The sequence below is a fragment of the Capra hircus genome, chromosome 28 (assembly GCF_001704415.2).
Source record: "Capra hircus breed San Clemente chromosome 28, ASM170441v1, whole genome shotgun sequence".
Lineage (NCBI taxonomy): Eukaryota > Metazoa > Chordata > Mammalia > Artiodactyla > Bovidae > Capra > Capra hircus.
The window spans coordinates 2,033,695-2,157,500 of record NC_030835.1 but is presented as its reverse complement, the minus strand read 5'-3'; the positions used below and the strand labels follow the sequence as shown (position 1 = coordinate 2,157,500).

Genomic DNA, 123,806 nt, shown 5'->3' with positions numbered 1-123,806 from the left:
TGCACTCTGCAGTCATGATGTCAAAAAAAAAAAAAGTTTGCCAGTTTTAATATTAGAGAGTTAAATAATTAAAAAGAAGGTTTACCTGCACTCTGGCTTCTGTGAGGTTGATTTTCATTGCTAGCTCTTCTCTGGTAAAGACATCGGGATAGTGTGTTTGGGCAAAGACTGCCTCCAGAGCTTCTAGCTGGTAAAAGGGAAAAATATTTACTGGTGAGAGGTTGTGGCTAGGTGAGAGGAAACAGATGCATATTTCAAATTTTCTGTGAGTGGTGAGGAAGTCATTCCACAGATCAAATAGGGGAGGAAGAGGAAGAAAAGAGCTCTTTGAAAAGATCCCACAGAATTAAAATTTCAACCACGATGACTTATGAGCGAAGACTCACTGACAACCTCAGGGCTATGCTGAGAGGTAGAAGCAGAGAGGCGCTAAAATGTATGCGCCTTTACATTTAGAGTGCAGCCCACGTGGCTTTCACCAGAGGGCCTGGAAGACTAGAAGCAACTTGCACAAGCCCTCGCTGCATCAGTTCCACGGAAGCCGCCCAGGCTTTCTGCTCCAGGGTGCTCGGGGGAATGACGGATTTAAGGGCCCTGGAAACACAATGTCAAGGCTTCAGCTGTAGTCCTCCCACCGACAGACAACAATACCGTCTACAATTCCCTCAGCCTCTTGGGCTTTCTCATCTATCTGCTGGGGGTGAGAATACCTGACCTGCCTTCCTCAGAAGGTTATTTTGAGGTTGAAATGATATTGCTACATCGCTGATGTGAACATGTCCCCAAGATTATCAGCCTGACCCACATGGGCACCAGCATCACTGTCTCTTCGTCTGCTACCTGGGATCACAACAAGGTCACTGTCCTCTGCCCTCTCTCCAAACAGATTCCTCAGCACACAAATTGTTCAAGAAAGCAGAAAGATCCGGTTTAACATAAATAGTCGGCAGCCTTATTTTAAAAGACAAAGAGCTGCTCAAATTCTGAGTTTTTTGGAGGCAGGAAGTGGCTGGCTCTCGGAAGGGGGACATCATCACCTGCTGAAGAGTGAACGTGGTCCGGTTACGGCGCTGTTTTCTCCGCAGAAATCCATCGTCGAAATCTCCGGTAGAGTGGTTCCCAAAGGGTGCGGTGCCTGCGGTGAGCAAACTGAGTCAGTCTGAACACAGCCCCACCCCCACAGTCCTCACGCAGAGCCCCTGCTAGGCACCCTCACTGGGAGACCGTGGCCGTCCCCTCCAGACAGAACCTCGTCTGGCTAAAAGTGTTTTTCTCTGCTCCTGTTGTTAAGGTTCCCTCTTTTCCACTCTCTCATGTGCGCTCTCTCTCCTTCTGTCCCAGTAATTTCTGACTTTAAGCTCAACTATGCCTGTTTCATAGTGTGATGGCAACCTTACTCCCCCAGACAGCCAAGTCCTCTCGAGAAATTCTGGGCCCTCTGAGTCAGGAAGGGCCACTGACTTGAGATGGAGCCTTCACCAGCCTTCTGGCTCCAGCTGCACCTCTGCACCTTCAGCTCAGCCCTTCTACTTCTGATCCTTTAATAGAAGCCTCAAAGTTTCCCTTTAGCTCACCTGTTACTTTACTTTTCCTTGTTTCTATAAACAATAAGGATTAAACGCTGGGAAAGGGAGAAGAAAGAAATTTCCAAGAGATTTCCCCAGCACTCCTCTCCTAGAACTTCAAGGCATGAGCAAGTAAGAAGTTTATAAATGAATATTAATACCGTTGGTCACAGCTCATCGGCGCCACAGTGGATCTGTTATATAGATGTCAATTAACAAGAAATCTGCGCTAATAGTGACTGTCCTGAATTCCAAGCAGACTTCAACAGAACCATTCTCAAAGGGCACACCAGCCTCTGGCCAGACTCATAAAAGACCCACTGCTCCTGATTCTCTGAAAAGAAAGGCACTCTTTCCACAGTCCTCCCTGGCAGCCTCCAAATCTTGTATTAAGCCGGAATAGAGTTGGGCCCCAAACGTGCATTCAGATCATTTTCCAAATGTGCGTCATTTACTTGACGTCCACAAAGACTTCTTAACAAAACAAACGAGCAAGTTTCCATTAGTCAATGAATGCTGTACCTGCCATGGGCTCCGGTCTCAGAATCACTGCATGCTCGGCATTAGGAGCTGACAAGTCACACTGCCCAGGCATTATCCCTCTGAAGGACCTCAGGCCAAAGTAGCAAGGTCCTTTGGGCTCTTTAAAATTCTATGTATTAAAAGGAGTCCCTCCTACTCATCGCGCTACTCCCCTCATCCTATGCCCCAAGACCTCCCCTCTCTGGTGAAGACTTCTCCCTCCATTGTCTCATCCAAATTGCTTTCTTCCTTGAAATCCTCAAAATATTTTTCTCTAGCTCATTGGAAACTTCAAAGAGACAGACTTTAAACAGTGGGAAACCAAATTGTCTCCTTTTAAAATAAAGCACCTGACTGGTGAGGATGAAGTGTAACCTCTAAGACTCTCCAATCACAATCAGCCTCACAAATTTCTGCTTGCGTGTCCCACGTTGTATCACAAAGTATACATATACTATCTTTAAATGAAACCCTTTATGTCATACTGGATCCTAAAAAAGGCTGACAGTTGATCAAATTAATAAGAACAAAGATTGACAACCTAATAGAAAAGAGGAAAATATGAGAACATGTTTTTTACTTAAAAATAAATAGAATGGTTGACAATATTATGAAAAGTTAAAACTTTAAATAATTAAACAAAACATTTTTGCAAAAAAAAAAATAAGATGCACAATTATAACCAGTATAGACAAAAGCACAATGCATTTTACACACGCTTCACCATTTGTAGGAGCACGGATAGGTGAAGACTTATTAGAGGATAATTTGACAATATCTGCCCCAAATTTTAAGTGTATATGCAGGTATTTAGTCTATAAATATACTTTAAAAGTGTGCCAAAATAGAGAGAGAATATTGTTCCTGGTAACATGATACCAGGAAAAAATGGAAACAACCAAAGTGCCCAACTGTAGACATTTTCTGTGCGACATAAAACGGAATACTACACAGCTGTTTAAAATAAGCCGGTAGATCTGCATACATTAACACAGGAAAATCACCAAAATCTGTATTATGAAGAAGAAAAACCAAACACTGAATGATGTGGCAGTATGATCTCAGCACAAAGAAGGCATAACGTATACAGGAAAAAATACATAAATGAGGGTAAATGCAAGTAAAAACATATTTTTCTTGAATGAATCCCAAGAAATCAACAATTGGGAGTATCTTTAGAAAAAGAGAAAGAGAAGGAGGATCTCACTTTTCAGTGCACAAGTTTCTGTTCTATTGGAATTTTCTGAGCAGGGAGATGCGGTACTCTTTAATTTAATTTCAGCAAAGTTAGCTGAGAAGTGAGATTGTGAGCCATGCTGGCTTTCTCCTGTATGACTTTCTGGATTAATAAAGTTAAAACGCCGGTAGGCAATAACGAGATGTCCGATTCCCAAGAGTTGTCCTCAGCCTTTCCATCTGCAGCAGTCACCTCCTCCCCAGCAAGACTGAACTAAAATAAAACGCCCCGTTCTGTAAGGCTGGCTTTGAAACACATCTGCAAAGGAATAAAAAAGTTCTTAAAATCCCATCTCCTTTCCTTCTGGTCACAGAAATCAGAATCACTGTCGAGGTGCGATGTGCCCAGATGCAGGAAAGAAAGGTGAGCTGAGCTGAGGGTAGCAGAAGCTCAGTGCTCTGGGGCCACGACAGGCTGGCCCAGGCTCTCCCCAAGTGACCTCTGCAACCCACTCTGCAGGCTGGTTTTCGCCTTCAGCCACCCTGGCGCCCACCATGCACTAAATGCCCAGACCTCAACCATCCCACTTCAGCTGGAGAGGTGAGCTGCCAAATGCCGATCAGTCCAAACCCGAGATATGCAGAAACGGTGTGTCTGCTGCAAAAGAAGAGGCTCTCCCTGCAGTCCTAGGTCAGGGGATGAACCGCTCAGACCTTTATAAAGCCCATCAGCTTGGGTCCTTGGGAGTAAAAGAAGGTAAAATGCAGTCACGTGTCTGTCCTTCCCTTCTTAGGAATGCTGATCAAGCTGGCAGGGCTTGAACACTGGTCTTCCTTAGCCGGCTTTAGAAAATCTTACTGAACTCTTAAAAGCTTCTATGGAAAAAACAAAGCAAACTTTCTGAAATCCCTTGTGTATGGCCCAGCTGAAGCCAGCTACTGCTCCAGGTAACCAAGGCAAGGTGAAGGAGCATGCTCTGATATTTCAGGTTCTCCACTGTCTCACTACCTTTTGCCCTGCCCCATGCCTTTGATTTCTTTACCTCCAAAATTCACTCACCTCCCCCACCCCCAAATAAATCAGAGGAGTAGGTTGCCAAAACCAAGTCTTGGTATTGCTCCCAGTTATACGTCCAAGGCTGAGACCACTGGTCTGAGGAAGGCGTTGTTAAAGGGCCAGAGTATGCGGCTTTGCATTTGCCTGAGGCATTAGTAATCTCTGTTTGTGGAGGGCCCACCCCTGAGGAGTCCTCAAGACCAGCGATCCAAGCTCTCCCCTTCTCACCAACTTATCCCCACCTAACAACCTACTGCAGGGACCATGTCAAGGATCCTGAAGGGAAATTGATTCTAAGAACTGGAGACCCTCAAAGACCCAAACCCTGGCCATGGGATGCCCATGGGAGTGGGAAGTGGTTAGCATTGGGGGTCAGAAAATCAGTGAGTCACAGAGGAGGAGCCGTGCCAGGGCACTTGGTGGGCAAGGCCACCGGACTCCTGAGGGCCACATTGTCCTGGAGCAGACCGTGAGGACCCTGAGCAAGACTGCCTTGGGCAGGGAATGAGAGCAGCCTGGCAGAGGGTGGTTCCTGCTCCTTTCCGGCCCAGGGCCATGCAGGCCACCTAGTTCACCGTGAAAGATTGATGCAGCCCCCTGGGCAGGGGAGTCTCAATTAGAGGCGTGACACCAACATCTGTGCTAGGAGGATCCTGGCCTGGCAGGGCATATTGCCTGGGGCCGACCAGCCCAGGCAGGGATGGGGGAGGTAGGAGGCAGGTGGCCACGGGGGCGGAAGGCTGGAGCGGGATGCGGGGAGGGGTCTAGGGGACCTCTACCCAACTGCCGGTAGCCGCGCCCCTCTCCGAGCCGGGACCTAACCTAACCAGCCCCAGCTGCCGCTTGGGCCCTTTCTGGCGGCACCGGCCTTTTGGAGCAGCTTCGGCTCGGCGCTTACTCACCCTCTAGCTGTGGTGGACAATGGAAATAAAACATTGCCGACGGCCCGATCGACTGCACGGCCAGGACTCGGGAGGGTGACCGCAGGACCGCCGAGGCACGCGTACGCGGCGATCTGGCCCGGCTGCAGAGCAAACAGCGATGAGTCTAAATCTCCTCTGCCTTAGCCCCCACCGGCCCGGGAGCGCACTGGGCGCCCTCTTCCTGGAAACCCCTCCCAACGCCTTCAGCCCACTATGGGGACGGGAGGGGAGGTGGAGTGCCGTCGCAAGCCGGAGACCCAGTGGGCAGCCCTTCCGTTCGGGTCCACCACCCGGACAGACGTCCCCCAGCCTCGGCCCCAACACCGAGCCTACGCAGTCTGGTTCCCGGCTCTCAGGGGTCCCCACCGCAATCCCTGCTCCCAAGCCACCTCAGCCGAGTCGGCGAGCGCGCCAGGGCATCAGCGCCAAAGGCAGCCCCCGCCAGGAAGACAGCCCCAAGGCCGGCCGCAGCGGGCTCGGTGTGTGGGTGGGGAGCCGCGCGTACCTCGGCGGGCGGCGGGAGAGGAAGGCCGGAGCGCGACCGCCTCTGGTCCGTTCGCCGGGCTCGACTGGCAGCGGGCGGGGCTCCGCGCGGCTGGCGCCCGCAGGACCACAAAAGTGACTCGGGAAGTGGCCAGATGTCTTGCTGTCTGTCTACAGCGCGCGCCGCCGCTCAGCACTCGCCTTTATAATCTCACGCATAATTGGCCTTAATCTGATTATTTCCAGCGCTGTCTACAGCGAGTAACTTGGATAGGTCTACTGGGCCTTACAAATGGCCCACGTGGTGTAAAAAAAAAAAAAAATCCGTCATTTCTTAGCAAACATCAGGAATGTCTTTCCTCTTTTCTTTTAGAAGGTTGAAACAATCACCACTACCACCACCCCCAAAAGGCATTATTCTCTGACCACTCCACCCCACCCCCACCCCGACTTCCCTCTGCCTCAAACCTTTTTTCTCCGCAGGAGCTTGACTTTAGGCTCCCCTTGTCAGAGGCCTGGTGACTCCCGGGCTGCGAATTGACAAAGAGCTGCTAATTGTCGCCACCGGATGGGTTTTGGGGGGACTCTTTGCACACGGCTTCCCTTTCCAAGCGACCGTACAAAAGGAAAGTTTGATTTTGTTCTCAGCAAGGGGTCCCTGAATTTATGTTCGCTTCTCCATGCAAATGATATGCGGTGGGACCCTTCGCAATTACTTTTAAAATGCATCCGAGGCAGACACTCAGCGGAGAGAGACCGCCCTTCCCTCTGCCTGGGTGAAAATTAAACTCTAAAGTACCGGGCTGAAATTTTCAAGTCAGGGGCGCAGGATTGGATCAAATCACATAAACTGCAAAAAAAGCAAGTCTAATGGCGCATAATTGGTTCTGTAATAGCATTACGCTAGGATAATAGCCCGTTACGGCCCCCTGCACTATTAAGTGCTTCCCTGGCGGAAAGCCTTTATGATATTAAAGGGGGAATATAATGATATTTTGGTTATTAAATGCGTGTAATTAATTTATGCACCACTGAAAATAAAGTTGGTATTATGACCCACTCAAGATGCATCAGAAGATGCTAGTCAGACAACTGTTGATAAGTTCTGGTGTCTGTGTTCCGTCTAGACTGCTGATTTTATTTTGGGACGATGGCTTCTTGGACAGACTGCATAAATTGAATATTTTATAAACATTCTAATGCTGCGTTCAGGATCCCTGGCGAGGCAATAGGTCGGGTCCCTGCATCGCCTGGGATCCAGCCTTGATCTTAAAGACACAGTGAGTGGGAAACAAAAGGCCTGGGGGCCCACATATGGACACCCACCCCCAAGGATGGCGCATCGAGCTGGAGGGCAGATTGACTGCCAGGGCCCTGGACCACCCGTGGATGGCCCTCTGAAAACCGCCAGGAGGAAGAAGCAGGACCGCTTCCGCAGAGACAAATCGGGGCCACTACACTTCAGCGGCCCCTCCTGGGCTCAGCCCACCCAGGCGCAGAAAGCCGACCTCATCTCAAGGAAGAAACCACCAGAAACGCTGGCTGGATTCTGAGCGGAGAGAGCCCGCGGCACCAGCTTCGCCAGGGCCACCGACTCCAGGAGTCCAGGCGACCCGCCAGCAGGGAGCATGCCTGCAGGTCTGGGCGGCGGGCGCAATAGCAAGCTGGGCTGGCGGGGTAGTGAGGGAGCCATTTCCACTCCATCCGGAAAGGGCTAGAGCCCTGAGAACCGACCCTGTTTCAGCCCAGGCCAGGAAGCTCAGCGCGCTCTCTCTCTGTGCACCTCAGAGCACCCGCGCTCTCTGGAGTTCTTTTCGAGAGTCGGAGTCTCCCCCTTGGGTGCCTGGGTCTTCCAAAAGCCCCCTCAAACTCCTACTTACCCTAGGCAGCCTCCTGCAAGCACCCTGCGCGTTTCGGAGCTGAGTGCCTGAGAAACGAGGTGAGGAAAACATCTGGGCTGGCTCCACAAGATGCTCCAAGGAGCACCTGAGTATCTGTGTAGGAACCGTAGGAACCAGGCGCCCAGCGCCGCGTTGGCCCCAAAAACCAACGAGGTCCAAGCCCGCTTCAGGTCCCCATTCCTGACATCGGCCGAAGCAGTTTCCTGTCAAGGCCCAGAGATGTCCTCGGCCCTGGACAGGCTTGTCCTGGGTCTGCAGGCAGGGCGCTCCCCGAGCCTCCTGTGGTCAGAACCCTGGACAGCGGCACCTGCTTCTACCGGGATGCTAAGGGAAGCGACCAGTCACAAGGTCCCCTCTGCGGCCCTGTGCTCCGCGGCGGCGGGATGCACCCGCCAGATTCTGGGTGGTGGGAACCGATCCCAATCCTCTTCTTGTCCCAAACGAGAAAGTTTCTTGGGACGCTCGCTCAGTGCTCGCAGCAGGGGCCGAACTCTCCGTTCCTCAGCCCAACGCCCAGCTTCTGGCCCGCGGCGCCAGCCGGGAAGCGTCCCACTGCCGCTCTCCGTCTAGCCCCGGCCTTCCCAGCGTCCCGCACCCGAGCCTGGCTGTCTCCCCGCTGGGACACTTGACCGGGCTCCCGCAAAACACTCACCCGGAGCGGGGCTCAGAGCCAGCGGGACCCTCGGCCTCGTTTCCCCGAAGTTCCTCTCCCCCAGCCTCGAGGCCGGGCTCATTCCTGTTGGCAAAACAGCGAATAACCAATCAAGCAATCACGGAAAGGAAAGGCAACAGCAAACTTTGGTGACGGCTCTTTTTTTCCTGGGATTGTCTCCGACCCTCCGGGCCGGGACCGGCAAGAGGTGACTAACACGTATTGCTACCATTTCCTCCCCCTCTAAAAAAGAGCTTCGGTAACGAAAAGGTTATTTTTTCTTAATTCCTGTGCGGTAAAATGTATTTTCCAATTAACCAAATTCACCGATCTGTCCCGCTTGGACACTCTGATAATTTACAACCTAAAAGTGTACTTTCTTTATCTAAAGACCAAGGTGACTGCTTTTAATTTTCTCTAACCTCTTTACACTTGATGTTCACCAGACTCATAATGTTAATTGGCTTCATATACGGATCATCAGTTTAATGAAGAAATAAATCCTGTGTTGCTTTATGTTTTAACAGTGATTGCTTTAATGAGGAATGTGACGTGTTCCAAAATCAAAGCTGCAGGAGATATTAGAGGGGGCTTCTCTTAGGACGGAAATGCTTATTTAAAGTTAAAACCACGGGTCATATTTCAACAGATTCTATCAGCGCGGGCCTTCCCCACTCCCACCTGGGTTTCTTCCAGTCTCTAGAAGGATGCAGTTGTGTGGTTGGTCCTCAAAGGCTCCTTCTCTGTATTTAACACACAGCAGCCGCAGTCTTCATTCTCTCTAAGAATCATTTTCTAGTTACTAAGCTGGCATGCTACCTTACCTCCTGTCCAGCAGAGCGAAGAGAAGCTGGAACAGAGTAGTGAGTTCAACTTTCAAGGTTGTTCACTTAAAAAAAATAAAATCAAGTGGGAAGACAGTGCCACACATCCTAAGATTTGTGTGCAGCTGTTACCGAGCGGTGTCCCTAGAGCAGCGCATCCCTCCCACTGAAAATTCAAGCCTCCGCTCTTAAAAGACAGACAACTTCGGCTTGGGCCGAGTGGGCAGTTGCTGACCCAGGCTCTGGCCCCTGAGAATGTCTGCAGGGGATGCGCTGGGCTCCTGTCTGGGTGATGGTAGCTTTCCATCTCCGTATCAATTAATAGGAGAGTAAATCTGCTTTCTCTAATGGGTGTTTGATTTTTCTAATTTTAAGCTTGTTCTCTATGAAGAGAGAACTGTCATCACAAAAATACTGAGAGCAGCAATAAAATGCTGGAAATTGGAACATCTATACCTGGAAGCCCTAAATTGTCCTTCTGTTGAATTATGAGTTATTTTTAATTGATTCCTGAAAAGAATTTCAAATCCTTAAAAAATGTAAGGGGTTGAAACTCCAAGTCAGTGTCTCCAACATCACACATGGTATTTATTTCTTACCATTTGCTCTGTTTTAGGAAAATGGAAAAACATTTGGAGACACCACTGTCAACATCTTTTGAGTCTGAATGCATTGTGTTGGATTTGACGTTTCAGCTGTACTCAGAAGAGATTTTTCCAACTTCTGTTTCAAAACTTTCTTTAGCAGAAAAAATTTCAGTAAACACAGTTTAAAAGCATAACAATGGGGTCAAGCAGATAAAAATATTTCAATTTTCAGGGAGGAAAAAAGAACACCCTGAATTCCTGTTTACAAGTTTTCAAAGTGCCCGGATGATCTGTAATATTGTTTCACTGTTTAAATTTCTTAAAGCCTCTCAGGTGTAGCTCCCTGTGGCCACACAGCTTTCCCAAGACAGAAAGTGCAGCACATGCGTGCTCAGTAGGGACCCCATACATCCTCTGCAAATCTGTTTTCATTTGTAGTTTTGGAAATGGCCAGCCAAGAAAGTCTGGTTTGCCAAACATGATGGAATATGTCAGGGAAATAGCAGCTAATTGAAATTCCAGATGAACAGGGTACTATGAATAGGATACACACACACACACAAACACCCGTACACACACACACACACGCACACACACAAGGAAAAGATAGGCATTTGGTAATCTTGGAAATTTCCCATCATTCATTAGTTTTACTGTCATGTAAAAGGAAGAGCAGCTACTTAAATACAAGCCAGCTTCCAATAGCTTCACCTGCGATGACTGCAGGACAAAGCGTATCCCCATATGGTTCTTGGGGGCTCTCACAGCTGGCTCTAGTCTGCCTAATCCTCACAAGGTGAGAAAGCATTGTGCCCGAGGCAGGCCCACTGCCTGAAGAGTCTGTGCGTACTTGTTGCCATTCAAGCAGGCTCCAGTCCTCATGAGCAAGGTGAGCTCAGCAGGTCACCTGCCCTTTCAAGACCCCCACGACTTTCTACACAAAGGGGATAAAAATGCCTACATCAAGTTCTGGTGGGAAGATTAAAAACAGTGCTAAAGGGCTTAGGGCAGTGAAAACATTCTGTGTATTGCAGTGGCGGATACATGTCACTATACTTTTGTTACAACCCGAAGACTGCAGCACCAAGGATGAGCCCTGACACGCACTCCGAGCTCTGGTGATTATGACGCATCAGTGTAGAATCACTGACTGTACCATCCAATGGGGGTGCTGATAATGGGGAGGCTATGCGCAGAAAATTGCTCTAAAAAAATAAGGGCTATCTTTTTCAATTAAGGGGAGGGGAGAAATACTGAAAACAATGCCCAGCAGGTAACAACCACTCATTTGCTACAACTGTTACACTATCATTATTGTTACTGTTGTCTTGCCACTACCATGATCCACTAGGGGGCCACATTCTTGGAGAGATGCTGCTCTGAGCCGCTCTGGATGCTTAGAGATGGCACGTGCCTCTTCTGGCTGTCTCCAGGATGCAGCACCGTGGGGAGAGTCCCTCTTCGGCACCTTCTTCTACCCCATCTGCCAGTCAACCAAGCTTGTTTCCTTACATTTTCCCCTTCATGCTGCTTTGCTTGGTTTGTTGAGCACACACCTATTTGGCTAGAAACCTAAACCAAGGCCCTTTAAGCTACACCAGAGGTGTTTTCCCTGGCCATCAGAAATCTGTTAGAAGTTCAAATTGAGTGCCTTTAGCCTGGGCATGTCAACTCTACTTGCCTACAGCCCCCACTGTTCCACACTACTTTCCTCCAGGTCGCCTCTCATATTTGTGTGACCCACCAGGTTCCTGCAGACATTTGGCTTTCCTACCTCTGACATAAATTCTGTGTGAGTCTAGCATAATTTCCAGACTGTTAAGGCATTCTTATCAAATATTAGGATGGGAAAGGGCTATACTGAGGAAGACAGAGTCCACAATCCCTGGAGTTTCAGAGTCTAGTTCGGTCCACTTCTGTGAACATTAATCTAGCAACCCCTCTGTGCTAGGCGCAGGAGACACAGAGCTGATCTCTGCCCGCAGGAGCCAATCTCTAGAGATTTTGGATAGGAAAGGAAACGGGAGGGAGCAGGGAGAAGGGAAACTGGCACCACCTGGTGCCACTCGGAAAGGCGCTGGATTCACTGGTCTTCTCTCCTCTGCCCTAGAGAGCTCTCTAGAAGGGCAGCTTTCATAATGCAGCCCACCTCCTGCTGGGGGAGGGGCTCCCAGGATGCTCCTGCACCCTTTTGCAGCTTCAGATGAAGAAGCACCCTCTCTGTCCAGAGCGCACAACTGGGTCTCCCCTTGGTCCTCAGCATCCTGGCCATCACACCAGAGCCCAAGGGTCTTGACAAGGCTCAGTATCAGCCCTCAGCCTCTTGCATCCCAATTCCTGCTGCAGGGACAGTCTCAGGGAGCTGGACCATAGTCTGGGATATGTCCTAAAGCTGAGCCTACAGGAATCCGTTTCTAAGACCCCGACATCCAGGACTACGCTGCTGGATCTACTGGAGTCACTGACTAGGAGCAAAATCATTTTAGCAACATTTAGTTGTTAATAGTAGCTGGCTACTATTAACATCATAATAAGTTGCTGGAAAGAAAATGAAATCAATCCAAGGAAATCTCAAATAGGATCCAGCCTAAAATAGAAGAAAGATCTGTCTCCAAATCTAAATGATCTCACCAATAAACCTCCAGGACAAATAGCTTTCAAGGTCAACCCTTCAGTGTAAAACAGTTCTCCCCATAAGAATAAAATAACAAAGCTGCTTGAACGTTAAGGGGGAGTGGGGAGATGGCACCGGGAGGGGCTGGCTGGTGACAGAAGCAGGGCTGGAGCCCACCTCCCAACCACAAGCCCTGTGCTCTTGACTGGCCCTCTTTAATAAGACATGTTTTTCCTGAAACAAAATACAGTCAATTGTCCATGCTAAGTGTTCAGTAAACGTGTAGAGTTTAATTGAAATGACTATGAAAGAAATGAAATGTTTGCAACATGAATATTAGTAAGCACAATAAAAGCTTTCTAATTTCTAATAGACTCGAATTATGTAAACATCTACGGTGCAAAGGGAGTAGGTTTGTAATCACACAGACTTGGGGTTAACTTTGGCTTCTTAAACCCCTTTATCTGCAAAGCAGGACTGACAATGCCTGCCTTTCAGTATCTGGCTGGCCATCAGTGCATCAGAACATCAATACCTTATTCTCTCTCTCTGTTTCTGTCTGTCTCTCATACACACACACACACACACACACACACTCACACACACACACACTCACACACACACACTCACACACACACACCCAGTAGGTGCTTCAGAACTGTGACTTCTCTGTGACATCCTTGCAAACCTGGATTTAGAGGAACACCCCCTTCTCTTCTGACCAGCCCACTCTGGCTGTGGTCAGACCCGCCTCTTCCAACCTACTGGCCCTGCCCCCACACCCAGCTCGCAGTTCTGCTCACACTCTCTGGCTCTGCCTTTGTGACTCAGCTCACCATGATCCTGCCCAGCATGGACACACCCTGGGTGTATGGAGCAGAGCTCCTCAGCACACTCCAAGAGTAGGATCCACTTTGCCTTCCTTCCTTCCTGCCAGCCTCACTCAGTGGGAGCCTCTCAGAGCCCATTTAAATCTCAGCATAAATATTTATTGAATAAAACTGACTGATGTCTGAGCAAGGCTGGTGCAGGCAGTTCCCACCACTCTGCCCCATCACCAATCAGCCCACAGCACCCCACAGGCCAGCCTGGAGAATGGCAAGGCTCAGCTTGACATACTGATGCTGGGACATCCTCCATGTACCTGTCCATCCATCCGTTTTTTCATTCATTCCACAAAACAGCTGTGGAGTCCCAGCTCTGTGCCAGGTGCCTTCAGCGGATGCATTTGTACACAAATCCCCAGGGACTGAGGAGGCTGATGTGTCAGGAAAGCCTCTCATAACCACTGTAGCAGAGCTCCCCAAAGTCCAGGTTCCAGTGACAGGCTGTACCCTGGAAGGATGGACTCCTGCTCCCCAAGTCTGCCCCCTCCCAGACCCCCAGACACATGGTCCAGAGTCCCGGCCAGAGAGGCTGAGCCCAGGTGCTGCAGGAGGGCAGCTGAAGCAGTGATGGACAAGGCTCAGCTTTGCCAGGGAAGTGGGGGCTCCCACAAAGCTTCCCTGATGCCATGCTGAAGCTCCAATTTTCCTCTTCTTCACTTCTCACTCCAACAGTTGCTCACTGAGAGCCATGTTGTGCAAGAGATGGCTTTTCTTTCACTATGCTTAAAATCTTTTAATTTTATTTGTGTGATTTTTTTTTTCTAATATTATCTCCCGAAGTAGACTAAAAGCCTTGAAGGTAGAGAACAGGCCAGCGTGGGTTCATCATGACGCTCTCTGCCCTTAGCCCAGTGCCTAGCACCTACTACTAGACATGCAATACAGAACACATCAGAATGAGGCCAGGTCTACGGGCTGAAGCTCAGGAGGACGTGGACGTCGGCAGAGCACTTGGCGACCAGCGCCTCTCCCTCCCGTGCTGGCCTGCGTCCTTCAGTGTTCCCTAGGATAAGCCAGGGCACAAATGAGCACCTGAATCAAGGGCCAACCAACTGTCTCCTCTCTCCTGGTGCAGAGGGCTTTTGAATAGTCACAGAGCGAAATGGACACACTGCGGTCTTACAGGAGGAAAGCTCTTCTCCTGTTTTGCCCAACTTGACTCACAAACCATTTGAGGGCTTTCGCTCTCCCCACTGAACCCTCAGTGCTAGAATGCACATGGTGCTCCGCGCCTGAAATCCCCGGTGCTGCTTTCCAGCTCCTGAGCATCATCTCCTCTCTGCAACAGACACATGATTCCCATCTCAGGACAGTGCCTTATGATAGGGTAACAGGCTCCGCAGATGTGGCGGTGGAGGTCAGCATGCGTGGGGCCCGGCCCTGAAGAGGGGCGGGTTTGGGGAATGGGTAAGAGCTCTCTGTTTTGCATCCCCTCCGACTCTCTCCCTGTCCCCTCCCTCCCTCCCTCCCTCTCAGTACCCTCTGTCCGGTCCAGCCCATCACTGGCAAAGCCTGTGCTAAATTCTGTCCTATCTAAGGGATGCCCTGTCTGCCTTAGCTCTTCCAAGATTGTCTTTGGCCTCTGACCTCTCACCACCTTTGCCCCTTTAACCAAGAAAGAGAGTTCGGATGGGGGGAGGTACCAGTGAAGAAATGGGGGAGGGGGAGAGGATCCTCAATTTTTAATTTCTGAAGGGGCGTCCACCTGGCTACTGTGGTGAAAGTTTTGTTGTTGTTCAACCAGAATCGATACTGGCTTTATTACGTTTGAAAGGTGAAAACGATTGTAGGAATGCCACTGGCCAAGCTCCACACCTGCCTCTTTGTAACGATGGTCCGTTTACACAAAGACCATTTCTACCTGACATCTGGGGGCATCTGGACTTACAAGAGATTATAAGATTTGTTTAAGTGAATAGATTTTTTTGAAGTGGTAGGTCCCCTTTATTCTGCTCCTCAGAAAAAGTGTTTAAAGGAAAAATCAATGAATTGAATGTGAAGATAATTTTTAAAAAGCACATAAGACAATGAAATTTAAAACATCCACAATCTTACAACCTAAGGGAACCATTATTAACATTTTATTGTCGAGCTTACAGATGTTTTATATGAATTTGTTTTATGTATATTTTTTAAAGAACAAACGTGGGACCATAACATTACCTGGTTCTTACTCACTTCGCAATATATTGTGAATGTCTTTCTGCGTCATTAAATGTTCTTCCACAATATTCTTAGTGGTTCTACACACAGTTGGGGTATATGTTCAGTTGTTGGGATAGAGACCTTTAACCGTGGCTTAAACAAGACAGCGCATTTCCCTCTTGTGTGGATGTCCACTCTGCTTTGACAGCTCTCCTCTCTGAAGTGGCAGGGCTCCCTTTAATCTGCTTTCTCCACAATCCCTTGGGTGTGGCCCTTGTCCACGTGGCCCAAGAGAACCCTCTCCACATCTGCCTCACAGCCAGCAGGGAGGGTAGATAAGGAGGGTTGGTGGAGCACCCTTCATTGGAGGGCACAGCCCTTCCAGCATCTGGAAGGTACACATGCTGCCTCTGCCTGTATCCCCGTGGCCAGGAGCACGTCTCCACCCAGCTGGCAGGGAGACATCCTTGTGCCCAGATGAGTACCACAGGGTCTGTTATCCTGGGAGAAAGGAGAGTGAACGCTGGGGGCAACAGTCACTGTCCGCCACAGCGCTGCTCCATCGAGGGGCTGTTGTGGAACATTCGTACAGCCATTGTTTATCTCCTAAGATAAATCTTCCAGTAGACAAACTACTTGAACGAGCAATAAACATGTGAAGAGTGATTTGTGCATATTCAGTCACTAAGCTCTGTCCAGCTCTTTGTGACCCCATGGTCTGTAGCCCACCAGATCCCTCTGCCCATAGGATTTCCCAGGCAAGGATACTGGAGTGGGCTGCCGTTTCCTTCTCCAGGGCATCTCCCCGACTCAGGGATCAAACCCGCATCCCCTGCAGTGGCAGGAGGATTCTTCTACCACTGAGCCACCTGGAAAGCCCGAGTCTTTTGTGCTTGCTCCCAACTCCGTGAAAGCCTATGCCCATTTAAATGCTTTTCTCTTTGGCTCCCCTCTACCTTGAGTGGGCTTCCCCTTGTGGCTCAGCTGGTAAAGAACCCGCCTGCAATGCAGGAAACCTGGGTTCGATCCCTGGGTTGGGAAGATCCCTTGGGGAAGGGAAAGGCTACCCACTCCAGTATTCTGCCCTGGAGAATCCCGTGGACTATATAGTACATGAGATCTCAAAGAGTTGGACATGACTAACCCTTATGGCAGAAAGTGAAGAGGAACTAAAAAGCCTCTTGATGAAAGTGAAAGAGGAGAGCGAAAAAGTTGGCTTAAAGCTCAACATTCAGAAAACGAAGATCATGGCATCCAGTCCCATCACTCCATGGGAAATAGATGGGAAAAGAGTGGAAACAGTGGCTGAGTTTATTTGGGGGGCTCTAAAATCACGGCAGATGGTGACTGCAGCCATGAAATTAAAAGACGCTTACTCCTTGGAAGAAAAGTGATGACCAACCTAGATAGCATATTAAAAAGCAGAGACATTACTTTGCCAACTAAGGTCCATCTAGTCAAGGCTATGGTTTTTCCTGTGGTCATGTATGGATGTGAGAGTTGGACCGTGAAGAAGGCTGAGTGCTGAAGAATTGATGCTTTTGAACTGCAGTGTTGGAGAAGACTCTTGAGAGTCCCTTGTACTACAAGGAGATGCAACCAGTCCATTCTGAAGGAGATCAACCCTGGGATTTCTTTGGAAGGAATGATGCTGAAGCTGAAACTCCAGTACTTTGGCCACCTCATGCAAAGAGTTGACTCATTGGAAAAGACTCTGATGCTGGGAGGGATTGGGGGCAGGAGGAGAAGGGGACGACAGAGGATGAGATGGCTGGATGGCATCACTGACTCAATAGAAGTGAGTCTGAGTGAACTCCGGGAGTTGGTGATGGACAGGGAGGCCTGGCGTGCTGCGATTCATGGGGTCGCAAAGAGCCAGACACGACTGAGCGACTGAACTGAACTGAACTGAGCACCTTTCACTTTTACTACCTCGAGCATCCTTCAACTCTCGATCCTTTACCAAGGAGACCAGCCTGCATGAATGGTAGACATCAGTGACCACCACCCCAAATGGAAAACTGTAACACAAATCCCACAAGCCTGCGTCAGCCCTCTCTAGTCTTGGGTGGCAACACGGAAACGAGACAGGGTCTCAGGGACAGCCCAGAGAGTCAGATGTAAAGACTCACAGGCCAGGGCACAATCTGGATGGAAGACCCTGATCCCCTAAACAGACCCTTGGGAGGCTGGTTGCGGACACAATCAGGAAACCCAAAGCCAGGGGTCACTGGGGTGGGAGCTGGAAGGTGGTGTAGGCAGGTTCTGGGAGAGGCATGAGATCAGGGCTTTTTTCCCAGGCTAAGGAGGAAGATAGTCACAGGTCAAATACCAGAGGAGTCAGGACTCTAGCTCTCCAGCCTGCTAGCTAATTTCTCCCTAGAGCAGGGGCATAAGCAGTGGTCCTCAGGGCTCCCCACATCGTCTCAGCTCCTCCACCACCAGGCCTGCCACCAGCAGATGGGGCCTCTGTTCACACCCCGACAGAATGGCCGCACATCCTGGGTCACAGGTCAGCACTAGGGATTTGATGAAAATGTGAGCTCAGGTTAAAAGGAGAAGAGAGGAAGTGGGAGGAAGGCAGGAAGGCAAACCTTGAGCAACCCCATCTTGGGGACCAGAAAAGGGGAAGGAGGAGGGCTCTCTCTGTCCCCAGGTGGCTCAGCCCAGTTTCCTCAGACTGGGCTGGCGAAGGACTGTTACCCACTGGCTGAGCTTCTGAGAGTGCTGCTGTTATCCTGACGTCCCATGGCGCTGCCCCAACCCAGAGTCGCCCCTATTAAGCCAGAGCCAACAACTTGCCACTAGGTGGCACCAAACTGCAAAGACACTCGCCCCTTCCTCTTCAGCAGGAAGCCCTGTACAGACAGCTTTCCAAGGAAGACTGGAGCCCCCGCTGATTTATCCGGGTGTTGCCTGCTCCCATCAAAGCCCTGGCACAGAGTGGGGGCTCAGAATGTGTGAATGTCTTCTGGTTGCAGGACAGACGGACAGATGGACGGATGGATGCGTGGATAGAGCTGATACCCCTGCAAGAGCTGGGCATGTCTTCTCTAGGTGAGCACTACAGATGAAGCTGGGGTCCACCCTGGGCCTCACAGGTAGCTCTAGCTCAAGAACGGGCCTTTCCCGAAGCTTCTGCCTCTGGCTCCTTCTGGGCCCACAGACTGGGCAGTGTCTTTATTATACCGATTGGTGGTTTACCTGCTTATGAGGAGGGGGTGAAGAGGGTGGGAGGTTGAAGAGCAAGAGATCACTGGGAGTGTCCTAATGATCTCACCCAGGGCGATCAGCGAAACCCCTCCTGTACCCCGTCCCCACCCCAGCCTGGCCAGCGTCTTCCCACCTTCAAAGCTCCGGCCTTCCCATTATTCATTCCCAGCTCAAAGTCATCTCTTCGAGAGAAGACTCCCAGGGCCACCACAGAGCTCTCCCCACACCCCCAGCTCTCAGCTCTTCTCCCACTTTGATTGCCTTCTTCGCCATCAACACTATCCCATGTTTTATTGGCCCACCTCCCTGCTAGCATGCAAGCTCAGTGGAGCAACTCGGTGTCTGGAACTGCACGTGGTAGACAGCATTCTGCTAACTGAGCAAACTCCAGCTCTTCCCCTGGCTGGACCAGCCGCCAGCAGCCCCTGGTCCCCTCCCCCACCCCAGCCAGGACTCCCACCCCCAGGGAGAGCTCACTGCCCCTAAGAAGTGAAACTCTGCAAAACAATAGGCAACTTCCCCTTAACTACTCTGCTGATTTTAGGTCCTGCAGTCCCAGCTCTGCACCAGCACCGTTGTAAACTTCATTCCCTTACAAAGTCCAGGATACACAAATCTAATATATTTTGTTTTAATTATCGCTGTTTAATGAGCCATAGTGAGACTATGGCGAGGGTGCACGAAAGGAGATCATTTAGGGGAGACCAGTGCAGAGGTGTTGGTGAGCGAGAGCCTTACCTGAAGTTTCATTTGCTGTCGCATGGCTGCTTCTCTGCCTGATGGAGAGCAGTCGCAACCCAGGGACCACGGGGACAATGGAAGCTTCCACAGGCCGGGTGCCCGGCTTGCTCCCCATACTCATGGAGGCAGCAGACAACTGTTTAAATAGTTTCTGACAGTCTCAGATATTCTCAGATAAGCCTCAAACAAAAATGGCATCTTGTTTTCTCTTTTTCTTTCATTTTTAGGTGGTTAAACAGTTTATTGTACATATATTCTGTTTGTTGCTTGGTGGCTAGGTCATGCCCCACTTTTTGCGCTCCTATGGACTGTAGTCCTCAGGGCTCTGCTGTCCCTGGGATTCTCCAGGCAAGAATACTGGAGTGGGTTGTATTTCCCTCTCCAGGGACTGAACCAGCATCTCCTGCACTGCAAGCTTATTCCTTACTGCTGAGCCCCCAGGAAAGCCTATAAGTTCTGCTGTGATGTATTTCTTTGTTTTTTTTTAAGGAGGGCCTGAGTATTCCATGCTTACTTTCCTATTGGAAGGTTCACGAGTCCTACTGGAGGACTGATGATTTTTAAGAGCTTTAAATGCAGTAAGATTTTCCCCTTCTGTCTGTCATCTGCGCTGTGTATATTCCTCAGTTATTTTGCGGAAGTGGCTGTGTGTCTACCCAGGACAATCCCACCTGCTCTGGGCTTTCATCTCAGTGAAGCAAGGCTGTCCCCTCACTGCCCTTGCCAGGAGTCGGGGGAGGCAGAGCCCTCATTCCTCCTTAAGGCTTCGGTTCTCTGGCTCCCCAGGAAGGGACACACCTCCTCCCCGGCCCCAGGAGGACCCCATTCTCACATCGCCTACATCGCTTTCCCTGCACAGCCGCTTCCCTGCTTTCCCAGACACTCCCTCTGTTCTAGTGTTCCGTCAAATGTTTGTTCCTGCTTAGGAGGGGGCAGGAGCAGGAGGCAGCCCTGGAGCACCACCGAGAATTCAGGGGAAAGGAGCTATCCAGAAAAACCACACACAGAGGAGCCTGAGGCTCCCTGCGTGGCGGCTTGCCTTACTTGTCGTGTTCACCTTCTAAAGTCAGGGTCAGTCTAGGAGCGGCATGAGTGGGGACTGCTTTCAGCATCCGCCGCCCCCTTAAAGGAGCATCTGACGGAGGAATTGGGGGAGGCATTGTCAGCTGCAGAGAAGGCGGATGGACCTTGGAAACAGCTGAGGCCTCCCTCAGGTGACACTCTGCTCTGCAGAGCCACAACTGGCCACTCACAAACTGCCCCTGAACATTGCAAGAGCTGAAGCCCTGGGAGGAAGGCGCAGGTAACCCCCTCGCCCAGCCCCGCTCCCTTGCGTGGGATTTCCTGGCTCAGCCTGACCCTGGTCCTGGTCACACAAAAACATGGAGAGGAACAGAGGCATGAGGGAGGCTTGTCTGCCCGCCACCAACTACAGACAGGGGATTATTTGAAGAAAGTGGGTATGGGTGTGCTTCCATCTATTCAGTCAACAAACTGTTGCCAGGCTAGAAGGGCCCAGACATACCCAGAGGTGTCCTGCACATCCAGAGGTGTCAGGGCACGCCCATAGCAAAACAGCAGAAGGCTCTGCAGACTTAAAGAATGCGTTCCCATTTGGATCTCCAGACGGCCAGTGTTCCCAAAGACCTGGGCCTATGCAGTTGGGTTTCACTGCACAGTGATAAGCTTCTGTCTGTGACGGGGATATGGATGTTTGGGAGCCGGGGGACTCACGAGCCAGGGTCTCTGACCGCCAAGTGGCTCTGCAGGTTCCAGCCCCACAAAAGGTGAGAGAGGGGGATAAAACCTCAGAGCCATGGAGGGCCTGAGCTGGGGCAGAACGAGGCCTTGCTAGGACCGCCCCCCCCACCTCAACTCCATCACGATGGACTGATGGAAAAACAGCCAGGACTGGAACCTGGGTCACTGGGCTCAGGCCGTTGTGGCAGGAGGGGAGCCTGAGCAGCTTCATGCTGGCCAGTCAGGCAGGACCCTGCAGGGAAAGTGATCAGAGAGAGGGGAGGGTCAGAGTCCAGCGAGAGCTGGGGAAGGACTCTGAATGCAGCTTCTACTCCAGCTGGGCCAGTGGCCAGCATACCCATGCTTTGGTCCTGCTCATTCAGGGCTCTGACTGAATTCTCAGTGTGCAAAGGGCTGGTTCCAGAAAGCTTTCATCTCTAATGTCCCCCCTGACTGTCAGAGGGGCTGTGACATTCAGGGCCCTGTCAACAGAGCGCTCGCTCTCCCAGGCTGAGTGTGAAGCCATCCTCACCATCGGGCAGGGCTGGGGAGTCCCCCAGGGGGCTCCTTGCCCCTGTTGTTGGTGTGGATGACCAGCAAGGGGTTCCTGTCCTCTTTCCGGTCCACTTCCCGTTGGTCTTGCCGTAGCTGTCCTGCAACGTGCCCATTTCGTTTGCAGTCAGGACCACAAAACACAGAAAGCTGCTGGCCGAGGCCTTCATCTGGATCCAGACAGACACCTGGAGATGCCAGGGTCCAAACAGGGATCAAACAGGATGGCCCTGCAGCCATACAACCTGGGTCCAGCTCTGGGTCTTATTAGCTGAGTGCTCTTCCCCCACAGTGGTTAGCATTTATTGGGAACATTCTACATGCCAGACACTTGATATTTTGCATTATCTGAAACCAGTCTTCACGGTAACCCCATAAAGTAGGTGCTGTATTTATTCCTATCTTACATATAAAGAATCTGAGACTTAGAAGTAAGCTGTGTTGAGATAAGTAAATTTAATATGGACCAGTTCCCCATAAGACAAACCAAATGAGCAAGTCATGGTTTACCGCCTAAGCAGACCCAAGCCAGTGCATGTCTTTAACGCACGTCCCTCTCCCATGAGATGCTATATTCCTTGACTGGAACCTGAAAGAGGGAACCCCCTTTTCTAGGATTACAGGTTACCTGGATTATAGAATCTGTCATCACACTGAGATGGGGAGGAAGCAGGGAAGGAATAGTCTGTGTCAGGAGTCACAGACTCTAGCTGTTCTTACCAATATTTAGCAGATTTCTTGACTGTCTCTTATTTACAGTATACCCTTAGGATTGTTTTCAGAAACATTCAATTTTCCAGGGAGGGGAGGGGTGTTTGTCTTCCGGAATTTCATCCAGTTACAGTCCTTTTCTGGATTGCACTTCTGCGCAGCCCTTCACACTGCCATTCTAGGAGTCTAAACGATGTTTTCATGTGAGAAAATTACTGTGAACTTTACAACACTGAGAGATTTAAAGGGGAAAACAACACAATTAAATCAATAGACGCAGAAAAAGCATTTAATAAAATCAGCCCTGGATTCAGAAATGGAAAGAGCATTTCCTTAAGTGATAAAAATCATTTGCCAAGAAATAAAAGCAACCACATGTTCAATGGTAAAACTTTGGAAATTTAATCTTCAGTGTCAGGAATAAGGCAAGGATGCCAATCATTGTCAAATATATTATCATATTGGAAATATGTAGTGTAAGTATTGAAATCAAAGAAATACAACTGTCAATACTTGTAGCTGACAAGATTGTTACGTACAGGACAATTTATGGACTTACTGGATTTAATAAGAGTTCAGCAAGGTTGCTAAATGCAAGACCAATATGTAAAATCCAAATACTCCAATTTATAAACTAAATGGAATATTTAAAATGTCAGGATAGCAACCAAAACTGTAGAATTAGGAATACATGTAAGATGTACATGACCTTATAAGATGTAAGTGAAAGACACAATGGAAGTATGTCTTTATAATATGTGTCATAAACAGAGTGACGTGTTCTATTCATAGTTGAAAAACTCAGTATCATAAACAATCCTCCACAAGCTACCTGTACAGTCATTACAATTTCAAAAACAAGATCCAAATGTAACAAGCTGATTCCAAAACTTAGGCACAAAGGTCCAAGAAATAAGAAATTTCTTAGAAGATGAAGGGAATCATTCTATTATATTATGATTGCCAATTATAAAGTACAATGATTAAAACAGTGGGTTATTGGCAAAATTAAGTAGACCAATTTAACATGAGTACAGAGACCAGAAATATTCCCATAATTATAGAAATCAGATATAATGATAGATGAAGCCTTATAAATCAGGAGGGAAAGGATGAAATATGTTTTTAAAGGTGCTAGAAAAAGTTTAACTATCCACATGGAGTTTACAAGAGAATTTATGAGAGTGTAATCATGGCTTTAGTTAGGAAAAGGGTTCTCAAGGAAACAAAATGAAACTGAATTTGGCTATATTTAGAAACCTGTATGTAATAAAGTTCTCTGTTCTAATTCTCCATATCTTTATGCAGAAGTAAAAAAATCCCTAACAAAACATCCATAAAATAGCTGCTAAGTTGCTGAGTCACTTCAGTCATGTCCGACTCTGTGCGACCTCATAGACGGCAGCCCACCAGGCTCCCCCGTCCCTGGGATTCTCCAGGCAAGAACACTGGAGTGGGTTGCCATTTCCTTCTAGGAACATCTATAAAATAGCTATTTTAGGAATAGGAATAGGAATCAACCTAATATGAACTGTGCAAGACCTTCGTGAAGAAAGTTATTAAAATTACTCTAAAAACAGCCTATCATGATACTAACGGCAAAAACTATATTGTCTATTATCCTCAAATTAATGTATAAACTAATACAATCTCAATCAAAAGAGCAACACAATTTTAGTGGAACTTAACAAACTGATTCTTAGTTTCATCTGAAACAGAAAACGCGCAAGAATAAGACAAGGGCGTTGAGGGGAAGGAAAGGAAGCCGGCCTGCAGGCAGGCAGCACTGTGCCGAGTCAGACAGTGAAGCGTGCGGCCGGCGAGCAGAGTCTAGATCCAGCGTCCAGAAACAGACAGGTGGGCGCGTGATAAACCTGGCATCTTTCAAATGCTCAGAGAAAAGATTGGACTGTTCAATAATAGTAGGAACAACGGCCTTTCTGTCTCAGAGGATGTCTAAGACAGAAGGGAACCTATAGTAAAACTAGGTAAACATAACATGAACGGGTAACTTGTAAAGGAGGATCTACAAATGGAAATGTTTGTTTTATAAGTAATCAGAAAAATTCAAGTTAAAACAAGGTATTCCCAACCATACAACACTGGCTAGGAAAACAAACTCCCGAGACTGACATGGGCTACTGCTTGCTGAGAGTGTGGAGAAACAGTCCTTTTATGGGGTGTGAATTGAAGGACGTAGTTCCACAACATCCATTACATTTAAAAATCTACCTAATTTTAAGTCCAGCAATTCCACGAAGGCAGTTACACTTAGAGAAATGAAAAGGTATCTAGCATATGTTAAATGAGAAGTTAGTTGTTAAATAACGAGGATGATAATAATTGCATTTTTGTAAAAAAATCTCATGTAAAATAAAACGAGCTGCTGTAACAAAGAGACTCCAACAAAAGACAGTGATTTAAACAAGTCAGGAATTTATTTTGCTCTTAAGTAACAGGTGAAAAGGAAGCAGTTTGAGACTGGCAGGCCAGACTCTCCATCCTCAGCACACAACTCTGACGCTCTTGTGTCCCTGCTTAAGCTCCCACAGGCATGTTGGCCAGCACGAGCGGGGAATGTGGAGAAAAGTAGACACCCAGTTCCTCATTTCAGGGTGCAGTCTGGGTGTTCTCTTCACATCCCACTGCCTGTCATGTGGCCACATTTAACCATTTAGCAGTGTTAAGTGAGCAGCCTTGATGTCCAGGTACAAAGCAGGAGTCTTAGCAGGAAAGGAGAAGGGGAAAACGGACATTATAGCAGCAGCAGCAGCTGCCACATGTATCTGCAAAGGCATGGAAAACAGCCTGCAAGAACACACCAAATACAGTCCTCATCTCTGGAACAGGAGCAAGAGGAGCGGGAGGCAGAGCACTGCATTGCCTGAAATGTTTTAAACGGTGGTCATGTTTTAACTAAGGAATTTTCCACATTTCACAAAGATTTTACAATCCTTCATTGTAGCTTAATACCAGTATAACCATAGTTGCTAAAATTATGATACTTGGAGCATTTTCCTCTACGTATCTCCACCCAGGGGCATGATGACAAAGCTCACCAGTGTCCACACTGAGACACAGGCATGGCAGTGGCTGCCCAGGGTCTCAGCTGCTGGTGGGGCTGAGGCAGGCTGCGAGTGAAGACCACCGCCCTGCGACTTTTGCCCGCATTTTCTACTGAAGAGAAGGCTACAACTTCCCTCGCTCAGTAGATTTAGATTTAGATTTAGATTTCAGACAACAGAGGTATGTTGCCAAGCACTTCATATTCGTGAACAGCATCAGGACTTTAATACGAGAACAAGAGGGATGCAATTTTTTTATAGGTTAAAGACAACAACAACCAAAGAAGAACTTCGCAGAAACAAAATTCATGAGTTTTGACTCCCTTCTGAGCCAAGTAGTCAAGTTTAGGATGCACTGACCCGTTTAAAAGTCTATTATTTCCAGACAATGATGGCAGAATGAAGATGGTAGGATCCTCTTCCTCTAATAATAAAACACGCTAAAAATTGAATGAAATGAACAAGCCAGAATCCAGAAAAAGCAGCACAAAATCCTGCTGGGAATTACAACTCTGACTATGACATCTCCTGTCTAAAGGGAGGGAATCACAGACCAAGTTATTTAACAAAATCTCAGAAAACATAACTAAAACCCAAGTCTTCAGTCAAAAGCTTCACGTTGCCCAGCAGAGCCTCTCCTTGACTCTGAAACCCACAGCCCTCCTCTCTTGAGTGGCGGAGAAGAGCACAAAAGAGATCTGGGCCCTGCGGCTCACTTCAGTATGAGCTAGATGGGAGGAAGGCAAAGGCAATACAGAAAAATCAGAAAGCGGGCAAACGGCAAGCCGGAGAAAACAACTCTAAAAACAAACGCACTGGACCACGGCAGCTCTAGGAGACACTTAGGAAGTCTGGTCAGTTTAAGAAAACAAGACTTCAGAGCTGAGACGATAAGCCTAACAGTGAGAAGGAAAGAGAAACAGGGTAAGAAAACAAACTAAGGACCGAAAGGACACCGTAACAGAACTCTAAACACATAAACAGCCAGAAACAGCCGCAGACGGAAAGCAGATGCCCACAACAGGAGAGTCACGGGGAACGCAACGGGACAGGAGGGATGGCAATGCCGCGACAGAAGGCAGAGAACAGCGGAGCATGGCCGAGGCTACCGGCGTCCTCAGAGAGGAGGACAGCGAGCTGAGGAAACAGCACTCCAGGCTCCCTCCCGGCAGCCAGCGGAGAGAGGGCTGGGACAGCAGCACCATGCGGTGATGGCGGTCCACCTGGGTGTGGTCGGAGTGGCGTTCCTACACACGGGCACGTGCTGGCAATTTTATCTGTACTTACTTTTGGTTAACCTTGGGCTTTGTTTGTTTTTTTAAAAGATAACACATTCCATTTTCCTAAAACCAAGAGTCAGTGTAGGAGGAAAAAGGTGCCCTTTGCTTAAAATAAAGCAACTTTAAACTGAGAAAACTCTAACCTTCTGCAAATACACATCTCATCATTTATTACCAAACTATTCTATGTTTTGCAAATAAAAAACTTGCCAATTTAACAGTACCTTAATGGAAGATTGCTTAAAGGCAATCAATAGGATTCAAAAGGTAACAAATTTGATCTCTTTTTTGAGTGGCAAATGATCGGTTTAAGCATTTAAACACGAGGTACCCAAAAGATACTGTTAATAGCTACTGATGAACTGATTATCTGAATAGGTCTAACTGAATGTAAGACATGTTTTTAGCACCAATAACAAGAATTCTTGCAAGTTCTGGTCTATAAACTTCCAATGAGTAGTAAGTAATGTGTTCCCTGATAGCATCTTCTGGGTAAAAGAACAAGTATGTTCCAAGGATTAACGGTTAGGTCCCTGAATTTATAACATAATTCATTTTGGAAAAAAAAAGTCAACCCAGGTATTTTTAAAACTTAAGTTTTGGAGAAGAATTTCTTCTTCCCCAAAGTTTTGTTTATGAGGTAGCTATCATTCAAAGTAAACATCAAATACAGCCAACTTCCACTGACAAACATGATGATTAAATAATTAATCTTTTCACCAGAAAAGTCAATTAGAAGTCCAGAGAGTAATGTTGCTCAGCAGTATTCTGGCTTGAGTTTCCAAATGCCTTCACCAGCAGAAGTTCTATGAAAAGTGCACAGATTTCTCAAGAGTTCTCTAAAGACACAAGACTGTGATGCTGATAACTTGGACTCGAACTCCTGCAGTATCTCCTGGGTGCTGGCCTGGCCATCAACTTGGGCCTGAAAGGCAATGAAGTTTCTCATTTCCACCAGCAGCTCATCATGCTCTGTGCTGCCGGGCAGTGGAGCGGCGGCTTCTGGGAGACGCCCAATTTCACTTTCTAAGCGCTCTGGCAAAATGAGGTGGTTCCTAGCTCTCATTTTCGCCAACAGTGAGGACGAAGTGAGAGCCCCAGATGAAGACTCTGCATCTTCAACTTTTCCACTAAAATGCTCCAAAACATGATCTTTTCCATCCTTCTTCACAGTGCTGTCCTGGAGAAAGAAGACCAGTGCATGGATATATTTAATCTCCTGTTTATGCTCCCACTTATTTCTCCAAAGGCTCTGAGGGGCCATAAGACAACACATGTGCCCAGGGCGCTGAGGCTGATGGAGGAATAACGAGACACCGTCTGACGTAAAGGGAGAGGAGGAGGATTAAGTGTCTAAATTCACCTGCTCTTAGAGAACATTTCCTAAAAAACCCCCAAACTACACTATTTACTTCGTCACTATCTTGAGTGGTGAGCATGCAGGGAGGGCCAGGATTCCAGAGAAGACATCTAGGAAAACCGTCTCCAGGAGGTACGGGCTCTGCAGGCTTTTCCTGTTCTTCCTCCCAAAATTTCCCTGATCTGGGCACCACGGGATAAAGAACAGTATCAGAGCTGTACTTCTTTTCCTTCACTTTTAAATCTTTTACTCCTGTACACCTCATGTGAGTTTCCTCAGAACAGCAACAGAAATCTAGCTTTTCTTCGTATTCCTACTGCTAAAAGAACGTAAGACAGGAAGTGAAAAAAAGTTTCTCTACTTCTAGATGTGTTCAAATTAATCTAAAAGTAGGAATCTGAACCTCAGAGTTTTCAAACTTCATAAATAACACAACCCTTAAGCAGAAGGAAAAAAAAAGAAAGTATTAAACGACAAGAATATGGCCTGTTATTTACTCTCAGAAAGGCACTCAAGGCATTTAGGGGGTTGCAGGGCATCGAGAGACGGACGCGACGCTCTCGCAGCTTGTAAACCACAACCACCACTCGGGCGATTTTCTAGATCTTTATTCTAGACAGCAGTGGTCCCTCGAGCTAGCACTTCACCTCCGAGTGGGGCGGGCAGTATGGGCAGCAACACATATCACCTACCCAATGTGAACTTCTGGAGGACAAAACAGACTCTACTACGGATCTTGGGTTAAAGGCTCTGCCTTTTCTAGGAAGTTAGCTGGCCCCTCTAAATGCACACAGAAGTGCTTCATAAATGCATCAAAGTTCATGAAATGCAAATAGCAGATGTCGCCATGCACCGTCCAACGTGGAATTGAGTGAGGTTTCCATGGCAGTTCAATCAAGTAAATCTTGTGAATGAAAGCAGAAAGGCTATCAGATTACCTGGCATTTTTCCTTTGGAGATGTTGAAGAGGGACGCTGCACAGAGAAACTGGAGTTCCTTTTCTGACCGAATCTGCTCCTAAGTAACAGAGACAGTCATAGTTGATAAAATGTTACTTTGTGAGTTAGAGATGAGAATGCCCCTCCGACACCTAAACTTTTCTTGGAGAAATTTTCTTCTGCATGGTTATTCTCTCATAGCTGTGATGCGTCTGCTCTACCCTTAGATTCCTATACTTTACTCTTCTGGGAAATTACTAAGGCATCCCAAGGCAAGAACCACTTAATACCCTTGGCTCAAGTCACAGTGGAAACCACCCTCGAATTCTAGGTAGGAAAACTACTGTAAAAGAGCAGAGTAATTACTGATTGCTGAAACACACCTAATCAACTTATTGAAGTTTAATTGTTTTTCTACAACTCTTACTATTTTATAACATCACCTCTTAAATCACCTCAAAAGAGGTTTCTCCTTGCCCCAGAAAATTAGCTCTGGAAGGAAGGAATGAAAGCCAAGAAGGTGAGGTGGCAGGCGTATCCCTCTTCAGTTATGCACAGCTGGCCGGGCCAATCCCGCCCTGAGGAATTTTCTCCTCCTTCAGATACACGGCAGGAGTGTCTCCACCTGTCCCGATTTCACTCCCAGCCCGGCCAGTTTGGCCTCCTCACAAGCATGTCAGGGTGGCGACCTCTTACTTTTTTCCTGCTGGTGCACCAGCAAGCCCTCTGTGGCCAGTCCAAGTGGGCACACCACTCGCTGCGCCCAGACACCGCTGCCGAGAGAGCCTCAGCGCTCGGAGGGCGTCCTGAGCCACGCGGCTGGCCTCCGCCTCCACCAGGACACAGTCTGGGCTGGCTCCGTCCACGATGGCGTCGTGCCTCATGACGCTGTGCACGCCCACTGGCAACAGCAAAGCACACAGTGAGTGCTTCAGCTCAGGCGCGACCACGCGCTCTCCTCTGTCCCGGCCAGTGTGTGGCGGGTGGAGGAAAGACCATGAACGTTTTGGCTGCTACTCACCCGTGACCACCAGGACCCACAAACCTGTACAATCGCTGCGGATCTTCACCTGCACCTCTACCCAGTGAGGGCTGGACTGTCAACTATCACTGCGTTGTATCATCAAAGCATAATGCTTTAATTACCACACTTCCACAAGCTCTTCCCGGCTATCTGGAAAATTTTAAAACCTTCTACTAATGTGAAGAAGTGAAGTCGCTCAGTCGTGTCTGACTCTTTGCGACCCCATGGGCTGTAGCCTACCAGGCTCCTCTGTCCATGGGATTTTCCAGGCAATAGTCCTGGAGTGGATTGCCATTTCCTTCTCCAGGGGATCTTCCCAACCCAGGGTATCCTCTATGGAAGGGGGAAAATATAAACAAAAATTACACAATTTCTAAAAAGTAATCATCATAGAAACACTGCACACCAGAAGAATTCAATACAGTCATAGGTGAAAAATTCATAGACCTAAATATTTATATTAATAAAAAACAAAAAAACAAAAATAAGTGAACTGAATTCCAAGCCAGTTTTAAAAAAATTAGGACCAAAAACATTAAAACAACAACAAACACAAAAAAGAAGAACGTACTGAAGATAGAAGCAAAAATTACAGAGGCAGAGAAGAACCACGGATCTAATTAATTAATCAAACTCCTGGTTTATTGAAAAAAAAATCGCGAAACAATCTACTGGTTTCACCTGATCAAGGAACAAGGAGGGAAACAGACAAAAATTGGAAACGACAAGAGGGAAATTATCTTGAAATAGTCAATTAAAAAAAATTATTACAGGAGTATTTTCTAACAACTCCATGCAAATAAACTTGAAAATTAAATAACATAGATAATTTCTTAAGAAAGCAGATAAGGAACTGTAGGAAAAAACAGAGAAAGTCACCAATGAACTACCTTACAAGAAAGCACCAAGCCCAGAGGCTGTCCTCCTGAGACACTGTACGGAAGCCTGCCTTCCTGAATAGAGACCCATTCGGAGACCTTTGGTAACGCAAGACCGTCACCTTGGGAACACAGTGACCTGTGAGACCTGAGCAGAACAGTCCCAGGGGCGATTCAGCTGTGCAGGCTGGCCTGTCCCACAGGGTCCTGGGCAACTGCCAGACCTGCTTTCCTAACTTTTCTCCCTTGATATCAGCTACCAGCTTTCCTCCTTCCAGAGTGCCTGCCTCTGGCCATGCCCCTTCCTCTCCCCATCATCTGTCACTTGACTCTTCTGTGGCTGGAAAACCAGACATACAGAGCATGCAGAGAGATAGTCTGTGAATGTTCAGGTGGTGCAAAGCTATCTTGAACATGCGCCCCTCCTGTGTGTGGTTAGAAGTCAGGTCCCACTGCTCACCCAAGGTTCAAACTCTCCTGGGAGAGAGAGGTGAGAGTGATTTTTTTTAATTGACTATTTCAAGATAATTTCCCCCTTGTCATTTCCAATTTTTGTCTGTTTCCCTCCTTGTTCCTTGATCAGGTGAAACCAGTAGATTGTTTCGCAATTTTTTTTTCAATAAAGCAGGAGTTTGATTAATTAATTAATCCATGGTTCTTCCGTGTACGGACAGGGCCCCCCTGGTGGCTCAGTGGCAGTGAGTCTGCCTGCTAATGCAAGAGACACAGGTTCGATCCCTGATCCGGGAACATCCCACATGCCTTGGAGCAGCGAAGCCTGAATGCCGTGACTACTGAACCTGCTCTCTGCAGCCCGCGAGCAGCAGCTGCTGAGGCCATGCGCCCCCACCACGGAAGCCCGTGTGCCCGAGAGGCTGGGCTCCCCCACAAGAGACGCCACCGCAGTGAGCAGCCTGCATGACAGCGAGAGAGCAGCCCCCGCTCACCACAGCCAGAGAGAGAAGAGAGCAGCCCCCGCTCACCACAGCCAGAGAGAAGGCCCTGCTCACCACAGCCAGAGCAGCCCCCGCTCACCACAGCCAGAGAGCAGCCCCTGCTCACCACAGCCAGAGAGAGAAGAGAGCAGCCCCCGCTCACCACAGCCAGAGCAGCCCCCGCTCACCACAGCCAGAGAGAGAAGACAGCAGCCCCTGCTCACCACAGCCAGAGGGAGCAGCCCCTGCTCACCACAGCGAGAGAGAAGCCCCCGCTCACCACAGCAAGAGAGAGCAGCCCCTGCTCACCACAGCCAGAGAGCAGCCCCTGCTCACCACAGCTAGAGAGAGCAGCCCCTGCTCACCACAGCCAGAGAGAGAAGAGAGCAGCCCCCACTCACCACAGCCGAGAGAGAAGGCCCTGCTCACCACAGCCAGAGAGAGCAGCCCTCGCTCACCACAGCCAGAGAGAGAAGAGAGCAGCCCCCGCTCACCACAGCCAGAGAGCAGCCCCCACTCACCACAGCCGAGAGAGAAGGCCCTGCTCACCACAGCCAGGGCAGCCCCCGCTCACCACAGCGAGAGAGCAGCCCCTGCTCACCACAGCCAGAGCAGCCCCCGCTCACCATAGCCAGAGAGAGAAGGCCCTGCTCACCACAGCCAGAGCAGCCCCCGCTCACCACAACCAGAGAGAGAAGACAGCAGCCCCTGCTCACCACAGCCAGAGGGAGCAGCCCCTGCTCACCACAGCCAGAGAGAGGAGAGAGCAGCCCCCACTCACCACAGCCAGAGAGAGCAGCCCCCGTTCACCACAGCCAGAGAGAAGCCCCCGCTCACCACAGCCAGAGAGAGGAGAGAGCAGCCCCCACTCACCACAGCCAGAGAGAGCAGCCCCCGTTCACCACAGCCAGAGAGAAGCCCCCGCTCACCACAGCCAGAGAGCAGCCTGCACAGCAAGGAGACCCAGCACAGCCAAACGCAAACGAACAAGTAAGATTATTTCTCAAAGTGTCGGAACACTTCCAATCTGACTTCTAGAAGGAAAAATACTTCCAGCTGAGTGCGCGCTCCGCCCTGTCAGGGATGCCTGCTCCCACAGAAGCAGCCCCTCGGTTCTATTCCTAGCATACCCGTGGCCCGTGGCAAGTTCAGCAAAAGGCGTACCTGACTTTCTGAAAAGCTTCTCCAGGACGTAGTCGTCGTGGCTGCGCTCCTTGGCCTCGCTCTCGTTTTCACTGTCTCGCCTCCGGTACTGCCTCTTCTTCACCAGGTGTGGAATTCGAGTTCCCTCAAACTTGGCGTCTCTGCGGTGCTTAGAGCTCTCCGGCTTTTGATTCGACCTCAGGTGTTTCTCCCTGGCCTCTTCTGCCACGTGATGTTTCATTTTCGACTTGTGCTTATAACAATTATTTTCCGTTTGCTCATTCTCCCAAAGAGGCTCTCTCTGAACCTGGCAGCTTTCTCTTTTATCAGAAAGACTCTCCTTTTCATTGGTGCTTTCCTCACCTGACGTCCCGCACGTTCTGCCGATTCTTGGAGAACCTGAACTGTCCCCGTTTTCGTGAATCACTAAGGACTCCCGTGGTCTGGAGACTGCATCTGCCTCTTCTCCAAGCCTCTCACTGCTGGTCAGACTATGAGGTGTCTGAAGGGCGTCTTTCAAAGGAATGCCTTGGTCAGAAGTTCCTGCACGCACTTCGCTGCCTGGTGCTGCAGGTCTCTCTTCAGATGAGACGGCAGCATTTGCAGATGTCTTACCATCAGGGAACTGTCTGCCCACGGGGACATTCGGGTCTGTTCCACAAGCCTGCTGAAGCCTTCTTTTTAAATGGCGTCTGGGTGTCTGAACATCTGAACCAGTTCCTATAAAGAGAAAGCACGCTAATGCCACACTGCGGAAGCCCTACCTTCTCATGACTTCAGGTTGGATTATCTCATGGGATAAAATACCTGCAAAGATAGCGCTCGTTTCCGTGCTCTGGGATGTGTCAGGGCTGCTCAGAGTAAACAGCTCATAAAGGTCATTGGACTTGAAAAATCGTCTCTGCTTCGGATCTTTTAGCACTCTGTTTGTCAAAAACTGCTTGAAGATTTGTCTAAAAAGATAAAAATTAAGCTGGTATGAAACAATGTTTGGCTGCACCTCAGGATTCTAAACTTACAGCAACTGTTTATTAATAAGGTTAAAAACAACCAGACTCAAAAACATTAAAAAACACACACACACAATAAGCCAAGCTTATTTTAATGAGAAAGAAAAAAATACAAGAAATTATTAAAAAAAAAAACATACATCTCTCAAGTTACAGCAACTATTTCTCTGAGATGGCAAGATTTCTTGAAGTAACACTTCTTAAAAACCCCCTGATCCAAACCCTGGCAGCAGGTCTCCCCCTCACACCCACGGCCTGGAGGCAGCTCTGGCCCAGGGGCGCGGCTGTGTGCACTGACCGGTGGTAAATCTTTTCCTCAATGGTGCCTGCGGTGAGGAGCCTGTACACCGTCACCTGCTTTTTCTGGCCGATCCTCCACGCTCGCTCCCGGGCCTGCAGCAGAGAAGACCACCAAACAAAGAGAGGGAAGTCGCTCAGTCGCGTCCGACTCTCTGCGACCCCATGGACTGTAGCTCAACAGGCTCCTCTGCCCATGGGATTTTCCAGGCAAGAGTACTGGAGTGGGCTGCCATTTCCTTCTCCAGGACACAGCAGAGAAATGCAGCTCAACAAGGGCCCTTCTCAGCAACAAGCGCTGACTAACAGCCAGCCACTTCCTTCCACTCCCCAAATCAGAGCTTTGGCTAATGAGGCTAAATACCTCATTTACGTCCTCCACCTGTTAAGGAACACAAACAGGCAGGGACAAAACAGACCGAGCCAGCTCTTCCAGTTTCCTCCCACGTCCTCTCTGCACACAGGTCTAGTGCGGATGCTGCGGATACGCTGAGAAGACCCTCCCTCCAAGCGGAAGATGAGACGTAGCCAGGATGTGAGCTCTAAGCGGAGGCGAACATGGCATGGAGGGCTGCTCCTGCGGGTAAGCCATCAGACGGCATGTCATCAACACACTGCTTTAAGAAAATAAACAGACCTGCGTGTCTGTGCTTGGGTTCCAGTCGGGGTCATAGATGATGACGCGGTTTGCACCCGTCAGATTGACTCCTAGGCCACCCACTCGAGTGGTCAGAAGAAACACAAACACGGACGTGTCCTGGGGGTGAGACACACGACAGTCAGTGCGCACACGCAAGGTCAGTCACCGCTGCCCCCGCAGCCCTCACGCTCTACACATGGAAGCCTGGCTGCAGTGCAAGCAATGGGTTATGTCGCTGAGACCTTTGGTCAGTCAAGATGCCAACTCACAGCTTCTGCTTTTCATAGCATTTACATTATCAATGTTTGAAAACTGGATTTTTAAGAAGGAATACACATTCTTTGTTTAAATACACATACACATCCCATTAACCCAGAAACGCATCGAGTTAACAGCTGCCCAATCCCAGACGCAGGCACTGTGGGTGCAGACCCCTCCCCACCGTCCCCTCCGCACAGCGGCACCAGGCGACTTCACGGCTCTGTCCACTGTTACCTCATTGTATCTTGCGATCAGCGGTTGTCTGGAAGCTATCGCCGTGGTGCCATCCATCTTGAGATAAGAATACTTTTGGGCTCTGAGGAACACTTCAAGGATGTCCAACATCTGTTAGGGAGAAGTGGTGGAGGACGTAAGAGTTTAAAAACCAAAGGTGCGCCTCCAGTGAGTATGCAACACTCGTAAACAGGATCACACCTTCCCCAACAGGCTTAAATTAAAAGGGGTTTCTTGGTTCGAGGTGGATAAATAAAACTACTACGAGAGTATTTTTGGTATTTCCATCCTGTTCTTACAAATTTTGTAAAAAGCAGGACATCTGAGTTCAGACAAAACTCACCTGCACCCCAAAATCACATGGTAATACGGTCTCTTTTTGAAAAAGGCAACTTCTGGGCACCAACTCTAGAGAAAGATCCACCTCCAGAAGAGCTCTGCAGCCTGCCACTTCAGTATCAGTGGGTGGATCATTTTAAACCATAGCCCTCTTTTTTTTTTTATTGGTTATAAGTCACAAAGAACCACTTGCTTCTTGAATGAGGCTTGCATACGCACCTGTCTGGACTGAGAAAACAGCAGCACTCGTTGGCCCTGCTTGTGCCATATTTTCAGCAAGGACTCGACAACTATCATTTTCCCAGAACGTTTCCAGTATCCGAACTCATCTTCCCCTAGCTCCTCGTCTGGGGCGCCTTTAAGACTCTTGGGTCCTCCAGAAAAGAGATCAGGGTGGTTGCAGATTTTTCTTAGGGCTACGAGTCCAGAGAAAATCTATGGTACAAAAGAATTATGTCCACTCAGATCACCCCATGGAAAATAATATTCACTCAAGAAGAAAAGGAAGCAGGCTGTTCAATACTTAACACAGATTAAGAAGCAATCATCAGCTTTTTAGTTTTCTCCCCAATCACAGCATATTAGGAATGGGAAGAACCTTCATACATCTTTTCCTGACAAGGCAAGTTCTCTAAAAACAGAAAGTCCCGTTGGAACAAACATATCTAATGGGGTCATAGTCAATTGCTGATGATTCTCCCTCTAAAAGAACAGGTATGCAGTTCACAGTATATAAAAAATTGGTTCATATTTTAAACATAAATAAGAAAGATCATGCCCATTCTCAACAGAGATCTGGGCTTCCCTGGTGGCTCAGATAGTAAAGAATCTGCTTGCAATGCAGGAGATCTGGGTTCAGTCCCTGGGTTATAGCAAGATCCCCTGGAGAACGGAATAGTAACTCACTCCAGTATTCTTGCCTGGAGAATTTCATGGACAGAGGAGCCTGGCAGATTGCAGTCCATGGGGTCTCAAGGAGCTGTATATGATTGAGAGGTTCCAAACAGGAAAAGGAGTACGTCAAGGCTGTATATTGTCACCCTGCTTATTTAACTTATATGCAAAGTACATCATGAGAAACGCTGGGCTGGATGAAACACAAGCTGGAATCAAGACTGCTGGGAGAAATATCAATCACCTCAGATATGCAGATGACACCACCCTTATGGCAGAAAGTGAAGAACTAAAGAGCCTCTCGATGAAAGTGAAAGAGGAGAGTGAAAAAGTCGGCTTAAAGCTCAACATTCAGAAAACTAACACCATGGCATCTGGTCCCATCACTTCATGGCAAATAGATGGGGAAACAGTGGAAACAGTGTCAGACTCTATTTTTTGAGGCTCCAAAATCACTGCAGATGGTGACTGCAGCCATGAAGTTAAAAGATGCCTACTCCTTGGAAGTAAAGTTATGACCAACCTAGACAGCATATTAAAAAGCAGAGACATTACTTTGTCAACAAAGGTCCGTCTAGTCAAGGCTATGGTTTTTCCAGTAGTCATGTATGGATGTGAGAGTTGGACTATAAAGAAAGCTGAGCACTGAAGAACTGATGCTTTTGAACTGTGGTGTTGGAAAAGACTCTTGAGAGTTCCTTGGACTGCAAGGAGATCCAACCAGTCCATCCTAAAGGAGATCAGTCCTGGGTGTTCATTGGAAGGACTGATGTTGAAGCTGAAACTCCAATACTTTGGCCACCTGATGCAAAGAACTGACTCATTTGAAAAGACCCTGATGCTGGGAAAGATTGAGGGCAGGAGAAGGGGACAACAGAGGATGAGATGGTTGGATGGCAACACCAACTCAATGGACGTGAGTTTGGGTGGACTCCAGAAGTTGGTGATGGACAGGGAGGTCTGGCATGCTGTGGTTCATGGGGTCACAAAGAGTCGGACATGACTGAGCGACTGAACTGAACTGAGTGACTAAAATTTAGGGAAATCTGCCATGTAATTTAGCAAAGGCATTTAAGTATTACACTCCTAAGAACCTCACTAGAAGTTCTATAGTTTACTATGTGAGTCAGAGGTTGAAGTATATCACAAAACATGCCACATGGAAAAAACACAGATGGCAACAATGTGTGCGATGGCTCACTAGAGGGCTGGGGAGGCCCAGAGCGAGCGTCCACTCGGCCACCTGCAAGCAAGCAGGCACCTTCTACAGCTTTCAGCCCGCGACTCAAGTCACACTCACCAGTACAAAGGTTCAAATGGAAAAGATAGACCATAAATTGAGCAATAATCAAAGAGTATGGTTATTCTAATTAGTACACAGTTAAATAAATAACACACGAGCTGAACAAAGCAGAAGCACCGTCAGCACTCCCCAGAGTCATCTGTAACTGATCTTTCTTCCTTGAGATCTCTGCTGCCCAACACAGCAGTCATGAGCCACACGTGGCCACTGAGCACATGCAGTGTGGCACGTCCAAATGAAGATGCGCTGCGACGTGACACACCCGATTCTGAAGACTCAGTACAAAAAAAGAAGAGTCGAATATCCAGTAATTTAAAATTCTTGATTACATACTAAAATGACATTTTAGATATGCCAGGTTAAATAAAATATACTATTAAAGCTGACTGCACCTGTTACGCTTTTCACCTTTTTTAATGTGACCATTAGAAAATTTAAAATCACACACATGGCTTGTGTTCTCTCTCCCCTGGACAGTGCTGATCCTACCCACCTAAGGCTTCACAACTTGGAGGCACGTGAAGGTAAGTCAGGGGAGATACAGGAGAGGAATAAATGTGAATGGCTTAAAAACCCCTACAGATGCCAATGACAGATGAAATAAACTGTTAAGAGATGGTCAAAAGAACAAAAATGACGATCTGGAAGAAAAAACATGTAGATATCATGGGACTCAAGCAGCCTTGTCACCCGTATTCATCCCCATCTGCCTCTGTGTAGGGGCAGGACAGTGAATTTCAGAGTGTCCCCTGCTCCTCAGCTGCACCTCCAACGAGGACAAACCAAAGACTAAGGAATTTTACAAGTTAAATAAATAAAATTACAGTTCACACTTTAAGAGACTGACGCACAAAGAAGCTGAAGAGTTTACATGGAGCTTCTGACTAAAGCTGATGATAAAATTACTACGTAGGCTTAATAAAGAGACATTTACCCACAGATATTGCTGAGTATGGCCAATAACTAAAACACTATTACTTATACAAAAATGCATAATAATAATTCTTCTTCCGTGCACCCAGCAGCCCCGGGCTGCTCCCGACATTCTCCATAGGACTGGTAATCCCTGCAGGACAGCCCCTTTCAGACCCTGTGGTCTAGTGTGTCTTCCCACTAGACCACGTGGCTCTGGGTTCAGATGGAACAGTGCTGCAGGACAGATAAAAAGGCAGCATTCTCAGACTGCGTGTAGCTGGCTTCCGGAAGGGCTTCGAAGGAGGCAAAGGCTCACAACCGGGCGTCTTCAAGACGGCAACAACCGTGACTCTCTGACTGGTACCACCCCGCCGTGCCCCCTGGTCCACAGTTCTTTCTCTCCAGCTTCTGTTAGTATCATTTGGCTGACCTGCATCTCTCCATTGAGAATCCTGTAAACTTCTTTGGAATCTATGAAATTTTGGTAGACTTTATGTTGTTCATCTGTAAGACGGCAAAATAAGACCTAGGGGAAGAATTTTAAAAAAGACTTGAAGAAATTTAACAGTACAATATAACTAAAATAACAAAGTCAACTAATCAAAACAAGCATGATGTATACAATTTTTCAATGTGCCTCTTATTAAAAACAAACCAAAACAAAAATACATCTTAGAGCTGAACAATGAACAGGTCCCTCCTTCACAGCCCCTCCATTTCCATCATCTGCCCACCTTGTGATCCCCATGCCCCGTGGTCCCCACCCCACTGTCTCTGAGTCTCTGAAGCCTGGCTTCCTGCTCCCAAGGAAGCTCAGGACCAGGTCCACAGCCCTTCCTCCATGCCAGCTTCCAAGGGCTCAGACCCTCTCAGCTCGCAAGCCCCTCACTTCAGCAAGCCCGACCAGGCTCCAAAACATTGCTTGGCGCCCCCTCTCCTGAGTTCTAAGCCACACACAGGATTACCAGACTGGTTTCTTGACCCTTCTGGCCAACTGCGCCCAGCACTCCATGCCACTGCCTCGGTCTCAACCTCTGATTCATGTTGATGGATGGCAAAAACCATCACAATATTGTAAAGTAATCATCCTCCAATTAAAATAAATAAAAAATTTTTTAATCCAACAAAAACAATAAAAACAGAAACTGAAGCTATCAGGCCTGATTTCCTAATCCTCAGCCTCAAAAATAATCTATCAGTACTTCATCTGCCACCTGTGGTTATTTTTCTTTATGCAACAGGTCCCTACGTGAGCTCCAGGACAACCCTTCCATCTTTGTACTAGATCCAAAATCCTACTCATCCTCATCAGGTCAGTGCTCCATGCCTTAGATGCTCCAAAATCCAAGGGGAAAAACTCCCTGAAAGAGCGTGCACAGTGGCCACCTCTTCTCGCCTTCCAGTCACTCCTGAGCCCAGGAGGTTCCCCTGTCACGGGCAGGTGCATACAGCAGGCCCACCCGCCCCGCAGCACCAGCAGCCACCCCCGTTAGCCTCACCAGTTCTGCATGGGAAAAGCAGAAGGAAAGGCAGGCGCATCGTGCTTTAGCAAGGTTTTGATAACGCCTGGTTTTACAGACCTGTTCATTTTTATCTGGCAAAGAAAGGCTCATTTTGACATCCGACTTCATTCTCCGCAGCAGGTATGGATTTATGGTATCTCGTAAGACACACGCGCACTTATAAGCAGTTTTAACCTTTAGAAAGAGAGAAGGGGAAACAATTACTCTGCCTAAGGAATGCATTTGCTCTTACCTCACAACTGATTCCAAAGTTTAAATTCCTTTTAAAAAAAGAATGATCAATGGTTGTACAAAACTACTGGAAAATGGTTTGGAAAAATTTAAGTTCCATACACTCCAGGATGCAATAGCTTTCACAAGATGATCAGTAAAAACAAATAAACAAAAAAAAACTTCTCATTAACCAAAAACGTACAAAAGGACAACCAGGAAATTTTGTGCCCTCTTCCACCTCTATTTAATTACTGTCATATACTTAAACCCTAAAGCAGAGATTTATTCAGTGCTTGACCCCACCCCAGCGCAGGGAAAAAACTGCTTTCAAACAAATCTCAGTTTATAATCTTATATTCTCCAGTGACCACAAAGGGGCTGCTACTTCACAAAACTGAAGATCAAACACTAACTCTAGGGAAATGCCGCAGCAAGGGAAACAGCAGATAATCAGCAGAGATTACTGCCCACAGGAGATTCGGAGCGTAAATTCAAGGAAAGCCCTATGATCCCAGAAATGAAAGGTCACTGCAGCCTAAAATGCAGCATATGGCTCTGTAATGGAGCTTGGCCACAGGAGATGGGCATTAACAGTCCAGAGAAAAACAAAGACCCACAGCGCAGGAAACCACACCCCCTACCATTTACTTAAAGGCAAACAAAGACTTCAATAAATTATTGATACTTAAAAAAAATCTACATAGGCTTAACAACCTACTGTATACCAGGTAATGGAACAAGAAAACCTCCAACCAAAGCTTAAACAAGTTACCGGCAAAATGAACAATAAAAAGAGCTTGACCGTAATATATTAATACAGAAAAATTCATGTTAAAAAATTAACATGGTAGAAAAGAAAACACTTCAAAACATCCTAAGAACACCTCACTCAAGTCTGTATGCGTGCTAAACCGATTCAGTCATGTCCAACTCTTACAAACGCTATGGACTGTAGCCCGCAGGCTCCTCTGTCCATGGGATTCTCCAGGCAAGAATACTGGAGTGGGTTACCATACCCTCCTCCAGAGGATCTTCCCGACCCAGGGATCAAACCCGTTTCTCTTATGTCTCCTGCACTGGCAGATGAGTTGTTTACCGTCTGAGCTACCCAAGAATGGCAACTATGGCATCACCAACTCGATGGACATTGAGTTTGAGCAAGCTCCAGGAGTTGGTGATGGACAGGGAAGCCTGGCGTGTTGCAGCCCATGGGGTCACAAAGAGTCCAACACGACTGAGTGACTGAACTGAACTGATGATCTTAAACAAAAAGGAGCAGCAAATAATAGCAACACCCTTGCTCCCAAGGACTTTACAATTTAAAAAAGGAAAAAAAGACAAGTGCACAAACTTCTGAAACAAAGACTTCAAGGAAGAAACAAGACTGTATTTACATCATCTCAAAGTATCCCCCCTGACCTATCAACTATAGAGAAGAAGAGGCAACTTCAAAGAGCTTAGAAATCTGGCACACTCATCACCCTACCCAAGTAATCAGACCACCACCAGCGAAGGGATAAGCCCACAGCATGTGCCTCCAGACAGGAACAGAACACGAAGAGACATCATTTCTGGGATATTCTTGCCAATAATGTGTAACCTGATTCCAATCATGAAGAAAGGAAAGACAAACCCAAGGTAAAGAACATTCCACAAAATAATAAGCCTGTAGTCTTCAAAGATGTCAAGTCATGCAGGCAAAAGAAAGATTAGAGGAACTATGTCAGATGAAAGGAAACCGGAGACATGGAAATTACTGGGACAACCGACACAACGTGAACGACACACAGATTAAATAACAGAATTACAACACTGCTGCAGACTGTCTCCTGATTTGCACTTCTGTTTACACTATGGTTATGTAACACATCTCTGTTCTTAGTAAATACAGCTGAAGGATGTAGAGGAAAGGGGTACAGTGTCTGCAACTTACAAGATTCAGAAAAAAGAGATAAACTCCGTGTGTGTGAGAGAGAGGTAGGGGAGAGGGTGGGAAGGAGAAATACAGCAAACATGGCAAAATGCCAGCGAAATGCTAAAGACCAGGGAATCTGGGTGAAGAGGGTACGGGGGTTCTTTTCACAATTCTTGCAACTTTCTCTTAAGTTTGAAATTATCCCAAAATAAAAAGGAAAAAAAAAGAAGTCAGGATACCTAAAGGATAATGGGGGCTCAATGGAGGAAGAGAACTCTTATAAAAATTAACTGAAGATCAAAACTCATTTAATCTCAAAATTTTAAAGGTATTAAAATGGTTTTCGATAATCCTCCAGTTTTAAAGATCTAATATCCTTTTTTCTAGTTTTAATATTTCAAAACATGTGACCACCTCTTTTGGTGGCAGGCTTTATTTCTGTTATAACCTGGCAGGTACAGGCCCCACCTGAGGGCTGTGCAGAGACTCTGCCCCCAAATGCCACAAACTGCCCTCCAGTTGGCCCGATGTTTCTGTGTGTGACAATCCCACTGTCAGTCACCCAGGCCTGAAACCTCAGGGGTCAGCTGCGGCAGAGCTCGCCTGGTCTCCCCCACGCGATTCCCTTTATCAGTTTCCTTATCCACCTCCACATCTTGTTTGTTCTGTCTAGAAAACACCACCTGGGACTCTTGCTCTCCACCTTCTTTTCTCAGGACCACCACCCACAACCAGGTCCAGGCTCTCCTCACCCTCACTCCCAACAACTGAGCAGGTCCCTCAAAGCCAGCCTCTCTCCCACCACTTCCTGCAGCCTGAGCGACCCTTCGAGCACAGCTGTTCCCAGCCTCCTGTTCAGACACCTTCAGTGGCTTTTCCCTGCCTAAGCATTTCTGACTCCCCTCAGGACCCCACTGCCAGCATCCACAGCTTTCCTGGAACTCCCCCACGAGCATCTCCAGTTGAGTCGAGCATGTCTCTTCATTGCCCGTGGCCATACAGAGTAGCTGCATGCAAACAGCTGCTCTAACCTGGAACGCTCCACTCTTTCCAGCCTGTTTTCCCAGAATCAGATTAAAGGATATATGCCTTCTTAAATCTTTCCTGGTTTCCCCTTTTCTAAGCCTTTACACTAGTTTATAAGATGCACTTCCCCAATTTGCACCATTATATGCTGTCCAGAACGAATTCACTCTTGTCTCATAAACCTGACTGCTCTCAAATATTTTATATGATTTTTTAAAAGCTTATTTGGAAAATTATGTGCTTTTGAGCAGAAATAACTGTGATTTTTATAACCTGGGCCATTCCCCTTACATTCTGAAAGACCTGGCTACAAAGTATAGTATTTAGTAAGACTGTTTTAAGTATTAAAATGCCAGAAGTGTTACCTGCCCAATACGTTACCTGTACTGGGGAGGCGTTTGAATACCCCCCCATGGTGATGGGGACTGAGAACTGCTCCATAAACACAGGCAATGTACCCAGCTTTCCCGGGAAGATGAAGTCAAAGAGAGACCACAGCTCTCGCAGGTTATTCTGCATCGGTGAGCCAGACAGGATGATGCGATGAGGCGTGCGGAACTATTACAGGAAAGAAAGCACTTTTCTATTAAATTCACCTTCTAACACATGATCACCAATCCTACCCCAAAACACTCCCATACGACCCTGTCATTTAACACAACTACGTGTCATTTTGGTCTCCTCTAAAATGCAGACATTTTATGTAACTTCAATTCTTCAATTACACACAGATGAAAATATATATACACAGATAATGCATATATATATATGGAAGAATTTTTCTTATTGTTCAAGTTGAAGACTATGGACTAGAGTTGGATGTAGTTACACTCTAACAACTGATCTGTACAAGAGACATTCAGTAATATCAACAATTAGAATCTGAGAAAACATGACTAAGGGTAAGAACAAAAAGTGTTCAGCATTAAGGCAAAACATGTATTTCAAACTCCTTATGCAAAAGCATAAGGAAAGATTCCCTAAGTGTGTTATTAAAAGCAGAGAGTTTATTCTCAATGAAATATTATCCACCTGGATACCCCCTTGTTATAAGAGGTCACACCTGTTTGCAAGCGAGGGTGATGGCAGCATTTGGATTCCGAATTTTGTGTCCCTCGTCCAGGATCACGTAGTGCCAGTCATGCCGGCTAATATCATCCTGCATGAGTCGAATGTAGGAGTAAGAAGTGATCAAAATCCCGTGACAATGAGCAATGTCTCGAACTAGTCTCTCCTAAAACGATGACAAAACGGCAAAGCCACTTTTAAATAAGTTAAATGAACATGACTGTTTTTTCAATTCTTTTTTTTTCAATTGGAGGATAATTGCTTTACATGTTGTGTTGGTTTCTGCCATACAATGTGAATCAGCCATAATTTTACATATAGACATATATGTGTACACACACACACACACACACACACACACACACACACACACCCACCCTCCTTAAGCCTCCCTCCCCTTCCTATCCCAAGCATGACTCTTAAAATCAACCTTTCAACCGTGATACAGTCTAAGGCACTTTGTAAACATGAACATAACCATCATACATACAACCTAGTTCTGTAGTATCAGATGGGAAATCTACTTTATGTTTCATTAATCTGTAAGTTGTAAATGCTGATAATATGTTCCCTATTATGGGGGAAGAGAGTCAAAGAAAACCAGAAAAAGATGTAACATGTAAACACTTGCCCAAATTTTATTTTTCCAAAACATCCTTTGTGTTAATCCATATTAAACTTCCTTCCATATTAAACTGGGCTTCCCTGGTGTCTCAGACAGTAAAGAGTCTGCCCACAGTATGGGAGACCTGGGTTGGATCCCCTGGAAAGGGAAATGGCAAACCACTCCAGTATTCTTACCTGGAAAATCCCATGGATGGAGAAGCCTGGTAGGCTACCATCCATGGGGTCACAAAGAGTCGGACACGACTGAGCAACTTCACTTTCACATTAAACTTAAAACAACAAGGTAGATAAAAAATGATTTATGATTTTAAAATGAAAGCAAGAAAATGAAGGAAAAGTCAAGGCAACAAGAAGGACAAATCCAGAAGCTCTAATGATGTGTAACGTGGATTCAAGGAGGACAGAGTACAAGGGATTAAAAGAAGTGATCGTTTAAAATGATACCAAAGAATTCTGAGGAGAGACTCAAGCCCATGGAGCGAAACACTCCTGAGTGCCAGGCAGACACGCTGGAAAAGCCACACACCTAGACACATACCGGCTAGACGTCTGAATTCCAAAAACAAAACAAGCAAGAGAGATGCTGCAGCTTCTAATCAGAACAAGACAGATGTTTTAAAAAGGTTCCCTTCAGAAGAAAAGGACTCTACCTGTGTTGAATATCTTTTCTGCAACACTAAAAATGTCAGAGAGCAAAGGGAAAACCTTCCCATAATTCTAAGGAGAAAGCAAAGATTCTGGAATTCTGCACTGATCCCAAATTAGCAGTCATGCTTGCCAAAAAAAAAGTAAATTCCAACTTTAGACAGTCAAGGACAAAAAATAAACTAGCAGGAGACGGCCTAGCAATGGTAGGCTACATCCAGCTGGTGCAGGGGTGCTGCCACTGTAAGAGTGCGGTCCCTTTGCCTGGTGGGAGAAGGGGGCTGAGGACTCCACACTCTGCACTGGAGTGGACAGCAGAGCTCCCCACCCAAGGCTCAGCACAGACGGGGAGCTCACAGCACCTCTGTGAAAGGACGGAGGTCCTTACTGACCACAACTTACAGAAGACAGAACTGTGGCTTAGAGAGAATAAATAGTATTATCAGGTCACAGAGCTGGGAAGTGGCGGAGCGGGATTTGAGTGTAACAAAGAAGCCGACTCCAGAGCTAGTGTTAACTAAGCTTTAGGCAACACTGCCTCTTACTTAACTGTGAAAGAAAATATTTTTAAGGGAAGATTACATGTAATATACTTACCAATCTTAAATTATTACAACAATAATTAAACATTAAAATAGTAAAATAATTAAACATTAAAATATTGTTTTAAATACTAATGAAACTGCTAAAAGGGTCTAAAATACAGATCACATATATATATTTATATATATAATATATATATAAAGGATCTATTTTTGCATTACTGCAAGTCCAGTGTAACGACCAACAGTGAGAACAGGGAAAACTAAGAGTGCACTAAAAAAAATCCCTTATCCAAGGGTAGGAAGGGCTGTACGTGGGTGATACTGTTCAGCTCTTTATCATGACAGAAAACAGGCTAACGTACACTTGCCAAGATGTAAGCCCATTTTCTGATTAACAGCTGCTGCCACCGTTCAGTCACTAAGTCGTGTCCAACTCTTCCTGACCCCATGGACTGCAGCCCATCGGGCTCCTCTGTCCATGGGATTCCCCAAGCAAGAGTACTGGAGTGGCTTGCCGTTTCCTTTTCCAGGAAATCTTCCCAACCCAGGGACAGAACTCGGGTCTCCTACGTGGCACGCAGATTCTTTAACACTGGGGAGCCCTGATAATGGTGGTTTCATTGTGTGCCTTCGGCACAAATATCAGAAAAGCAGCAGACTGCAGGACTATCAAACCACTGTCAGGCAAAGGCAGGAACAGGCAGCAGACAGGTGGTTTCAGGCCTAACTGAGAAGGCGATGGCACCCCACTCCAGTGCTCCTGCCTGGAGAAATCCCGTGGACGGAGGAGCCTGCTGGGCTACAGTCCATGGGGCTGCAAAGAGTCAGACACGGCTGAGCGACTAAACTTAAAACACTAAACTTCAGACCTAACATTTATTTTGGGGTTGCCATGTGACAGTGGGCTGACGGCAGTGACATTTTCCACTAGGAGAGTCTGGCCCACCCCAGACTGGCACTGAGAACCAAGCACACGGGAACTGTTCAAGAGATGCCAAGGGAATGCAAACAGAACCTGGGGGGCGCGGCCCCTGCTCCTCAGAATCCACATCAGGAGAGAGAGGAAGACCACAGGCAACCTGAAGTTTACAGTCAGGGACAAAGGGCCCGAGGCTCACCATCAGTGAGCTCCTCCTGCCAACTCTTAGCAGAGCCTCAGCCCACACCAAGGTCCTCATTCCTCACACCCCTGAGGCTGAAATCAAACCAAGCAGCCACAGCAAGAGGTGAAAAAGGGACAGTGAGACAGCAAGATAAAAACAAAAATCAGTGACGCTTAAGGACAAAACTTCGCAGAGCTGAAAAAGAAAAAACGTAAACAGCTCTTTGAAAAGACCCCAAAAGAGACCTCTGTAAAGTCAGCCTGAAGAACAGACTAACATGGCAGCGTGAGACACGTCAGTCACACAGAGGCGATGGGCACGAAACAGCAGCCATGCAGTGCGGAATTTAACGCCATCTGAAGCCTGACAGAGGACGCCCACTAAACACGAACAAGTCACCAAACGGACCCGAGAAAAGCGAGACACACCAATCAGACTCGCACCTGAAGACCTGAAAACAACGCAAACTGTTCCCAGCAGACGTCTACTAGACCCAAGTCAATGCCATCTGAAGCCTGACACACCGATCAGACCGTACCTGAAGACCTGAAAACAACGTTAAACTGTTCCCAGCAGACATCTACTAGACCCAAGGGTTTTATCAGCGAAGTGGGTGTCAACTCTGTGATTTAAATGGCTCCAAACACAGAACAAGAAGACTAGCAAAACGCTGTTTTCAAGACTGACAGAAGCCACATACTCACAGGCACCCCTCGCTAGAGAGTCATCCCTTTAATAAAAATTCAGCCCTATATTAAGCGAATAAGGCATCACGGGAGTAGAACCGCTAAACATTAGGAAAACCAATACAGTTATTCATATGATCATAATCATAAATTTTATAAACTCAACATCTCCAAAATTATCATCTTAATAAACAAGAATTAGAATATTTTTTAATCCAATAGAATATAAAGGGTGTAACACTGACCAAGAAAATTTTGAAAGAGGAGAAGAGAGAGAAACTGTCTTATACCAGACACACCTCAGGGCTCACCCAGAACTTCAGCGGTCAGAGCTATAACACCTGGTGCTAGTAAAGGCTCTGCGAGTGAGAGCTGGATCACCAATATGACACCGCCATGCCTTCTCCCTATTCACGAGCTTCAGTCCCTGCACAGAGCAGCACAGAGGCCACACCGACTTAACCACTTTCTGACTTTTTTTGGGGGTACCTTATGATGAATACACTGCCTCGCCTCCACCCAGCTCTCCCTGACCACAATGCTATCCATGGCCTCAGGCCCCACCACGGCAGCGAGCGTCCAGGGAAGACAGGCAAGCTGTCCAGAGATACACTGCTCCACCTTGTGCTCATCCCACCAGCACTGAGATCCCACCTCTGGCTGAGTCAGAAGCCAGAGGTGACTGCAACAGCTCCTCTGCATCTTAATTTTCCACTGGAACTCTGAGCAGGCAGCCATAGCAACTCTATCCCCATCTCCCTCCTCCTGGGAGAGCAGTGGCTGCTAGGAACCAAGAAGCAGGCGGTGAGGGGCAGCAGCAGATGGACACACAGCCGCGTCCTGTGCCGTGAGTTCCAGGCATGGAGCTGTGCGCACAGAGAGAAACAGGAGAGGAGAACAACAACCGTTTGGGGCCTGAAATACGGCCGAAGTGAAATTACCACTCACGTTTATAAAATGTCCACTGCATCACAGCCAAACCCTGCCCACGTGGGTCCACTTGTTCACGACCTTGGAACTCCTAGCTGCTGAATTCACCAACTCACCACCGTCATTCCACTACACTCCAAGGAACACCACCCTGAACTGGATTCTGGACATCCCTGTACCACAGCTAAACTGGGACGCCAAGCCTCCCAGTTACACACCACCAGGGTGATGCTTAGCTTCATGGGCATGTCCAAGAATTGAAATTTATTTGGAAGATTCTGTGATTTAAGCTATAGCTAAGAGAAATACAAATTTTCTACCATATTCAGAAAGATGTGTGATGATGAGTAAGAATCAAAGATGCTTTTGTAAAAAGAGTAAGAAATTTGCTGAACGTCTGCATTGAAAATATAACCTCCACTTAACAGCCACTGGGTAAAAACACATCTAAGACTATTTGTTTTCACCTGATTCAATCTGAGAATTCTGTAACTGCCTAGACCGGAGTTTCAATAATGGTGAATTGTTGAATATTATGGAGGTCTCTATCCAAACACTTAAGACAAATCATCTCGGGCGGTTTCCAAATTAAAAGCTTGTAAAATATGTAACCTCTCCTAGTTTTTGCAATTAATAGGGTGCATCTGCAATTAGCCTGACTTACTGAATGCAGCGCTGTTGCCATTAGAAGATGTCTGTGAAAGTGCTGCTGTCATTATGGAGGCTCAGGAGGCCAATCCCTCCTAGAGGGCAAACAGTGGGCTGGTGGAAACCAGCAGACATAAATCACACTGTCAGGCGGCAGGGGGAGCGGGGAGGAGCAAGGCACGCGAAGGCCACGCTCCGCAAGCAGCCCGGCGCTGCCCAGGCAGAGGCGACCGCACCTGCAATTAATTAAAGTTTCCTTCAAGCCAAATCCCTAATAAACAAGGGTTTGTGCTGACAATGAAGAAACAAAGGGCCCCGGCAACCTAATCTTACACCGTCCCTTACGGAACGAGCGAGCGTCCCGCACCAGGCGTGCACGCGTCTCCAAAGCTAACAGGGACTCGCAGCGCTCTGTGTTATGATCCGTGCACTCGCAGTGGGCCTGAAACATTCAGGGCGCCTGAGGGGCCGCGCGGTCCTTTCCCGCTTTAGTTATACTTTCTCCTGACTCCCAGCTTTTTGAACAGCCGAGACTTCCCGTGCTAGCGTTTCGGAAGACGGGCCTTTGAAAGAGCACGTGACGGCAGTGGCGCCAGGTGCCCATCCCTGTGTGGCCTGCTCTGCTCACACCCTGCCTTTCCCACAGAAGAGTTTCAGCACTGTTTCACCGTGTCCTTTTGGAGCCAACGTACCTAGACACAGGGCGAAAAAGGTCTACATGTGAAGGACTGTGAATATTTTTGATAAAGCGAGTGTGAACTTTCTATCTCAAGAATAATTACACTGAATCAATCAGAAACACCAGAATGTCTTTTCTCAAGTATTGGGATGAAGAGGCCTACCATATTCTTTGTTTTAAACAGTAGGAATTACCTGAGTAAACATTATATGCTGGGGAGTACACTAAGTTTATTGTTCACCTATATGAACCCAACAAATTCTCAAAAAATTACCAAAAAAAATACCCATTTTCAGGAGTTCAAACAAGGCTCAGCAAAGCTGAGCAACTTGCCCCAGGGCACAAAGCTGTAAAATGGCAGATCCAAGATCCAAGCCCGGGCCTGGTAATTATATGATCTATGCCTTTGAATCTTTATGCCACTGCTGCCATTCCCTAACCCTATAGCTCTAAATGTCATAAACGTCATAAATGGATCGAAATGATAAATCTCTTTGAGCTATTAATATCAAAACTATTCCACAGTATTACCACGTCTTACACAGCAGGGGAAGGTGAGAGCTTTAAAGTGACAACTGTTTCAGAATATAACCAAGACATTTCTCACTAAACATCTTCCAACAAATTGAAAAAAGGGTACTTAATAATTAAATAAACTTTACAACACAGTGCTAAAGATGCCACCACCTGCTGTGAGGTATAAGTATTATAAAACTGTCTCCTTTTATTATCTTTTCATGTATTTTCTTTCCCCAAGAAAATGGTTAGTTTTCCAACGCCAATTAGCAACATCATATCCATTTCTTGCAACCCAAGTAACATCACACACCTACAATATTGTATTTACAGTTATTCAACAAATAAAGGTTAATCAACTTATGTATCAAGTTTCTCTCCATTAGAAAAAGGGATCATAAGACATAATGAGAAAAGGAAAACCCTAGGTTCCTAGTAAATGAGATTTCAACTGACCATTAAAGGAGATTCAGAGCCTGAAAATCTTCTTATCTGATTTGATCATTTGACTGAAAATACTGGCCACATATTTTTTTTGCATGGTTGCTGAGTATTCATTTGATGATTCAAAATTATGCTGTCAACCAAAGAGAATATTAACAAAGATAATACAGGATCACATGGTGAGAGAGGTGGGAAGCTAAAAGGCGATTGAGGGAAGAAAAATGACAGATAAGCTCCATTAGAAATTGTTTGATCATTTGATATTTATTCTCTAAATGAAAAACTTTAAAATTTTTCAAAGTTTAACATCTGCCAGTTACAACAAATCTTTAGAAAAATAAGAACAATCTACTGAATAAGAATAATAATTCTGGCGTTATTACATTGTTAAGCTTCCCAAAGAGAAATTCTCTTCCCTTCCCTATTTCCCCAGCACTGAATGTCCCTATACCAGAGTGCTGCCGTTTTATTTAGACAGGACAGCCAGGGGGCACAGAATGTCTCCCCATGGAAGAGAGAAATTTCAGCCTACAATGGAGAGGAAGTTAGACATCAAACGCTGGCTCAGAGGACGAACAGCACTAGCAGGAGGTCTCAAGTGTGACTGAGAGATGTAGGTGACTGAGAGATGTAGACTCCACTGCAATTTAGCATATACCTGTGAGCCAGCAAGTGTGCACGGTGGTAAGCACGGTCTGTACACAGCGAAACAAACACGAAAGGAAGCAGCAGAGGGGTCAGATGCTGCTCAGGCTTCAATCCAGAAGCCACAGCTCTGATCTCGGAAATGTTCAGACACAAGGACTTTTGTTTCCAGGATTGGAAACAAGGCCTGTGTGGAGGAAGTGACGCATATTCAAGATGCTATCATCACAAACAATAAACTGATACTAACATTAGTAACAGACTGCGTTTCTAAGTGGATAGTACGGTTTGAAAGATACAGAAGAACACCTTTTCAATCTTTTGCGTAACAGCTTACATCTTTAGGGATATGAGACACTTTATAACGGAAAAGGAACTATACAAAGAGTTAAGGGTCAGAGTGAAAACACAAGCCTCCTTACTTTTCCTCAAAACTTAAGTAAGAAACTTTCAAATTAAAGTCCTCGGTAAAGCATTAAGTACTGGAAAAACCATGAACAACTATATGTATGCACATATCTGTGCATAACCAGACACCTCAGAAGGTGCAGATCACTGTAAAAAGGTGAATAATCTGTTCTTTAAGGTTCTGTTTGCCCTCCAAGCAAGTGAAGGAAGCAAGCCTCCTCAACAGAGGCACTGACCAATCAACGTCAATCCCATTTCCATTCATTAGTCAGTGCATTTCGCTTGCACGAAGGCTGCTTTTCAGGCTAACAGAGGAAATACAAGCGGGCCATGATATGGCGAAGGTGTAACAGAAAAGCGCCGAAGAAAATGAAAGGACAGAGAGGAACGTGTGGAGAATGCGCTTTTTGAAGATGCGCCATCCACTAAAGAGCTCCGGTACAGGAGTCTGCAGTGCAGGACACTGAGAGATGGAGAATGTGCTTTCTAAAAATGCGCCATCCACTAAAGAGCTCCGGTACAGGATTCTGCAGTGCAGGACACTGAGAGATGGAGCACCATCCACTAAAGAGCTCCGGTACAGGAGTCTGCAGTGCAGGACACTGAGAGATGTCAAAAGACAAAGAAGCGAAAGAAGGAATCAAAAATATTTTACAAGGGTGATAACAAGATAGTTACAACAATTTAGCTTGACTAGAAAAATGATTGAAACTTATTATCATGCTGCTAAAAACACCACTTTTTAAAACCTGCAGCGTTTACCTCACTGCATTAATTATTTCAACTCACTTGTTTTCCATTTATCGTTTAAAATTCAGGGCAAAGTCAGCTGGTTTCAACAACAGCTAGTAAAAGCAAGATTCCACCTCACCAAACTTGAGCTACCAAATTATAGGTACTCCTGTTTCACTTCTACCTAAAGCTCTGCTTACTCATGATCATGAACAAACAGGAATTTGGAGGAAACGGGGTCTTGGCAGAATTACAAAGACATTGGAGCTTAGTGGCTCACATGCACTTAACTCAGCAAGGCAAACATTCACCAGCCCTCTCAGCTGGCACTGCTTTCATGGGGGCACGAAGACCTCACTCAAGAGCTATGAAAATCAGCAAAGAACTCATAACAAACTGCCACTGCTCATCTACAGAGTAACCTGCAAACCCCAGTGGAAATGTGTGATTATCATCTATTCAGCTCTAGGGGCACTTGGGATACAACAATGATGAAGACACAGTCTCCACTCTGCAGAGTTTGCAGTCTAGATGATAGACAGAAATGAGAATTTAAAAAGCATAACACAAGCTATCTATGCCACCCACAGAAGAACAGACGATAATGTTCCTTTCTGATGATGCGGCTAAAACAAGTGAGTGAAGAAATGCCACCTTCAAAGAACAGTGATTATACTTAAAGGGCAGTCAAGGATTCAGAGAACAAAAAGCAACTTAATTAACTAAAAGGCAATAGTACAAATAACGAAAATGTCAAAATGGCAGGCTGTTCTTTTGCTCATTAAAAACACATTTTAAAAGCATGTTAACAAATGCCTTTACTGATTAAAATACTAATTACACTTTGTACCTACTTTCCTAAAACTGTTTAAAGCCAGTAATGCCTCAAATCCAGCCAGTTAACTACTGCATAAGGCCCTTGATTCTGGTCCCACTCAGGGTATCAGGCTTGTGTTTCACTGGACAAGAACATGTCTTGTCATCACCATGGGCTGTTAGAATGATAAAGCCTACATTCACAACTGTTCTGAAAATAAAGAGTTCTAAAATGAATCAAGAACAACAAGTGCATGGAAGAAACATCAGAACATACATCTGAGAAACAGATCAGAGCAAAAACAATCAGGTAAAACGGAAGGCTTTAAAACAAAAACAGGGAATAAGGTGCTGAAGTATTGTAATGTTACCTTTTTGTGGGTAAAGGACCCGGTTTCGTGCAGAACTGCCACTCTGAATGGAGGCCACCACGTGTGAAATTCCTTCACCCACTGATGCATCACCGTTGTTGGACAGACAATTATGGTCGGACCCAACCCCTCGAACCTGCACCCAAAATGTCCAAGAGGAAAAGACAACCATGAATGACGGCATACGGACGATTCACTGCCAAAACACACACACACAGAGAAACAAAACCTTACAGCTCGAAAAAGAAAATCCTACTGAGGATAAACCCACCTAGTGAAATCCCTACAACCCCATTCATCAATGAGTGGACGCATGCATTAAGAGGAACCACCAACTAATCTGTTGAAAATGTCATCCACAGTAAAGCAAATCAAGCAAAAACTACCTAACAAGGAAACTTTTCTCTCTTCTTCTATTCCAGATTAGCAAAGGCATAAACGGTATATCAACCTAAGTGAACATAAGAATATATTCGATCAGTTTGAAGCTTTATAGTTCATCAAGAGTTTTCATCCACAGGATTTCACTCTGTCTCACAGCCCCGGGAAGCCAGCAGGATAAGAATCCTGCAGTGTGCAGGCTGCTGAAGACTGGTGTGCCCACGGTGCCACAGCTGCCAGGAGATGGAGCGACACCTCAAGTCCGTCTTCTGATGGCTGCAGCCTGCTTTTGCACTACATCGCGCTGTTCGCTTCTCCATGTGATACAAAACCAGTGGGTGAGCGCCAGCGACCATTTCTCCCAGAAAGCCCCAGTCAGCAGAGTTCAAGTGTCATAGTTTTTGTGGAAAGCAGCTGAGCGCTACAGAGCAAGGGCCTTAACAAGAGGCGCGTGTTGACCAAACAATCCCAAGACAAACATCTGTGTACCCAGACTCACACGGCAGCATTCTTTGCCTGCAGAAAAAGTGGGCGCTACCTGAGCATCTGTAAGTAAGAGACAGGCTGAATAAACCATCCTGTTTCTTTACTACTGCACAGGCAAGTAGCTAGGAGCACTGCCTAGGTCTGAACCCCAGCTCTGCACAGCTCTGCAACTTCAGCTTCTCATCTTAAAATGGGAGCAGCAGCCAGTTACATGAAGTTTAAATCAATAACTATGAAGTGCTTAGAAGAGTATATACTAAATACTATTAGGATTTGTTAAGATACAATATACCGTGTAACCATTAAAATCATCTTTGAAGAATATTTAAAACCTGGAAAATGTTTTGAGGTCTTTCTAAAAACCACATTATTTACGGAATCATCCCAATTCATTCACACACAGGGAGCCAGAAGGCTGGTCACGGCCGCTGGGCCAGCAGTCACCTCTCCCCTCCTCCTTCCCAACAGAACAGCTTTGGGCAGGCGTCCCCTCTTCCTTCCCAGACACGTACTTGGCGGGACTCTGACCACTGTCTCGTCATGGAGGAGAGGGAAGAATCCGGACACACAGTTCATCTGCGGCCTGTTAGCACACAGCATTCCCCTAGAGAGGCTCGCCAGTCCCGAGGGGCCTGGGAGGGCTGGCTGGCTGATGGTGAGGAGGCACTTCTGCTCCAGGTCAGGACAGCGTCATCTCTTGGTCTCTCCTGCTGCACGCGAGCATGGGAACAAGAGCCAGCAGCCACTGGCAGTTGAGTTACTGTGCAAAGAGACCTTATGACCGCAAGAAGAACTGGCCTCAGGAGAACCCGGGCTGCTTCTGATCACGCTGTGCCTACGATCTGCCTCCCTGGCAGGTTCCTAGATGCAGCGCACGTTATGTGAACATTTAACCCAAACTGAAACCAGGATTCTTTTACTGGCAGTCAGAATATCCCGATCCATAGCACACCACAGGCACCTGACTGAATCAGCGCCCCCCCGCCCCCCTGCTTCCTACCTGTCAACATGGAACCAGGGCCCCTTTGCTCGTCTGAGCCCAGACTCCCACATCAGTGCTCTGCTACTCCATCTTCAGTCCTGCCGCGGGACGGGTGTCAGCCGGTGCAGGACATGAAGCCCAAGCCAGACGAGCGACGCCAATCTCTTCAATGCGAGACTCACGCTCAGCCGCCAGAGGCAACCAGCAGCCGAGACTGACGGAGGACACTGGCGCCTTCGTCGCCTACCTCTCCGTCTGCAGCAGAGTCACCGGCGACTTTTAAACCAGAGGCAACCAGCAGCCGAGGCTGACAGAGGACACTGGAGCCTTCGTCGCCTACCTCTCAGCCTGCAGCAGAGTCACCGGCGACTTTTAAACTGTCATTCTCTGTCCCCTGCCTATTTCTGCCCACGAGGATGCTGAGTATCTGAAGCTATCCACTCCACACACTTTCCCCAAGCTACCAGCTCACTAACCCTCACAGTTTCACTCACTCTCTTTACACGGGTAACGTGAACCTAGGTCTCCAGCCCCAGCCTCTTTTCTGAGCTCCAAAGCACCATCTGCCTAGATGTCCAGCTGCCGGCTGGGCTCTGCACTCGGATGTCCCCACAGCACCACATGTCGTCCTCCCCCGAACTGCCCCTCCCCCCAGGTTTCCTAGTCCAACGGAAAGGACTGGCACCCATGCTCCAGGCACCCTCAGTGGAAATCCAGACCTCGGCCACTCCTGTTCTTCGCCACATCCAACCGACACAGAGTTCATGCCACGTATGCTTCCTCTCTGAGTCACTCTCTCTCCACTGCTAACACTCCCCTTCTGGCCACTACCACCTCTTCCCCAGGATACTGCACTTTCTAGCACCATCTTTTCAAGAAAGCACAACCAGAATGCCTCATCCCTTTGCCTAAGAGCCTTTTCATGTTTGTCCCTTACTCTTGAGACAGTCCAAACACCTCACCCCGCTGTATGAGACCACAAGGATTGGACCTCGGGCCACCTCTTCAGCATCACCCCTCCACAGAGCCCTCATCCTGACCGGCCCCTCGCAGTTCAGCACTCCCCCTGGCAGCACTCTTTCAGTTCTTACAAAGTGTACACCCCTCTGACCTCTCGGCCTTCACCTTGTCCCTTCTTTCCCTCTTATTCCAACCACCCTCAACCTGTCCTTCAGCCCTCAACTTCCTCCCTTCCTGTCCCTTTCTCTCCAAGTAGGTGAAGGACCCTTCCTTGGTGCATCCACACTAGTTAGGACCCCACATTAACCCCGTCATAATATATATCACCGTGTGTGTGTGTGTGTGTGTGTGTACAATTATATTGAAACATTAAAAGAGATTATTTTTGAGTTGGAGATCATGGTTGACTTTTTTTTTTTCCTTTGGCTACAGTTCAATAAATTATTCTCAAACTTAAAATTTTTTTGTAAACTAAACCACACAGTGCTGGAAATATTGAAAATAATCTGCACAACTGGAAACACTTTGCAATTCTGTAGAAGAACAAGCCATAACCTGAATAAGGCTGACCTGTTTACTCCAATGTAACAAAATTCCTCCACCCATTTCTAAATCCTCCCAACCTTCAGCTAGTTACTGCCCCTGCCCCTCTGCTCCAGAGAATGGGCTCAGATCACAAGAAGCCAGGAGCTGACAGCTCCTAAAGAATTTCCAGCAGTGTCTCAGCCTCCCAGCAAGGGCAGGTCCCCTCAAACTCCTTGGGGAGAGTACAGCTCTGCCCTGGCCCCTTCTGTGACAATACTCCCTAAAAGGATTAAACGCAGCAATTTCTTATATCCTCCAAGAGCAATTAGAGAGCTATCAATATACACTTACTGTCTAAAATATTTAAAAACAAACTCACTTTCAAGTAAACATGAACACGTACACATGCTTTCGCAGGTCACACGGCATTTATACGCCTTTTATGAGCTGGCCGCTGTCAGCTGCTACAATATTATGTAAGGCCAACAGTTTATTCTGGCTCAACATCTATCTGGCATTATCATGCCCTTCAATTTCTGCCACTCTCCTAGGAAGCTATGGAGGTTTTCACACAGAGCGGGAATCCAGGAGCAGACCTAGACAGCTCCGGAACCTCAGAGGGGCAACCACATCCATCAGCAGTCACATCAACTGCCCCACCCTCTCCAGTCTTCAATGCCAGTGAGATGACCCTTCTCCAGTCCTCAATACCAGAGAGATGATCTTAAGAAAGGGCTCAATGTACTCGAGCAATTAGTACCAATTACTGAACTGGCTACAGTTTCTTTCATCTTTGATTATCATTGATTACCTAGTAAGTTTACAAGTCAATACCTCCGTGGTCAGATATTTCAACCTGCAGGATAGGAATCTGCCCCTCATAGCCTTGAACTTATCAGGAATTACAAAGCAAAAATATTTACCTTTGAAAGTTTATTAACTGTTTCAGGCCATTTATTTGTAATGAGGAATTTCCTAAATGATATCCAAGACTTCGGAGTACTAACTGAAGTTTGCAAGGCTAACCATGTATCTCTTCTCCATCATAAAGCGCAGGGGCCTATCATGATATGAATGGCAAAGAGGAAGTATACCGTGTATACACTGCGCACTGGGAAAGCACCCAGTGGAGACTTCTGCTAACCACAGTGAGCATGCTTTTCCCTCTTTTTAAAAGACATTACATATGAAGCACATTAAAGAAACAAAAATCAAAAACTTCTTTTTACCATTAAGTTCCTTCTTGGTATCCCAGGGACATCCATGGTTTCAGGATCACTGACCTTAAAATTACAATACTAAGACCATTCAAATAAAAGCCCCAAAATCTACAGCTTGCAAGAGTTCAGAAGGAATTTACACAGCCCGTGAAGCAATGCTGGCTCACGCAGAGCTTGGTTTCACTATGCATCCAGCTATTTCTCTTTAGGACACAAACCTAGAGGCAGACTCCAAGCTCATCTAATTTCAAAGGAGGACATACTGTAAAATTGTGAGAAAAAATGTTATACGATTTGCCCTGGCGCCTGCACAGAGAGGGGACAAGCCCTCTGAACACCTCTGTTCACAGAGACCTGCTGTTTGGCTGATGTGTAACTGCATTCTGGGAAGCCACTTCTACCAACACTACCTTAATAAAGATGATCCAGGCTACAATCCCACATGCCACACTATTTCATTATGGAAAAAAGGAGATGCACATTGATAGTTAATTGATCACAGCTGCTGCTCATTATCAGCCCACAGTTCACGCCTAGTTGGGACTGTCACCACTCAAGAGAACATGTTTTAAGTTTTCAATCAAAACTACATGGCAGGGATGATCTTAGGTTTCCCAGGCCCGGCGTATGAGACCCCACACAAGTTTCACGATAACAGGAAAGGAAGGGAAGAAAAGAGATGGGAAATAAGAAAATCCCATAAATCATTTAAGGAAAGAAAGATAGTCTTAGAAACTATCTGGGGCAGGTTGGGGCATTCTAGTTATCAAAACCCAACCAAAGCAAACGAGAAATGCAGAGGCAAGCCAACCAAACAGCTTGCTTAGAACAGAGAAAGCATTTTATGAACAGTAAATTAATGATATACCTAGGTAAGAAAACACTAAATGCCCATTTTCAACTTTGACTTTTCCATTGGGATGGAATGTTTTCACATGAAACGTAACAGAATTTCAATATCGGAAGAAAAAAACTCTGCTTCAACACTTTATTGTAGTAACAACAGAACATTTAATATTTAAAAATCTCCCAATATATGTTCCCCTTCCTACAACTGTGTAAGTATTTCTAAAATATCCTAAAACTTTAAGTACTGCTCATGGGATGTGTTGATCTGCTAAATTAATGAGAAGAGTAAGGACTAAAAACAAAGCAAAAAACTCTGAAGATTAAAATTAAAAGTTCTTTACGTAACACTTCACAGTTTGTATTTGACCCACTCCAATATTCTTGCCTGGAGAATCCCATGGACAGAGGAGCCTGGCGGGCTACAGTCCACAGGATTGCAAAGAATCGGACACGACTGAAGCAGCTTAATCCACAACACACACAACATTCCAGTAAACATTTCTCTGCTGATGAACCAGAGTGTGGACAGTCATTTTCTGCTGTGGCCGCCTTCAGGCACGCTAACACTCTTTTAAAGGGGTCGTCAAATCACATCCTGTGACTGCCTGGGGTTTCTACGACATAAATGTCTGGTCAATATCTTGCTGTTACTCATTAGGTAAAGCCTATTAGAATCCAAGGAGCTGTTGGATTATCTGGGTTTAAAATTAAATATTCCACATAATTCGTCTAGCATTAATTGATTTACATAATTCATCTACCATTACTGATTTACAGAAGAAGTCAACTTACAGCTTAAATATGGAAATGCTCACTGGATTTCAAGATAAACTATTTCAGTCCCACCACAAAGAACAAGCATAGTTTAAATGCTTATTCTTTCAGAAGATTAAAGTTTTAATAGTTCATTTGAATCCTAAAGAAAATAAAGACTACAACTAAAAACTAGTTTTCTATCATTTTCTATTTCTATTATTTAGACTTTGACTTCCAAATCTATATAAAATTCTTAAAGACTGGGAGAGTAGGGAGAAAGCACAGTGAGCAGACAAGTATGTGACGTCATCTGAAAAAAAGAGAAGTACCGTCTATGAATGCTATCACACATGATGGCTGCAAAAGAAATCCTCCAAAGATCCAACTTTCCCCATGAACAGACTTTGCACTTGCTGTAATGCTCACCTGGTCTCCTGCCAGAACAAATATTTTAATGTAAAACTTAATAAATGGAACTAAAGGTATTATGTCTAATTTAAAATTCCATATTGTGTAAACTATTGATATTAACATAATTGAGTTTGTAAACAATCCATTTGTAGAAGCTAACCTTAGACACTGTATTGACCCAAAATATCTAGTGGGGCTCATCTGCAAAATGAAGCATCAATGCCTGGAATTCATTAAAAGTGTTACATGTTTAATTTCTCCTGCCCTACAGCTCCATTGTCTCGTAAAAATTTTCCTTTGATGTCCCCCACTAAAAGAATTAAAGGAATATTGTAATTGAAATGTCATCAATAATTCACAAGACCCTCCTCCACAGCAATACATCTGATGAAATATTAATTGAGCTCCACAGACTGACAGTCTGCAGAGAAGCACTTGCCTGTAATTTGAACCGCGAGTCCTGATCTTGCTGTAGCTCAGGCCTGCCAAGAAGGCAATTATCTGGATGGTCTTGCCCAATCCCATCTCGTCTCCCAGAATGCCTCCTGCCTGCTGGCAGTGTAATTCCCACAGCCACCGAACACCTGTCTGCTGGTACCTACACCAGCAAGCACCAGCAAGAAAAGGAGAATGGCAAATGGTGGGTGATACAGATCGCAACAGAAAGCACTCATGAATTAATCATTTAGCGAGGTTCTAGCACCAGTCAGAGAAACATGCCGGATGTGTGTTTTACATGAGTATTATATTCATAAGGTCATACATTTTTGATTACCTAAAGCATAAAATCACACATTTTTCTTTACAGAACATTAACACATTTCTAATTAAACTGATAGATAGGGTAATTAAGGACTATTTCATTTCTTTTTCAACATTAGAAATAGCCTGGTAAACAAGCATAAACTTATTATCTTTTATTCAATATCTTCCTGAAAAAAAACTCAAATGTCTTTAGTTACATAAAGTTGTAATAATTTTTCTATGAAAAGATGCATCAACATTTACTTTTCCAATCTGAACAGCATAAAAAAGCAGGACAGAGAAGACTACAATTTACAGTATATACTGTTGAAAAGTCACTTGGTAATATTATCTTTTCAGAGGAAAAATTAAAATTCAAGGCCCTAAACAAGTCTAAAGAATAGGGCTAATCACAAAATGAGCACATGAGTCTGTCATATTACTAGCAGAGGCAAGAAAAAAAAAGGGGGGGTTTAAAGGCTCAAAAACACAAAAGGTCTTTTAATATTTTAAAGCAGAACTTGACTCTGTGACTTTAAAGGCCAGAGCTATTAAAATTTTAAATAAATAAATTTTAAGCTTGGTTTTCAATAAAATTTTAAATAAGTACAGGTCAAATAGAAATAATACATTCCCTTCTAAAAAGAAGACAGTTGGTATTTGCCCTTTCCCATCGATGGTATGTTTAATTCAACAATCTAAATGTGAAGTTTAAAAAGAAACAAAGCAAAACGCATTTCTGAGAATGAAAAAAAGATTGAACACTATGGAATGGCATGAAGATTACATGCCAAGTTTAAGAATCTAAAGGGAAAAGCACTTAAAAGACAGCGAAAGCTAAAGATTCTGCCCCCACCCCGTAAAGAAAATGCCAAGGCTCGTGAGGCGGCTGCCCTGGAAGAAGGCGGCTTTGCTGTTCACTCCCCACGTTTACCCTTTGGTACACGGCCTCTCTACCTAAAACCTCACGGATTTCAGTCTCTGGGAAACTAGTTTTATTCACTCTTCTCTCAGTAAGCTTGTCATCATTAACTTTCCCCCAGTATTCTGAAAATCAGCTGCGGAAAAAAACCTAGTCGAAAAAGTTCCCCAAAAAACTGATGGACATTCACAATCCCCTAAGTTCCAGTCAACCAGCCTCCTCTTACTGAGGCACAAAACTAGGGGGCCAAGTCCTCTGGGAAGAACAGGGGCCAAAACATCCCGGCGGTCATTCCACCGCCTTCCCACTACATGGAGCCGTCTCCACCCCACGTGGCTCCAATCCCTCTGTTTGGGGCCGACCAACGGAAAGAACCTGGAGAGGGACAGTCAAGACACAGCGAAAGGGGCACAGAAGGGTGACCAGCGCGGTGTCCAGAGCGAGGCAGGCCGCCCGGGCTCCAGGCGGCCCACGGCAGGCAGACGCAGTGTGCTCAGCGTCTCCTCATCCACGCTCCAAACAGCATGCGGCTGTATGTGTGAGAAGCTGATTAGCACTGAAGAAGTGACTTAAGGGAAAACAGCCACTAGGCAGCCTTGTGAGTCACATCACTACGTGGAAATCCCCAACCACACCTGGGGACATTGCACAAAGATGGCCAAGAACAGATCCCTCTCTCTACGGAGGCCCTCGGGCTGCACCAGCACCCTGGATGGTAGGCATGTATCGCTGGCTGAGCACTTCCGGGACCTGGGCTCTGATTCCAGCAGTGGCACCAACTGACTCAGGCCTTACTGCTTTAATCTCCTTAATAATAAAACACTGTAAAACAATTACATACTTTAAATGAAAGCAGGCTATGGAATTCAGTTTTCAGAACTGTTTTGAAAACATAAAAAATTACTCTTCAGGAAAACTTCAAGATTTTTATAAACTGCTGTAAAAGAGGAACAGAATTACTATACTCTGCTTCCCCCACGAGCCTGAAGCACCACGAAAGCACCACGGATAACCGGTGTATCTTGGCACTGTCATGTTCACCCGGGACTGCACTTACCAGTGTGGCTACAAGTAAGGTCAGAAGATTGGGTTTTGTCACTTGATTGTTAAATCAGAGTCAAATATATTCGCTGGGCCACTTTTCAAAACAGAATTTTAAAAGTTAACCAGGATGGTGCAGAAAATAGCACTTAAATAGATAACAGTATCTGCTGACTCCTTTGTGTACAAATATATCCTATTAATTTCATTCCACAGAGTGTGGTAAATACGGTACAAATATATCTACAGCTTAAAATTAAACTGGCCTGGCTAAAACTTAATCATGAAAGAAAAATGGATACTCTGCCAATGATATTACATTTTTTTCATATACCAGAATAAAAGAAACAGAAGTTTTATAACATTTATGAAATATTTAAAATTCTGCTTGAGAAATGAAAAATGAAAACAAAATACTTTCAAGGAATGTGCAATTGAGACAAAATTTTTTTAAACATGTATTTACATTAACTACAATAAGGTTAAGAGTCAATACACTGTTCGATACACTGAATTTGATATACTCTTAATAGTAAGTATAGTTCTATTAACTGAAATTTCTTTGCCAGAAAGTCCCACATTTAGACAAAAATGCACATTCCACTTCATTCTTGAGGGTATTTGCCAAATCGCTTAATGCTCACGTAGAATTATCCTGTCTTCATTAAATTAATCTGTAACCTGGGCATTCCTTTCGCTAGTACAACACAGACACTATCTGGCCTGTTTCTTGGTGAGAAATCACTTGAGAAGATGAGAAGAGTTGCCAATCAATATCATCTCTATTCATCTTCCCAGAGCTAGTTTTCATTTGGGAGAAGCAACAGCCAAAGCAGCCACTTCTACGGGCTATAAAACACCTCCAAAAACTACCAGAGATTCCCTACAGTTCTTCTTTATAGTTCTGTCCAGTGCAGCAACCCAACCAAGACACTTCACATCTTTAGGATGCAGCTTCTTATATGTTTATCGGGATAAAATAACTGCTCCCTCTGTCCCCTCCACCCTCTAGAGAAAAGTTAAAATTATAATGAAAGCTCTTTGAGAGGAAATATAAAAAGCAGGTTCTTTTTAAGGAGCCATCTTGCACAAGTTTCAGGCATGGCTATCAGCTGACTCTACAAAGGAGATTAAACCTAAGTGTCTCAAAGAAGGACGTTTACATCCTGCACCCAACCACCAAGTGATGATCTAAGAGACAGAAAGAAGCTACTTAACGCTTTAACTTCCTATATGCATCAAGGACGCTTTCCTAAAGTACCTTGTTAAGTAAATCCCAGGAGGGATGAGACTGCAGACCTGGCTCAGTATTTACACTCATCACGGAGACTGTGCCGGACCCTGTAGGCTATGGACACGCATCTACCACAGGGCATCCATTTATCTGCAACCCTGGGCCAGTTCACATACGAAACACAGTTTCAAGCAGAAACTCAGTCCTGAAAGTGTTTGCCTACATTTTCCCTTTTGATGTACGAATAACATCTACAGGAAATACTTAGATACACATCTGGTCAGCTCAAAAGTATTATACCCTTAGGTACAATACAAGACACTCAAAAAAATAATCTCTACAAAGTTTTTTATTTCAACACAGAAGTATAAGACCTCTGCAATATTGATTTTAATAAGGAATTCTTCTTAATTAATCTGATTTAAGAAATTAGAGATTTGGTCCCTTAAAAACAACAACGAAATAACTTGATATGAACAGCTTTTAAAGTGTTGTTTTTAGTCTGCTGACACAGGTCCACATAGATTCATAAGTTTATAAACACACTGAATGCACACGTTAGTCAACTTATCATCATCTAATTTTAACGAACAGCATGTGGCCAAAACTTCATTTGACAGTAACCGTATTCACAATAAACTGCGGCAAGCACCTTCAGGGCCCGCAGGTAACCACTATGTAGTTCCTGAAATATTAATTTGAACACAATGGCTTGACGACAGATGTAAAGACAGGGACACGTGGCACATACTTAAAAAGCTTTTTGAACAGAAAACCCGGCATTTTAAAACCTTCGTCAAATTCAGCATCGCTCTCCTCAGAATCATCTTCAAGCCTCGGACTCTTCTCTCTGTCCTTCAGCCTCAGTTTATTCCATCTCCTACCATGAAAACAAAAATCATATTTCATTACTTTGGTTCCAAATCAGATTAAAATAGATAGTTCAAAGTAATACAAAGAAGAAAAAGAACAGACAAAGAGAAGTCCTTTAGCTTTCTGCTGCCACCATTACCCGAAACACTGATGTGCAAGAGAAAAAAAAGATCATCTTTTCCCTCCTCTTCAGTTCAATTCTCATTTGAATTATTACAGCTGCTCTAGAAATATTCCTGTAAGGTCTCATTTCATTACCAAAACTACTTGCTCCTCTCCCGGCATACCCTAAGGGAAAATCTCTCTGCTAGTTCCTAAGATATATGAACTTAATTCTAGAAAAGATTCAGTGGAAATTTCAATATAACTAAATTTATAGATACTAAATGTCATAGCTCCAAAATGACAATGTAAGAAAAAATAAATTTTATTTATAATTACTATTTCTGTGCTAAAGATATGATAGTCAGAGCATAAAACAGCACAACATCTTGGAACATAAAGCAAGTTTTTGGTCAAAATTACTGTGCATCAGATTCACACGTTGATTGCTTAATTAGGGAGAGGCATCAGCCATATAAAAGTATGGATAATGGTACAACTGAGGAAAAAAGTCTTCGCTAAATAAAATCTAAGTTACACATTTAGTTATATGATGCTTTTCAGATACGAAATAGGATGAACATTTATACTTCAGTAGAGTGACTCCATGTATGTGTAACAAAAGAAACGTCTAAAGATCTGAGCGTATTAGTGGCCTAGCAAGGCTACTGGGGAGGTGCAGCCATTTAGTCAGACTAATTTTGCACCCATATAACTAAAATGGACACTGGTGTCATAAGGGAGGGGAAAAAAAAGTCAACAGCCTCACATTCTAGTTGCTCCCAAAATAACAGGATAGCTTCTTTAGTATGCATGCAACGGACACTTTGAATCTCACAAAATGGTGGAGATGAAACAGAGCAGTAACACAGATAAACGCCTTCCAAGCAGAGCGCTCTCAGGACGGGGATGGGAACAGCTACGCGTTTAAGGAGTCATTAATCCGCCCGGACTCTGCAGGACTAGCAGAGAAAGTGGGAGGGAAGGTAGAGGGAAACAGAGAGGGTGCTGCTGCACACGCGGCCCAGGGGCAAGAACGTGTTCTCCAAACCAGCCACCAAACCAGCATGAAGGCCAGACACAGGGGCAACAGGCCGCCCCGAGCGTCGATGCTGGCAGACCTCAGGAGCACGCCCTCTAATTCCAGCCTGGTGACAATGTCAGCGCTTCAGAGCAAGGAGAAGGGCTGGCTGAGGCTTCCCTGTGATCAGCAAGGAAGAACTAGTTGGGGATCTGAAACTACTTCAGTGCCCACAGATAAGCACTGCTGCTCATTTTCAGAGACCAGACAACGGAAGAGGCAGTACACGGCCGCCTAAGGAAACAGCCACCACTTAACCGTGAGGTTTCACACGTGACAGTGTTTTTATGGGAAAATGTTAATGACCTTTTGTGCTTAACTTCTAAAGGCAATCTCTTCCTCTCTTCAATTAGTATTTTTCTTTCTTAAAAGTCATCACCATCCAATTCAGGAAGTACCTCTGAGTAGCTCTAACAGCCTTCGCCCCTCCTCTGAGTTGCACATTACCTACAAATCGAGGTGTGCAATGGTATACAGTAGTGGCAACAGCAGGCGCAACCTGGGCGTCCTCGGAGGGTGACCCCCCCAGGGTAACTTGACAATGTCTGGAGACAATCTGGTTGTTACAAGTGCTGGGGGGGAAGGGAGACATACTATTGGTATTTAGCAGGCAGAGGCCAGGACGCTGCTAAACATCCTACAATGTCCAAGACAGTCCTCTACAACAAAATATTATCCGGTCTGAAATGTCAACAGTGCCAGGCTGAAAAATTCTGATATGAAAGTATCCCTTACAATTAGAACTTAGAAACTAAAATGATGTATATCCATTTTCCTGATATATACATATATCAGATATATACATATCTGATTCTCATTATCTGAAATTTAGCAAGCAGGCAATTTCAGATAATGAGATAGCCCTCAGTACCCAAATTCTTACTATCAGAGCTCAGAACCAAACATCTGCATAATAAAAGATATTTCTTTTTAGCAAATTTGTGGATAATATAAATTTGAGGAAAAAAAATCACAAAAACTTAAAAAAAAAATCACAGCCACTTAAAAATACTTCACTTTGCATCTACTCAAAAATAATTTTACAGGGAGAAAAAGAAAAGCACTAGAAGATGCTGGCTTTACAAGTTTGGCACAGCAAGGTCACTGAATATTCTGCATACAAGAGTTTCACACCTTAAACTTCACTGACAATGATAGCTATTTCCTTAGACTTAGCCAGTCAATCTTTGTGGCTATTAAATTTCCCACCACATCACGCTGCTTCAACAGAGTTCCAGCTTCCTCCCTCTCACTCTTTCTTCTCTGAAATATACAGGCAGCATGTTGCCACCGAACACGCAGCACCTAGGAAACCACACAAGCCACTGCAGAATGACGGCATCCCAGTGCCTTCCGCTTCATAAAGAGAGATGGAAAGAGACAAACATTCATCCAGTTCGGCTGACAGATGACTAAAGGCGGTGAAGAAAAAAATCATTATTGCCTACAAGTATTTGTATCATTGTGAAGACAAATTGCCCCAGTAGAATCATATGCACATATTAAAGACAGAAAATACCAGCGTTATAAAACCACATGCACGTGTGGCTCCAGCTAAGAGATTCTCCTGGTATACAGAGCAGTAACTCCTCACGCGGCAAACCACCAGGAGGCCTGACCACCTAACCAGCGCCACCAACATGGGGCAGCACCGAGTGGTGGTCAGCAAGAAGCGCCAAGTGGCGTGCTAGTGGGGTGGAGGAGAGCCAGACTCACCTCAGCTCCGGGAGAAACAGATGTCTTCCCGTCCCAGATGCCGAAAGGGTCTAAAACTGCTCTCTTCAGGGTGCTTAACTCGCGGTCCTACCGTCTGGCAGGCTGAGTGGCCTGCCCAGTCTGCAGGTATAAAAGGGGCTTCCCTGCTGTGAATAAAGCGGATCTGACATGTGCCCAGTGAGCACAGGCCCAAATCCTCAGGCTCAGATGGTCCAGAACCCAGTCCCACTGCCATGCATTACCACCTCAGCCCTCAGCAAGCAACTTAACCTCTTTAGCACCTAGGTTTCGTCGTCTCTGAGATGAGGGAAGAGGGGCACCTGCGCCACTGGATTTGGGGGGGATTAAATGAGGTGCCACATTTAAAGCACTTATCATAAGGCAGGAATCTAATAGGTGCTCAATGCGTTACTGTGCTATATATCATCATATGCACTTACTAAAACTGCACACAACCCTGAGGGAACTGTCCCGGTGTTCACTTACAGAGGAATAAACAGAGCCAACATACAGGCTAACCCAATCTGTACGAACACGCGACAGGACTCTGAACAGGTACCTCTGCTCAAAGACCACGACAATCTGTCAAACGGATGCTCAGTAAATGACTGTGAAGAGCATGGTCACCGTGAGTAAAGACACCTAGCCATCAGAAGACAGCCGCAGGAAAACGTCCATTTCAGAGTTCTATAGCAGATCTGCCAATAGTGAACTGGCAGGAAGCATGGCCGCCTTTTTACATGGCAGCAACAACAAACTAGCCACAGAGTGGCCTGAAAATGGTTGGGAGTGAGTCAGAGTTACGGTCTGGACCCAGAGATCTGAAATCTTAAAAGTGGCCTCAGAAACGTCTAAATTCAATTATTTCAATAAATAAGCTAGGTGACGGATTTTAAAAGTAGAACGGGGCAGTAAATAGTCCAATATTTACGCTTTTGAAAAAGCAACGACTTTTCATGTTTCCCACCCCCTCGTTTTAAAAGCGTCCCACATGTAGGAGTCACAGCTGCAGCCACACAAAACCAAGCGGGCCTGGTGTTCTCTGGCAGGGCTTCTAACTCCCCACACGCTGCCGTAGTCAGCCCACTGCCGACGCTGCTGGCAGCTATTTAGGAGAGAACCCAGTAATAAACATAAACTTGCAATTCCAATCAGATGCAGGCAGGGCAAATGCTCCTTGGCTTCATCACATTCGGGCGGGAGTGAGAAACCTGGCCCAGGCTGTGGGCCCTGGGGCTGATACTGCGGTAACGATCTGTCAGCAGCGGCTTGGACCCAGGGCCCGGCAAAGCAACGCTGCACAGCCAGCTGACCTGCACAGGAACAGTGTGTCCTTCCCTTGCAGCCTGCTGGCATGCCTTGCCGATGGAACCCTGAGAATACACCTGAGAAGTTAATTTCTTTTCAAAGGAGAATTTCCAGCATCTCAAGGATGTTCAAGATGCCAGGGCAGAACACAGCCAGCTGCCACCATGCTGAACCTCAAAGCCCACGCGCCACGGCACATCGGTATGCCCCGTGCTGTCCCCAAGCTTCCTCCCGCAACACACACGGCCATGCAGGGGCCTGGGGACCCTGCATGCCTTGGCTCGAGCAGCACCTCTGGAAGAAGTCTTGCCCAGCCAGTCAGTGAGGTGTCCAGTCTTCCAAACACCACGCGCCCTGGGCACACCTGATGTCTCCACTACCAGAGTGTGAGCATCTTTTGACATCTGTATCTGTCTCCCCTGTTAGACTGGGAGCCACTTGAGGTCAGAGATGGTCTCAGTCATTTTAATATCTTTAAAGACTAGCATAGTGCCCACCTCACCAGAGGCTCGATAAATGCTAAAGGAATGAATCAACAGGGTTCAGAGCTGGGTGAGGAAGACCCAGGGGCAGAGAACCAGGGGCAACGGTTCAAGAAACGTCCTGTTCTAGCTCCTTTAGGCCTGCCTCCTGCCGCACTTCCTGCCCCTTCTATATGCCTGACTCTGAAATACTGCTCTGGGCTGTAGCCCCTGCATAAACATGGCTGGGCCCGCTGCAAAGAATGAGGCTTGGCCAAGAGCGACTGCAAAGTCAGAGATGTTTAATTTAGAATTTTATAAGGAGAAAAAAGAAAAAGAGGAGAGGAAGCTCATTACACTGAATGACAAAAATTTTGTAAGTTGTTTTCAATTCCTCATTTCTGTGTTTCTGGGTTTCCCAGGGGATTCACTTTGCAACAGGACTGGTTTTTGCACACCAGCTGATGGGAATAAATAAGGAGTCCTGAGTCTGGGTCCAAGGCTCCCAAGGACCAGGTGGGAAACGCTGGGTAAAAGATTCAACTTTCTATGAAAGAATTCATCTCTTGGCAGAGGAAAAAAGTTTACGTAGCCCTAACCTATATTTACATTAACAGAAAGGAAACAATGTTTCCAGTGTTCCCACTTTCATCTTTCCTTTAATCCAGCATATAACAGTCACAGCTGCAACCCAACAGAATGAGGTGAGTGTGTTACTCACTGGGAGGTTTTCTAATTCCTCTAGTCCCTCAGACTCCAGTGGTATCTACCAGAGCAGAACTAGCTAAACACACAAATGCAAGCTGCCCACTGAGAAGGGGAACCGGACGCAGGCAGAGCTGCACTGCAGGCCTGTAATTAGCAAGGGGAGGTCTGAACTTCAGAAATGACATTTGACAGCGCTGCATTTGTCTCCTCGACCACAAAATGAGCCAAATACTAGGTTCTTATAGGACTAAATGAAGTGATATGTTTACTATATGCTTTGGAAGCTATTTTTAATACTGCATAGATGTCAGATACTATATCACAATTATTGGCAGATTACACAGAAAAGCAAAACTGAGAAATCTGAATTAACTGTAGGTTAAATGCGAATAGTAACAAATGCCAGGACACTGTGGAACTGCAATCTAGGGTGGGCAGGAGTTAAGTGTACAAGTCTAGGAGACCATCACGCTACTGTGCCTGTACTATCCGCCAAGATCAAGACTATCACGGTCACTCTGAGCACAATGTCCTACTCACTGAGTGAAGCAAAGACGTAGAAAACCAAGCCTTACAAGGCACAAGAGAAGCATCTGGAACACTGACCTCTGAACAGAGCAAACTATAAAGAACCAGTGTAATCTTAACCCCTCCACACTCAGAACCAACCAGTAGGCTGTTGGTTAGAAGAACACACCCTGGGCAGATGTCTAGTGCCCCCTAGTGTGTTCAAAGGAGAAATGATTTTTATTTCTCCCCAACTGTTAATAATGTACTTATATAGATATTTTATCACTAAGTGGACATAATCATATTAATAAGAAATATATGAAAGTTAAGAAAAGCCTAACAGTAAACAAAACTAAGTTTATAATAGCATATACAGTATGAGCTGGCTGCTGCTAAGGCGCTTCAGTCGTATCCGACTCTGTGCAACCCCAGAGACGGCAGCCCACCAGGACCCCGTCCCTGGGATTCTTCAGGCAAGAACACTGGAGTGGGTTGCCATTTCCCTCTCCAATGCATGAAAGTGAAAAGTGAAAGTTAAGTCGCTCAGTCGTGTCCGACTCCTAGCGACCCCATGGACTGCAACCTACCAGGCTCCTCCGCCCATGGGATTTGCCAGGCAAGAGTACTGGAGTGGGGTGCCATTGCCTTCTCCAATGCATATTAAATATAACTGTTAAAAGCGCTTTTTACCCTGGAAAAACGTTATCTTTTCATACATATGGATATTTATATAAGCTCTTCCTCATGATTCTCCCAGACCCTCTTACTGGCTTGATGAAATCTTAGTAGAAAATGTTTTATCTAATGGACATACAAATAACAAGACTAGCTAATTTTTGTTGAGTGTCTGATATCTGCCAAATGTCTCAGATATATTACCTTTTGTAATTCTAACATCACCCTTGAAGAAGGTACTGTCATTTACAGATGTGGAGATACACAAGACCTCATAGCTACTCACTAAGACTTAGGCATTCTGACTCATGGCCTGTGATTTGCACCCACTATGACATATAGCCTAAAAGAAATCCAACCTTGAACATTCACTGGAAGGGCCGAAGCTGAAGCCCCAAAACTTTTGGCCACGTGATGTGAAGAGATAACTCTGGAAAAGACCCCGATGCTGGAAAAGATTGAGGGCATGAGAAGAAGGGGACAAGAGGATGAGATGGATGGATGGCATCACCAATTCAAAGGACATGAGTTTGACCAAACTCTGGGAAATAATGAAGGACAGGGAAGCCTGGTGTGCTACAGTCCACTGGGTCGCAAAGAATTGGACACAACTTAGCGACTGGACAACAACCAAAATGCCCCCCCGGCTGTGGACAAGCTATGTTTTGCAATTATATATACATACATATTATGTTTTAATACATAATATATTTCATGAAATTAAAAGACGCTTACTCCTTGGAAGAAAAGTTATGACCAACCTAGATAGCATATTAAAAAGCAGAGACATTACTTTGCCAACTAAGGTCCATCTAGTCAAGGCTATGGTTTTTCCTGTAGTCACATATGGATGTGAGAGTTGGACTGTGAAGAAGGCTGAGCACCAAAGAATTGATGCTTTTGAACTGTGGTGTTGGAGAAGACTCTTGAGAGTCCCTTGGACTGCAAGGAGATCCAACCAGTCCATTCTGAAGGAGATCAACCCTGGGATTTCTTTGGAAGGACTGATGCTAAAGCTGAAACTCCAGTACTCTGGCCACCTCATGTGAAGAGTTGACTCATTGGAAAAGACTCCGATGCTGGGAGGGATTGGGGGCAGGAGGAGAAGGGGATGACAGAGGATGAGATGGCTGGATGGCATCACTGACTCGATGGATGACTCCGGGAGTTGGTGATGGACAGGGAGGCCTGGCGTGCTGCGATTCATGGGGTCGCAAAGAGTCGGACACGACTGAGAGACTGAACTGAACTGAACTGAACTGAACTGAAGAGTAACTGATTAAGCGTGCGGGGTGCTGCTTTAAGTGTTTACATGTATTAAACAATTCAATCCTTACAACTCTATGAGACAAATACTATTCTTAATCTCTTTTTCTTAATTAAAGAAAGGTAGGCAGGGACAGGTAAAGCATCCTGCTCAAGATCACCAATGTGAAGGTTCTAAACTGGAGTCTGTGCTCCTATTACATAATCTTGAGTTTCAAAAACATTTTCAAACTTGCAAAAAAAAATCACCCTTTTTCTCACAGCACCACCCAAAAAGGTCAATAATCACCTCTTTAAATGCTATACAATGAAAACACTTCTACAAGAGCAAACTAAACTCTAAAACATCAATTCAAATTTGTCTCAAGAAATATCAGTGTGAAAGTCTAAGGAGAGGAAAGATGGCCATTTTTTGTGTACAATAACATGATTCCCTCTACACCGTGCTGCTGTGCAGGGTTGGTCAAAACTCACTCTTCACTGGACACCTGCTAACTTATCCAAGTAATAGTGAAGCCAATTTAACAGTTCTTCTGATTACAGATAATCTGGGCTGAAAAAACACATCGGTTCAGTTAAGTCGCTCAGTTGTGTCCAACTCTTTGCAACCCCCTGGACTGTAGCACACCAGGATCCCCTGTCCATCATCAACTCCTGGAACCTACTCAAACTCATGTCCATCAGATTGGTGATGCCATCCAACCATCTCATCCTCTGTCCTCTTCTTCTCCTCTTCCCTTCAATCTTTCCCAGCATCAGGATCTTTTCAAATGAGTCAGTTCTTCACATCAGGTGGCCAAAGTATTAGAGTTTCTGCTTTAGCATCAGTCCTTCCAATGAATATTCAGGACTGATCTCCTTTAGAATGGACTGGTTGGATCTCCTTGCAGTCCAAGGGACTCTCAAGAGTCTTCTCCAACACCACAGGTCAAAAGCATCAATTCCTTGGTGCTCAGCTTTCTTTATCATCCAACTCTCACATCCATACCTTTAATCTCTGAGCCACCTGGGGTTCCCTACTAGCCTTGACTAGACGGACCTTTGTTGGCAAAGTAATATCTCTGCTTTCTAATACGCTGCCTAGGTTGGTCATAGCTTTTCTTTCAAAGAGCAAGCATCTTTTAATTTCATGGCTGCAGTCACCATTTGCAGTGATTTTGGAGCCCCAAAAATAAACTCTCTCCATGTTTCCATTGTTTCCCCATCTATCTGCCATGAAGTGATGGGACCGGATGCCATGACCTTAGTTTTCTGAATGTTGAGTTCTAAGCCAACGTCTTTACTCTCCTCTTTCACTTTTATCAAGAGGCTCTTAAGTTCTTCTTTGCTTTCTGCCATAAGGGTGGTGTCATCTGCATATTTGAGGTTAGTGATGTTTCTCCTGGCAATCTTGATTCCACCTTATGCTTCATCCAGCCCGGCATTTTGCATGATGTACTCTGAATATAAGTTAAATAAGCAGGGTGACAATATACAGCCTTGACATATTCCTTTCCCAATTTGGAGCCAGTCTGTTGTTCCATGTCCAGTTCTAACTGTTGCTTTTTGACCTGCATACAGTTTGAACATTCTTTGGCATCGCCTTTCTTTGGGATCAGAATGAAAACTGACCTTTTCCAGTCCTGTGGCCACTGCTGAGTTTTCCAAATTTGCTGGCATATTGAATGAAGCACTTCCACAGCATCATCTTTTAGGATCTGAAATAGCTCAACCGGAATTCCATCACGTTCACTAGCTTTGTTCATAGTGATGCTTCCTAAGGCCCACTTGACTTCGCCTTCCAGGATGTCTGGCTCTAGGTGAATGATCACACCATCGTAGTTATCTGGGTCATGAAGATCTTTTTTTTGTATAGTTCTCCTGTGTATTCTTGTCACCTCTTCTTAATATCTTCTGCTTCTGCTATGTCCATACCATTTCTGTCCTTCACTGTGCCCATCTTTGCATGAAATGTTCCCTTGGTATCTCTAATTTTCTTGACTAGATCTCTAGTCCATGCCTGAAGAACTCTGGATGGAGATTCGTGACATTGTACAGGAGGCAGTGATCAAGACTATCCCCAAGAAAAAGAAAGGCAAAATGCTTGTCTGAGGAGGTCTTACAAATAGCTGAGAAAAGAAGAGACGCTAAAGGCAAAGGAGAAAAGGAAAGATATACATATTTGAATGCAGAGTTTCAAAGAATGGCAAGGAGAGATAAGAAAGCCTTCCTCAGTGATCAATGCAAAGAAATAGAGGAAAACAATAGAATGGGAAAGACTAGAGATCTCGTCAAGAAAAACACATAATACACTTAATACCAGACACACCAATACACAGGCACACCTTGGAGATCTCACAGGTTCCGTTCCAGACCGCCACAGCAAAGCACACCCTGCAGAAAAGCAAGGCACGCGAGCTCTGCGGTTTCCCAGCACACACGAACGGCACGTTCACGTTACACCGCAGTACAGTAAGTGTGCAATGGCGTTATGTCTGAAGAAGCGGCGCACAGTCCCTGATTTAAAAGTGGTTAGTTGGAAACTGCTACCCTTCATCTGAACCTTTAGAGCGTCAACCTGTTTGCAATAGTAACATCAAAGATCACTGATCACAGATCACCATAACAAACACGATAATCAAAGTCTGATAAGCTGCGAGAATTACAAGTGTGACACAAAGATATGAGTGAGCAAATGCTATTGGAAAAATGGCAATGGCAGACTCACGCCGAGTCCATCTTCAGTCTGTACTGCCTATACTGAAAGCCTGTACTAACCTACGGAGAAAGCAAACTATACCTCTTACAGGGACTGTCAAATACGAGGAGGCTGAGACCACAAATTAATAAAATGAATATGCCCGCTCCAAAATTTCCAAGGAAGTCACATATTTTGCTGCTTGAAATTTACAACTGACCTTATTGCTGTTTTCAGTTTTAAGTTGCAAGGGCCGATAAGATCTGTAGTGATTGAGAGGAGAAAGTCACACATCATACGGTTAAATCATTCCTAATATGGGGTGAAATTTCAGTATCAGGGTCATTCTCCACTTACTGCAATATCCATGAAAGAAATTCTACAACAGAAGCGCAGTGAGGACAATTTGATTTTTTTAAATATATTCACAGCCCCAAGCTGGGTGTTTAATGCAGTTTGCATTTCTGCGGTGCAATAGGTTTTCTCTTGCAGACAGCTAAGAATCCCGCACAGATCAGTCTAATTTGCTAAGCTGAGATGCTCGGTGGTTTACTTTTCTTACCTGCCTTTTTATGGTCTATCTGGGTGGACTTAATTGGCACATCTGAGCAGATGGAATACCCTCAGTTAGGAGTCCAGATCTCACAGAGTAAATTAAGACTGATGCAGACAATTATGCACTGGAGCTGAGGACGAGAGGTGTGTGTAGAGCACGAAGGAGAATTAGTCTTCATTTGTGTCTTAGCTTCGTCATTTAAAAGAAGCCAAGATGCTCTCTATGAAACCTCCTTAAGGGAGTTAACTTTTGCTTTTCTTTAAAATATAAATTACAAGAAAAGAAAAAGAAAAATATATATAAGTTTATCTCTTAAGAAAACAATTAACTCCCAGAAACTGATGACAAGAACTGTCAATAAATAATTATAGTTTCTGGGTCAAATCTAGATTAAATTTTAACCAAATTCAGATTTTTAGAGATCAAATTATTTGGGGTTTTTTTTTTTTGTTTGTTTGCTTGCTTTGTTTTTAAGGCACAAGCAAATCAGGCTCTACAATGTAATAAGTGCAGTGCAAACAAAAATCTAATTGAAGGATAAACATGGGACAATCACAATGCAAAGGGATTGGCTCTAGACAAGAGGAAGAGGCTCTGTGAAGACAATAAAATGTAGATAGAACAGCTGGGAATGTGGGAGGCACAGCCTTCAGCACCATTTCAAGCCAGGGCTGGAACCTGCAGAAGTGTGAGGTTGTCCTCATCAAGCCACGGGAGAAACTGATCGCTGAGGCCAGGCTCTTCTGGGTCCATGGCACCAGTCCTGGCTGACAGGCCACTCCCTCCAGACCCAAACCACCCTCAGCTCCAGCCCAACCCCAGACGACTCCCTCCAGACCCAAACCACCCTCAGCTCCAGCCCAACCCCAGACCACTCCCTCCAGATCCAAACCACCTTCAGCTCCACCCCAACCCCAGACTTCTCACTTGCTGCTACCCTGGGCGAAAGACCTCAGCTTTCTCAGCTCAGTTTCCCATCTCCTAGGGGGCCGTGAGGACTAAATCACTGGGCCCACAGAGACAGCAGCACTGCCAAGTGGTAAGCATTCACTAAGGTCAGTTACCTTAGTTCTCACACAACCTCCTCCCCTTCCTCCTGGATGCCCCCCTTGCTCAGGCCTCCGAATTTCGAATCCAAGAGACTTTTTTCAGCATTTATCCTCCTGGACTTGACTCCTCTTGGCATCTGAGAATAACAATAGCCCTCCCCTTCTAGAACGAGGCATGTATACAGCCAAACCCTCCAAACCAGGGTCCAGCTTAGCCCTGCCACAGAAGCCGCAGTGCTCAGGGGAGGGGTGATGAGGACACCATTTTCCCAGACAATTCAGCCGTGTGGAGGCTCCAGATACTCTGTAAGATTTACACAATGCATGGAGTCATCTGACATTTTAACCCCAAGCTATTCACACGAAAATAAAGTTTAAAATGTGATAAAAGAAAAACCTTTAAGATTTAAAAATGTGTCAGAAACCAGTTTTATCAACGGGTAGCATGACTATAGGTCTGGGTTATACCACACCATGAGGAAAATTCTATCCCCATCCACATCAGACCTGTCCAGCTTTCTAGACATCCCAGCAACCTCCCCAAACCTTCATCCAACTGACCTGGGTTTGGGGTTTGGTTTCCAGTCCAGGGAGGCAGAGGTGGCCATGTCCTGATTCTTGGCACCACCGTGTGGCCATATATAGACATTGCCCATTTAGCCAGTGAGATCATGGGCAAGTTGATAAACTTGAAAAGGCCAAGATAAAGTGTACACCCTGCTATAATTATAACATGTGACAGATATATACGCATAGGATCAAAGACTGGAACGAGGGACTTGCCCTGCAGAAATAACGTGCCCCCAAAAGGAAAGCAGTACTTTCCCTTTCAACGATGCACTGAAGTTTGAGGGTAAATGTGGCAAGTGTTTTAACCTGCATCCTCAGGTCCACATCAACATATCTGGACCGTTCCACAGACGAGGCCCAGTGCTGGGACCAACCTCCCCCACAAAATCTCCCCTAAAGCACCTCCAGCTTATTTCATTGCACTCTTCACCCTGGTGGGTCCCATCTGTGCCCCTGTTCCCCAGAACACTGAAGATTCCTTGCAGGAATGGCGTCTTAGAATGGAGTCGGGCATCCATGCAGTGAGAATAAAGATGAAGCGATGGAGCCGACCTCCTATCTCGACTGGGAGATGGACCAACTGCACTGAGGGTACCGGGACTGATCATCTAGCAGGGCAAGGCGCCTGCATGAAATGTGTGGTCTTCCAGGCCACTCTGGACTCCACCTGGGACACATATCACCCAACACCGAACGTGTCTAATTTCTATTAAGTGCTTGGCCCCGGGAGATCCTAGATCCTAAAACAATGGATTTTACGGAAGACTTCACAACTGAGAGCCATACCCTAATGGAAGCTTGAGTACCACAAAATTAAAATAAAACATTATGGATGCTTTGTAAGCTCTGTTAGCACTGACATGAGCAGGAACCAGCAGAATAGTTGCTTCTAAGAAGTGGCCCATTCATCCCGGGACAAACCAGAGCTATGAAAATCAGGGAGCACCACTGAGGGGACAGCCTGCAAGCACAACAGGACAGAGAAGAAAATGGGACAAAAATGTGGCAAAGGCGAAATTCACAGACAGTATAGAAGATGCTGAAACTTCCAAGACTGACCTGAAATCTTGGGCTAAGGCGGAGAAAGTAGGGTTGTAAGTGCTATTACCCAGATCCAGAAACTGTTAAGCTGTAGAAAAGGTCTGACAGGGTATTCCTGCTGAACATCAACTAAAATCAAAGATGACTACTTAGGACTAACCTAGGGCTAATGAAAGATGTAAGACTCTCCAGTTGAGAGAACTAAGCGGGTGAGATGTCTAGGAATCATCCACTTTTACTTCTAAGAGTTCAAAACAATTAGCATGGTTATCATTTAAGCCCTGTTACATAAATATATATAATTCAACACATATCTAAGTTCAGAAAGTACCTGCCCTGGACTTAGATTTCTAAATTCTAACCATTAGGAAAAACTCATTTCCTATGTTGTAAACTAGCTGTTGCTGCTGTTCAGTTGCCAAGTCATGTCCTACTCTTTGCAGTCCCCACAGACTGTAGAATTCTCCGTCCATGGGGTTCTCCTGGCAAGAATACTGGAATGGGTTGCCATTTTCCTCTCCAGGGGATCTTCCCAACTCAGGGATGGAACCTGCATTTCCTGCGGATCCTTTGCCACTGAGACACCAGGGAAGCCCCCTGTAAACTACATGGGGCTTTATTCTGATCATCAATCAGTCATCAAACCAGGCCATTAATAAGATAAGAAATTCTAATCTTTTTCTTCACTCAAGGGGCTACCATTACAATTTCAATCTGTCTACAAAGATCAACAACAAGAAATAACAAAATACAGAGTGACTGGCAGTTTTTAAATACCCTTAATATGCTTCTCAATCAGGAGCATTTTGGTTTCTTTTAATATCCCCCAACCCAAAGAGTACCAAGGGAGATGTAATATAAACATTTAATGTAGATATCTGCAGTTCAACAGTTATCTGCCTTAATAACTGTAGCTATAAAATTTTAAGAGCTATAGTATTTTGGTGGCAATTAGAGTTATTGATATTTCTGAAACTCATCTGAGATTCTACTGTAACTTGAGCAAAAACTGACTTTCTGATATGGCTTTGGATATAACAGTTTTACATTCTTAACATTATTAAGAAAAACTTATTGCCATGAATTTAAACCCACATTTAAAATTCAATCAAAACAAACTGCTCTTGATCAAAATACTAATATACTTAAAATACATTTAATATTGACTCAATTTAATGGCAAGAATATTCATTCCACTTAAAATCAATATGGTGAGATTAACACTTTTATTATTTCTCTACAATAGTCAAGGACAAAACATGCCACTCACTGTTCAAGAGTATTGAGCAATACCCCTCAGACAACTCTACAAATATGGAACACGCAAACCAACCGTAAAGCTGCGATAAGAAACGACCAATATGAAGCCACTCCTCAGCCCTGTCTTGCCAAGTAAGGGACCACTGCAGTGTTGAGTGTAAGGGCTCTCTTAAAGACCTGGATCTAGGCTGCAGGCGCTCAAATCACTTATGAAAAGAACCATGTCTCCTCTCCTTCTAAAATGTTAGGCAGGGAATATGGATATGCGCATATCCATGTGCGGCAATACGGATGGAGCGTGTCAGCAGCTCTAAACAAGAAGGAAAGAATATCAGGCCAATCTTCATTCTCCAACGTTCAGTCCAGTCCAGTTCAGTCGCTCAGTCGTGTCCGACTCTGCGACCCCATGAATCTCAGCACTCCAGGCCTCCCTGTCCATCACCAAGTCCCGGAGTTTACTCAAACTCCTGTCCATCAAGTCGGTGATGCCATCCAGCCATCTCATCCTCTGTTGTCCCCTTCTCCTCCTGCCCCCAATCCCTCCCAGCATCAGGGTCTTTTCCAATGAGTCAACTCTTCACATGAGGTGGCCAAAGTACTGGAGTTTCAGCTTCAGCATCAGTCCTTCCAATGAACAGCCAGGACTGATCGCCTTTAGTTAGTGGGAAGCTACAAATATACAATAAACTAGGTCTCCCTACACTGAGGAAAAAGAAAAAACTGTTGAGCATTGGGAAAAAAATATCCTGGGAGCAAATATTAAAAAGTAATCTGGAAAAAACCCGTAACCTGTCAAGCAGATTCTCACATGCCCTGGAGTTTCTCAGTGCTCCTGGCAAGCTAAGTGCTGAGGCTTGAGCCACACCGCGCAGTGCTCCACGAGACTCAGTGGACACTGCAGTGCGCCGACTGGTTTCCGTGGTTCACAGAAAATGTGTGGCAACGGGCAAGGCTGACTCCACAAGCAGAAGTGCTCACCCTCCTTTTATCTCACTTACGCCAGATACTGACAAAATCATGGAAGTGAGAAGCCAGTTAGTCTCTGGCACACACACAAAGACAGTGGGAAGGGCATCCTGGACATTCGAAGCCCATCGCTGGCACTGGAAGGTTTGAGTTCTTTAAACAACTACTTTTTTAAGACAAGGAAGGAGGGACTGAGGAAAGCAAGCTTACTTTTTCATACGCTAAAACTTAAAGCTTCAGCTCTCTGGGCTTCCTGGGGGCACGAGTGATAAAGAACCCAGCTGCCAGTGCAGGAGACATAAGAGGCGCAGGCTCGACCCCGGGGTCAGGAAGACCCCCTGGAGGAGGGCGTGGCAGCCCACTCCAGCATTCCTGCCTGGAGAACCCCAAGCACAGAGGAGCCTGGTGGGCTACAGTCCACGGGGTCACACAGAGTCGAACACGACTGAAGTGATTTAGCATGCACACACGTCCTCCTGAAATTACTTCCACCCAGCAGACACCACACAAGCCAGCCTCCTCCTCCGCCCCAGCCTTGTGGCAAGGCACCCACTCTCCAAAGGAAGGCAAACAGCTCCTTCTCTAGTCCTCTGCATGCCTCTTGACCCAGCCTTCCCCTTAGGCTTTTCTTCTTAGACTTGCCCCCAAATCTGAATGATGACCCAGAAGTAGAAACATCTTGGGTCAGCTCCACTGAGGATTCAGGGGCTCTGACGGTTCTATCGCCGACTCAATGGACATGAGTCTGGGTAAAGTCTAGGAGTTGGGGATGGACAGGGAAGCCTGGCATGCTGCAGTCCATGGGTTTGCAAACAGTCCGACACGACTAAGTGACTGAACTGAACTTATGTTCTATTGGGCTAAGGCTGCAGGAAGTCTCTTGGTATGAATAGGGGTCTAACACACTAAGCTAGGCCAGAACTCTTATTTATTAATAAACCTGCCACCTACAATAAAATACAGCCCCCGTGGACTGACCTTAATCGTTGCTTATAATAATCTTCATCTCCATCGTCTCGGCATCTCACCACTTTCCGACCTCCTCCTGTGCCTTCAGCTTCTTCCCCAGAACTTGGAAAAAAGTCATCATCAATCTCCCGTACAGTGACTTTCTTCTGCCGTTTCCGGCGATTGAGCACCAGCCTCTGCTCCCAGTCGGCGCCCTCCCCGGGCAGGTCGGCGCCCACCGCCTCCTCCAGCTCCTCCTCCGTGGGCAAGTACTCAGACTCTTCACCCTCAGAGGCCCCCTGTGCCTGTGGTCTCACATCACAATCCCAGGGTTTCTTTCCCTTTAGCAATCCAACCTGCCCCTGGAGCTGAAGAGCCCTCTTCTGGAGTTTCTTGATGTGTTTTTTCAGGCGTTTATCTGTTTTCGATACAACTTTGCCTCTCTCGTCTGGTTTGTTTTCATTGAGTGTTGAGCTCAGCTCAGAAGTGGCCGAGGCCAAAGCTTTTTTAGCTGCTCTTTTGTTACAAGCTTGCTTCTTTCTTTCAAAGGACAGTTTCGCTTGATCTGCCAAATACTTTTCAAAGCCTGATGCTTCGTTGAGCATTAGTTTTCTGGGCTTTTTCTCCTGCTTCTGAGGGATTTTGGTACCAAAAGGTGTCATCTGACCAGTGCGGACGAGCTCTTCCCAAGCGGTCTCCTGAGCGGGCATGAGCATGCTGCCAAGGCAGGACGGCTCTGCTCCTGAAAAAGGACGACAGTGCACTGGGTGCTAACGTGAAACTTTCCAGGAGAGCAACAGACATGTGTGCCGCTCAACACGTAGACACACACACACACACACACACACACACTGACGTACTTACCATACTATATACGAAGAACACAGTGAAATCTACTCCTACTCAAAAAGGTAGCTTCTCAGTAACTTTCCCCAAAATACTGCAGTATAAATATGCTTTCTGGGCATCCAAAGACAGACCAAGTCATATGTAACATACAGAGAGGGAAATTTTGCCATGTTCCCTTATCAAGTAAAGAGTAGTCCTTGAACAAGCAATCTCCCAAGTTTGCACACCACTGCTAACACCAGCACCGAGAGGGACTTAAATTCAAGAGACAACAGGACTGAAAACAGAACTCTAAAGAATCAGCATGCACCTAAACAGGTTAGACATAAACGGTGGCTCTGCTCCGTTCAATAGGAGAGCCACCACGTGGCCATTTAAGTTACACTGAGAATTCGTTTTTTAGTTGTACTTGCCACATTTCAAGAGCTCACAGGTGGCTACAGGCTACCATGCCAGACAACACAGACAGCATTTCCGTTACTGCAACTACACCTACTGGACGGCACCACGTTAGATGCGTAAACTGACTGAGGGACGAACTAAAATTGGAAGTTATGCCATAATAATAGAAAGCCACCCAGAAATCATTAGTCTTTCATCGGCTGAAATCAATCTCTAGCAAAATTACTTTATCCATAGCCAAAATGTCAAAGGAAGTAAGGCTTAATGGGAAGGAAACCATATTCTAAAATCTATTCTCTCACAGGCCAATAACACCAGCACAGTTTTTCATTAAATGTACACTAAAGAAAAACGTACATCAGAAAGTGCAGAAATCCTAAGTGCACAGCTCAGTGAATTTTCAGAGAATATACCCATACACACCTGAAGAAGGAAACAGCAACCCACTGCAGTATTCTTATCTGGAGAATCCCACAGACAGAAGAGCCTGGCGGGCTACAGTCTACGGGGCTGCAAGAGTCGGACCCGACTGAGCGACTAAACCGCCTTGACGCTAGCATCCAGCTCAGGGAGCGCGAATCGCCAGGACCCCCAGAGCTGCCCTTCACAGTGTCTCGCAGCTTCTAGCCCACAAGACACTGCCTGACCTGGTAACACTGCAGATGAGCTGGGCCTGGCATCGAACTCGGAAATGTCTGTGCTTGTGTGGCTTTTGGCCAAAACTGTGCCTGTGAGTCGCGCCTGCTGTTGAATCTGGCTGCAGTCGGCTGGTGCGCACTGCTGTTGCTGCGCAGAACTCTACTGTGCCCCCCGGCCACAGCGTCTCCATTCTGCTGCTGATGGACACGTGGGTAGCGTCCAGGCCTGGGCTGCCGAGAACAGCACTGCTGCGAGCACTCCAGGACGACCTTTTGCAGCGCTGTGTGTATAACTCTTTGGTATATTAAGCTTTGGCAGACAACACCAGACATTTCCAAAGTGGTTCTGTCGATTCTAGGTTCTATTAACAGTGTTTCAGAGTTTCAACTGATCCATATTCTCGCCCTTCCATTTTAGCTATTCTGGTAGGTGTGTAGTAGTACCACTCAGTGGCTGTAATTTACATTTCCCTAAATGACTAATGAACTAGGGAACATCTACACAGATTTGCTATCTTTTGGGTAGCCTCTTCTAAGGAAAATGTCCAAATCTTTTGCCAATTTTTCTCACAGGTGGTCTTTAAAAGGAAGAAAAAAAAGGTCTCTAGGAATTCTTCATACATTCTGGACTCAAGTCCCTGGATTAACACAGACTGCAAACATTTTTTCCCATTCTGCAGCAGCTTGCCTTTTCCCTCCCTTAAATGCTATCTTTCAGCAAACACAAGACCTTAGTTGTAATATGGTTCATTTATTAAATCTTTTCCTTTACAGTGAGCATTTTTGTTGTCTTGTTAAATTTTTGCCCCAAGATCATGAAAGTGTTTACTATGTATAACATAAAAGCTTTTTTTCTCTGTCACACTGGAAGAATCCATCTGGAGTTCACTTTAGTACGCCATGTAATGGGCCAATCTTCATCTTCATGTGGATTGACCCGGCACACTTCATGGAAAGACCCTTCTCCACAGCACTGCACCGCGACATGTATCAGGAATGCAAGAGGGGTGGGTCTGCCTGCTGGCCTCCACTGCGCCCACTGGTGTGCTGGGTCTGCCCTAACGCCACCGCTGCACTGCTGTCTTACTTACTGTAGCTTAATAACGGGTCTGGACAGTTCATTCTTCTTCCAAGACTGCCGTGGCTACTCCCGACCCAATGCATTTTTATATAAATTTCAGAATCAGCTTACTAGCATCACTCACCTCAGCCTACTCTTCCTGCCCTACACCCTCTCCCTCAGAAAACTCCCTGAGGTTTATACTGGGGGCGAACGGAACTACAGCAGCATAGAGCTGACGTCATTACAATATTGTATCTTCCATCTATAACCATGGTGTATCTCCCTCGTTTGTCTTCTCTCAATTTTTCAATGACATTTTGTTGTCTTTAATGTAGAGAGCACCAAAGAAAACTACTTTTTTAAACTAACAGTTATTTCCAGGTATTTTGATTTTTATTATAATTGCCATCTTTACTAAATTTTTATTTTTTACTTTTGCTCATATGCAGAAATATGACTGATTTTTCTATACAGACCTGGTGTTCAATGACACTGCTAAATTCACATAGTAATTCCAATAGAACACCCACTGATTCCTTCGGACTTTCAATATGATGACCAACCACACATTTAGTAAACAGTGATGGTTTTCTTTCTTTTCTTACATTACTACCCTACCCAGTGCAATGTAACAGGAAAGGTGATAGCAAGCACCTCGTATCATCCCAGATCAGAGGAGCAAAGCCAACTGTTGCGAAGTTTATCCCACCAAGTTCCAGGGAAGGATTCTTCAATCAGATAATCTTCACAACGATTAAGAAATGGGTCATTATGTGGACAGCAGGGGAAAGGAAACCTCAGGAAAGCATGGGAGCAAACAAATGAAGGTCTACTATGCTTATGCCCATCTCAAGACAGACTTGGAAGGTTAAAGAATGCAGCCAAGGTCTACACCTGGGCAATGAAGAGCTGGGTGCGTAAAGCCTAGATGTCCTGCTCTCCTGCCTCTCCAGACAGGGCACAGAGCAGCCGGGGACGGGAGGGACCCCAGAAAGGATGGAAGAGGAAGGGTGGCAAGAGAGACCAGGAGTCTTAAGTGTTGGCTAGAGCCCCAGTGGAAAGAGATAGTAAGAAACAGGCGTTCAGAAAAAGGGAGAGGCCGTAAGTGGACAGATTTGTAAGACACTAGAACCTAGGTGGCTAGAGAAGCCGTAGGGAAGGGGTAAGATTATTTGGGGAGACGCAGTATTATAAAAAGAGGGCTTAGCAAGAAATTCTGAGAGTAATTACTATTTAAGATAAGCCTAGAAAATCTGGTCAAAAACAACTAAATAGAAATGGTCAGAAGGCTGAAAGGAAAACCAGCAGAGAGACATGGCTCCTGAGAGACAGGGAAGTAGCAGCTGCTACAGACAGGCCAAGCGGAGCTCGTGGATTGGGGGAAGCAACAATTACCCCGGGTCGACTCTTACCAAACAAATAATAGGAAGCAAAAGATGACAGCAAGTTCTAGGCGGCCAGGTCAAGAAAAATTTTTACCAGTGAGAAATGACAGCACTTCAGCGGCAGGAAGCACCAGTCACAGGCCCAGTGGGTCCCGTGAGGCAATGCTGGCTAACATTTTCCCATCACCCCAACTGAATCTTCACAATTCTCTGCCTCACTGAATGGAGCCAGCACAAAATATGTGCTTGAAGGGCTTAAATCTGTATTTCAACTGGTAAATAGCTGAACAGCTACCAACAATTTCTAAACACACACACACACTGACACTCAAGACATTTTGTTTCAGAGCTCATGTATCTTCCCAAAAGGTTTTCCAAATGACACCCATCCAGGGCAGTGATATAAGCAAATTCATGGCCATGAATTAAATAACCTGAATTAAGATGCCTTAACAACAGAACTGATGGTTAGAAAGCCTGTCAAATAGGTCCCAAAAAGATTTGTAAAAGCAATTCTATGAACGCTGACTGATGATACTGGGTCAACAAAATATAATTCAATCAAGATGTTAGGTGTCTTTATGAAGTTAATTATACAAAATGTTAAGATTTCTAATTTATTAAACGTAATACTAAATGGGCACCAGGAGCCTCTATCAGGCTGAGTTAAAAATTTACTTTCATTCTCTGAAACACCAAAAGACTTATAACTCGTTTCATCTCAGTTTCTCTCTCTCTGAACAGTCTCTATCTAAACATCAAAGAGCTGCTAAAGAAAGATAGGAAAATACAAACAAGTTATAGTAGACCAAGGTTAGGGTTGAGATTAGGGTTAGACTAGGTTCTACAGGTGTCGAGGATAAAATGTCCTGTGTTTGTTTTGACACTAAGCAAATAAATGTATTTGTCCAAACACCCAGGCTGGGGCTGAAGAGACACCCTCCAATGAGCAGAGGCATCAGGCAGTGATTCGCAAACAGAGACGCCATCCCCAGGACCCTCACCTGCATCCTCCTCCTCCAGACTGCCGGGGCCTAGTTCCACCTTCACCTCTGCTCCTCCAAGGACGGCCTGGAGGCGTTTCTGTTTTGCTGTGATCTTCTTCAGCTGTTGTTCCTTAAATGGTAAATGTTGAATACAAAAAATAGCAATGAAGTGATTAAATACAAAAGGCAGCATCAAAAAATTTTAAACACTTTAATCAAGCACAAAATAAAAATAAAACGCAGTGGCCATATGTTACTATTACTACAGAGAAACTTACCTGAGTAACTGCTACTTTTCTCGCAGGAAGTAGCATGTTCCCCCAGGCAGCACCGTCCCCACCCTCCTGACTGGGTGGCGCAGTCCGCTACTTGCTCAGCACCTAAGCCCCATGTGCACTGACCCCACTGACTTGGGAGGTGGCGCTGCTCTTCTTGGTGTCCCCATCACACACGGGTAAATCACTACATTTGGTTCTGACCTTAGCAGCCAAAGGGCTATGGGGTCAACAGGCTCCATGGCAAAGAAACGCATCAAAGTTCCAACGGTAGAACAAGCCAGCCCCCCGATAATGCACCACGTTTGTGACTGTCCTTTGCAGCATACCACTCAATCACAACATTCGAAAACGAAATCTGTTTTGACAGACCCTCTTACTCTGTCCTCCCTGGGCCCCCCTTTGTCTTCCTCCTACATCACCAGAGATCTGCTATGTGGCCATTCCTAGGGACTCCTCAGTTAACGAGGCCTGTGGTAGGTGGTTCTTCTTTCCAAGGTCAAGAATGTTCAAACAGTAGACATGAGCGTGGGGCGAGGGGACATCCTGATTATGGACACCATGTTGTAACAACTTGTAATTTGTTTTATCTTGCAGGTTTTTTCTCAGCAAATTCTCATTTAAAACAGCCTGCCTCTGAACAGTCTCTCTCTAAACATCAGAGAAGAGCTACAGAAAAATAGTAGACAACCAAGTGAGACTAGTACCTATGCGGTCCTCGCTGCTCTTCGAAACTTCAACCCACCAGAAGCCCACTGTTCACACACTCCCACAGAGGCCAGATGGTCCCGTCTGCTTTGGGGAGACCCCGGCTGCCTCACTCCACTATAAGCAATGACCAGTGAGCTGCTGCTACGCAGTTAAGTGAGGAGGCGGTGTGGCAAAGACCATGAACCGGTGAGAGGAAAGCGAAAGGAGCCAAGGCTACCGAGACCCCCAAAGGTAAAGCCCAAGCAGGCGTGGTGAGGACCCTACTTGCTGCAGTGAGTCGACCGCCAGCTCAAGGCCATCTGTCAGTCACTCTGGAAGGCAGCAAGAGAGTGACTAAAACCAGTCATTTCTGCCTCCCGCCATGTTGTTACGGAGTGCACGCAGGGTCTAAAGAAACGTTTCAGACTTCATAAGAACAATGTCAAAAGTAATAGACACTTCCCTAGCCTTAAGTCCAACAACCCTAAGTGCAGGCCAGTCAGTGCAGCTGGGTGGCAGCTGAACGCCTAGGGCCGGCCTCTTGGAAGAGAGCGCGTGAGGGTCGGGGGTGGGCAGGGCCGCGCTGGCGGGAGACGGTGGAGACAGTCAGGGCAAGCAGGAGCCCAGCAGGAAGAGCGCAAGCCCACGCGAGGCCAGAGGGCGCGAGAGGCTGGCGCCGCGGAGGGGCCTCAGCGGGGGAGAGAAAGCGGCGACGCAAGGGGGCCACGGAAGCGCGTGAGCGGAGGCGGAAAGTCAAGCCAGGGCACTGCCTCCCAGCTGGGAAGGGGCCTGCACATGTGTGTGTATGTGTGCTTAGAAACACTCTTGAAACCGAGGATGTTAAAGGGAAACAGCCAAAACGTTAAATGCATAAAAGTTAATTCTCTACTGTAAATCTGCTCCACGTCTTCAAGTACTTTTCAGAAATACCTATTTGCTAAATATTACATGAGCTTAGATAATGACTCTTTTCAAAAACCCAAGCCTTAAGTGTTTTCTAGCGTCACCTTGTTATACTTCTGCCGCTTTACAGAGTCTAGCTTCCTGCTGACATCTTTGTTGGTGGCAGCTTGAGGGCCAAGTTGTTCAATAATTCTACCAATCTGCCTTAGGGATGTCGTACATGACCTGAAAAGTAAGAGAAAATGTCTATTTTCCACTCTGGTAACATTTTTTACAGGATGATATGAAAAGAGGAATGCTAAAAACATGTCCCTTTTACTTCTCATTAACTACAAGACAGAAGAAACCGAACCAGACTAACACGTTTTGCCCACTAACAGAACTCGAAGAGCTGTCACAAATCTAAGGCAACTGCTCACGCTTTGCTTTTTAATCTGACTAATTTTAATCTGCTTATTCCCATTTGCAAACTGATTCATTCATTCTATAAGCATTTTAAGTGTCTATTCAAGAGACTATGAAAAAATGATGGGCAATGCTGTCCTTTTATATGAAAAAATGCATACACTTTTCTTTAAGATGATTTTTTTAGAGCGGTTTTAGGTATACAGAAAAACTGAGGAGAAGGCAGAGATTTCCCATATACTCCTTGCCCCTAATATGCACAGACTACCCCATGAGCAGCAACCCAAATATGGGTTTTTAAAGCCCATTATGGGAGTTTCCCAGAGTTTGGAAAAGTACTAAACATATTTAAACATTTTCTAATATAAATCAGACATCCGTGATAGTATTTTTCTTTTGCATGACTAGAAGACTTACTGCTGTATTATTACACTTTGTAGTACAAATAGAAAAAGCCAATTTATAATAGACTGCTCCTAAAATAGACACAGAATTGCAACTCCCAACTTTCAAAACACAAATTCAATATTTACACTTGTGTAATTTGCTGTCTGTGTCCTTTGTGGATTTCAGCAGAAAAGACGTTATCAATGCGACTTACTGTGGTCTTGGCACCACGTGTCACCCTCTGCCTAGCGTCAGGCAGTCTCATGACCCTGCAGCACCCTGCTCTGTCACCTCAGCAAGCAGTGGACACATTTCCCTCGCACCTGAAGGTCAGACTACAACTACTGGAGAACACCTGCTGCTCAAGAGGCTCAAAGAACACACCAGAAAACCGCTGGCAGAGAACAGGCCCTTTGGGTGCCAAGAGTGCCACGGTGCCCTCCACGGGGGGCCAGCAGCTCTATCCTCTCCCCTCCCGCCCTCCCACTGCTGCCCCCTCCCGCTGCTCCACCCCTCCACCTGGCCTCCCCTTCTCTTCCCTGCCTGCAGCACACTCTGCTGAGAACACTGGCTATGAGGGGGCAGACTGGCAATGGAGCGTGAGCTCACCTCAGTCCTCTGCCCCCTTTTTCAACCCAGGTCCAGGCCTCTCCACAACCAACGCATTCTGCTCAGCACAGCCCAGGTCTGTTTCTCCTCTAAAGCATAAGTGACCCTCCTTGGAACTTCACCATTCCTTAGACAGCCAAAAGTACAATGGAAGAAAGGAAAAGCAGGGAGGAATTTCTCACTGTTTCCAGAAATGCAAATCTGAAAAGGTACCAAAAGACTGGTCCTCACTTCAGGAACAGGAAACTAGAAAGAAATTATAGGATGGGAGAGAGGGCGGGGGATGCTCCTGCTATCTGGAGTAGGACACATCAGATCTTCAGAAACACCTCTCCTGAGAATCAGCTGTACACAAGCTTGTGAGACCTGGGCCACTCAGAACAGCACTTCTCACCAGGACATCATGTGTAAACAAGCAGCCAAGAACTGAACTGAGCAACTACTGTTTACAATGCCCAGGTTTAAACACTGGTCAAGGACTTACTGACTCCATCTTCTGATTAAAGGTTCTATGAATCCCCTCAATTTCTGGACTACCACAGGTATTGTCTAAATTTTTCAGTCGTACGTAAAATGAGAGAGAAGGTGGTCCCTACTCACGTGAGGTCGTCCAGGACTGACCGATACTCCTTCTCAGCCTCAGCAAGCTGGGCCACGCGGCTGGCCTCATGGATGGCGCTGTCCACCTGCTGAAGTACCCCTTGCTCCAGCACATCCTGGTCATAGACATCTACACCCAAGCCCTGCAGCTCCAGGGCCTGCGCACTGGGCTCCACCGCCTGGATCTGATGCCTGTCGATGTGCGGCAGGGCTGGCCCTCTCCTGGGAAGTTCCAAGAGACACCCTTCGGTGGAACTGGAGGGTCCATCAGCGGAGGAACAAGAGGGGAGGCTCGGCCCCAGGTCCACGTCACCATCCTTCTCCTGCTTGACTGTCCCCTCTTCACTGCCACTGACATCCTGGCTCTGTGAACAGTCTGGCTCCTGAGTTTGACTTGAGTGGGGGATTCTTTCATTGGGCATCCTCTTCAGACTATCTACAAGGGAAAAATTTTTCAGCAAGCCCATCAGTTATATAGAATTGTATTTATAAAGTTGAGTAAATATTTTATAATTAAAGCAGATTGATTTCTCAAAAGACTAAGCAATAATCCTCCAATTACATAAAATCAAGTTTCCAAGTATTACTTCTCTTAAAAGAGCACAAACTATAGACCTTGAGTTCTGATAAGAATTAAGAAAAATTCCCAGCAACAACAGAAAAAGAAGTGCAGTATCATCAACAAGAACCCTGGGGTAGCCAGCTGAGAAAGCTGGCAACCAGTATCCCAAGCAATGCCCACAGAGACTTCTCCAAATCAAGTGAAGTCATCTCCCTGCTGCTTTCCAAGTGAGCCTCTTCACTGCATTATGGCACAAACGACCTACATTAGAGCTGCATGATCAACCGTGACACACAGCTCTAGTGACTTAAGAAAACAGACTTGTAGAGAGATTCTCTACAAATCTAACACTAGAAACTTTTAGGTTGACGATTTATTCCAATAAGTAGAAACCTCTGAAAAGAGACAATAAATAACACCACACAAATCAGAACCTCAGTTAGATTAATTAAAAGTCTCAAAAATAACTCCATTTCAATGCATGATTTAATTTCTCACCAACAAGCTGGCAAAAACATGATGACTGATAATCTCCACTTAGGTAAGAAAGAGCCACCTTCACATAACGCTGGTGGGAATATAAATTAATAAAATTCTTTTGGAAGGCAGTGTAGCAATATCTACCAAGATTTAAGATGCACATTACTAGGCACTTATTCCAGAGAAATATTCACATATACATAGGCTGCTTGTTGTAGCATGTTTAACAGTTTTAAACTGGCATTAAATATTCTCAACAGTAACAATATAAAAGCCAAATAAAATGAAAAGCCATGTCGTATGAAGGCATTTATATTGGAAAAAAATGGGTACCCACATCTGTGTGTATGGAATGCATTCAAAATGATCTGAAGATACACACTAAACCTGCAGCATGGGAAGGCGGGAAACAGAAGGAGAAGGTAGGAATAAAGGGGAACTTTCACATTTTACAAGAAATCAGGAACTCCTTGAATGAAAATGTGTTTGCTATACTGCCTGTGGAACTCCATCTAATAAATACTTTTAAGCAGATTTTTTTTAAGTGACAGCTTCTCTTTTTATCTAACTGTGAATAAACTCTTTATTTCTATGAAATGTTCACAAGTTCCCTAACAAGCTCCACTCATTCCTCATTAAATAAAGTGATGCCAGTGGCCAAGCACTAGGGTAAAAAGATGCCAGGAACTTAGTGTCCCCCTGCCCCGAGGGGCTCACTCTCTACTGCAGAAGCATGCCAATGGGGCAGGTCGATAGAGGAGGCACCAACAAGAGGCCAGGTGGACACAGAAGGCGGCACAGCGCACTGGATCTGGAGTTCAAAATACACAGGCAGAGTTTTGCACGTGTGGCCCACGATCTGACGCACATAAGGTGTTCATACGTGCGGAAAGGAAGGCTCAGACAGGAATCTAACAAGTCTGGTCTGGACAACTGAGTCACTGGTGAATTCAGTCACGAAATTTGAATCAGAAAGGAAGCAGATGGGAAGCAGCCAAAGCCGTCCGGCCAGAATGCAGGCAGAAATATGAATCTGGGCTCTAGAGAAAATCTGGACAAAATGTGGAAACAGCAGCAGAGTAAACAGCCCCAGGGACCCCAGGGCTCTTGACAGGGACCAGACAGTCTTTCAGGGGATAAGAAATAGACAAAGGTTGAAAAGGTTAAACGAGCACAGCAGAGAAAGAAAATTCCTCTATCTGGGGCCCTTCTGATTATTTCCAGTAGAAAGGATCAGATTGGCAATCTATTACTTTCAACAGAGAGCAGGATTCTGGCTCCGAGCCTTCATACTAGCTGGAATTTTTAAATTGTTCTTATTTGTATGTATACAAGGATTTCCTTTTCAGTTCTTAAAAAATATACTAATCAATCAAAATATTAAGTAATAATTCTGTAGTGCAAAGACGAAGTTAAAATAACGATGTCTGGAGAAAATGTCTAATAAGGAGTTAGGAAGGAATGGTCAAACGTGGAAAATAATGGGGCAACTTCTATGGAAACTACAAAGTTTCCAGTGGATTTGGAAAGTTGAGCAGTGGTTATCTTAGGATAAGGAAATAGAGGCCTAAGGATAGGCTATGGCAGAGAGATCACTGGAATAATAAAGTAATCAAAGGATGGGGAAGGAAAATTTGGTCAAGAAAAACTATAGAAAAAAAAAAAAAACTATAGGATGAATAGCGAGTGGGGACTAGGGAGATAACCTGCACAGAAAGTGGTGCGTGAGACAGCAGCAAGCACAGAGTGAAGAGGGCACCGCACACCTCTCTCCGACTCTGGCAGGAGGAAGACCCCTGACGGACCTAAACTAGAGGTGCAGAGGAGAGCAGCTCAGCTGGACCACAGAGAAAATGCTCTGCAAGGCAGGAAATGTGGGCATTACCTGAGTCACAGGACACAGCTGGGATGGGAGGTGGGGGAGAGCAAGAGTCTGAACCAAGCAACCTGTATTAGCGAAAAGGTGATGGGGGTGGAAGGCCTACCAGAGGCGAGCTCCCCAACCAGGAACTGCCAACAAGCCCAACTGCCTTCTTCAGTAATTAGCAGTCCCAGGGGAAATGCCAATGTTGGGCGTCTTCAGGGTAGAAAGGCAGATGCCGCTTGGGGTAAAGATGCTGAGGAGATGTGGCGGAAGTCAATACAATGTGGTGAAAACAACTACCCTCCAATTAAAAATAAATGCATGTTTTCAAAAAGATGCTGAGTATTTCACGTAACTGACCTTGGGGTCCAAACTGGGCATATTAGGGAAAAAAAAAACAAGCCAGGAGGCACTGAAGAGCGAGGAAGGAAAAGGCAGCTGAAAAGGAGAAAAGAAGGAAGAAAGGGATCAAGAAGCCACTTGGAGAATACACCAAAGGGCAAGTCTCCAGGGAATAAGAGATGAAAACCAGGAAGTTTCGGTTAGAAGAAGGAATTTCAGAAATGAAATAAATCAGCTGACATTCAATAGATATTTACTGAGTCAATTACACCAGACAATGTGCTCTGCCAACAAGTTTCTGTCTGCATAGAACTTAGAAGCTCTTGCAGATGACACGTATTTTAAGAATTATACATATGTATTTACATACATGGGCTTCCCTGGGATATGCGCACTTAGTGGTTCAGTCATGTCCGACTTTTTGCCCCCGCCAGAGTAGACTGGACTGTAGACCGCCAGCCCCCTCTGTCCACTGAATTTACCAGGCAAGAATACTGGAGTAGGTTGCCATTTCCTTCTCCAACATAAGTAAGCATTTACACATAAATTACACACACACAAATATAACTGTGGTAACTGCTATAGGAAAGTACAGACTTCTTTATAACAAAGTAACAGAGGAGACTGATATTATAGAAGTAGGTGTGACATCAGGGAGGCCTCTTTAATAAACTGATATGTGAACCACCATCTGAAGGATGAAATAACAGGCCAAAAGTGAATATTCTGCAACGAAACAGCATGTGTGATTTCTAAGGCTGGTAAGAGTTGGTGCTATTGAAAAACTGGAAGAAGGCTGGAGCATTCTGACAAATCTCTATTGTACATGAATTACAGAGTTAAAGAAAGTGATAATGACTCATTTAGAGAACTTCTTCTAACACTCTGCAAGACTTAACCACCTGGAAAAACAGTATCTTCATTGTCCTCCTTTAAGCGCTGGGGCGTCTGTGGGAGGCGCTGGATACTGGTTTGGAGGTTTAGTTGTATACATGCGGAACTGGGAAGCCGAAGGGGTGTACTTGGCGATGGAGCCATAGGCAAGGGCCAGATCACAGGGAGCCTAGGGAAACGTGAGCTTGGATTTTTCTCCAAGTGTAACGGAGTGACTCTTAACAGTTTCAAACAGGGTGACAATGCCATGACCCAATTTATGTTTTGAAAAAGACCAGCTGGACTACAGTACGGATAATGGACTGGAGGAGACAGCGCACCATGGACACGCTGGGATCCGTGCGGGTGAAAAGTGGCAGGAGCTTGGAAGAGGGTGACAGCAGCGAGGATAAGATGCTACGTGGGCAACCTTTATGCCTCAGCATTTATATGCGGACTGCTCAATCCTCCTTCCTATACTCCCACTGTACTGTATCAACTGCCTGACTTGTTTTCACCCCGACTGTCTCGTTCAAATAACAGCTCCAGTTTTAACCGAGATCAAACAGGGCCGGGCTGACCCTAATTGCGGGGGGCGGGGAGGGGGAGCACACAGAGCCGGAAAGCCGGTGCTTAGTCGCCGGAGCCAGAGGCGCGGCCCCCCGGCCCCACCGGTCCTGCCAGGTGAGCGCTCCCCAGCGGCACTTCCGGCCGCAGGTGGGCCGGCGCGACAGCCGCGCGCCCACACGAGGGCCCGCTCCCGGCCGCCCGCGCGGAAGCGGCCGCCCCTGGGCCCGCCGCCAGCGGTCCAGGCGGGGCTGCGGCCGCCCGGAGAGTCGGCGCGGGCCCCGGACTTGTCCCGCCTGACACTCAACCGGGCCGCCAGAACACTCACCCCTGGGCCGCGCGGCCACCCGTACGGAGACGCACACGCAGCAGCCGCAGTCAGCCGCCGCAGAACTTGGACTAGGATCGGGCGCGGCGCGTGCGTCCTCACGTCTCCTGCGCCGTAAGCGCCGCCCCCAAGAATGACCCGACGGCCGAGCGCGGGCGGGGCCTAGAGCGCATGCGCCGGCTGCGGGGTGATTTTTGAACCCGGGGGAGGCCACGTGGTTTGAGCTCGTGACACTGCCGTGCTTTCCACCTGGGAGCCGAGTGCGGAAGTGGTCCTGGCTGCTGATCTCTGGATTGTGGCTAGCGCTTCACGCGTGGTGAAAAATACATCTTTAGTAAAGGCGATTATCAGAATCTAAAGAAGGTATAATAAGAATGTTTCCAGAAAAGGCAGAGAGGGATACGCAGTGTGCCGAGCGACTATGCTGACAACCATGAACCCCAAAGAGAAAATAAGCTTGGGGAGAGGAGCTGTCTTGAGCTCCGCACGCTTCAGTAGCCGGCTGAAATGTCATCTGGCACGGCTGTTAGTACGTGAGGAATAGGGAGAGGGCTTATTTATCTTTGTTCCCCCTCTTACACACACACACACATACGCACCCCGAGTGGTGTGTGTACATAGTGGGCCTACGTCGCTGTCTTGATTGCGTTAGTCACTTAATATTTGTCCTCAGATCAAAAAGGAGGATTTTTTGAGCCGGGTGACAATTCAGCTGGGAACGTTTGAAGAAACAAAACGGTCACAGGTTTTGTTCTGAACACAGGTTCAGAACAAAGGGAGAAAATTGAGCTTCACCTGAGGAAGGAGTAGCCCCCTTTGGGTGGCAGCTGTATCAAACAGCAGCTTCTTTTCCCAGAGATTCCTGCTCCGGGAGAGGGTGGATTTTCCAGGCGTCAGCGCCAGAGAGCCTTCTGGGAGTTAGTGACTGTGGGAAGGACCTTCCGGGTCTGAGTAGGAAAAGGGAGTAGGAAGTGTACTTGTAACACTCAGTAGTGGCACTGTATCTGTCCTGTTGGCGTTGCCAATCTGCATATGCCTAGAGCCATCCCACATCAAAATAACTTGTTTCTTTTCTCAAAAGGAATAAAGAATTCTAGTCATGCCTTGAATAAAATATTGAAAATAGTAATGCATTAGTAAGATATTAGTTGGAGTGCTTGAACGGGAGAGCAGTTTTCCCAGGTATATAGTGGTTACCACTTTGAGAATGAGGTCCCCTTTTTACTGTGCACTGTTTGGGTGAGCCCCTATAAATCATTCAGAATTTGGACAGGAAGCAAATGGTACACTAAGACTAGGTAGTTGAGGAGAGTTAGTAACAGTGTTTACAGAGGTGGGCAGGATTTAGGAAAACAACTCAGGATGGGATAGTAACCGTGAGGCTAGTGAGAGGCCAGGAGCCTCTGTTGCCATCTGTTTTGGGCTAGATTGCATCCCTCAATTCATTTGAAATTCTAACCCCCAGGACCTCCAAATACAGAACTGTATTTGGAGATAGGGTCTTTAAAAACCCTAAAAACTGTTAAGTTAAACTGAGGTCATGAGGGTGGGCCCTAATGTAACTGGTGTCCTTATAAGAAGAGGAGGTTAGGACAGAGAGATGGAACCAAGACCGTGTGCAGACAGGGGGAGAAGATGACCATCTACAGGCCAACGACAGAGGACTCAGAAGAAAACAGCCCTGCCAACACCTTGATCTCATGCTTCCGGCCCCCAGAGCTGCACAGAAGTTAAGTTCTGTGACTTCAGTCACCTACTTTGTGGCACTTTGTATGGCAGCCCTAATGAACTACTAGATACATCATCCCTGGTCCCTGAAGGGATCATGGGAGGACATGGGTTCAGAAGACAGTAGCTGAGTGGAGAAGACCACTGGGCCAAGGAAATGCAACAACCTGTGCTCACTCAGCAGGGGGGACCTGGGGAGATAAATACCCTGGCCTCACTCTCCTCCATTATTTCACCTGCTGGAGCCTCCCCTCTCAAAACCACTGAGCGGTAATTCCTTGGCAGTTCACTGGTAAGGACGCCTCGCTTCTACTCTTGGGGGCACAGGTTCAATCCTTGTGGGGAACTGATGCCACGGGCTGAGTGGCACAACCACAAGCAAAACAGAAAACACAGAGAGCCAGAGGCGAGGGAGCCTGTAGACGCCCACCCGTACGGATCAGTCTCTCAGGGCACAGGGCAGGGCAGAGGGAGATGAGAACATCAAACATACGCAACATATCCCATGCGGTTTAATCATCCTTTTAGTGGCCCTTTAATTTAGAAAATGCATGATGACTCAGTCAATTCAGTGAAGCTTTTTTACATGAATTTGTATTTAGTTAACTAATGGATTTTATACTTTCAGCCACGCTTCCCCTGACCTCTCTAGACAGCAGATTTTGTTGATTCCTGTGCCCACCTGAACTTACGGGACCCTTTTTTTGTCCAGCCCTTAAAAGAGAAATTGGTGCACTGTAAAAGGGATATTCCCTCAGCCCTTCCGCCATGTGAGGACACCACGAGAAAGGTGGTGGTCCCAGAAGTGGGCTCTCATCAGACACAGAACCTGTTGGCATTTTGATCTTGAACTTCCCAGCTTCTGAAACTGAGAAATTTCTGATGTTTGTATGTTGTTGATGTCTGTGATGTTGTGTTAGCAGCCTACATGGACATAGAATGTAATAGTGGGATTTTTAGTAACTTATTCGTAATACTCATTTACAGACTGAGATCTCTAGATGTCAATCGAGACCTCTTCTTTCCTCCATATTCACTCAGTCCCTATTGGTCCTGCATTATTGGTTTTGGATTTTAATGCATGTTACTTAACAAACACTTGTACAGCCCTGACTGGGGGCCAGGTTTTGTCCTGAGTGCTTTACAAATATTAACTCATTTAAATATGACAAGAGTCCCCCTCCTACCTTTACTTTCTATTTAGTTATCAGTGTAAGAAACTCTCCCCCTGCTCTTACGAAGCAGGAATTTCAGGGTAGTGACGATGCATCAGTTTGGTTCTCATCCCCCATAACCATGGCGGAAAAAAATGTGTACTGGAAGTGCATTGAATACTGCGCAAATTTGATAAATCCAAAAACAGAGGTAAAAGCGTATTGTTTAGAATTATCTTGGCAGCCACTGGAAGATAACGTTAAATGTATGTTGAATAAATGAGCGGACAAAGGCCATATAAAGCCATATGCTTCCATTGAAAATGTATGTATATCTGTGTGTGTGCGCCTGTGTGCAGTGTGCACGCTGGGGAGCATTAGGGATGGTCTCCTTACTTTCAGTCACACCTCCACCACTGTCTCTCATTGATACAGCCTCTAGGTGTCCTAATCTCATTGTTTCATATATTCTGTCCAACTTTGTTATTTTCCCGATTTTTCACAAATCCCTCCCCCATTACTTTTGGGCATTGCTTGCTTTTTACCTAAACATTAGGGTCGTTTTGGTAATCTTCAGCAAACACCTTGCTCTCCAAAGCTGATATAGAAAGAAGAGAGCCAATATGTGTAAGCAGCTCTTTTACCTAAACTTTAGAAGGAGTTAACAGTGTGCCCTGATTTTAGCAGGTTCCACAATCTTAGTGTAATTTTTTATTGTCAGTAACCAGCACTGTGACTATTCTCTGCAGCTGTACATTAAGGAGATGTCTAAGGAACTTGTGGCGATTCTGAACACATAAGAAGAAAAGTTATCATTGATCTATTCTTCATATCAATGGAAACTGGTTACTGATTGAGGGTGAACATGAGGAATTAAGCAACTGTAGGAATAACCTGAGGACATGGACGTGTCCGCAGGATATAGGATTCCAGCTGAAATCCGTGGAGAGTAGACTGACATAGATCTTCGTGTGCTCTACAATGTGGAGCAATTTCACATGCTTGTTCTTTATCGGAATAGCTCCCTCTGAGCAGCCAACTCTCAGAGCATGCTGTTACGCCGATGGCCACTAGAGGAAGCAGAGCATCAACTCTGGGCTGATTTCCACAGATACATTTGCTTGAGTTGCTACTATTGTAACCGGAAGTGGAAGTCAGGGTGCTCCCTGTTCAAAAGCCAATAAAAACGCAAGGTTGGTGGGAAGGAAAGTTTGCTTTATTTTGGATATAGGCGGCTGCGTGGGAGGGCAGCGTGGGGGACGCAGGTGAATAGGCAGAGTCCCTGCTCTCATGAGACTTTCATAGAATCAGAGGGAGGAAACCACAAATGCTTTAAGCAAAAAGATGAAATGATAAATGCTGTTAAGGAACATGAAACAGGATGACCTCTTACGAGAGCGACTGCGAGGCCCCGAGCCAGGGTGGAGTGGTGCTCCATGGGAGGCATTGCAGCTGCAATCTGAATGACAGGAGGAAAGTCACCGTGTGGCATCGGGCAGAAGAGGGTCCTGGACAAGAAGCAGAAGAGGGCACGTGTGCGGCTGGACCACTCAGCGGCCCTTCTCTGTGCACCCGCTGCGTGGCGAACGCCTGTTTCCCCTACACCCTGTTCACATGCCTGACCTTCCTACATACTTGCCCCAAGCCCAGCCAGTGACTGTTCTTATCGAAGGGGCAGAGAGGAGCCTGCTAGTTTCTCTGGTAACCAATGAGCCAACCACAGATGTCAGTTCCCCCTGAAACTGGCAATTTCCCCTTGCCAGAGCAGAGGCTGCTGCCATGACCTGTACAGTGGGATGTCATTCCAGGACGCTACTTCAGACCTGTACACTCCCCCTATCCATTAAACCGCTGATGTCCCTGTCACTGACTCAGCTCTTTCTTTGGTCTTAAAGCTGGTCAAGCACAATCCTTGTAGGCCTGTGGGGTGCAGCCCAACAGCAGGGAAACACAAACTTGGCAAATTTACACACTAGAAAATTGAGCCACTATGGCTAAAGCCGTGGAAGGCAGAGGCTGGATACCTAGAGCTCTGTCAGCAAGGCCTAGAATTTAGATGTTATTCCAAGTGCAAATCAAATCCACCAGAAGTTTAAGGAAGTTACATGATAAGATTTTATTTAAAAATATTTTTGTATACGGGTAGTCACAGGTGAGGGGCTAGTGGTAAAGAACCCACCGGCCAAGGCAGGAGATGCAAGAGGTGCAGGTTTGATCCCTGGGTTGGGAAGATCCCCTGCAGGAGGGCATGGCAACCCACTCTAGTATTCTTGCCTAGAGAATCCCAGGGACAGAGGAGCCTGGCGGCTGCAGTCCACAGGGTTGCAGAGAGCTGGATACGACTGAAGTGACTTAACACACAGCACAGTCATAGGTCAACGAAATAAACTTCCGAGTCCAGAAATAAAACCACATAGCTGTGGTCAACTGATTTTCAACACTAGTGCCAAGACCATTCACTGGTTAGCTCTTCAACAAACGGTACTGGGAAACTGGATTTTCACATGTAACAGAATAAAGTTGGAATCTACATCATACCACAAACAAAAATCAACTCAAAATGGATCATAGACCTAAGTGCTAAAACTAAAGCTCTTAGATGAAGACTCAAGAGGTAAATCTTCATGACCTGGGATTTAGGAATGCATTCTTAACTGTGACACCAGAAGCACAGCAATAAAAGAAAACGATAAGTCAATTGCACTTACCAAAATCAGAGAGTTTTGTGCATCAAAGGACACTCTCTAGAAAGGACCTGCTGATCTCAGAGCCATCAGTTATTGTACCAAGGTTGTACCAAGCGGTGAAGCTTTAAAATCTTGCCTCCTCACAGAACTGGAGGAAATATTTATTTGCAAGTCTTTTATTTGATAAGGGTCTAGTTTTCAGAATAATGAACTCTTCTGACTCAACAACAAAAAGGAAAGAAAAACCAGTTAAAGTACTTGAATAAACAGTTCTGAAAAAACATTGGCTAAACTTATCAGATGTGGTCTGAGTTACTATTGTCTAGAAAGAAAGCCAGTTTTCTTTCCTCCCACATTTGGGAAAGAAGAAGGACCTAAAAAAGCGATGTTAATAGTAGTGATTTTGAGGGGGATGGGGTGTATATGCGCGTTGCAAGATTAAACTCCCATTTCAGCCTGTTATATCCTTACTCATTTTTCTCTCCCGCATATTTGGAGCTAGCAATGTGTCTGACCCTTGGAAAGTGGGGAAGTAAACGTCTGAATCTTTGTTCAAGTGCTTCTCTCTGGGCTGTCAGTACAGTAATATTCTGTAAGTCCTTATTATTTACCTCAAATTCCAGTCCTTTCATAAAGCTTTCCCATCACCTTCAGGCCGCACTTCCTTGCTCTCTGAGTCCAGCACAGCACTCAGCAGACTGTTCTGTAACTGGCTGGGCCAGTGTCCATTTCCCCCACTGATGAAGAACTGGGCTTTCTGCTGCCCCCACCAGCTCACCCTTCCCCTCCACGGGCACCAAATGCCTCTCTAGCCCTGTCCCCTTTCCCAGAGCTACAAGGACTGTCAAGCACTTCAGATAAAGAGGTCCAGCCACTGCTTCTCAATGCATCAGCCCTTGGGGACCTGCTGATCTCAGAGCCATCAGTTATTGTACCAAGGTTGTACCAAGCGGTGAAGCTTTAGAAACTTGCCTCCTCCAGCCTGGCATGTGCCTCTACCCACAACCCACCGCATTTCTGCGAAGGTTGTGCTTAGAGACCCACGAATTCCTCAAGATGCTTTTTAAGACTTCCTGTTCTTTGCTGGTAAATTGTTAATCAGTTTGTGGCAGCATAAATAAAATTAGAGGGTTTAATTAAAACTAATGAACGAGTGAGTGGAGACCAGCCTGGCCGCTTGGCGCTCTGAGCCTCAGAGCAGCAAATAATGAAACTGTCACACGGCAAGTGATGTGGTTGAGCAGAAGTGAAGGGCCAGCAGAGAGGCCACAGGGAGCTCCTCCGCTGGGGTGTAATTTGCAAGGAGGTGGAATCCCCATTTTGGTGTGACTTATTAACTAATTCCACAGGAACGGTTCCAGTTTTCTGGCTCTTCCCCCACCCCCCACCTCCACCGCCCCCAAAAAGAAAGAAAACAGTAGCACATAGGATGTCCCTTTGTGTAACTGTGGCGTGCTTTAATGTTCTGATCTCCAGAAAGGGAGCAGTAGACACAACAATAGGGCCGCACTGTAGGCAGTTAGCGGGCAGAGGTCTGGAATTCTGACTTTCTCAATGTGGAGGAAATAAAAGCTTGGAGTGCCCCACATCCTGCTTGCTTTTCTTTCTTTCTTTTTTTTAATCTTTATTGAATTTATTACAATATTGCTTCTGTTTTGCGTTTTGATTTTTTTGGCCAAGAGACATGTGGGATCTTAGCTTCCTGACCAGAGCTGAACCTGCACCCCCTGCCTTGGAGGGTGAAGTCCCAACCCCTGAACCACCGGGGAAGTCCTTTCCACTTGCCTTTCAAAGGCTTTCCCAGCCATTCATGTAAGTAAAAACCTGCTCATGATTGTTTGGGCTTAGGCCTGGACTCCATTTAACCATAAAGTCCATCTTGCGCGGTTTCACCGAGGCATTTTCCAGGGGCGCAACCACCGTGCAGACGGGAGAAACAGCCCCCCGCCCAATACCCACCTCTCTGGCGTAAGACCCGCCTCCACCTGCGCTGTAGCCGGTCGCCTTGAAGGTGATTCTGTGCACAGACGCAGGCAGCTGATGAGTCACTTTGCCCCTCAGTGGAGGCCTGCCCAAGCATTACACGCTCAGACGAATCTCCCTTTATTATGAATTGCTTCCCTTTTATTTTATGCAGCTGGGGCTGAATTCAAACAACTGTGCAAATGTGCAGGGAGTGGCGAGAAATATGTGTCACAGAAACGGGTGCCTCACACGTGATTCCATTTGGTGTTTATGAAATGGATGGGAGGTTGACACGTGAGGCTCTGGAATGGTCTACTGGAGAGTTCCTTCTGCCTTCCTGGGTCTTAACACCTTCTTCTTAAGCTTGGAACAATGTTTCTCCAAGTGGGGACCGATGCATACCTACATCAGCATCACGTGCTTATTAAAAGCAGGTTCCCAGGCCTCCCGTGGACCGCAGAACTGGAATTCCCAGGAGTGGGCTGGGAACAGGACTATCTTCCCAGCTCCATGAGGCCCGACACACCATGAGGAGAGGCCCCTGGGACTTCGGACCCGGGGAGGCCCTTTTCACTCCTTCCCCTCAGGGATTCAGGGAACCTCTTCTCCTCCTTCGTCCTCATCCTCATGCACCTCCCCCACCCTGGGATTTAACCAACAATTCCTTTCCTTGCATTTACCTCCACCTCCTGACATCTCCCTCTATCAGCTTGGCCTGTTTTGCACACCAGTATAACTATTGTGGAGTCTGGTGGTAATGTTTTCTGTAAAGTTACACAGATTTCTATTTCCCGCTCAAGAAATGTGGTATCTCGTGCACCCCTGTTCATGGCAGCGCTATGCACAACAGCCAGGACATGGAAACAAACTCCATGTCCATTGGCAAGTGCATAGATAAAGAAGATATGGGACCCACATGCTATGGAATACCACTCGGCCGTAAGAGAGAATGAAGCGACGCCTTTTACATGGACGGGCCTAGAGACTATCGCGTAAGCAAACTAAGTCAGAGAGAGAACGACAAATACATGACGTCTCTTATATGTGGAATCTAAAGTATGACCCAAATGAGCTTACCTATGAAACAGAAACAGACACAGACACAGGGAACAGGCTCGTGGTTGCAGAGAGGAGGCTGGGTGGGGGAAGCATGGATGGAGAGTCTGGAGTTAGAGACACAAATTATTATGTGTGGGATGGATAAACAACAAGATCCTATCATGTAGCACAGGGAACTATTCAATATCCCGTGATAAAATGTAACGGAAAAGAATATTAAAAAGAATATATATGTATGTATAACTGAATCAGAAATTTCTGTACAGCAGAAATTAACACTACATGGTAAATCAACTATACTTCCGATAAAATTTTTTTTAGAGAAAGAATTATGGTACTTTATTTGTAGTTGGCTGTCCTAGCTTGAGTCAATACAGAACTGATACAGGTAGGGACAGAGGAACAAACAAAAATCAGCAGAGGTCCCAGGAAAAATCCTAATTTAACAAAACAATATTCAAGAAAAGTATGCAAAGCCCTTTCAAACAATCAATGGCTCGGGATCACAGCTCTAAAGGTTTAAAAATCCATACTGGAGATGAGGACTGTGTACCAGAGCCAGCGTGGTGTGTGTTGTTTTCTGACTGATAACAACTGAGGCCTTTGGTCTAGGAGGGAAAATGTCAGGTTCAGCAAGATGCCAAAGTGGAAGCAATTTGAAAATGGTTTGGAGATCAATTCCCTGCCCAAAAGGCCTAAACAAACCCAAACCAGAGCTTTTTGCGCAGACAATTAGAAATAAAAGCAAAAATTTCATCAAAGCAAAGATGTGTGCACTCAACATATTGGCCCCTTGGTGTCATTTGAGGGAAATTAATGTGGAAGGCCAAAGAGATGGAGTCTGCATTATGCAATGCTCAAGAGACCTGCCTACTATTTTGTTCCTAGTGTAGCAGAAATAAATTCTGCCCGCAAGCCTTCAGGGAGAAATAAGACATGTGCATAAGTAAGATTAATCAGTGAAGCTAGCATCGACCTAATGAGTCATCTTTGACATCATAAAGCTTGAAAACATAAGGCTGTGGCCTATCAGATATGTGCATTCTCGTAAGAAACCAAACAGGGCTGTGAGGTGCACGGGCGGGCAGCTCTTCAGCCTGTTGGACCCAGCAGAGAGGAAGTGATAGAAAACTGGCTGCCTTGAGGCCGTTTTTCTTACGATTGGTGCATATTTATCGGCTGCGGCGGGTCTTGGCTGCTGCCCACGGCTTCCTCTAGTCGTGGGAAACCTGGGGGCAGGGTGTGGGGGCGCTACTCTTCAGCTGCAGCGCCCGGGCTTCTCACTGCCGTAGCTCCTCTGGCTGCGGGACGCAGGCCCTGGGGCCTTGAGGCTTCAGCCCTTGCAGCACGAGGGCGCAGCAGTTGCGGCTCGCAGGCCCAGCATTTGTGGCCCACGGGCTTAGTTGCTCCGCGGCACGTGGAGTCTCCCCAGACCAGGGATCGAACCCATGTCGCCAGCGCTGGCAGGCAGATTCTGGACAGCCCGGGCAGCTCCTGCCTGGAAGCGTTGCTGACCTACCGTGGGACTGCTTCTGTGGAGATGAGGGATGGACTGCTGGGCTGAAGGAAAATGAAGGTTTGGGGGGCTCATGTACCTTCTCCCCACAGGAAGCCCCAGCCTTCCGGTCAAATGGAGCACCCAGGGAGGCTGCATTTCCATCCAAACCAGCCAGCAGGATTTCCTGGAGTGTAGCAAACGCTTCTGAGAGACTGGGAAGAGAGGGACGCAAAGAATGGGCAGGACGAGATGCCCCCGGGGCAGGACCTACAGAAGTTTCCGGGCCTGCAGAGGCGTGTTTGCAGCTGCCTCGAGTCCCTCTGTGCCGCCAGCATCCCAGCCCACTTGTCACCAGCTCCAGCAGGCAGTCCTCGCCTAGACCCAGCCCCTCTTTTTGCCGTGCATCTGCACTCGCTCACACACAGCCTTTACCTCCTTTGAGCCTGACAGTCTCTTCCCGTCCATCTCCTTCCATCTCCAGTTATCCCCAGACTCAATCCAAGGAAAGCCTGAGGACCATGGTACTGCACTCACGAGTCATACTCCCTTTTAGAAGGCGGCATGTTTTATTCGGTGTCTCGGATGTCCCCATACACTTAGCTGTCAAAATGCCAGACCTCTTCCTCATGGAATCATGATCACCTGGCAACCCAGATCACGACTTCTTGACCATACACTCCCCAGGTGCACCCTAGCTTTGAGAGGTCTCTTTAAGCACCTCAAAAGCAGAACCCCATCTTCCTTCTGTTGACTGATTTCATTTAGATGGTAGACAGCATGCCCCAAGGGCCCTAGAGAGTTTCTCTGCAGTTAGAGCTTCCTGAAAGGAAGGCTCCTCCACTGCCCACAGCCAGGTTCTGTGGGAGCAGCTTTCTCCCTGTAGAGACAGCCAGCATGGCACACCAGTGCTGGCACCCGGCCCACCCCAGCCCATGGCAGCCACCGCCAGGCCTGATGCCTGGCATCCAGGACACACAGCCACACACCTTCCCCAAGTGGCTGATTCTTAAAGTCTGCAGCAAGGACATCAGATCTGGCCCTCTCTCCTGAGTCATGGGCACATTTTCTGTCTATGCAGGCAACTGGAGGAGAGGTTTCTGGGACTCTTGCTCATGATGTCCACTGAGTGCACCAAAGGGCATATGCTTTGGAGCCATGGGGCAACGTGGCTGCCCTGGTGCCCTGGGCAGTCACCGATGTGCGTCCTGGCCAGTGAGTCAGCATCTTGGAGCCTTCGCCTCCTCATCTGCCTCTCATTCAATGCCTGCTGTGTGCCTGCCCTGTTCTAGGCACGGAGGACACAGCAGCAAACAGAAAAGATCCGACCTCTACTCTCCCGGAGCCGCCGCGTCAGTGAAAGACAGGAGGACGATAAATGAGCAACCAGATAACTAGATGCAGTGACATCACTCGGTGGTGCCTGCCACACAGGAGGTCCGCGGGACAGGGGGGCTGTGGCTAGACAGGGGAGAGGGGACTTGGACAGTGGGGTCAGGGAGGGCCACTCTAGGAGATGAGCTCTGATGACCCAGTGGAGGAAAGGTTGCTGAGGTCAGAACAAGTTCCACTTATTCAAGGAGCAGAAGGGCAGTGAGCACAAAGAGTGGAGGGTGACAAGTTCCAAGACAAGGGTGGGGCTGGATCATGCAGGGTCCTGTGAGCTACAGGATCCTCTGTTTAACTTTAATTCTTATTGTAACGGAAATCCACTGGCTGATTTTCCCCAAGAGAAGGAGAACCGACTGCAGTTTTCAGAACTCTGTTGTCTGTTTGCGTCTGATGACTAGATGGTGGTGGTGGGGGGCAGGGATTGGGAGTGGGTGAAACAGAAGTGGGTGACTATTATTGCCCAAGAAAGATTGGGATGGAAATAGTGGAATATAACCGGGACAAATTTGGAATATGCCTCAGGAGAGAAACCAACATATCTTGCCAGCAGATTTGATATGAGGGTTGAGGAAATTTGGGATGAGTCTAGGAGCTTTTGCTGGAGCCACTGGTTGGCTGGTGGTGCCACTTGCTGAGATGTGGAAGTCTGGAAGAGCAGCAGATATATGCATGAGGGGAGGAAGCAGGGAGAATGTTTTGGCCAGGTTATGTTTGAGAGACCTATTATCTATGCGAGTGGAAATTCAGAGTATGCAGTTGGAGATAAGAGCCTAGAGTTGAAGAGAGAGGTCCAGGTGGAAGGGTAAAGTTGGAAGTCTTCAGTACCTGGGTGGAACCTAAAGTCATGAGATCAGATGAGAGCACCCTGAGGCAGTATGTAAACAGAAAAGATGGACCAAGCTCTGTACCCTATAATCTTTAGAACTCAAGCACAAGACGCCAGTGAAGGAGACTCCCATCCCAAATGGGATGGGTGCAAGTTACAGGTGTACAACACAGTGATTCACAGGTTTGAAAGGGCATACACCACTTACAGTTATTATGAAATATTGGCCATATTTCCCATTTGTTCGATATGTACTTACAGCTTCTGTTCTACCTAACAGAACCCTATCTTGCCCCTCCCCTCACCCCTGCCCCCACTGGTAACTGCTAATCTGTGGTCTCTATCTGTGAATCTGCTTCTCTTTTGTTATGTTCCTGTTTTGATCTACTTTTTTAGATTCTACATTTAAGTGATACCACACAGCCTCTGTCTTTCTCTGTCTGACATTTCACTCAGCATAACGTCCTCGAAGTCCATCCATGTCACCGCAAATGGGAAAGTCTCGTTTTTATTTATGACTGAGCAGCATTCCATTGTATATATGTGCCACAGCTTCCTGACCTGTTGACAGGCACTTAAGTGGCTTCCATGTCTTGGCAATTGTAAATAACGCTACTTTGAACATTGGGAAGCGTGTGCATTTTCAAAGTTTTAAAAAATATATACCCAAAGCATGGAATTGCGGGGTCAGACAGTAATTGTATTTTCAGTTTCCTGAGAAATCTTCACACCGTTTTCTACAGCGGCTGCACTAACCAGGTCCGAGAGTTCCGTTCCCCCCTGCCCTCGCCAGCATTTGTTGTTTGTATTCTCTTTGATGATAACTGATCCTGGCAGCTCAGCTGGACCTTGCTCTGCCTTTGGTCATCTAATTACTCACGAGCCGTGTAAAATGCCCCGCCCACCTGCCCATCCAATAAGCATTTGTTGATCACTCACTCTTTTCCAGATTCTACGCTTGATGCTAAGAGGTCAGAAATGATGAGAAACTCAGAACAAAACAAAACAAGATTTTGAGAGGGGATAATAAGACCCATATTTACCCTCCCACATGGAACAGTAAAAAATCCAATTAAAATATATGAAACAATGGATTTCAACATATTGGATGGCAGACAAGGAAATTCAGGGATTCCTGAGAAAGAGAAAAAGAAATTGAGATAAGCCCTATTATTGCCTTGGCTTGCCACCTGGAGTTTTTCAGCCCTCAGTACACAGAGAACCCAAACAGAACCAGAAGCCTTTCTGATTTGAGAACATGGAGCTGAGAGTCTGGGGGCAACCGAGACAGAGTTCCAAGAAGACAGTACCAGAGAAAAGAGAACAACGGTGACTTACAGTGTGTCCCTCCTGGGCATTTAGCAGAGTATTGCCCAGCACCTTCGTGTAAGGAAATGGCCCGAGTCTGGGAAAGGAGCCGTCCAAGACTATCAGGGGGACCATACCCAGGGCTCACACAGTGGTTGGAATAATGCCTGCTCCCACCAGGCTGACTGGAATACCTCATAATTCACAACAGAAATACTTAGGAAAATCTTGCCTCAATAAAGCAGAATAATTAACCCAAGACTGGGCACTGCTCCAGACTCACCAAACGAATCATAAATCAAAACTTAAAGGATAAAACTGTCTCCAAGTAAATTAACTTCATCCTAGAACAAAGCTCAGGAAGATTTATAATTAAAAAATTATTCAGCACCTAACAAGTGTGACATCTGGTCAGAGAGTATCAGGCATTCAGAGAGCCAGGCCCCACTCCAGTGTTCTTGCGTGGGGAGCCCCAGGGACGGGGGAGGCTGGTGGGCTGCCATCTATGGGGTCGCACAGTCGGATACGACTGAAGCGACTTAGCAACAGCAGCAGCAAACAGCCAGGGGCTTCCCAGATGGTGCTAGTGTGGAGTCTGCCCACGAATGCAGGGGACGCAAAAGATTTGGGTTCTATCCCTGGGTTGGGAAGATCCCCTGCAGTAGGAAATGGCATCCCACTCCAGTGTTCTCGCCTGGAAACTTCCCTGGGCAGAGGAGCCTGGCCGGCTGCAGTCCATGCAGCTGTAAGAGTCAGACGCGACTGATCACACGTCACACAAAGGGGCAGGAGGACACGGTCCCTGATGAGGATGAGCTGTAAGAGTCAGACGCGACTGATCACACGTCACACAAAGGGGCAGGAGAACACGGTCCCTGATGAGGATGAAAAAGGTATTCTTAGGACTGCTCTGGTGGTCCAGGGGATGAGAATTTGCCCACCACGCAGGGGACACAGGTTCAATCCCTGGTCGAAGAGGATTCCACAAGCTATGGAGCAACTAAGCCCGGGCATCACAGCTCATGAAGCCCACAGGCGCTCGAGCCGGGGCTCACAGCAAGAGAAGCCGCCACAGAGAGAAGCCGGCTCACAGTAACCAGGGAGCAGCCACACCTAGACAAAGCCCACGTGCAGCAACAAAGGCCCAGTGCAGCCAAAAGTTAATTAATTAAAAAATAAGAAAAGAAAGTTATTTAAAAAAAAGACCCAAGTTAAATTCCTGAGGTGAAAACCATAATGTGTAAATTGAAGTACACCCTGGATGGGATTAATGGAGGAGCAGACATAGTATAAAAGATTAATGAATCTGTGCTCGCTTTGGCAGCACGCATACTAAAACTGGAATGATACAGAGAAGGTTAGCATGGCCCCTGCGCAAGGGTGACACACAAATTCATAAAGTGTTCCGTATTTTTACATTTCTCCAAAGAAGACATACGGATGGCTAACAAACACATGAAAAGATGCTCATCATCACTCATTATCAGAGAAATGCAAATCAAGACCACAATGAGGTACCATCTCACGCCAGTCAGAATGGCTGCGATCCAAAAGTCTACAAGCAATAAATGCTGGAGAGGGTGTGGGGAAAAGGGAACCCTCTTACACTGTTGGTGGGAATGCAAACTAGTACAGCCACTATGGAGAACAGTGTGGAGATTCCTTAAAAAACTGGAAATTGAACTGCCTTATGACCCAGCAATCCCACTGCTGGGCATACACACCGAGGAAACCAGAATTGAAAGAGACACGTGTACCCCAATGTTCATCGCAGCACTGTTTATAATAGCCAGGACATGGAAGCAACCTAGATGTCCATCAGCAGATGAATGGATAAGAAAGCTGTGGTACATATACACAATGGAATATTACTCAGCTATTGAATACATTTGAATCAGTTCTAATGAGGTGGATGAAACTGGAGCCTATTATACAGAGGTGAAGTAAGCCAGAAAGAAAAACACCAAAACAGTATAGTAACGCATATATATGGAATTTAGAAAGATGGTAATGATAACTCCATATGCGAGACCGCAAAACAGACACAGATATATAGAACAGTCTTTGGGACTCTGCGGGAGAAGGCGAAGGTGGGATGGTTTGAGATAATGGCATTGAAACATGTATATTATCATATGTGAAGTGAATGGCCAGTCCAGGTTCGATGCATGATACAGGGTGCTCGGGGCTGGTGCACTGGGATGACCCAGAGGGATGGGGTGGAGAGGGAGGTGGGAGGGGGGTTCAGGATGGGGAACACGTGTACACCCGTCATGGATCCATGTCAATGCATGGCCAAACCAATACAATACTGTAAAGTAATTAGCCTCCAAAAAATAAATTAATTAATTTAAAAAAAGATTAATGAATCTGTAAACATTGCAATAAAATTATATGAAATGAAACACTGAGAAAAATGAATTTTTTGAAAATGAAAAGAGCATCAGTGAATTATATGACAATGTGAAGCAGGCTAATACATGTATAATTGGAGTCCCTGAAGGAAGAACAGGAAATATTTGAGAAATAAAGGCTGAAAATTTTCTAACCTTGATGAAAACTATGAACCCATATGTCTATGAAGTTCAGCAAACCCAAAGCACAAGAAACATGAAGAAATCAGCATATCATAATCAAACTGCTCAAAACCAGTGATTAAGGGGAGACCTTAAGCAGTCAGAGGGGAGAGACAGGTTTCATCCAGAGAAGCAAAGATGAGGGCGCCTGTGGCTTCTCCTTGGAGCCAGCGCGGCCAGGAGCAGAGTGGAGGCGCAGGCTTAGAGTGAAGGCGGGGAAGCACCTATCCAGGCGTCTACGCCGCGCGAAAAACACCTTTCAAAAGCAAAAGTGAAGTAAAGACTCTTTCCGACATGAAAGCTGAGAGAATTTATCACGAGCAGATCAGCAATACAAGAAATGCTAGAGGGCATCCTTCGTGCAGAAGTGAGACAACACCAGATAGAAACCCGAGCCTATGGAAGAATAGCAGAAGTGGTCACTATATGGGGAAGCGTGTAAGAGGTTTCCTGTGTTTAAGCTGACTAGGCGAGCGGACCTGCGGGCACAGGGGCTAAGGCGCCGGAGACGAACGGAGGGCGCTGCATTGGCACGCATGCGTGACCGCGTGTGGAATGGATAGCCTCCGGGAAGCTGCTGAAGCGCAGGGAGCTCCGCTCGGCGCTCTGCGATGACCTGGGGGCGGGAGGCGGGGCGGGACGGAGGGGACAGAGGATACATGGAGCTGACTCACTTTGTTGTACAGCAGAAACAACACAACTTTGTGAAACAACTACATCCAATAAAAATAAATAGAAATAAAATTTTAAAAAGAAAATGGTTTAAACAAAAATGACGACAATATGTTATAAATTTTATAACATATATAAAGGCAAAAAGTGGCAACAGTAGAATACAGATTGGGGAGAAAACATACTATTATCAGGTTCTTACACTGTATGTTAGTGTTTCTCGACCACGGTTAATCTTTTGGACTGCATAGTTTTTCATTGTGAGGGACTATTCTATGCACAGTAGGATTTTTAGCAGCATCCCTGTCTTCTATCCATTAGAGGGCCCTAGTCTCTAGATCATGCTGTCTTCTGAAGGACAATATTGCCCCCAGTAGAAACCCACCTCTGTATACAAAAAAGTTTAATATCACTTCAAAGTAGACTAAGGTAAACATATATACTGTAAACCCTAGAGCAACTGCTAAAATAACAAAACCAGGAGTTAATAGGTCAACAGAAGGGAAAATTGAATATTAGGAAATATTCAATCCAAAGAAAGCATCAAAAGAGTTAACAGGGAACAAAGAACAGACAGGATACACAGAAAACAAATAGGAGGAAACATTTCACCTTAATCATATCAAAATCATATTAAATGTACATGGTTTAAACACCCAATTAAACTCAGAGATTGTCAGACTGGACTTAAAAAGCAATACCAAACCTACATGCTGCCTGAAAGAAATGCACTTTAAATATGAAGACAGGAATAGGTTAAACATTAGGGTGGAAAAAAAAGCATATGCTATCCTAACACTAGTCAAAAAAAAAAAAAAAGCTGCAGTGTCTACATCAACATTAGATAAAGAAGATTTCAGAACCAAAAGTACTATCAGGGATGAAGAACGTCATTTCATAAAGATAAAGGGTCAATCTCTCAGGAGGACATAACACTCAACCATTTACGACCCTTAATAAGGGAACTTAAAAATATATGACGTAAACCTGATAGAACTATAATGAAAAACAGACAAATCTACATTATACTCAGAAATTTCAATACTCCTCTCTCCACAGTTGATAAAACAAGTACACGGAAAATAGCAATATGGCAGATATGAACCTTCTCAACCAACGTGACCTGTTTGACACCTGTAGAAGGCTCCATGGAAAGGTCTCATTTTTCTCAAGGACACATGGAACATTCACCAAGATACTCCAGGCTATGAAACAAGTCTTTTACACTTAAGCAAATAGTTTGGAAATCACTGGATAAGCTCATGAAAATTTCCAAAAAGTTCTGCAGTACAATAAAACACAACCAACAACAATAACAACCAACCCCCAAACCAAACCTGTTCTACTTTGTTAAATGTAGTTCAGGACCTTGCCCTTCATCCCCAGTCTGAAACACCTGCAGAAAATGATGTGCCCACTGCCAGAAATCAGAGAGCTTGGAGGGATTAAAAATTAGGCAAACCAAGGTCAAATTTCAATCACTGAATAGCCCGACATTGGATGTCAGCATTTCCCCGACGCAAATAAAATAATGACGCTCCTTGCTGTAAGAGATCCCAGGGAAATGCCTTATATGTGTCTCATAGTGCTGAACACAGCTGGGAAGTTAATTTTCTTCTCCTGGGGACAGATGGACCGTCCCCTTGTTCTTCAGCAATGCATGCCAGCCCTCCATGTGTCTTCCAAAAGAAAAGTGGTCTAGGGATCTGCTCTGAGAAAGGTGGACATCTATCTCCTGTCTCAAGTAGATGTTTGAAAGCCACTTTTTAAAAAAATTATAGTTGGTTTGGGGCTTCCCTGGTGGCTCAGACAGTAGCGAATCTGTCTAAAATGTAGGCGACCCGGGTTCTATTCCTGGGTTGGAAGATCCGCTGGAGAAGGGAATGGCAACCCACTCCAGTATTCCTGCCTGGAAAATCCCAAGGACAGAGAGGAGCCTGGTGGGCTACAGTCCACAGGGGTGCACAGAGTTGGACACGACTGAGTGGCTAACACTTTCCCTTTCCCTGCACTGAACAGTAAGTCCTTACTGGTCATCTATTTTATATGTAGTAATGTGCATATGTTAATCCCTAACCCTCAGTTATATCCTCCGCTTTCTCCTTTGCTCACCATAAATCTGTTTCCTACGTCTGTAGGTCCGTTTCCGTTTTATAAATAAGTTTCATTTGTATCAGTTTTTTTATATTCCACATAGAATGAAGTCCTCTTTCTTTAAACATTCTGCTTGTTTTATTTATGGACTACTTTGAATGAATTATATATGGTAAAGCATGCATAAGTCAGTTTCGAAATCCTGCTTGCATACTCTCTTGCTATATCCCTTAATAGATAAATTGGGGGAAATCTTCAGTCTCTTTCTGCCCCAAATGTGTGCTGTGTGTGCTGTGCTTAGTGCCCCAAAGAGGACTAAGGCGATGTTTTACAGCTATCACTGGAGACACACAGTGCTGCCCGGGAGAAACTGATAGAGGTCAGCACATCCCCAGCTTTTGTTGAACCAGTTGTCCAAGAACGTTGATACCGTAGGAGGGAGAACATGTCATTCTCAAGAGCAGCCAGACAGTGGCACCAAAGGCCAGGAATGGAATCATCCAGGCCAGTGTGGTCTCTGGACCAGAAGCCTGTTTAGCGAACAGAGCAAAGCCCGGCTAAGACCTTGTTAGAAATACAAATCCCAAACCCAGTGAGTGAATCAAACACTGCTAGTGGTAGGGCCCAGGACTTTGCATTTTATCAAGCTTTCCAGGGGATTCTGGTACCTGCTCAGGACACCCTGCCTCCAAGCCCAGCTCAGTTTTCTCTGCAATTGGCAGGTACTACTAAAGGAGTTGATTTCATGTTTCTTTATTTCACCAAACAGCTTCTGCCTAGCCAATAAACTGCTTTTTTTTCTTTAAAAAAACTGTTACTGAAGCACAGTTGACTTACAATGTGTTAGCTTCAGGTGTGTAGCGGTGACTCAGTTACATAGAATCATTTAGAAACGTTCCATACGTTTTCCGTTACCTGCCTTCATGGTTCTTCCCTCCTAGTGGATTTTTTTTTTTACTTCTTTTTAAATTTTTTTAAATTACAAAGATATGACAACAGTTACAGGAGACCTCGAAAATACAGAACAGACTCACATATAGTCCCACTATATGTTACATTTTTTACGTTAAGACTTTTAAATCTGTTTATTTTTATATGAAATAGAAAGCGACTGACTCTACATCAGACCTGGAAGCCTGCCGCTTTAAACCTTGTCTCCAGCTTTGACACAGGGATGGGCAGGTCACAGCCCCGTGTCTATAGCAACAGCTCCCAGGCTGGACACCTTCATCCCCTGTCCTCCCAGCCTGGGAACTGTGACTGTCCTGTCTCCAGCTTGACCTCCTTCTCTCACCTTAATGCTTCTCACGTTGATGACCCGCAGATAGCAACTTCCCTGAATCTTAGTTCTCCTCTTGGAAAAGTACCCTGTGATCAACCCTAGGAAGCAGGATCTGCATTTCTGGGTCCTGGCCCCTCCCTACCCAGGTGCTGGCCGTCGGACCCTGCACCTCTTTCTTTCCATAGTCGCCCAGTTAGTAAATTAGAGGGAACATCCTGATCTGACCCGGGGTCAGCCCTGGTTTCTCTTGTGAAAGCCCGGGCGGCACTCACAGTCACACCCCACGGGGATATCACACCAGCAGTGAGTGGAGGGAGGTAATGAGATGGAGATGATACTGTCCACAGAGCCTTGGAACAAGCTCTGGGTGCAGCAGCTGGAAGAGCAGGGGCTCCAGGAGAAGACAGGCCGGAACAGTCTAGTCTTGGTGACCCCACATTCTGCAGGATCTGCACAAATCCCCAAGTCTTGCCAAGCCTCAGTGTCTACATCTGTGAAATGGAGGAGCTAAAACTGCATTTCTCACAGGCCTACTACACTGTCAAGCAACGTCTAGCATGATGCCTAGAACCTACATGGCTCTGTGCATGTCTTCCCTTCCCTTAGGAAGCAATGAGCTTTCTGTCCCAAGAAGTATGTAAACAAAGATCGCTGCTCCTTTTGCCAGAGACATTTGTCAGGAGCAGAGATGACAAGCTCAAATGCTCACGGTGTGCAGTGGACTAACAGAAGTTAGTGCAGAAGCCAGATGGGGCCTGTGAGAGGCTGGGGACCGCATGGCCTGTCTATATGGGGATGCTGCTGCTTGGCCAAGTGGGCTGCTGCAGGGAGAAAAAGAGGGCCCCGAGTGGTCAGTTTCCTATTTTTCGAGAGAAATGGGAAATACAGCTGTGTATGTGAAATCCAGTTTGACCTGCCTCCTGAGGGTCACAGAGGAGGGGCTCCACGTGCTGAGACGCAGCTGTGAGTGACAAGCTGAAGCCATCAACCTCGGAGGCCTTCCCCCGGAACACACAGGACGGAAGAGCATGGTTCCCAGTCAGCAGACACGACTCTGCATCTTGGCTCCAGCACTTTCTGACCGTGAGATCTTGTACCCCACCGTGTAACGCAACACAAGCCTCCTCTTGTGCACAAGAGGTTGGGGTGTTGGGGTTCAACACCAGCTTGTACCCCAACACAAGCCTCCTCTTCTTCATCTGTAAAATGGGGGCAGGCAATAACCCCGAATTCACCAGTCTATAGTGGGGGTTGTGTACAGCTGCATGTGGGAAAGGGCTCTGAGACTTTTCTGTCAATCAGTGATAACAAAGCCCATGGGATAAAGACCACTAGGGATGCACAACCATAGCCCAGCAAAATTAGGATGGACAGCTGAGGAGACTGCCCGCCACGGGTGGGGAGCCAAGGGCATCCCAGCAGGGCTGCTGGGGGGTTGGGGGAAGGAAGCGCACATGAACACGTCGAGACAAAGCAGTGCTTGACACAACCAAGTCACAGAAAGGCTGTGTGTAGCGGGAGAGGTGGGACCTCGGGTCCCATTTGCTTAGAAACCATAACGGTAAGGTCATGTGGGATGCTCTGTCCGATAATCCCTCTCTTGTAGCGGGAGAGGTGGGACCTCGGGTCCCATTTGCTTAGAAACCATAACGGTAAGGTCATGTGGGATGCTCTGTCCGATAATCCCTCTCTTGGGGCTCCAACTTGGGCTGGAGATGGGACTAGTTCTGAGTCATAGCCACCCTCTGACCTGGGTCCTCCTGTGTCTACCAGGATGTCCCGTTCTTGCTCCGGATTCCAAACAGCCAAGCATCTGGCCATCTGGGATTCTAGGAGTCAGTTTCTTCACATCACCTCCTCAATGGCCCTGCAGACATGCTGTGAAGAACAACAGTAGGTGCCCCCCACCAAGGGCTGCGCAGGTTCAGAGACTGTTACTGGAATTAGAGAGCCTGCCCCCGAATCCCGGATCCGCCACTCCCTAGTTCTGCCCTCACTATGCCTCTCAGAACCTCAGTTTGGGGATGAACAGACCCACAGCCTCTAATCTGCCATTTCAAAATCTAAGAAGAACTAAATGCCAAGAGACGGCTTGAAACTCACGTGGCTGCAAAATCTGTCTTGACCTAACTCTGCTGCTAAGTCACGCCAGTCGTGTCCGATTCTGTGCGATCCCATAGACAGCAGCCCACCAGGCTCCGCTGTCCCTGGGATTCTCCAGGCAAGAACACTGGAGTAGGTTGCCACTTCCTTCTCCAGTACATGAAAGTGAAAAGTGAAAGTGAAGTCGCTCAGTCGTGTCTGACTCTTCGCAGCCCCATGGACTGTAGCCCACCAAGCTCCTCCGTCCATGGGACTTCCCAGGCGAGAGCACTGAAGTGGGCACCACTGCTAACTCATTGGGTGGCAAAACCTGTCTGAACTGACATGAGCCTTTTTCTGTTTCTTATGGTCTCTATTGATGCTGCAAAGTGTTGGCTGTTCACACATGTCCCTGCAGAAAATACTGATGCATTAGATTATAGGGCGCTCTTCCAGACCCTGCTGGAAACTTAGAAAACATTCAGTATATGCATTATCTTTTTTTTGCTAAAATAGGAAAGATTTTCAGTTCCAAAACCCAAGGCCTCAGGGTTTCAGACAAGGATCTGTGGGTCACAGAGTGGCTGGGGAGTAAACGTGGCAGCTATGGAAAGTTGCTCTGGGTAGAGCATATGGCAAGTGCTGGGCGAGGGAGCCATCAGGAGTGTGGCTGCATGTTGGTGACACCCTCCTCCTCCTGCACCGCCCCCCACCCCCCTTCCCCTGGTTTCACCTACTTTCTTAGGGCACCTTTGGCTCTTTGTCCTCTCCCCAGCCTCGATGTCCCCTCTGGCCTTGCCAGTTCTGCAACTATTCACGGGGTGAGCCCCCCTCCCAGGATAGATCAGGTATGGCCCTCCTGTCCATAAATATGCCCCCAGAGCCCATCCTTCATGCACCTCAAGCCCTCAGCCAGGCCTTCCAAATTCAGAGCAAGGCCAAACCAGCTCTGCTAGGCAGCTTTCTCCCTGCTTCTGCCTCCCAGAGATTGCCACACCCCACCTCTGATGCTGAAGAACCAATTAAAAGGGGGGACCTCCCAAAGAATTCACAGTGTCTCCTGTCTTTCCATCAGTCAAGAGCAGAATCCGCTTGTCCAGTTCCACGGAGCTTGATGCTTGGGTTACTCAGAACACTGGGAGGCTAGAGGCTTCTCGGCAGCTCCTCGGGTCTCCTGGGGTTTCCAGACCTCTGAAATGAGCCATTCAGAGACTCTCTGGGCTCCTTCACTCGGGTCTGGCTGCTGGGGGACACGGCCTTGCCTCCCCAGTGAGTGAAAGTGGGATGCACAGCTCCCAACCTGGGGCCAACTGCTAAGGGAGTGTCTACACTCATGAGGCGTGAGCTCTGGTTTTCACTAAGACAGAGCCCACCCAGGCTTCACCCTGGCAGCTTCTGTTTCTGCTCAGGCCTGGTTTTGGCCTGCTCTCTTCTAAGGCTTCACCCTGGCAGCTTCTGTTTCTGCTCGGGCCTGGTTTTGACCTGCTCTCTTCTAAGGAGCTGTGGCCAGCTCTCTGCTGATGCAGCCTTCCAGCCCAGTGGTCTTGAGCAGGGGAGGAGGAACTCAGGAATCAAGGCCTGAGAGCCAGAGGCTCTGAGACAGAAGGACACATGTCCCCCAGGCAGAAGGGCCAGGTGACAGTCTCAGTGATGGCTGTCCCCGGATAGGCTGAAGGGCAGTCTGGACCACCAGCGGCTGTGGAGCAGAGGGCAGCTAAGGTCACAGCTCAGGACACTTGGGCCGCGTCTTGGCACTTCCATAATCCCAGCAGCAGGTAGATGCCATCACCCTCTCCCCTCCTGCTTCTTTCTCAAAGTCACAAGTCATTGGCTCAGCATAGCCCTTCCTTCATTACCTGGTTTTGTGGATGAATCCTCCATTATGCTTCCTTTAAATACCCCCTCCACCTCTGGGCTTTCCTGAAGCCTGGCTTTCTCCTGGGACAATATCTCCTTCCCACCCTTCCCTTGGATTAATTCAACAGCCCCTCAAGGTACCAGCGCCTGTCACCTCCAGTGCCCACCCAGGCCACTTCACCTCTGACACGTCCCTGTCAGAAGGACTGCGTACTCAGCCCCATGTATTGTCACTCAAACTGCAGCTGAAGCAGAGAATGTCCCGGAGGTCTCCCTTGCATTAACACTCTGCTGGGGGACAGGGGTGAGTGAGATGCTCCCAGACCTCCCCGAAGAGCAGAAGAGAGGTCAGGCCCCAAGAGGCACCCCCATTCCCTCAGCTCCTCCCTCCACTCCAGCTGAGCAGGCATTGCTGGGTCCCGGAGTCTAGGGGGCCAGGGGTAGGTTCTGGTGGAGGAGGGCATGACTTCTCTCTTTCTAGCTTACATTCAGCTCTGCCCCCTCTCCTTTCCCTTTCCATGTGTCTTCCTGGAACTTCCATCCTGGGGAAGGGAGACAGACAGTCAGCACAAGCTATAAACTGCCTATGGTGACAGGCACACTGGAAAAAGTAAAGTAACCAGGGAGGGGTACGAAGTCCTGGGGGGTGATTTTAAGCAAGGTGGCCTGGGAAGGCTTCATCATTAAGTGCAGATGGGAAGATGAGGGGATGAGCATGCAGATGGACTTCTTTCCAGGCAGAGAGGAGAGCAGGTGCAAAGGGCCTGGGGCAGGGGAAGCAGGCACTCAGAGGACAGGTCAGCTTTGGTGAGGGCGGGGTCTAGACCAGAGGGCAGGATGCTCACATCTAGTCATCAAGGACATTAACTAAAGAAGATGGCATAGTTCTCAGGTAGCTTGCTCGTTTTTTAAGGTAAGAACCCTGGGTGATGTCAGGTGGAAAGAAGCACCCTCCCAGTGGGGATGGAATCCACATCTTGCTTTTGGAAACCTGTTGGTTATACAAATTAAGGCACATAAAAATGATCTTACCGTTTGAACCAGTCATTCCACATCTGGGACTGTATCCTTGAGAGAAATCCCAAACACAGGGATCCTTATACTGCTCCTTTCAATTAGCCATGAAAAGCCAATTGGCTCCCTGGAGCCCTGGCCCACTGCCCTGTGCCGAAGACCCTGCACTCCAGCACCGCACTCCCTCCCCCAGCCCCCTTGCCTGCACTCCCATCTGGAACATCTGCCTTAGAGTATGGCCTCGGTCTCCTCCCCTCACTGCATGCGCTGGGGCATGCCTGCCCCACCCCCTTTTCCCGTAACTAGAAGGACAGAGGCTTTGTGAGCCCTTCAGCTGTGCAGACTACACCTCCACAGGGGAGGCTGGAATTTGCTCAGTCTCTGGGATCAGACATGAAGAACGTTCCAGGTCATACCGTCTGCTACCAGATGGCATCTGAGATGTTCAAGTGAGGAAATGGCATTGGTCCACCTGTCATTTATTCATTTACAAACCCGCGGACAGTCCACTCTGTGCCAGCCAATGGCTCAGCCCCCAGCTGAGGCATTACAGCCCGGAGGGGATAAAGACAATCCTCATGAGGGGTGCGCACATGTGTCATGAAGAATTAGTTTGAAACTAGCTTTACAATGGGAGCTTAATTAATAGCATCTTAATTACCTGGGAAAGCAACGCTCTGGTTAGTTTCTTGATGCTCAAAGCTGATCATGCTTCTAACTGAGTCAGACGATATTCCCCACAGCCTCCGGGTCCCCACATCCACATAGGGAGAAGCCCCCCAAACCGCATTTGTGTCTCGCCTATGAAGTCTCTTCGTCCCTGCCAGTGTTACCATCCCTGGTTACAGGGCTATGCAGGGGATTCCCCTCCCCTCCTCCGCCCACGCTGAGTCAGGACTCGCCGTGGGACTGGGCCCGAGTGGTCAGTATGGCTGGAGTCACTGTCAGTCAGAGGTGTTTTGGGCCACCTGTCTGTGCCCCGAGGGGGCGGCTCTTTCCACCAAGATAGAAGCTTTTTCTGGAAAACCTACCAAGACATCACCAAGAGTTTGGGGTTTGGAATCCCGCACTTAGTGGCCTAGACTTTCTTCCCTTCAGGGCCCCATCTTAGCACCTGTCTGCAGTACAGGCGCCCTCAACTCTTCAGTTGTATTTTAAGGCCTTTGTGCTTCCACAAGAAAGGGCTGAACTACTCACTCTCACTTTCCTCCCACAAATGTCTCCCCCAGAAAGCCGCTCTTGGTTCCGTGGTCACGGTGCCGTGCCGGGTGCTGGGGACGTGGTGGGGACGGATCTGAGAGAGTCTCTGCCCACGCATGAGCCACACTGCCTGAACGAGAGAGCCAGCATCAAGGTTTCAAGCTGCGAGTCACCAACCATTATTTTTTTGGTTATATAACCAGGTTAGTGGATTATGACCAGAATTTAACACAGAGTGGAAGCAAGAGTATGCCTCGCCTTGGAGGCATTGGCACTCATCTGCGTGCATAGGTGCACCAACCATCCCCAGATGTTTTCCTGCCTTTGAGGCAACACTGTGGGCTTGGGAGACGTTGGATGGATTAAATACAGGCCAAGCTGGGGGGAAGACGTGCAACCCAAGCCTGGAATCCATCTTGCAAGTGCTAGGTTCAAGGTGTGAGTACACGGACCAAGATAGTCCCTGTGGTGAGCACCCTATTTCTCAGCCTGTGCTGTTGGGAAGAAAACATGGGTGGCAGGATTGTGGCATGTCAGGACCCTGGTGTCCTGGACAGGCAGCTCTGCGTGTGTGGCAGAC

The 123,806-nt window shown here is 46.4% G+C and overlaps 2 protein-coding genes across 4 annotated transcripts in view; both read right to left on the bottom strand.

Annotated features, from left to right (window-relative positions):
• Positions 1-5,256, bottom strand: part of DRGX (dorsal root ganglia homeobox) — a 31,366-nt gene extending 26,110 nt beyond the window's left edge. Inside the window, exons 1-3 of the mRNA XM_018042198.1 lie at positions 5,223-5,256; positions 1,038-1,135; positions 86-187 (exon numbers count right to left, since the gene is read on the bottom strand). Of these exons, the coding sequence (XP_017897687.1) occupies positions 86-187; positions 1,038-1,135; positions 5,223-5,256 (234 nt within the window). The remainder of the gene's footprint in view (positions 1-85; positions 188-1,037; positions 1,136-5,222) is intronic.
• On the bottom strand, positions 24,709-96,924 carry ERCC6 (ERCC excision repair 6, chromatin remodeling factor). 3 transcript variants are annotated; one of them, XM_018042328.1, is made up of 21 exons: positions 96,836-96,924; positions 91,820-92,255; positions 89,923-90,043; positions 87,969-88,080; positions 82,658-83,369; positions 65,612-65,740; positions 61,359-61,517; positions 54,350-54,485; positions 44,550-44,720; positions 43,868-44,044; positions 40,390-40,506; positions 39,240-39,335; positions 35,917-36,132; positions 35,359-35,469; positions 34,861-34,980; positions 34,225-34,319; positions 33,724-33,869; positions 32,938-33,636; positions 29,633-29,837; positions 28,937-29,015; positions 24,709-27,818 (listed from the first exon to the last, which is right to left on the bottom strand). In XM_018042328.1, the coding sequence occupies exons 2-21, from the start codon at positions 92,239-92,241 to the stop codon at positions 27,396-27,398; spliced, it is 4,446 nt and encodes a 1,481-aa protein (XP_017897817.1). In that variant the 5' UTR covers positions 92,242-92,255; positions 96,836-96,924; the 3' UTR covers positions 24,709-27,395. The 3 variants fall into 3 exon arrangements, with proteins under 3 accessions (XP_017897817.1, XP_017897818.1, XP_017897819.1); XM_018042329.1 differs by having other exon boundaries at positions 44,550-44,645; XM_018042330.1 differs by lacking the exons at positions 61,359-61,517; positions 65,612-65,740.

Coding starts and splice junctions, on each gene's coding strand:
- ERCC6 (XM_018042328.1), bottom strand. CDS start 92,241: ATGCCCAATGAAAGAATCCCCCACTCAAGTCAAACTCAGGAGCCAGAC. Junction 54,486..61,358: donor ACTCGCGGTTCAAATTACAG/GCAAGTGCTTCT, acceptor TTTTGGGTGCAG/GTTCGAGGGGTTGGGTCCGA. Junction 35,470..35,916: donor TGTTTTCTCAGTCCAGACAG/GTGCGTATGCAA, acceptor TCTCCCTAACAG/ATGTTGGACATCCTTGAAGT.